The sequence below is a fragment of the Stenella coeruleoalba genome (assembly GCF_951394435.1).
Source record: "Stenella coeruleoalba genome assembly, chromosome: 20".
NCBI lineage: Eukaryota > Metazoa > Chordata > Mammalia > Artiodactyla > Delphinidae > Stenella > Stenella coeruleoalba.
In genome coordinates, this window is record NC_137166.1 from 43,153,609 (window position 1) to 43,278,179 (window position 124,571).

The following is a 124,571-nucleotide window of genomic DNA, read 5'->3' on the forward strand; positions in this document are numbered from 1 at the left end:
CTCCTAGTCAAGACAGGGTCCACAGGGGTCTTGGGTGGGGAGGTGAGAGGTCACCCTGAGTTTGATATGAAAAGGGAGTAGATGGGGCGCTCCCCCAGCCCACGTCGGTGGATATGCAGTGGCATTGCTTTCCCCGGACCGCCATCCTATGCCCCATGTAGCCTTTTGCACATATTGGGACAGTGAAGGTTGCAGAAATGACTGTTAAACAACTATTTGCTGAGCAGGCACTCTGATCCAGGCCCCTTACTGGTGGCCACCTGTCTGTGAAACAGTCCCAGCTGTCATGGGGCTCAGGGACAATCAGGGAGCACAGGCCAGAGGGATCAGGGCTGTGATGGGTGGAGCTTGGTGGGACTGGTGGGCCTGATTCGCTAGACTACAGTGATCAGGGCTGTGATGGGAAAAGAGGGCTATGTCTGTCCTGGAGGAGAGGATGTGTGAGCTGAGACCAAGAGGATGTTAGTGGAGCAGAGAAGAAAGCAGGTATCAAGGCCCGTGTAAAGGCCTTGAAGTCAGAGAGGGCCTGGCCTTTCCAGTGAAGCAAGAGCTGGTTGAATGAGTTCGGGGGGCAGGGGCTTGTGAGACTGCAGAAGTCAGCAGGGGCCAGATGACAGAAGGCTCTGAGCCTGGGCAGTGGGGAGCCACGGAGAGTTCTAGGCAGGCGAAGGACAGTCAGTTTGGGCTTTAGGAAGAGCTCATGGCTGCTGGGTGGATGGGGAGACTCAAGGCAGAAGGCCGGCCTGGACCAGGGCAGGGCCGGCAGGGGTAGGAGGAGAGTGGCTAGAAGCAGAGTAGACAGGTGGTGACCAGCTTATTTGGCCAGGTGGGGTGGGGGTGGGGGGAGTAGGGAGATGACCAGTGAGAAAGGAAAGAGTGAAGGAGCCCAGGGTAACCCAAGTTTGGGGTTTGTAAGCTCCCCGAGGGCTCATTACATTTCCCAGGGAGAAGGAGCTGCGATGATGGGACAGTGGGTGGGATCAGGTCTGGAGGATGATGCAGAGGCCAGTGTGGGTCCCCTCGAACACGCTGGGGGCAAGCTGGAGACAGATGTGGGCACCACTGCAGACAGAACTGAGGCCAGTGGGGAAGGGGGCACTGTGCCGATGAGGAAGGAGAAGCCTGCGGTCCAGCCAGAGAGACTCGTCAAAGAAAGGGGAAGAGAGGCAAGAAAGGGGACTGGGAAAAGCAGTGGCAAAGGTGGGGGGGGGGTGCTGTGGACAGGGGAGTCTCCAACAGGGGAGTTGGAGGGCTAACTTCAGGTGAGGGGTGTGAGGAGGGGACCTGTGACGTGGCCTCCAGGAGTTGGTTGGGACTAACCAGTGATAGGGTGCCCATTGCAGCTGCAAAGGCATAAGTGGAATCAGAGAGGAAACTCCTGTGAAGGGGGGAGGGGATGCTTGAGGTGGAAAGGATTCTGACCAGAGAGGGAGAGTGGGTGCTGAGAAAGGAGAGCCCAGAGGTGGTGTTCAGCTAGTGGAGCGGTTAAAGGCACCTCTCTGGAGAGGGCCCGTGGCCACATCCAGCTCGCCTAGAAATGCTGTAACCTAGGCAAAGAGATGGGAATTCACTCCCCGAAGCAGCGTTTACTGAGTACCTACTATGTGCCAGGCTGTGTTCTAGAAACTGGAGATACAGCCGGGAACAAATAGCCCCTAAGTTGTAGGGCTGTGGGAGATCAAAGGGGCTCATGAAAAAACACTTAATAAGACGATGCCCAGCACTGAATAAAAACACAGTGGACGTGAGCTGGTTTATTGCTATCATGCAGACATGAGTGTGTTTTTAAAGAAGACCCCCCAAGCAGCCCTCTTGCTGGCCTGGAGTCCTAAGGACAGAGCCACGTCACGGGAGCTGCTCGTTCCCACTCCCCTTCAAAGTCCCCCCACCATTCAGGAGGGGGCGTCCCTGAGGCCAGCTCAGAGGACTGGGCCTAGGGACTGCTCCTCCGGGAGGGTGGATGGGGAAGGGGAGTGGGGAGGGTCTCCCCAAGGTTGAGTTGCCGTGGGCCACAAGAGCAGACACAGGTGGGGCTGGGACTCTTGACTGCTCAGATGTTTTGGTGGCTGTCCGGAGGGTCCCACGTGTCCCCCACCCCCACCCCTACTGAGGTGGATTCGAGGATGACTTGAAGACAGCGGTCATTCTAATAGTAGAGTTCCTGGTCCCACCAGCCTGGGAGAGAGAGAGAAAGGAGACTCAGTGCTGGGGGGATTTGGGGCGGGGCTGGGGTTGGGGGGAGCCAGGGGCTCAGAGGTTATAGCTCAGTGGTGGTTTGATATGGAGGGTCAAGGGCTTGGAGGTCAAGTACTGGAAATCAAAGGTCAGGGCCGCTGCTCTGAGAAAGTTTCAGCCCTCCATCCCCAGGTCCCCAGTCTCCACACTCACTCCCTGGGCAGCAGCGAACTCCAAGTTTCCGGATCTCATCATAGACGAAGATGAGGAGGCCAAAGGGCATGGGGACCAGCCACCACTGGAACCTGAGGCACAGGCGAGATGGCAAGGTCAAGGCTATCCCCAGGTCTGTGTCCTGCAGGCCCACCCCGATGCAGCTCACAACCCCCTCACCGAATGGGCATGAAGTTGAAGATGTTGGGCATTCCGGGGCAGTAGCACAGGAAGCAGCCGATGCAGACCTGGAACACGATGGCGATCACCAGGATCCTGTTCCTGCAGGTGGGGCAGGATGGGAGAGGCTCAGACTGGCAGACACAGGACAAAGATAGGCCATGAGGAGTTGGGGACCGGATGGGAATCAGGGTACTGGGTCAGAGGAGGTCAGATAGCGGCAGCAGGGAGATGTTCTAAACATCGAACACTGGCATGGCCCACACCTCTCCAGCAGTGGACACCAACTCTGTCAGCATCACCCCGTTAGCTGATGAAACATAGACGGGCCAGTTGAGAGGCATGAGGTGGGAGCTATTGGCCAGCTATTGATAAGGAACGTTAGCACCTGCACCGGCACATCAGCACATCCAGTGCTGGGGTTTGCTGGCTGCAGTAAGCCCTGGTCAGGACCTGCTGGGAGTTGCAACCAGGGCTCGGAGGGCAGGGTGGGGGCGGGGCTGGGGCCAGCTGGGGACACCTGAAGAAGCCCTGCTGGAAGGCAGAGAGGCGGCGTGTCTTTCGGATGAGGACGTCGGCAATCTGGCACATCTCGATGCTGATGAAGAACACGGTGTAACAGGTGTACTGCTGGTACAGGCGCTGCCCGAACGTCTGTGGGCCAGGAGAGAACACGAGCAGCCTGAACCCAGGCGGAGAGCCTCTGCAGGCAGCCGGGCCTGCGGGGCCTAGGGCCACGAACCCCTAAATACTCCTTTCCTTGCGTCAGAGGCTGGGGTGGGGGCAGAGGAGAGATGCAGGATCTGCCACGTTTTCAGGGCCCCAGAGTGCGGGGCCTAGAAACCTGGCCTAGTGCAGCTTGGCCGTCACTGCCTGGGCAAGCGGTAGGCCAGGCCAGTTGCTTTCATAATGAAAAGAGTGATGTAGAATGTCCCGGGCACCCGAAAGGAGGCACCTGGGAAAAGAGAATTCGAATCCTGAGGCAGGATTTTCAAAGTCCAGTGACTCCAGGACCCGGGCAGATGGCAAAAATGACCAAAGTGGGCCAGATGGGCCTCTGAGGAACACGACACATGCCCTTTCAAAGGGGGTAGCCGCTATTCAGTCCACTTCTTCAGTATCACTATTTTTATACATACCAGTTAATTGTGTAAGGAACACTTACTATGCTCCAGGTCCCAAGTGTTTCGCATGTATTATCTCATTTAATCCTCCTAATAATCCTAAGAGGTGGATTGGTGGTATTCAAACTTCAACATACATCAGAATCCCCAGAAGAACTGGTTAAAACACAAGCCCCACCCCCAGAGTCTCTGATCCCAGAGGTCTGAGGGGGAAACTGAGAATCTACATTTCAAACAAGTTCCCAGGTAATGCTGCTGGTCTGGGGACCACACTGTGAAAATCACCGCGGTGAAAATCACTGAGATAATATCAGTATATTATTATGCTCTCCACTTTAGAGGTGGGCAAACTGAGGCACAGAGAGGCAAAATACCTTGCCCAGGGTCACACAGCTGTGAGGAGCAGTGGCAGACAATGAATCCAAGCAGTTTGGCTCTAAGATCTATATTCTCTTTTTTTTTTTTTTTTTTTTTTTTTTTGCGGTACACGGGCCTCTCACTGCTGTGGCCTCTCCCACTGCGGAGCACAGGCTCCGAACGCGCAGGCTCAGCAGCCATGGCTCACGGGCCCAGCCGCTCCGCGGCATGTGGGATCTTCCCGGACTGGGGCACGAACCTGTGTCCCCCGCATCAGCAGGCGGACTCTCAACCACTGCGCCACCAGGGATGCCCTAAGATCTATATTCTTAACCACGACAGTAAATGTTTAAGGGGAATATCCTGATCTGTCGCTCTGTAGAGCAAACTAAACACACCCGCTAGCCAGATCTAGCCTCTCTGCTCCAGACTTTCACTGAAGTCAGCCACACATGCAAATACTCTGTGTAAGTGATGCTGCGGGGAAAATAACAGAATGGGGGTGGGGGGTGGGGGGGGTGGTACTGGCTCCACACCTGAGACGATGTGTTGCTGTCAGGGCAGAGAGGACCCATGTGCAGCTAGGGTCATCAGAAGCAGGAGTTCGGAGCTCAGGACAGTGGTGGGAAAGGCCCCTCACCCCAGAACTGGCAGAGAGCCTGGGTGTCTGGGAGGCTCTGGCTGAGCTCAGTCTCACGTGGAGGAATGAGTGTGGGTCACACTCAAGGTAGGTGGCATCCCATGAGTCACGGGACTCATGGGATGGGGCAGGGGCTCACCCACTCCTGGCCATAGCTGTCCTGCAGATCTTGTAGGTGGTGGTTCTCCCAGTATGGCCGGAGCCCCACACACAGCAAAGGGAACCAGCCCTCCTGGGCCATGGCCGTGAAGTAGTCAGTGAAGCCAGCAAATGACTGGATGGCACCTGGGAGAGAGGCAAGGAGGCACAGGGAGACACAGATGGAGACACAGAGAGACAGGGTCAGGGACACACACACAGAGACAGGAACACAGAAACAGTGGCATGGAGACAGACAAGAACACAGTGACAGACATGGAGAGACAGACAGAGACAGGACTCCAAGAGAGATTGACAGGGACACAAGGGACAGGACACAGAGAGAGGCAGGAACAGAGACACACCCAGAGAACCCAAAAAAGACAGGAGGCAGTGACCCAGAGACAGGGTCATGGAGAATGAGGCCTGGGACAGAGAAGGGACACTGGGGACCATAGAGACCATTGTGTGCAGACACAGACTCAGAGAATGACAGAGATCCAGGGTCAAATGCAGACACCAAGATCCAGAACAAGGCAGAGCCCCCGTTAGAGACGCCACGGCAGGCGAGCAGCCCTGCAGAGGAGCCACGCCCCACCCCGGGGCACGCACCGATCTGGAAGTAGGAGTAGGCAGCCAGGGGCTCGTTGACCAATCGGTCACGCTTCGGGTTCCGTGGACGCAGGTGCATGATGTCACTCTCGGCCTTCTCGTACGCCAGGGACACAGAGGGGAACTGGCCAGGAGTGGAAGGAACTGGGGTTGATGGCTCGCCTGGGCCCCTGTCCCTGACTCTCTGGAGCCCCCCTCCCCGCTGCAGTGGGCAGGGACAGAAGTGAGGTTAGGAGGCAGGACCCACGGTGACCACACAGCCACACCTGCCTGGACAGCCTGGGTCCAGCTGGCCCTTGTCAGGAATGTCAGCATATCCAGTCCACATGTGTGTGCCCATCTGTCTTGGTGTCCGCCTCCATCAGAGCATCTGCATTATCTCTGCTACTGGGTGTTCTCTGTCTCTGCCTTTCTTGGCCCCCCTCCTCTCTGTCCTCCTCTCTGTCTGTTTCTTCTCTGGGGTCCTCTGGTCTTGGCCTGTTTCCCTGTTGCGCGCTCTTTCTCTCTTTCTGTCCCTTACTTTCTTCATTTCTTTGTCCCCATCTCCAGTCTCTTTCTCTGTGACTGTGCCTCTGCTTTTTTGTCTCTGTGTTCCTGTCTCTATATCTCTCTTTGTCACTCTCTATCTCTGAATCTCTTCTGTCTCTCTGTGTACATGTGTCCTCCTCCCTGTCCCCCATCCCATCTGTTTGTGGACACAGAGTGGCAGCAGAGTGTACTGACTGAGGGCAGAGGTTCTGGGGTACCTGAATACCTGGGCTTGAATCCCTGCTGTGCCACTTATTAGCTGTGTGACCTGGGGCAAGCCGCTCAAGCTGTCTAAGCCTCAGTTAGCTCATCAGTAAAATGGGTATGATAAAGAAATAAAGCTCATCTCATAGAGTAGTTATGAGGACAAAATTAAGTAATTAATGTGTGCCTGGCCCAGAGCAGACATTATGTAAGTGCTGTTGAATAAAGATGTGACGTGGCCGTGCACCTGGCTGCATTTGTGGCTGGACCTGAGGATCTTTTCTGTCTCTCTGCCTTGGAGTCTATCTGATGCTGTTTATCTGTCCATGTCTGTTGAGGGATGTCTGTCTGTGATCCAAGTTTGGCCAGATATCCGTGTCTGTAAAATCTCTGTTTGTCTGAGTGTCCATATCTGAGTCCACGTGTGTCCATGAATCTGTCCTTGCCTATCTGAGTGTCCACCTATGTGTCCCCGTCTGTAATTCTGTCCGTGGCTACCTTCCTGCCTGCCTGTGTGTCCACATCTGGCTGTCTGGTATACACACATCTGTATCACTCTGAGTTCAAGACTTTCCCTGGTGGTCTCTTGTCCCTCACACCTGTCTGTGGGCATATGTCTCTGGGCACCATGTGGGTGGGGGGCACTGGGGCATCATGTAGACTCACGATGTCGGTACAGAGTTCTATGAAGAGGATGGTGATGCACCCGAGGGGCAGGGGCACGCTGACGGTGATGTAAATAAGGTACGGCGTCAGTTCAGGGATGTTCTTGGTCAGTGTGTAGGCGATGGACTTCTTCAGGTTGTCAAAGATCAGTCGGCCTGTGGGAGTACAGCAGGCACCTCAGTCTCCTCAGAGCCCACTTCCTCCTGTGCCCACACCGCCTGCCCCCATCTCTGACCCAGCCCGGACCCTGCTCCACGCCTGTCACAATGGAGGCAAAGTTGTCATCCAGCAGGATCATGTCGGCCGCATTTTTAGCGGCATCCGAGCCGGCAATGCCCATGGCCACGCCAATGTCTGCCTTCTTCAGGGCTGGGGAGTCATTCACACCATCCCCCGTCACAGCCACGATTGCACCCTGCAGGCAGTGGGTACAGGTGGGAGGTTGGTCAGTGAGAGGGCAGCCCAGGGCCAGCCAAGCCCACCTGCTTGCCTTCATCAGCAGGGTCGCACCAGTCGCTGGCAGCTCTCCACAATCACCAGCTTCTGCTGGGGGCTGGTACGAGCAAACACCATCTCAGGGTGGGTACGCAGTGCCTCGACCAGCTCTGATGGGTCCATGTCCTTCAGCTGCATGCCATTGATCACACAGGCGCGGGCATCCCTAGGGAGGGAGGTGGGAGGGCATCGCTGGGGCCTCAGTCTGTGTGGGGTGTGGGAAGAACCACAAGGAAGGCTGAAGGGGGCTTACTTCCGGTTAACCTGCTCCACGGGCACACGGAGGCGGGAAGCGATGTCCTCCACTGTCTCACTGCCTTCTGAGATGATGCCCACACTGGCTGCAATGGCCTTGGCTGTGATGGGGTGGTCACCTGTCACCATGATCACCTGTAAGGGGAACCAGCAGACCCTTGACCCCTTCAGATTAACCCACTCTCCCTGTCCTCCCCAGTGGACATCCCCCAGCCCCAGCCATAGTGATTGGTTCAGAGATGAACATGTGACCCAATCTGGTACAACTGTCAGAGAGGCATTCTTTTTTCGATGGGGTGGCTAAACAGGTGGGACGTTAGTTGGAGCTGCTGGAGGGTGGTCACCTTTGTCCACCACAATGGAGAACTGCTTGAGAATAAAGCCAGCAGAGAGAAAAGCAGAGCTGAGACGTGGAGAAAGGCAAGTTCCTAAAGACATTGAATTCCTGGATCCAGCTATACCTGAAGCTTCATTCCCCAGAACTTTTCAGTTCTTGAACCAATATATTCCTTTGTGGTTCAAGCCACTTTCGGGTGGGTTTCTGTCACAGGGCCCCTCATCCCCAAACACTGCCATCCTCTGTTCTCACCCCTGCCTGGTCCTCTCCCCAGGGGCATACCCGGATGCCTGCTGTGCGGCACTTGAGCACAGCATCAGGAACGGTGGCCCGGGGTGGGTCTATCATGGATACGAGTCCCGCAAAGCACAGGCCACTGGTTGGAAAGTTCATGTCCTCCACGTTGAAGGCATAGCCATGCGGGTAGTCCTTCTCACTCAGGTAGAGCTGGCAGAAGCCTGACCAGAAAACAGGGAAGTCAGAGAGGAGTCCTGGGTGAACCCTTTCATAGCAAGGCCAGGTGATGAGTAAAATCACCAGGTGCCTTGCACCGAGCACCTATGGATGCCTGACCCTGTGCTGAATCCTTCATTCACATTACAGCTAACCCTCTGTATCCACAGGTTCCACATCTGCAGACTTAACCAACTGTGGATCAAAATTATTCTGGAAAAAATTCCAGAATATTCCGAAAAGTAAAACTTGAATTTGCCACACACTGACAGCTACTTACATAGCATTTACATTGTATTAGCCATTATAAGTAATCCAGAGACGATTTTAAGTATATGGAAGGAAGTGCATAGGTTATATGCAAATACTCCACCATTTTACATAAGGGATTTGCACATCTGCAGATTTTGGTATCTGTCGGGTAAGGGTGTGGGGGAGTGTGGTGGGTGTCCTGGAACCAATCCCCATAGATACTGAGGGACAACTGTATCTGAATCCATCCCCACAACCGCTCTGTGAGGCTACTAGCATCCTCATCTTGCAAATGATGAAACAGGTTTAGAGAAGGGACGTTTCTTGCCAGAGGTCACACACCAAGTAAAGTGGAAGATCCAGAAATTGGACCACAGGTTTGTGCCTTCCGGAGTTGAGGCAGGGGTTAGGGAAGTTTAAGGAACCGAGACAAAAATTGGCGGGCGGGGAGGGGGGGGAGGTCAAAGGGTCAAGAGGAGTACGCTGAAAGGCAGAGGTGAAAGAAAGCAAGGGCAGGTCATCAGCTGGGGCAAGAGCTGGGGAAAATCAAGGGATCACAGGTTGGGTCAGGATAGGTAAGACCCAGGTGAGAACAGGTTGGGAGAGGTTGGGTCAAGGTAGGCATTGAGGACAGGGTTCAGGACTGAGATAGGGAAAGTCAAAGTTGAGCGTGTAGACTGGGGCAGGTCAACTGTCAAGCAATGATGGGAAAGGTCAGGGTCAGGGCTGGGCCGGGAAGGTCGGGCAGGCTCCGTGCTAGCGCCTCCTCGCACGCGGGTTTAACCTCTACCCTGGCTTGGGGGTCTTACCCAGGACGCGTTCGCCCAGGCCTCCCAAGCTGAGGTAGGCAGTCTGGAAGGCCTCCCGCCATTGCTCATCCAGCGGCAGCTCCTGGCCCTTGATGAGGATGGAGCTACAGCGCTCCAGCACGCGCTCTGGGGCCCCCTTCATTACAAGCACGTGCCTCGGGTCGCGCGGGTCCTCCAGGGTGTGGATGGACAACTGTGGGAGGAGGAGGAGGCGGTGTTGTGGGCGAGGTCAAGAGGGAGGGGCGGGGCTTGGGGAACGGCGGGGCTGACGGCGCCCAAGCGCTGCCGGAATAGCTCTGGGAAGGTCAGGCTGGGACCGAGGGTGAGGGGCTTGCTTGGTGGGCAGGTCCTTGGTAGAGGCTGAGGGTTGGGGCGGACCTAGGGGCCTAGTTAGGGGACTGGGCGTGGGGAACGGGCAGAATTTGGGTCGGAGTTGGACTGGAGCGGGATTTGGATTAGGAGCTTCTCCCCACCAAGGGCCTGACAGGTGAGAGCGGGTGGAACGCCCGGGACCTCGGTGAGGTTTGGCTGTGGGCGGGACGGGAGATGTGGGTGGGCGGGACGGGAGATGTGGGTGGGGTTTGGCTGTGGAGAGGGAGGGGACTGAGAGTGAAGCCCAGCCGCAGGCCAGTCCTGAATGTGGGTGGGGCCTGAAGTGGGCAGGGCTTGTTGTGGGCGGGACTGGACCGTGGGCGGGGCCGGCCGCGGCTGGTACACACCTGGAACTTGTTGGTGGAGTTGAAGGGGATCTCGCAGACTTTGGGGAAGCGCTCGCGGTAGCCCATGGCATTGCCCAGCGTCAGCTCCGAGAACTTGAGCAGCGCAGTCTCCGACGCGTCCCCGATCACGATGCGCTGGGAACGCAGGCCGGTGTCAGGAGCGCTCCCGGCTGCAGCAGGAGGCTTCCGGGATCCCCTCCCCCGAGCGCCCCGGCTCTCACCTTGGGCACGGGCACTGCGTCCTGGCCCGATTTGAAGGCAGCACGATTACACAGGGTGAGAACGCGGCACAACGCCCGCCACGTCTCCGAGGACTGGTCAAACGTCTGCCCTGGAGGTCAGGCATCCAGGCTGGGGCCGCGAAGGAGCTCTCCCATACCAGAACCGAGCCCCGCCCCCCGGAATCAGGACTGGATCCCCGCCCCAGACCTGGGTGGGACCCAAACAACTCCTCATACCCCAGGACGGAGTTTTCTCTCCAGACTCAGTATCGTCTCCCATGAGACCCAATAAGTACCAAGCCCCTTCACAGACTTGCAGCTTAGTCCCCTCCCTAGACTCAGGACGCAGCCCTTCGCCTGATCAGATGGAGCCCCCTCTCCATTAATGCAAAGCCCTCCCCAGGCTCCCTTCAGTAACCGCAGAGCTCCCCACTAGGTCTCCACCATCTACCAGATCCTGCCCAGCTGCTGTCTCCTCCCACCCCCACACCTGACTGGTCTTCTGTAGTGTCAGCAGTGTGGATGTGGTTGTCGAACCACAGATGGGACACAGTCATGCGGTTCTGAGTGAGGGTCCCCGTCTTGTCAGAGCAGATCACTGACGTGGAGCCCAGTGTCTCCACTGCTTCCAAGTTCTTGACTACACAGTTCTTGCTGGCCAGCCGCTTGGCTGTCAGGGACAGGCAGACCTGGAGGAAGGGTGAGAAATGCAGGCTTGGGGACCAGGCCTTGCTCCCAGTGCCACGTCCCTCCTCTCCTGGCACCGGGGATCCTTTACCCTAGCCACAGTACTGCCTATGCAGCATCCCCCTGCAAAGAGTAGGCTTTTTCTTGCCTCCAAGCTTTCGTCCAGCCTGTGCTTTCCACTTGGGATGCCTCCCCAATCTGTCCACCAGATATACGTAGCCATGCCCTGCTCTAAGCTGCCCTAGCTGAGATTCCATAATTTCTCTTACAGCACAATCAAAATGAGAAAACTAACATTTCCTGAGCCTCCCCTTGGGCTGGCCCTGGACTGAGTGCTGACTCTTGAAGGCTACCCACAGCCTTCAACACTGGACCTCAGCCGCCTCCTGTCAAAGCCCCTGCCCGTTCATCTCTGAGTCCTCAGCGTGTGGCACAGGACATGGCCCAGAGTAGCCCCGGTGGGTGTTTCCTGAATGGATGGGATAAGTGGAGAGATGGGGATGGGGGGGGATGGGGGGGATGGATTGGGGTGAGGATGGATGGGGGAGGATGGATGACGGGAAGGTGGGTGGGTGGATGGGAGCAAAATGGATAGATGGACAGATAGGGAGAGGATGGAGGGAAGCCCGGATGAATGAACAGACAGATGGACAGGCCTCTCAGCTCACTGCACCGCTCTTCTGCTTCCCCAACTCACTGTGACAGTGGCCAGCAGCCCTTCAGGCACATAGGCTACCACAATGGCCATGAAGAACACCATGGCCCGCAGGAAGGTGTAGCCAATGCACATGGCCACTATGAAAAATGTGGCACCGAAGAGGATGGCCAGGCCTGCGATGATGTCCACAAAATGTTCAATTTCGATAGCGATGGGTGTCTTCTCATTTTCTACTCCCGAGGCCAGTGATGCGATGCGCCCGATGATGGTGCGGTCGCCGGTGCTCACCACCAGGCCCTGTGCGGTGCCTGCAGTGGGGCCAAGAGGGTGACTCAGCGCCGGGTGGGCAGCACTGGGGGCACGCACAGTGGCGTGAACCAAAGGAGGGGCAGTCGTGGAAGGCAGCGGGGGCAGCGTGACCTGGGAAGGGGTGGCAATAGTGGGAGCTAGAGAGGCGGTGTGACCCGAAGAGTTGGCAGTCACGCGATGTAGAGAGGCAGTGTGTCTCGGAAGGAAGCAGAAGGGGGCAATGGAGGCAGCGTGGTCAGCTGGGCGGGTGGGTGGGGACCTCACGGACCCTCAAGGCACATGGTGGAGAAGAAGGCGATGTTGCGGGTCTCCAGGGGGCTCTCGTGCGTGCACTCGGGCGAGCGGGTCTGCGGCTCAGACTCTCCGGTCAGCGAGGAGTTGTCCACCTTGCAGCCCTGGGCCTGCAGGATGCGGATGTCGGCTGGCACTCGATCCCCACCTTTCATCTCCACCAGGTCGCCCACCACCAGCTGATCTGCGTTGATCTGGAACTTGTCCCCGTCTCGGATCACCGTTGCTTGCTGTGGGGCAAGAGCACCAGAGGTGAGCAGGGTAGGGAATGGGGGTAGAAGTTGCTGCATGCAGTGGGGAGGTGGGGAGGTGAAAAGTGGGGAGAGGTGAGGACCTGTGGGGAGAGATGGAGGCCAGGGATGAAGGCCGGGCTGGGCCTGATGGGAGGGGCCACAGAGAGATGCCAGGAGACTGCCAGTGCCCCTGTGGAGACTTGGAACCTCAAGTGGCCAGGGGCTGGAGACCCACCTGGGGCACGAGGTTCTTGAAGCTGGCGATGATGTTGGTGCTCTTAAACTCCTGATAGTAACCGAAGCAGCCAGTGACCACAACCACAGCAATGAGGGCCAGGGCCAGGTATAGCTGGCGGAGGTGGAGAGGGGCTGGGTTATGACTCGGGGCTGGAAGCTCCCTGCCTGAGGCCACCTGCCTGCTCTCTGGTGCCCTGGTAGTTTTCCTCCAAGGTCACCTCCGTGGTTTTCCCCCACTCTACTAGGAAGCCTCAGGCACTATTTCCTGTGACCTGTGTCCCTGTCCCCATGTTCTTCATATCCCACATTCAACTGCCCTGTATTCTCTATGTCTTATGTCCCTGTGTCCATACATCCCATTTCCTCTGGCTCTGTGGCCCCATACCCTATGACTTGTGCCCCATGTCACCATGCACCTTGGTGGTATGTGTTCCATTTTCCTGTGCCCCCCAAGTCTTGTGTTCCCCACAGTCCTCTCTCCCATGTTCCCGTGTCCTAAATTCCCTGTGTTCCAAGGTTCATATTCTGTGTTTTCATCATCTGTGTGCCATCCTCTGTGTCCCCTATTCCAACAGTTCCTGTGCCCTCACATCCCCATTTCCACGTGTGCTGCAGATCTCATGCTTCGCTTTCTGTGTCCTCCATGACCAGTGTCCCATGTCTCAAATTCCAGGTGCCTATGTCCGATGTCTCCCCATGTCTATGTACTCTTGAGTCCCCATTCTGTGTCACATGTCCTAAGACTTTTCAAGCCTCTGTCCAATGTCACATGTCCCTACATCCCCATGTCCCTTGTCCTGACCCCGGTCATATATCCAATGTCCTCTTGTCCTCCATCTCACTATTCTCTATTTCTCTGTGCTCCCATGTCTAATATCTTATGTCTCTCCATGTACTGTGTCCTGAGTCTTGTATCTCTTGTGTCCCCATGCCCTTGTGCCCACGTGTGAGTCCCAGTGTCCCCTGCGCCCTCTGTCCTTGGCCTGTCCCATGCCCTCTGTTTCCCAAGTCCCATATCTTAAGTGTTGCATGTCTATGTCTTTGTATCCCTGCCTATGTCCTCTATCTCTGTGACACAGTCTCTCCTGCGTCCCCTGTGACCTATGTCCTTGGGTCTGTCTCATATCCCAATGTCCTTTGGCCCCCGTGACCCATGTCTTAGAGATGTTTTCCATCTCTCTATATCCCCATCATATGTCATTCGTGTTCTGAGTCCCATGCTCAATGTCCTCTGTCCCCCAGGTCCCTGTGTCCCATGTCTGGCCCCAGCACCCGCCACTCACATTGTCGTCCGTGGTGAGGTCGCCCTCGCTGGCCTGGATGGCAAAGGCAATGAGGCAGATGGCAGCGGCCACCCACATGAGGCACTGCAGACCGCCCGCCAGCTGCCGGGCGAACTTGACATACTCGGGGGTGCCCCGCGGCGGCCTCAGGGCATTGGGCCCGTCCCGCAGCAGCAGCTCGGCGGCCAGGCTGGCAGACAGGCCCTGGGGGCGGGAGGAGTGGGGTCTTGGTGGTCACTAAGGACTCTCCTCTCATCAATGAGAGCTCTCCTTCCCTGCCTCCCTCTCCCTGCCCCACCCCTTGCCTTGCGCCTCTTCCTTTCTTTCTCCGTCTTTGTTGCCGCCCCTCTCCCCATCCCTTCTTTGTGTCTCTCTTCTCTCCCACCTTTCTCTCAGTGTCTTTCTTCCTGCTGTTTCTGTCTCTCTTCTGTCTCTTTTTATCTGCTTCTCTTATCTTCTCTCTCTGTTTGGTCTGTTTGGCCCTTCCTAATGTGTTTCTCTCTCTCTCCCTCCCTCCCTCCTCTCTCTCTCTCTCTCTCTCTCTCTCCCCTTCTCTCTCTCTCTTTCTTCCCCTCTCTCTCTCCCCTTCTCTCTCTCTTCTTCCCCTCTCTCTCTCCCCTTCCCTCTCTCCCTCTCTCTCTCTCTCTCTCTCTCCCCTTCTCTCTCTCTCTTTCTTCCCCTCTCTCTCTCCCCTTCCCCCTCTCCCTCCCTCTCTCTCTCTCTCTCCCCCCCTCTTCCCCCACACTCTCCCTCTCCCCCTCCCTCTCTCTCCCCCTCCCTCTCCCCCTCTCTCTCCCTCCCCCCACCTCTCTCCCTCCCTCTCTCTCTCTCTCTCTCTCTCCCCCTCCCTCCCTCCCTCTCCCCCCATCCCCCGCGCCCCCAACCCCCGGCTCCTCTTCCCTATACCCCCCCCTCCCTCTGCCCCAGCTCACCTTGGTCGCACTGGTCCGGTATTTCTGTTCCAGCTCGGGTACTGACAGCTGGTGGTCGTTCTGCATGGAGGAGGCACAACACTCACTGTCTCGCGGGTCCCCACCCCTCCCCTTGCCCAGCCCCGCCCCGCCCCCCACCCCACCAGGCCCCCTGGGGCCTCTGCTCACAATCTCCATCTCCTTCTTCATGTTCTCCAGCTTCTCCTTCCTCTTGCCCCCTCCACTGCCCGCCTTCTTCTTGCTCATCTTGGCTGCCATGTCCCCACTGGGACCAGGACCCAGCTCTACCTGGTACAGCTCGTAATTCTCCTGGGGGTTGGGAGACGGGGAAGGCATCAGGTCCCTCTGGAACCCCTGCCTCCAACCTCCACCCCCCGACCCCTGACCCTACTCACTGCCTTCCCCATGGTGCCCGGTGCAGCCGCCCTCCTTTGCCGGAGACGGAACCTGGGACCTGGACCAGCCCTGATATACCCAGGGAGAGAGGAGGTGGAGCAGGGCGGACCTGATTACAGCTGATCACGGGGCTCCTTGGGGTGACCTCCAGGCCCGGGCAGCTTGGGCATTCCCTACTGGGCTGCTCTACCTGCCCGGACCCCATCGCAACCTGTCACTGAGATCAGGGAACCACTGGGAATAGCTGTACTAACAAGAGGAATAGCAAACATATGGTACTCATTATGTGCCTGGCACTGTGCTAAGGGCTTTCACATATTAATTTATTAACCTCACAACTACCCTTTGAGGTGAGTGCCATTCTCCCCTTACAGATGGGGAGACGGAGGCACGGAGGGGTGAAGTCACTTGCCCATGTCCCCAAGCTAGGACGTGGGAGGCAGGACGCAGAACCAGGCAGATTGGCTGCAGAGTGTCCTCTTCGAAGCCGCGCCAGACACCTGGAGGAGGGGTGGGGGGGGTGCTCACAGCAGGCGCTGTAATAGCTGTCAGTTCAGGGAGCACTTGCTCAGTGCTGGGTCTGCCCTGTGTGCTTTGCTTGAATGCTTCCTTAGCTCCTCACAACAGCCCTGCAAAGTTACGTTCTCTTATTAGCCCCCATTATACAGATGGGGAAACTGAGGCACAGAGCGGTCAAGGACTTTGCCTAAGGTTGCGATGACTAAGTATCAGGGACAGGATTCCAGCCCAGGTTTGACCCCGGAGCCTGGCTCTCATATGGTACCATCAGTGAAAACACTCACACTTCACAGCAGCACTGCCAAACATGTGCCAGGTGCTTCACATATGTGTTCTCATGGGTCCTTGCAAGAAACCCCTGTGAAGGCAGCACTATTATTCCCATTGTGCAGAGGGGGAAACTGAGGCTCAGAGGACCCCAGAGGCATGCCCCACTCCAGCTACAGCCATCACAGGCCTCAATCATTCCCCTGTCCCCACCCCAACCTGCCCAGGTGGGGAAACCACGGTGCAGAGTAGGGAAAGGACTTTTTGAACTTGGTGCTTAGTGCCAGGTTTGAGGTCTGGGAACCCCCTCGAAACCCCTCCAGTCAGGGATCTCCATGGGCAGACGTGAGGGGCTGGCCTGGTGGAATGGCAGGTCCTTGATATTCTCATGCTTGGGCCTCACAGGGTGGACGTGTCTCCAGGGGCAAGTGTGGGTAGATCTGATAAGATAATTGCTTTGGCAATGTCCTTCTCTTCTGGCGCAGGTCACCTGGGAGCAGCCGGAGCCTCTCCCCACCACCACCCAGCTGCAGGAAACCCCAAGAGAGGAGGCAGGGCTGAAGTCACACTCACTGCCCTTACAATGAGTCCACTCGTTCACTGGGGGCTTCTCTCTCTGAGTCACATGTGTAAAACAGCTTGTGTTACTTCTCTGCTTACAACCCTCCAAGGGCTTCCCTTCTCACTCAGAATAAACTCCAAAATCATTCCTGCAAGCTCTGGCTCCAGCTCACCTGCCCCAGCTGTCTCTACTGCCAAGCCATTGGCACTGGCCTTGCTGTGCTTTGTACAGGTCAAGGTCATTCCTGCCCCAGGGCCTTTGCACCTGCAGTTCCTGCTGCCTGGTACCCTCTTCCTTAGATGTCAGCATGGCTTTTGCTCACCTCCAAGTCTCAGCTCATATGTCACCTCTTCAGAGAGTCCTCAGTTATAATACTGCATCCCCATCAGGCTCCATCCCCTCACTCTGTTTACACACACCCTTTATCCCAACCTGACATTGTATCTCATTTGTTTGGTGTCAATCTTGTCCCATGAGAGGGAAGACCAGGACTTGGTTGTGTTTGCTGCTGTATACACAGCACCCAGAACAGTGCTCTCAGACACACAATAGTTGCTCAATAGTCACTGTTGGATTGAAACAGGATTTATCTCTTCGAGTGGTTGGGAACATTCACTAGCAAACTTGGAGCACCGGCCAGGCCCTCAGGAAGTCTCAGTCATTGGGAACTCATCTGGAGCCTCTCGCTGTGTCCAGGGCCTGGGGCAGATATGCAGTCATGCCTGCACAGACTAGGGAAGCCCACAACCTAAGTCACAGGTGCAGAGACCGAGGCAACATCACTGGAGGCAGAGGGCTGACCTGTGATACTGTGCAGACCTCTGTCAAACTCAGGGACTCTCCTTCTCTGGTCCCTGTCTCATTTGTTTTTCTCATTTCTTAGTTTTGTTATGTTAATTTTCAATGCTTTATATTAAATATTTTAGACCTACAAGTTACAGGGATGGTAAAATGAACTCCTGCCTACCCTTCACCTAAATTTAACAGCTTGACCATGTCTGTGCTATATAGATAGATAGATAGACAGATTTTGGCTGAATCATTTGAGAGTAAGTCAGAGACAGGATGCTTGTTTATCCATAAATACTTAGGCATGTGTCTTCTATGAATAAGGACATTCTCTTACATAACCACAGTCCAATGACCAAATTCAAGAAATTAACATGGATATGACATTATGAACTAACTTAGAGAATTTGTTTGAATTTCCCCATTTTTTCCTCTCCTGTCGTTTTCTTGGTCCAGGATCCTATCCAGGACCACACTTTGCATTTCGGCGTCCTGGCTCCTTAGTCTCCTCCAATCTGTGACATTTCCCCAGTCTTTCCTTGCCTTTCATGACCTTGACATTTTGGAAGCTATCTCCGTTATTTTGTATAATATCCCTCGGTTTGAGTTTGCCTGTGGCTTCTCGTGATTGGCAGAAGCACAGCCGAGATGTGTGTCCTGCATCATGTCAGGGAGGGCTTTATTTTTGAGCCTTCAAGCAGTTTGGAACAGGGTGGACATTTGGGGGATATCAAGAGGTAATGACCAGAGGGCTGTTCTATGATCTCTTTATTTTCTATTCAAAACACTGACACAGGGCTTCCCTGGTGGCGCAGTGGTTGGGAGTCTGCCTGCCAATGCAGGGGACACGGGTTCGTGCCCCAGTCCGGGAAGATCCCACATGCCACGGCGCGGCTAGGCCTGTGAGCCATGGCCACTGAGCCTGCGCGTCCGGAGCCTGTGCTCCGCAACCGGAGAGGACACAACAGTGAGAGGCCCACGTACCGCAAAAAACAAAAAACACTGACACAGTCACAGTTGGCACTCAGCTGGACTGGTGATTCAAACAGTGGAAACACAGCCTCTGTCTGAGCCCCCAGACCTTCCACACCCGGCCCAGCCTGACCCTGCTCTAGCCTCAGGGCCTCATCCATTCTGACTGGTCAGTGCCCAGTTAAATTTTTTTTTTCAGCCCCCCTGATTACACAGCCTTCAGATGGTACACAGCTTTCAAGTTCTGTGTCTTTGGAGGATCTTTGCTTGTGCATTTATTCCTTCATTGCGTGTCCAAGCAACCCTAACCCTGTCTCAGGAGTGGACACAGGCGGTTGCCCACAGGCAGGATCTGGATAAAGCGGGAGGTGCGCCAACGTTGGCACTTGAAGCGGCGCCGGGGCGGACTGTGCCATGTGGAGAGGGGACGGGCAGCTGCTGGCACCATTCGGGGGCAAAGACTTCTCACAAGAATCTCGCAAGCATGACACGATCCATTCAGCACGACGGAGCAAGATTTCTCTAAGCCTGGGGCACACGGATCATGGAGAATTTTTTGAGAACAATTAATGGTCAGAATTGAAAAAAATGTTCCTGACTGTTAGAGGACAGACTATTAAATGGATGGCAAACATTTGAGTCGGTTTTCAGGGGAATTTGAACAAGAGTTTCCTAGAATCGTGACCACAAACACTCTTAGGGGCTCAGCGTCCTACAAGGCCTGCTGGAATCAAACCCCTGGCTGTCCCTCCTTCTTCCCCTGTGCCACTTCCCCTCCATGGTTTAGGATGTCCGCTTGTCAAAACGATCATTTCAAGGGAACTCCCTGGCGGTCCAGTGGTTAGGACTCCTCGCTCTCATTGCCAAGGGCGCGTGTTCGATCCCTTCTCAGGGAACTAAGATCCCTCAAGCCGCGCAGCGAGGCCAAAAAAAAAAAAAAAAAAATCGTTTCAAGACTTTGGCACGTGCAGTTTCCTCTGACTGAAACACTCGCCCTGTGTCCCCCCCACGTTCAACTACCTTTTGTCTTTCCTGCTCCAGCACAGATGTCCCTTCCTCCAGGAAATCTGGGACAACCCGCCAGGCTGGGTCAGGTACCCACCGTGAGCTCCCACAGACCCCTAGGCTTCCCTTTCCCAGCCCTGACCACTCTGACCCTTAATTCCTCCTTCACAAGCTGACCAGTCTGGGCTGTCGCTATTTGGTGACATTTCACCTCCCCGCTGGACTTGGAGGATGGGATCCAGGATGCCTCAGTCACCACTCTGTGCCTGCACCACCCAGCCCAGAGTCGGCCCAGGCTGGCCTTTGCTGAGTGAAAGAACTCATTGTGACCTTGATTTTCTGTCTGTGTTTGGTCTCTGATAAGATAGTGGACTCAGCAATGCCCTTCGCCTCCTGGGCAGGTCACCCTTCCCCCACCTGCATCCCCCACTCCAGACCCTGGGAAGATTGATGCTAGGGGTCCAGTAGGCAGGCACCTTGCTTCCCCTTCTTCTTCCAGCTGGCAGGGGAGCAGGCAGTGGGTCAAGGAGTGAGGGGCAAGGTCACCCCAGCCTGGCTAAGCTGGCAGCCAGGTCTCCTGTGTTCTGCTCCTTTCCCACCTTTGTCCAGAAGTGCAAAGGTCAACTGTCCTCAGGAAGTTGCCAGGCTTCCTTATCTGGGATCTTAAAATCACATCCCGAATCCAACCATCTCTCCCTTCTCTGCTCCCACTCTGGTTCCACTTCCATCCCTTCCTGCCTGGGCTCTCGCAGCAGCCTCCTCCCTGGTCTCCCTGCTCCCATCCCGCCCCTACAGTCTGCTCCCCACATGAGGCCAGAAGGAGCCTGTGAACCCCTGAGTCAGACCAGGGCCCTCCTGGCTCAGAGTCCTCCTGGGGCTCCACCTCACTCCAGCTAAAAGCCAGGTCCTCACATTGGGACGCGAGGTCCTGGTGAGCTGCCCTGTTTCCTCCCTGACCTCACCTCCTCCCACCCTCCCCCACCCCCAGGTCCACACCAGCCACACTGGCCTCCCTGCTGTGCCTCAGACACAGTGAACAGCATCCTGCCTCCTGGCCTTTGTATTTGCTGTTTCCTCTTCCTGGAATGCTCTTCCCCCAGATTCTGCACAGCCCCCTCTCTCCCTCCATCGGGTCTTTACACAACTGTTGTCTTCCCAGTGAGACTCCTTGACTAACCTAATTAAAATTGTAACCCGTGGTCTCCCTCCTGCCCTCTCCATCTCCATCACCTTCTCCACTGTCCCCCACCAATAGCATTTATCACCTTCTAACTTATGTAATTTTTCTTATTTATCTGGGTTCTTCTGTATTTTTTGAATCCTCCTGATAGAATGTGAGCTCCATGAGGGCAGGCTCACCTCATGCCTATTTTTGTTTGTTTGTTTGGTTGGTTGGTTTTTTTGACTAATGTATCCCCAGTGCCTAGAATAGCAAATAGTGGGCACACAACAAACTTTTGTTGAATGAATAAATCTCGGGTCCCTGGGACACTCAACAGTATGCAGCAGCCATCATAGTCACAAATACTGACATGGACACGTGGTCCTGCCTTGGGATAATGTTCCTTGTCCATCAAAGACACAAGTCCCCAACATAAAACAGCGGGACAGACACACACAGACACAGTGTCTGGAAACCCAGGATAACAGCTGACACTCACTGAGAACTTTCGCACTCAGCCCTGTCTTCAGTGACTATACGTGTGAGCTCGTTTCATCCTCACAATAACCTCATCAGGAAAGTACTGTTTTTATTCCTGTTTCACTATGAAGAAACTGAGGGGCAGAGAAGTTAAATGACTTGGCCAGGGTCACACAGCTAGTAAGTGGCAGAGCCAGGATTTGAACACAGGTAGCCTGGCTGGAGGGTCCTCACAGACTTGCGGATACACAGAATCACACCAGACACCATTTGACAAAAAGGCCTCATATGAAAACCAACCTCCATTCAATGATTTATGGAGTGTTTACCGAGCACCTACTACATGCCAAACTTTTTGTTGAGCACTGAGATTTGCAGTGAGCAAAACAGTCACGGTCCTGCCTGCCCGTGTCCTTGTATTCTGGGGTGGGGGGCCGTTGGGGGGCAAGGAGAGGAGGGCAGGGCCAGGACACAACTCTGGGAAGCACACTATTAAAGAAGATGAAAGCACAGTCTGAGAGCTGTGAGAACCAGGAAAGGGGCGAGGGTAGGTGCTCAGGAGACAAAGGATAAGGGAGCCTCATGAAGGAGGGTGGGTTCAGCAATGTCTTGCGTTTTTGAGAGCCCCCAGGACCCAACACAGAACCTGGCACACAGCAGGTGGTTCACTATTTGCTGAATGAAGGCATGGCTGGAGGAGTCAAAGGCAAAACTCACAGATGTTTGATAGAAACCGTGAGAACTCAAGGCTGCATTTTATGATTAGGGCAGGCCGACTCCCCACTCCCCATGCCTGACAGGGAAGTTGAGAAAATAGGGTTAGAAAAGGTATTCTTGGATAGAGAAGTATGCAAAGTTCAGAATGGGGTTCAGAAGCCAAAATGAGGGATACAGGTCTCTTGATCTAACTGTCTAAACTGGGAGCCAAAATTCCGGAAGGGGGTGGTGAGGAGATGCAACATCTTTGATAAGACTTCCTCCAACTTCTAGTCAATCAGAAGAGGAGAATCAACAAGTGGGACTGGGGACTTCCCTGGCGGTCCAGTGGTAAAGAATCCGCCTTCCAATGCAGGGGATGCGGGTTCGATCCCTGGTCAGGAAACTAAGATCCCACATGCCTCGGGGCAACTAAACCCGCGTGCCACAACTACTGAGCTCCAGCGCCTCAACTGGAGAGCCTGCTGGCCGCAAACTACAGAGCCCACGCACCCTGGAACCTCACCACAACTACGGAGAGAAAACTCAGATGCCACAACTAGCGCACAAAGATCCCACGTGCCGCAACTAAGACACTACGCAGCCATAAATAAATAAATAAATAATAAATCTTAAAAAAAAAAAAAAAGGAGAGACTGGATCAGCCTAATCAGGAAAGTAAGCCAGTCCATACCAACTGTCAGCCAGTTGGTAAAAAAGAACAGAGGGGTGGGCAGGGCCAGCATAATCAGGACGGCGGATCTGTCCAGGACACACACCCTGTGCATGTCAGCCAATCATGAAAGGAGGACAAAGTGATGGTAGGGCTGGACGAGCAGCTGGCTGGTATGAATTCCTAGGCTATGTATTCCTTCTTGTCTTTCCAGCCAATCAGGAGTGAGAGCGGAGGAACAGCGTTGCTTTTTTCTTTCAGTACTTTGAAAATGTCATTCTAATGTCTCCTGGTTTCAATTATTTCTGATTAGAAGATAATCCTTAGTTGATAACACTATACTGTATAACTGAAATTTGGTAAGAGGGTCAAATATAAATGTCCTCCCACACACACACAAAGGTAAATAAATATGTGAGGTGATGGATGGGGGAATCCTTTCACAATGCATATGTATATCAAATCATCACGTTGTACACTTTAAATACCTTACACTTTTGTTTGTCAATTATACCTCAATAAAACCAGAAAAATAAAGAAGATCGTTTTAGGGGGTTTTTTTGTTCCCTTGAAGTTCAGGGTGTCTTTTCTCTGTGGCTGCTGTGATGGTTAGTTAATTTTATGTATCAACTTGGCTAGGCTATGGTGCCCAGTTGTTTGATGTTACTGTGACAGTAGTTCATATCTGTGGTTAACATTTACAATCAGTTGACGTTGAGTAAAACAGATTACCATTCAGAATGTGGGTGGGGCTCTTCCAATCTGTTAAAGCCTTAAGAGGGACAACTGAGGTTTCCTGGAATTCTGCCTCAAGACTGTAACACAGAAGTCCTGCCTGAGTTTCCACGCTGCTGGCCTGCCCTATGCATTTCGGAGTAAAGATGACAACGTCAACTCTTATTTGAATTTCCAGGCTGCCAGTATACTCTAAAATTTCAGATTTGCCAGCCCGCACAATCACATAAGCCAATTTCTTAAAATAAATCTCATTCTCGCCCTCACCCTCCCTCTCTCTCTCTCTCTCTCTCTATCTTTCTATCTCATCTCTATTCTGTTCTCTGGAGAATCCTGATGGATACAGCTGCTTTAACGATTTTCTCTGGACCTTTCTGAGCTTCTGGAATCTCTGGATTAACATTTTTCCATGATTTAGAGAAAATGTTCAGCCGTTATCTTTTCACATATTGAATCTGTTCTGTACCAGAGCTCCGCTACATATAGGACTCCAACTACAACTATGTTAAGACAACTAGAGAGTGTCTGATAGCACTCAGACAGTGTGATCCTTTTGCTTCCTTTTCCTCTCTGTGCTGCAGTTTGGATAATTTCTATTAAATTGGTTTGAATATATTGATCTTTTCTACTGCATCCAGGATGTTGTTAAGCCCAGCAAAATAATACTTAATTTCCGATCCTGTATTTTTCAGCTGTGCATTTGGCTGTGCACTCCAGCCTTCAACCTGCCACACCAGCCCGTTTGACTTTAAAAAGCTTTTCTCATTTCTCTTTCCCCAGAACAGTCTCTCTGTCACAGGCCCAACCCTTTACCCACCTATGCCAACATTTGGCAAAAATCCCCAGAAAGGAGAAAAACTGTCTGATTTCTGTTTACTTAAGATGGATCCTTCATTCACTGGAATTCAGCTTCTTGAGATTTTACCCTTTACGTTCCATAGTTCTTCGATGACTTTAAAATATGAATTTTTAGTTATTCTTTTATTCATAATCGTTAGGGAGGAAAACGTTCTGCCGTGACCTTCTACATCCTCCAGGCATGGAATCTGGACCTTTTAAGAGAGGAGTCAGATCTTGTGCTTTCCTGGTTAATATCTCCAATGGCTTCCCTTCACACTTCAGATCCAAACTCCACACCGTGAACATGGCTACCATGACCTCATGGCACTGGGTGATATGTTCCTGCTCACCATTCCACACTGACTTCTTAACATATTCCTGTGGCTATCCTCCATGACTTCTTAACATATTCCCGTGGCTATCCTCCAGGCTTGCTGGCTTCTCCCCTTTTCCTACTCTTTCTTACCTCGGGAAGATTACACTTGGTGTTCTGTCTGCTTGATTCTCTCTTCTCCTGGTAATTCTATAGCCCTCTCCTTCTCATGCTTCAGGCAGGCCGCAGCTCAAGTGTCACCTCTTAAGAGAGGCTTTTCCTAGATACATGCACCCCTGTGTTCACAGCAGCACTGTTTACAATAGCCAAGACATGGAAACAACCTAAATGTCCATCCACAGACGAATGGATAAAAAAGAGGTGGTATATATATATATATATATATATATATATACACACACATATACACACACACACACACACACACACACACAATGGAATACTATTCAGCCATAAAAAATAATGAAATAATGCCATTGCAGCTACATGGATGGACCTAGAGATTATCATACTAAGTGAAGTAAATCAGAAAGAGAAAGACAAATACCATATGCTATCACTTATATGTGGAATCGAAAATATGACACAAATGAACTTATCTATGAAACAGAAACAGACTCACAGACACAGAGAACAGACTTGTGATTGGCAAGGGGTTGGGGAGTTATGGAGTGGGAGTTTAGGAATAGCAGATGTGAACTATTATATGGATCAACGACAAGGTCCTACTGTATAGCACAGGGAAATATATTCAATATCCTGTGATAAACCATAATGGAAAAGAATAAGAAAAAGTATATATACTTATATGTATATATCTGTATAACTGAATCACTTTGCTGAACACCAGAAACTAACACAACATTGTGAATCAACTACACTTCAATAAATTTTCACACACCCCCAAAAGAGGTTTTCCTGAACGCGTTATCATATGTGTCTCCCTCCCATCCTCCAGCCTCCTTTATATTATTTATGATGGTCCAAAGTAACCTTGTTAAGTTGCATTTCCTTATTTATGTTCTAACTTCCCTCAAGATAACATATATTTTCTGAAGCCATGGCCTAATCTGTCCTGTTCAGCACTGACTCCTGTGGCCCTAGCCCAATGCCTAGCACACAGGAAGTGTGCAATAACCTGTTGAATGAATGAAGGATGAAGCCTCCAGGATACTAATAGGAGTTGTTAGTACATGGGGTCGTGTAAAGGCATATACCAACCACACAAATACACATACACAATCACACAGAAGGCATCACGTGGACTGCTCCCAGAAGAGGTGGCAGAGGGAAGACTTCCTCCATGGGGCAGGGACAAGGTACTACTGTCCAAATCCAAGTCCAGAAGTTCCCAGGGGAGCAAGAAAGCCTGGTACTATGAGGGGCACGGGGCATATGCCAAAAAGGTCTCCTGGCTCATGGTTCCGCTAGGTGTTCTGAGTTGTCTTGTGGCATAAAAATGAACAGGAGCACTAACTGGCCTAGAATGACGGCCACGTTGCTGAAGCCCAAGGCCAACTTCGAATTTTTCTTTGCTCTGACTTTGTTTTCCAAACTGTTTGCTTTCCATGTCTGTGGAGGTGAAGACAGCCTGATGTTTTTCTAAAAAGGGGCAAAATAAAGGAAGGGTCCCCTGGAGAGAACCTGGAGCCCATGATCAGGATCAGGGGAGGAAGGATGAGGCGGAGGAGAGGAGGAAGCAATGGAGTGAGATGGTGCAGGGGGCCTGGGCAGGACCAGGCAGGAAGGGGCACACGGGGATCTGAGGGAAGAAGCAGGGTCAGCAGGATGGTGAACAGGGTCGGAACAAATCCCAGGGTAGCAGGGAGGGTGGAATGGAGAAGGGGCTGGGGCTAGTACTAGAGAGGAGGGGGAGCTGGGCAGGGGACAGCTCCTGTGGCACCCATGGAAGGGGAAAGGGGGCAGGCTTGGGGGTGTTCTGCAGAGGCAGAACTATGGCTCATCCCCACCCACCAAGCAGGAGAACCCTGGCAGGTATCCCCAGTGGAAAGAAGTAGAAAACTGAAAAAATGGACAGCAGCGTGTAGTCCTTCACAGGAATGTTGAAGGCTGTCTTGTAGACCGGCTGCATCACAGTGACCTTGAACTCTGTGGCCCAGACATCAGCCACAGCAGCCATGGACTCCAGCAGAGGGGGTGGGGTGTACAGAGGGACCAAGAAAGGTCAGCAGATGCTGAGTAACGGGGACTCGCAGGATCAATCCCACCAACAGGAAGGTGCTGGAAATACTTGCCCCACAATGACCCTGGCCACCACTACGGGAAAACGGACCCTGTGACACCACAATGGCTCCATATAACACTCCCACTGGCCCTATAACACCCACCAAGTAACTTAGAAACACTGAATGTTTCTTCTGTCTCCCTAAACCCATTCCTGCTCTCCAATAACGTGCTCCATCCTGGTTTGCGGGTGCTATCCAGTTAGTTAAGCCTGGTCCTACCAAATTATTGAGCGCTCCCCTTTTAGTCTAAAAAGTGCTCAGTTTGGAGGTTAAATTAAATGGTCACTTTAGCCCAGGGATGCTAAAACTTGAGCATACAACTGAGTCACCTGGAGGACTTACTGAAACGGAAAGCTGAGCCCCATCCCCAGAGTTGCTGATTCCTTAGCTCTGGGGCAGGGTTCAAGAATGTGCATTTCTAACAAGTTCCCGGGTGAGGCTGCTACTGCAGGCTAGGGACCAGGCTTTGAGAACCACTGCTTTAGATGATTACTTACTCTCTGCACCCCTCTAACCCTCTCGTCACTTCTGTAATCCTTTGTCTGCACCTGTTGCAGCAAAAATAGAAATGAGACTTTTCTGATAAACAAGGAAAATAAGCAACAATGAACAGGCTGGGGAAACAGCATAAACAGGCCTGAAAGAGTTAAGTAATCTTGGTTATTCTTTAGCTGTTACTACTAACACACACTTGTAGCTAGACTTGTCCTTCACAAAGCTAAACAAACCTAATTACTCTCTGATTCCATAAGAATTGTACCCTGCACCCAGAATTTACTCTCGCTGCATTCTCTTGTAGCTAATCACCCCTTGTACCTGTTTACATTTCAGAAAGGAGCCAGGAGGCCGGTAACCCAGGGATGAACGGACCCAATTACCAGGCTGCCTGATGCCAGCAGTGACTGTTTTAAAATATTGCAAGAAGAAGAAGAATGCAAGACCTTCACCACTTTGATCCTTATCGCTTACCCTGGACTGCGAGTTCCACCTATAAGACCCTCTGTAATTCCCCAGGATGGGGGCGGGACAGTTCTTGAGGTGCTAGTCTACTGTGTCTTCCCTTTGCCTGACAAAGAAAATAAAAAGCCTCTCTACTTCTTATCTTCCAAACCTCTATCTCCGTATTTTTATTCGGCATCAATGCATAGGGGGCCAAGATTTGGCAACATAGCTCATATTCCCCACCCTGTAACTCTGCCCTAGTCCTGGTTCACTCCTCTCCCTGATCCTGTAACTCTCTTCCTGTCCGTCATAACACCTCCCATAACCCATGCATCCTCCCATAACCTCCCTGTCCCCCATAATTCCCTGTTCCCCATAACCCCCTCCTATGACTTCTCTGTCCTACACTCCCCTGCCTCTATACACCCTTCCATTTTTTCATATAAATCCCTTCCTGTCTCCCCCAGAACCCCTTCTTGAGACTCCATAACCTCCCCTTGGTCCTTTCCTAACCCTCTCCCTGTCCCACAAGAACCTCCTTATCCCATGTAACCCTCTCCTGGACCCCTATAATCTTCTCTTTGTCTCCCATAACCTTTTCCCATTCTTTTCTAACCTCCAGCCTCTTTCCCACACAAATCCCTTCCCTTTCCCAAAAAACATTCCTGCGACCCTACAGTTTCCTCCTGGACACTCAGACACCCATCATCCCCCTGTCTATCCCATATTAGCTCTGGCTGTCCTCTCCTGACTCCCTCCCTGTTCCCTTAAACTCCCCACTATTTCCCGATCAGCATCCGCAGTTAATGCCACAGCTGTCCGCTCACTCATCCTCGTCCTGGGGCTGCCCTGGCGAGTTGAGTCACAGCGGCGCGGCCTCTTTTGGTTACCACTTTATTGTGATTGGCTGCCCTGATACGGAGGATGCTGGGAGGGCGGTGCCTCAAGCATTTAGATCCAGATTCTGGTTGGTTCAATGTACTAAGGAAGCATTACTTAGGCACGCCCCCCCACCCCTGTTCTCTGCCTGTCCTCTTGACTGATTCAATGAACAAAGATGTGGGGTTTCAACTATTTGCCTTTTTAAAGAAATTTAGTTACTTAGTTTTAGCTGTGTTGGGTCTTTGTTGCTGCGCGCGGGCTTTCTCTAGTTGCAGAGAGCGGGGGGCTACTCTTCGTTGCAGTGGCGGACTTATCGTGGCTTCTCTTATTGCGGAGCACGGGCTCTAGGCGCGCGGGCTTCAGTAGTTGCGGCTCGCGGGCTCTAGAGCGCAGGCTCAGTAGTTGAAGCGCATGGGTTTAGTTACTGCGTGGCATGTGGGGTCTTCCCGGACCAGGGCTCGAATCCATGTGCCCTGCATTGGCAGATAGATTCTTAACCACTGCGCCACCAGGAAAGTCTCAACTATTTGCTTTTGTTGTTGTTCCCAATTTGAACTCCTGATTGACTCAGTGAATGAAGTGGGTGGGCCTCAAGTACTGGCTAGTACATTCTGGGTTGATTCTTTAATAGGCAAAGGGCAGTATGTAAATTTTTTTAACATGGAAATATTGGAAGCCTACAGTGCACCAGGCAGTGCTCTGCTCTTGAAGGCCAAGTGGCAACCAAGAGAGACAAAGCCACAGCCCTCCCGGAGTTCGCAGTCCATGGGGTAGATGGGGAGATGTACAGGGAAAACCTGAATAAATAAACTAAATGATTTCAGAGAGGACCAAGGGCTATGGGGAATAACTAGGACATAAGGGATAGGGACCCAGGAGGGTGACACGAGGTGAAATGGGGAGTGAGGAGGTCAAGCAAGACCTGTCTGGGGAGAGGACATCCAAGCCTGGATGAGGGGCTAGCCATGAGAAGATCAGGGTGAAAGAGTTCCAGGCAGGGGGAATGGCAAGTGCAAAGGTCCTGAGGTGGGAAAGAGAGTTGTGTGATCCAGAAACAGAAACAAAGGCAGTGTGGTTAGAGTGTGGAGGCAAGAGGAGAGGAACAGACCAAGGCAGAGCCTGAACACCTGGGTGAGGGATTTGGGTTTGATCCCAAGAGCCATGGGAACATGGAGGGTTTAAGCCAAGGAGGGAGAGAATCTGATTTAGGTTGTGGGGTTGCTCCGGCTGCCCTGAGCAGACTGGAGAGTGGAAGGCAGAAGGCTTCTGTTTTGCCTGAGGACAGAGCCTGGCAGTTTCATTCTTACAGAGAATGAGGCAGTGCCCTGACCCCTGGGTCCCTTGGACATGGTGGGATTTGGATATGGAAAGGGAGAGCATTCGGCAGAGAGAAGGCGCCAGGAAACCTCAGCCAGGAACAAGCCACGTGGGACCTGAGTGTGTCTGTACCTGTCTGTGCATGTGTGTGTTGATCTCCTAAGATGATGGACTCAGCGATGCCCTTCACATCTTAGGCAGTCACCCTCCTCAGTCTCTGCAAGCATGGAAGCTGGAAGGTGTAGGGGTCGTGTAGGCAGAAATCATACTGCCCTACGGTGCTCCTTATCTCATACCAGAGAAATCACCAACACAGGCCAATAAGAATGAGAACCCCCTTCCATGGCTGAGAGTTCCTTGGCTGGTGTATTTCTTGCCTGGTGGATCCCATGGCTGGTGGTCATGTGTCTCTTGGCCAGTGGGCTACATCCCAGGGAGACCATCGCTCCCTCTAACCACTAAGGGTTTACTGTGCAACACTACCCAGAGCCATTGCTTGGTGGCATGTCAGCAAGCAAAAGTGAACTTCAAGGGCTGTGCCGCCTCGTGCTCCCCCCAGGGGCTCACCCAACTTCTGAAGTTCCCTTAGATTACACAATCTAGAGTCTTCTTTGTCCACAAAACCAGGTATAAGGGCAGGACTAGGAGAAAAGCTGAAAACAGAGCTAGGTACTTGTGCCTGGAGCCTGCCTGCCTACTGTAAAAATTAGTAAAAATAAATCTTAATCGAGTAGAGCTAGAAGACCAGAAGGGGGCGCTCCTGTGCCCTGAATCAATAGCAGAGCCCAACAGGAAGAAAGATGCCTCTTCTTTCCTGACAAGGATTCAGTCAATGAAAAGCCCTCAGCTCTTTGTTTACTATAGCCTTCCCAACTTCCTTTTCCCCACTTAAAAGTGTCCCCCTTCCCTTGCATTTCGGGGACTTGCACATGGCTCACCATGGTCGCAGACCCCAACTGCAATTCTCTGCTGATCCCAAATAAACCTATCTTTGCTGGAGAAATATCTGGCAGTCTATTTGTTTCAGCTCAGTGCTACTCTGTGCTTCTTGTTCTGTAAAAGAATTGGTTTTCTTCTTGCAACCAATGAATACAGATGGATTCCTACATTCTTGCTAAAATTTGTTGACAACAGTCTTTTTAATTTCGGTTTGAATTTCCCTAACGACGAAGGATGTTAATCACCCTGCACGTGCTATGGCCATGTAGAAATTATATTTTGTGAAATGCATGTTCATGTTTTTGTTCATTAAAAATGTTGAACTGCTCGCTTTTCTCTTTTTGCAAATATTTTCTTTCAATTTGTGACAACTTTTCACATTCTTAGTGGTGTCTTCACAAGAAGAAGTGTTAACTTTTAATAAAGTCCAATTATTTTAAATATTATGCTTAGGCTTTTTTGAGTCTTCTTTAGTAAATCTTTGTCTACCTATCCAAAGGTTATAAAAAATAGTCTCTTGTGTTTTCTCATAGAAGTTTTATAGTTTTAGCTTTCATATCTAGGTCTGTGATCCATCCTGAATTAATTTCATAGCTAGCACCCTGGACAGCACAGTTGTAGGTTGACATTATGCAAAAAGTGATGTGGTATGAAGTAAGGAAGGATTCAAGATTCATTTTCTCACTATATTGATACACAGTTTCATTAGCATTAATTGACAAGACTTTCCTGACCCCATTGTATTAAACTGGCACCTTTGTCTTAAACCAAGTGACTGTGTACATGTTAGTCTATGTCTGCACTCGTTGTTTTGCTTCACTGGTCTCTTTGTCTATATTTATACCAATATCACACCGTCATACTGTAGGTCTTACAGTAAGCATTGAAAGTTATATAGTGTAAACCCCCAACCATGTTCTTCTTCAAGATTGTTGTAGCTCTTCTAGAGGCTTTGATTTTCCCCATACGTTTTATTTTATTTTATTGGAGTATAGTTGATTTACAATGTTGTGTTAGTTTCAGGTGTACAGTAAAGTGGGTTAGTTATACATATACATATATCTACTCTTTTTTAGACTCTTTTCCCATATAGGCCATTACAGAATATTGAGTAGAGTTCCCTGTGCTATACAGTAGGTCCTTATTAGTTATCTGTTTTATATAAAGTAGTGTGTATATGTCAATCCCAATCTTCCGACTTATCCCTACCCCTGCCACACGCTTTAGAATCAAATTGTCATGTTCTATAAACATGCTTATCATGTTTATTGCTTCTCCTTCCAGTGAGGTAAACTTTCTAATCCAACCCCAGCTACTCATTTTGGCAAGAATTCAGAAAAATCTTATGGGGAAAACTGGCAGGCAGGAAAACCCAATTGCACACATTCAGCTCCTTTAGTTTCTAATCTCTCACGTCTCCCTAAATAGCCATTAAAGCTCCACTGGTGGGCTTCCCTGGTGGCGCAGTGGTTGAGAGTCCGCCTGCTGATACAGGGGACGTGGGTTCGTGCCCTGGTCCAGGAGGATCCCGCATGCCGCGGAGCGGCTGGGCCCGTGAGCCATGGCTGCTGGGCCCGTGAGCCATGGCTGCTGGGCCTGCGCGTCCGGAGCCTGTGCTCCGCAACGGGAGAGGCCACAACAGTGAGAGGCCTGCGTACCGCAAAACAACAACAACAACAACAAAAAACAGTATGGTGCTGGTAGAAAAACAGACACATATCAATGGAACAAAACAGAGAGCACAGAAATAAATCCACCCTCATATGGTCAATTAATCTACAACAAAGGAGGCAAGAAAATACAATGGGGAAAACACAGTCTCTTTGATAAATGATGGAAAAATTGTACAGCTACATGCAAAGGAATGAAAATGACCACTTTCTTATACCATATATAAAAATAAACTCAAAATGGATTAAAGACTTAAATGTAAGACCTGAAATCATAAAACACCTAGAAGAAAACATAGACAGTACACTCTTGACATCAGTCAGCAATATTATTTTTGATGTCTCCTGAGGCAAGGGAAACAAAAGCAAAAATAAACAAATGGGACTACATCAAACTAAAAAGCTTTGCACAACAAAGGAATCCACCATAAAAACAAAAAGGCAAACTACTGAATGAAAGAAGATATTTGCAAAACAATATAACCAACATGGGGTTGATATCCAAAATATACAAAGAACTCATACAATTCAATACCAAAAAAGCAAACAACCCAATTTTAAAAGTGGGTCAGGGACTCCCCTGGTGGCACAGTGGTTAAGAATCCGCCTGTCAATGCAGGGGACATGGGTTCAAGCCCTGCTCTGGGAAGATGCCACATGCCACAAGGCAACGAAGCCCACGTGCCACAACTATTGAGCCTCTGCTCTACAGCCCGCGAGCCACAACTACTGAGCCCGCGTGCCACAACTATTGAAGCCCATGCACCTACAGCCCGTGTTCCGCAACAAGAGAAGCCACCACAATGAGAAGCACGCGTACTGCAACAAAGAGTAGCCTCTGCTCACCGCAACTAGAGATAGCCCATGTGCAGCAACGAAGACCCAACACAGCCAAAAATAAATTATTAAAAAAAATGAATTCCTACCATTTGCAGCAACATGCATTAACCTGCAGGGTATTATGCTAAGTGAAATAAATCAGAGAAAAACAAACACTATGATTTCACTTTTATGTGGAATTTTTACAAACAAAACACATGAACAAACAAAACAAAACAAAAACAGATTCTTAGATACAGAGAACAAAATGGTGGTCCCCAGTGGGACCTGGTGGGGGAACAGATGAAATAAGTGAAAGGGATTAAGAGATACAAACTTCCTGCTATAAAATAAATAAGTCATGGGGGTGTAATGTACAACATATGGAATCTAGCCAATAATACCGTAACAACTTTGTATGGTGAAAGACAGTAACTGGACTTATTGTAATGATCATTTCATAATGTATAATAATATCAAATCATTATACCTGAAACTAACATAATAGTGCATGTTAATTATAATTCAATTTGTTTTTTTCTTGCCGTGCTGTGCAGTTTGTGGGATTTCAGTTCCCCAACCGGGGATTGAACCCAGGCCCTTGGCAGTAAGAGCATGGAGTCCTAACCACGGGACAGCCAGGGAATTCCCTACAATTCAAATTTTAAATAAATAAAGGGGGGAAGATCTAAAGGATGAGGAGGAGGTTGCCTTTGAAGATAAGAAAGAAGGGTAATTGAGTTGGGGGGGCACAACAGGAATAAAAGCTCAGATGTGAGAGGGAGGGAGTCTTGACAGGTACTGTCCCAAAGAGAACACTGCTTTCCTCTCTGGAAAGGTCTTAACCTAAGGATAAGTTCCCTCCATTCAGCCTGATCATTACTTCCACCAGCCCCCTCAGTGCTTCAGTCCTATCACCCCCTGCCCTGGTTCCATGCCCTGGCCTCGGTATCCTCCTCGTATCAGGGTTCAATCAGAGAGGCTGAACCACTAGGGGAGATATATCAGATAGATAGATCAATCGATAGATAAACAGGGATTTGATTTTATACAATTGGTGGAGTCATTAAGCAATCCTTAATATTGTTGTCTTAGTGTCAGATGCTGGCACTCGAAGTGCACAGGGCAGGCTGTTGTTAAGAAGGGAAGACAGATGTAAAATGGGGGGAAGCTAGGACAAGCTGGAACAAGCTTGCCTCTGACCTTGTTGGTATGAGCAGCCACAGAAGAAGCTGGAGCTCAACACACATATGGCCCAGGAGTTGGAGAAGTTGAAGGAAGAGCCAGGAGAAGGTGAAACAATTGCTGGCCTGGCTGCTGCCCTATGCAAACATGATGAGCCAGCAGCCAGCCAGTGACAACCTGTGTGATCTACAAAAGGGCAGCTGCTTCACTTCTCCCCTCCAAATCTTGCCCAAGAATCTCTTCCATCCCATCATAACTGGACACAGAAGGTGATTCTAGGAAATAGCTCATTCAACCTAGTCAAGTGGACACATTACAAAGCCACCACACAGAGACTGGAGGAGAGTGGGAAGAAGATGGTTAGTGGTTGCTGGGGAGATGGTCACATGACCAGCTCTGCTCTCTCTTCGGTGTCTTGAGAGGATGTGCCTAATAATCCCTATTGGCTTTTTTTAGAGCTGGAGGGGAAACTGCTGGCAATTATTCCTTATTTGCCTTTAATTTTTTATCCAAAACAGATAAAGAATCCTTTTATAATTATATAGCTTGAGTCAAGGTGCATCTGATTAACTGCCATTAGTTTATGGTTATAGATATTCATTAAACAATATTCCAGCTTTCGGCCAATTCTTTTGTTTAATAGACTATTTTTTTGTGAGAAGTCTTATGCTTAGAGAAAAACCACACAAAAAATAAAGTTCCCATCTACGTCTCCTCCCTCCACACACATTTTCCCCTATTATTACCATCTTGCAGGAGGATGGTACCTTTGTTACTATTGATGATCAAGAGTGAAACATTATTCCTAACCAGAATCCATACCTTACGTTAGGGCTCACTCTGTGTTGTACAGTTCTATGGCTTTTTACAAATGCATAATATGACATATCCATCATTACAGTATCATACAAAATAGTTTCCCCCTCCTAAAAAAATCACCCTTTGTGTTCCACCTTTTCCTCCTTACCCCCCACCCACTGGCCACTACCATCTTTTTACTGATCTCTATAGTTTTGCCTTTTCCACAATGCCACACAGTTGCAATCATACAGCATATGGCCTTTTCAGATTGTCTTCCAAAGCGGCTTTATCATTTTGCGTTCCCACCAGCCATGAATGAGAGCTCCTATTGCTCCACATCCTCAGCAGCATTTGGTGTTGTCATTGTCTTGGATTTTAGACATTCTAATAGGTATGTAGAGGTAACCCATTATTGTTTTAATGTGCAGCTCGCTGAGGACCTAGAATGTTGAACAACTTTTCGTATGCTTATTTGCATTTATCTGTATATCATCTTTGGTGAGACACCACTTCATAACTTTCGTCCATTTTTAAATTGGATTATTTATTTTCTTATGGTTGAGTTTTAAGAGTTCTTTGCATATTTTGGATACTCATCAATAATCAGATATGTGTTTTGCAAATACTTTCTCCCAGTCTGTGACTTGTCTTTTCATTCCTTTAACAGCCAGTACTTTCTAAAGTCCCTTGAAAAGCTCAGAGGCCCTTGGCAAACATGCTGTCTAATTGATTTTCTTTTTTTTTTTTAACAGCAAAACAACCCACAAAGGTTGGAAGGGTGGAGATGCTTGAAAGAAATGGAAAGTTGAGAAAGCAGGATGGTGGAGTAGCAGCTGCTAGTCTTTCTTCCAGGAAGCCCATCTGGATTACATCAGCCCCTGGCACCCTCTTCTGCATCTCAGCCCTTATGAAGAATTTGAAGCTGAACTCAGCTTCTCCCCGAAATCTGCTATTTAGTGGTGACATCATGGTCCCCCTTTCCCTGGACTAGAGGCTCGGCTGACCCTTGGATGTCCCCTCTGTGGGTGTCCTCACACCCACAGAGTCTCACATTGTTATCAGCATCTCCCCCAAAGCTGCCCCTTCTCTCACCTCCCCATTTCAAGGTCTGTTCCACCTAATCCCCAGCCTAGAGCCCTGGATCTCAACCCTCAACAGCCAGTCAACCTCACATGACCCATCCACTCAGTCTCCTCTCTTCTCCACAGCCCTACAGTGGTCCAGCACTGTCCTCAACCCCTTCCTCCCTTCATCCTGCTCCATCCTCCTCCCAGCGTTCCCAGCTTTAGTCTCACCCCCACCACCTTTCCTGCCATTTGTTTCTTCAACAACTATTTAGAGCGTCAGGCTCTGTACAGGACACTGAGGACAGTGATGAATCATATTGAATGAAAAGTCCCTGAATGTTGCCATTTCTCAGGGCCATGTCTGAGATTGAGTGGGCTCTCCAGAACTCCAGCCCTAGTATCCAGTGCTTTCTGGGGCACTCCATAGACCTCTCACATTCCTTGTGTCCCAAATTGACCCACCCCTGCTGCTTATGTTCTACCATCCCTACCTGGTGATGCGTCTGTGTCCCTCACTGAACTGGTAGCTCCAGTAGCTGGGGCTCGAGTAGCTGAGACTGGGGCTCGAGTAGCTGAGACTGGGGCTGTCTCAGCCACCGGGGTGTCCCCAGCACAGGGTCAGCTCACGAATGTTACAGAATGGTACGGACGAACGAATACCTAGAAGAAAGCATGCCAGAGAGATATTAGGGTCATGCCATCTGCCCTCTATCCCTCACTCAGACCTGACACCCTGTTTCTGAAACCAAAAAGCAGTAAATTTGGCATCTCCTCGCCTGATTCTCATCCTTCTGGGATGAAAGTCCCATTTTGTCAAGAAAATGAAGGGAGGCATTGGGGACCTTTTGTCTCTTAGGGAACAGATGGTAGTAGGAAGGAGGACGCAGAAGGCTAGCGGGCCCCACCGTTTCTCCACGCCCCTTTCATCTCCACTCAAAGGGACCGGACCCTCAAGCATGAGAAACGTAGATCGGCTCTGACATCTTGCAGAGCCGGAAAGCCCCTGCCTGTCTGGCGATCGATGGCGTCACTTCCGGCGCACTCGTGACGTCAGAGGCGGAAGCCACACTTGAAGAAGGGGCGGGAGGCGTTGGCTGAGCCGCTGTCATGGAGTTAGCGCAGCAAGCGCGGGAACTGGGCTGCTGGGCGGCGGAAGAGATGGAGGCGCCCGTGGCCGCCCGGGCCCCGGAGTCGTCGCTGCGCAGGTGAGGACCTCTCTAGGAGTGACGACTCCCCACCCTGGAGATAGAGTCCCGGGGAGTGAGAACCACATCTTCATCTAAGACGCGCCGCCCTCCCCATCCCCCTCTGCCCGAGTGAGAATAACCCTTGAGGGCGCCCCCGCCCCCCGAGTAGCAAATCCAGGCAGAGAATCCTGAACTGTGTGAGGACGTCCTGGCGGTGACTCCAACACTCCCGCGCCCGTCCTGTGAGGCCGCCCAGAGTGAGGTCCCTTGCACCAGTGAGTTAGTAATGAATGCCCCCTCCCGGTGGGGAAATTGGATCTCCAGAGTAAGGCTGTCCCTGCAGCACTTCATCACCCACCACACACCCCAGCCCAGCCAGTGAGGACCCTCTGGAGTCAGCAAAGATCACCTCACTGAAGATTGAATGTATAGGAGTGATGACCCACAGCTGATAATGAGAGAGCCCTTCCAGGCAGTATAGCCCTCACCCCCACCTCTGGAAGTGACTGGAGATAAAAGGGAGCACTCCACCATGGAATGAGAATACCCCTACACCCAGTGAGAAGCCCACCCTCTCAGTGACTGAGAACTCCCCAGGAGGGAATACCTTACCCCAAAAGTATGGACCCTCCCTCCCCCAAGAGGTGAGAATTCCCTAGTAAAGACCTTACCCCCCACCACCCTGCGAATGAACATCCTCCACCCTGTGTGACGTCCCAGGCATCCCCTTACATACTGTTCCCACAGGCTGTGTCTGGGCCAGGGGGCCGATATCTGGGCCTACGTCTTGCGGCATGTGCACAGCCAGAGGTGAGCCTGGCTGCATGAGGGAAGCTGTGGCAGGAGAGGGGACCTAGGCGAGTCCTACAGTAACTCCCCTTCTTCCTACCTCTCCACTATAGGAATGTCAAGAAGATCCGGGGAAACCTGCTCTGGTAACTGGTCCTCAAAGCTGTCCCCTCCTGTCTTCCCCAGCCCCCTCAAGCCATGTCCCCACCCACAGCCTCAGCCTCCCATCTACCCCTGGAAGTCCCTGTCATCCCCTAACTCTGGCCTCACTTCCTCAGGTATGGCCACCAGGACAGTCCAGAGGTGAGAAGCACGTGCTGCAAGATTTTCTTTCATCCAAAAAGAGGATTTGTAGACCTGCTCTAGCCCCAGCCTTGTGCTGGGTGATGCTAGGGTCACTGTGTCACAAAACAGCCCTGATCCCTGCACTCACAGGGCTTACAGTCTAGGGGGAGAAGGTATGAGCTGTGGTTGGGGGGACATGGATATGGGGCATCAAAGCTGGTGAGGTTGGGAGAAGAGACTGGTTTGGGAGAGATACTGAGACCAATATGGGACCCAATGTGTGCATGGTGCCCAGGTGACATCTGGGGCGGGGGAGGCTTCCAGGAGACCTCAGGACTCCCAGGTGTGGGGCTCAGTGGGGAGATGAGGACTGGGACAGAGACAAGAAACAGGGTGGGAGGCTAGATGAGGCAATCCCAGGAGGAAGGAGGGGGACAGGATAGTACCATAGTGCTCTTCTGGTCCTAGAAGTTCAGGCACCGAAACTGCCTAGGGAAAACCCTCTGCCACCTAAGTGGGCAGGTAAGAGACTGCTGCTCCACACAGGGCAGTCAGGCCAGGCCGAGCCCCAGCCAGGCCATGCATCTGACCCTGTACCTGATTCCACCAGGCCCGTCGGAAGTTGAAGCTGGAAGCCGCTGTTGCCCACCTGCGGGCAGAGATCCTGGAGTTAGACCAGAGCCTGGAGCTGTTGGAGCGAGAGACTGAGGCTCAGGGTGACCCATGGGGCTGGACAGATGGGCAGCAGAACAAGGTTAAGGAAAGTACTGATGGCCGCCCCTGTTCCTCTCACAGACATGGCCATGGAGCAGGCCCTGCAGAGCGTGCAAGACACCCAGCGTCGTGCTCTCCTCCTCCGGGCCCAAGCTGGGGCCATGCAAAGACAGCAGCGTGGGCTCCAAGGTCCCATGCAGCAGCTGCAGAATCAGCTCAAGCATTTGCAGGACATAGAGAGGTAAGCCTCAGGTGTCCAGGGAGCAGCCCTCGCCAGGCTGGGTAGACACATTCTTAAAGACCCAGTGCTCTGCCCTGAACGCTTCTTGGGTTCCAGAATTCTGAGCTCCACTCCTTAAGATTTAACATCCATGAGACCAGGAAGTTTTGTCATCTCAGCCACCTGTATTTCCAGTGCCTAGAATAGTGCCAGCTATATATCTAGAACACCGGTGCGGGGGAAAAAACGGTAAACGGGACAGTCCTGCCCTCATGGGCCTCACACTGTGATGCAGAGGAGACAGGTGGTAAACTAGGAGACAGACCCTGTAATCATAGGTAGAGATGAGCGCTATGAAGAAAAGGTGATATGATAGAAAGGGAGAGGGACATCCTGCCCTAGGTATGATGGTCAGAGAAGGCCTCTTTGAGGAGGTAACATTTGAGTTGGGGGAGGAATTTCCATGGAGAGGAACAGCAGAAGCAGAGCCCTGAGCTTGGCATGTGGGAAGAACAGCCAAGAGGCCAGTTCAGCTTAAGTTTCGTAGGCAAGAGGGAGAGCGTGAGGTGGTAGGTTGGAGAGGTGGACAGAGCGCCATGGAGGCATTGGAATTTTATTCTCAGGCTGGATTCATGGCCTGGCTCAGCCACTTACAGCTGTGTGACTTTGGGCAAAGTATTTAACTTCTTTGTGCCTCAGTTTCTAAGTTCTATAGAATGGGGATAATATTAATACCTACTCTATAGGGTAGGTATGATAATTGAGTGAGTCAAATCACGCGGAGTGCTTAGAAGAGTTCTAATACTCATTGTTGCTTTTCTGAGTGTAATGGGGCCACATCACATTGTTTTCAAGGGTTTTGAGCAAAACAGTGACATGATCTGTATGAGGTTTTAATAGGATCATTGACTACTGGGTAGAGAGCAGACTGCAGTGGGCAAGAGCAGGGAGACCGATGAGGAGGTTAATGCAGTCATCTAGCCAGGAGATGACAGTGGTCTAATTTGGGGTTGGCCTCTGAGATCAAGGCTAGCTTTGCTGGCAGCGAGAGGGGACACAGACATCTGTGCTGCCAGCTCCCTCTTCCCAGGAACCTCAGCCCCAACTGCACTTCTCTCTCCAGGAAGGCCAAAGTGGATATAAACTTTGGACCCTTGACATCAGCAGCCCTGAGCCTGGAGCCTGTGGTCCTGGTAAGAATCCTGAGCCATGGGGGAAAAGATGGGGAGCCTGGGGTTCGGTGGACCTTTGGGCCCTCCTCAAGCTACACTCCCTTCTTCACAGGGTGATGTCCGAACAGCCTGCAGCCTCCGGACCCAGTTCCTGCAGAAGCTCCTGATGCCTCGGGCCAAGGGAGGCAGCATTCCGTGAGTATCCCTCAACCCCCGAGACCCTGCAAAGAACCTGGGCTTTGGGGGTAGTCACTTGTTACAGACGTTGGGCCTCCGGGCTCTGTTAGCCCAGGCCCTGCCTTGACAGGGCTCCCAGGCTGGGAAAAGAGGGAAACAGACCATCATAGACAGTGACAACCCAGGTAGTTAGGGCTGTCAGAGGGTGGGGAGGCATGAGAGGCTCAGGGAACCCAAATGAAATGCCTTACCCAGCTAAGGAGACAGGACGGGTTCTCTGGTGAGGAGAGTAAAAGGTTGAGAGGGTGTTCCAGGTAAACAGCACACGTGAAGGGGCCCAAGACCAGCGAGTTGATATTAAGTGGGGAACTCAAGTCTGACAGGTGTAGAGAAAGAGCCTGGTTTCCAATCCTTAAAATGGGGACAATGACAACCCCTACCCTATAGGGTGGTGGTGATCATTAGAGGGTGAGTTGATGTGTTCTGTAACATTCTCTGTCCCCTTCCCCAACTCCACAGAACCCCTCGAGATGATCTCTTTGGAACTTCCTACCAGCAGTGGCTTAGCTCAGTGGAGGTGAGGGGGCTCTCAAAAAGGACACACCCTCTGCCCCATGTAAACCTCAGGGTGCCAGGACCTAACTCGTGATCCTTCCCCTTCTCCATGGGTCCCAGCTCGTAGCCCTCCTCCATCCTGCCCTGACCTCACTCCTCTCCTCACCAGTCACTGCTGACAAACCACCCTCCGGGCCACATCCTGGCTGCCTTGGAGCATCTGGCTGCAGAGCGGGAGGCAGAGATCCAGTCCCTGTGCACCGTGGATGAGCTCCAAGATACAGAGCTAGCCAGGTGTGGCGTGGGTGCTCCCACAGTCAGAGCAGGGCAGTGGGCTGAGGAAATTGGGACAGGTCAGGACCAGGCAGGGTGACCTGCTGATGGGGGTGGAACTGAAACCCAGTAACCAATCTGGCAGGTGGGCTGACATTGGTTACCCCCAAGGGCCCAGGCAAGGGGACAGGTCTCCTCTCTCTGCAGCTCGGCCCCTACTCTCGGCTCCCAGGCCCCAGACCAGCCCAACTCTAGCCAGGCCCTGCCGTCCATGGTGCATCTCATCCAGGTGACCCCCAGGACTCCATCCCCTTCCCAACCCACTCGATCCCCTCCCCCAGCCCCCAACCCCAGGGACCATGCCCACCCTGACTCTGTGCCTCGCTCCAGGAGGGCTGGCAGTCTGTGGCTGCGCTGGTCACCCAGCGGGGCCCCCTCCTGGAGGACCATCAAATCCTGACCCGGCACCTCCAAGGCCTGATGGAGCAGATGGAGAGATGTACCATGGGATCCAGCGAGAGGTGAGGGGTCTCCATGGACAGAGGCCTCTAGGCCATCTCTCTCCCAGAGGTTTCAGGTTATTGGACTTTTTCTGCACCTGTGGCTCCTGTTTCTGCATCCCTGCTTGCTCTTCTGGTTTGTCTCCCTGTGCTACGGCTCCTTGTGCATCCTTGCAGATCTGATATCCCTCCTCTGTGGTGAGTCTTAGTCACCTTCCTTCTCCTTTGCTCTTTTCTACTCGTGCCCCAGGCAGGCATTGCTGCTGGGGCTCCGGAGCTCTGCCCTGCGGGCAGAACTCAAGGCCCTGCATGCCATGAGCCAGGAGCTGGAGGAGGCTGCTGGGCAGCGGCAGCTTCTGCTCCAGGAGCTACAGGCCAAACAGCAGAGGATCTTGCACTGGCGCCAACTGGTGGTGAGAGGCGGGACTCCGGGAGAAGTGGCAGGGCCTGGTGGAGGGCTGGAGTGAGGCTGGGACCCTTAAGATCCAGAACTGGGCCTCCTGGTGAGGGGGGGGGGCCAGGGTGAGACTCCCAAGAGGAATCAGGACCTGTGCAAAGGGGTGAGCAAGGGCAGAGGCTGGAAGGTGACAAGGAAAAGCAGCCCATCTCCGTGACCTCTCTGTTGCCTAGGAGGAGACACAGGAACAGGTCCGCCTGCTCATCAAGGGCAACTCAGCCAGCAAGACGAGCCTGTGCCGGAGCCCTGGGGAGGTGAGATGGGAGTTGGGGCAAATTCTGGGTAGGGCTGGGTCTCCTAGGGAGGGGGCTAAGCGGCCTCACATTGCCCTTCCCATCCCTTTCCTTCCCCACAGGTGCTAGCTTTGGTTCGGCAAAAAGTGGTCCCCACATCTGAGATGGTGGCACCACAGAGCCAGGAGCTGCTTCGCTGTCTAGAGGAGGGAGCCCAGCATCTGCCCCATCTTCTGCTGGGCACCCTGCTGCGGCACAGCCCTGGAGGGTGAGACTGGGCCATCACTATGTCCCCTGCCATGGATGACTGTTGCTCCTTGGGCCCACTCCACAAAATCAATTCCAGTCCTCCCAGTGTTCCCGAGCTGCCAGACCTCACCTTCAGGTCCTCAGCCCCATTCTGGAATCCTAGTCCTCAGACCCACCTCCAAGTTCCTGGGCCTCCTGAGTCCAGCTCCCAGCCCCCAGAGCCTCTGGAACCCAAGCCTCCCTCTCAGTGCCCCACCCAACCTGGATTTTCCCCCACAGGTTGCAGCCCCTCCCTACGGTCCTGCCATCCATCCACCAGCTGCATCCTGCATCCCCAAGAGGCTCCAGCCTCATAGTATTGAGCCACACATTGGGGCTGCCCGCAGGGAAGGTGAGTGCGTGTCCCTTAGGACCCGTCTTCCCACCTCTACCCCCACCCCAGGTGACTGTCCTTCCCCCTTCCTCCAGGCTCCGGAGCTGCTCCTTCCGAAGGCTGCCTCTCTTCGCCAGGACCTTCTGTTCCTCCAGGACCAGCGAAGTCTCCGATGCTGGTATCTGCTCCACATGAAGACCAGCCTGCCGCCAGGACCATCCACCCGGGGTAGGCCTGCACTGCTTCCTTATCCAGCATCCCAGCCCCTTCCCAGGACCATCAGCGTCCAGGAGAAATCACAAACACCCACTGCTTATACAGTGTGCTGAGTGCTTTGAGCATGCTCACTAGTTTCATCTGCACAGCAGCCCAGGGGTTCTCTCCGTTTTACAGAGGAGAGAACTGAGAAGCAGAAGGCTTGGTAGCTGCCCAGACAGCCAAGCTGGGATTTGAGTCCAGGCCGTCTAACATGGGTCTGTGCTCCTAACCATGAGGCAGCACTGCTCATTGAATTGCCAAATACTCATCCATCACCAAACAGTCGTATACTTGAGCAGTTAGAAAGTGGGCTGCGTAGTTAAACTACCTGGATTCTCTTCTCAGCCCCACCTCTTCCTTGCTGCGTGATCTCCCTGTGCCTCAGCTTCCTCCTCAGTGGAATAAGCATAATCATAATACCTTACAGAGTTGTTGGAAAGATTCAGTCAGGTGACCCAAACAGGGTATTGAGCCGTGCCTGGCTGCAGTAAGCACTCTGTGTCTCTGGTGTGATTCTAGTCACTGTTATCTGCACATGCACAGTGTCTTCCAGTCCTTACCATAAGGGAAGGGAGCATAAGACCCCAGTTTACAGAGAGGAAGCTGAAACTCAGAAAAGTCATTTATTCCTGGATTCACTCAGCAAGCACTCGCTGGGTATGTGCCATGTGCTGGCACTGAGAGGTCAATGGGGAAAGAGGTGAGAGCTGTCCAGGAGGAAAGATGGTGTCTCCAGTGGGCCCTGGGAGACAGGTGAGGTTTTGCTCAGGAGTAGTAAGCAGAGGTCACATGATGCACCCCTCAAGTACTAGGCTGAGAGCCTGGGCTCTGTCTTGGGGCTCTGGGGAGCCTTGCAGGGTTCCAAGCAGGAGAGGGAAAGGATCAGGTTTAGGCTGTGAGATCACTCTGGCTGCCATGTGAAGGATGGACCGGTAAGAGGCTGAGGTTTGGGCCCAAGGAGGAAGGCTGGGGGACAAGTAAGGAAGCAGGGAGGACACTGAGGGTTGGGCCATGGAGATCGAGGGACCATCAGGGGGAAGGAGGAAGGCATTCAGAATGACGCCTCAGGTATGGTGGGCTTGCACGTGGTAAGAGGACCTGGGAGGAGAGAGAGGATTAGGAGAGATGCTCAGGTGAAGGCTAGATGATTGGAGACTTGGTGACCCAATGGCTGCAAGGCACCAGGGAGCCAGAGGATTCATTGCTGCCCCCCGGGTTTCTAACCTGCAGAGCTGCTGCAGATCTGGGCATCCCAGGAAAAGGAGCAGAAAGAGAACCTGGGGCAGGCTCTGAAGCGCCTGGAGAACCTGCTGAAACAAGCACTGAAGCGAATCCCCGAGCTGCAGGGAGTTGTGGGGGACTGGTGAGAGGGGGGCACGATGAGGTGGGGGCTGACTGGTGGAACAGGCAGAACTTAGACCGGGCGGGGGTGGGGGTGGGGGGCTGATGACAAGCAGAGCATGGTGCTGAGCGGAGGCCAGAGAAGGTCTGGAGGTCCAGGCCTTCCCTCTCATGCCATCCCCCTTCTCCAGGTGGGAGCAGCCAGGACAAGCCGCCCTCTCCGGGGAGCTCTGCCAAGGCCTGTCCCTGCCCCAGTGGCAGCTGCGCTGGATCCAGGCCCAAGGCGCCCTGCAGCAGCTGTGCAGATGAAGACGTGGCTCAAAGAGAAGTCCAGAGCTTCGCATTTGTTCACCCCAACACTTCACTTCCCTTAATAAGACTTTCGGAAGAAAGCATTGCCTGGATGCGTCAGCCCATTGTCTCTACCCACACCTGCCGTCCCCCTTCACAGGCTCTTCTGTTTTTCCTCTCAGTTGCCTTGCCACTGTCCTATCATCCCACTAAAGCCAAGAGAATGGGGTACTGTGTGCCCCACCCTACCTGAAACTCTCCTCGTCACTTTTACCCTCAACAAAAAGTAATCAAGCACCTGCTTTAAATACTGAGGATCCAGCACAAAAAAATGGACAGAAGTCCCAGCCTTCAGGGAGTTGTCATTCTAGGACAGGAGAACAGACCACTGCCAAAATAAGTAAGCAAAATATTTAGTATGTGGAAGAACTGCTGTGGAGAAAAAGCGGTTGTAGTGGTGTGATTTTTAAATAGAGGGCTAGACAGCAAAGGTGACACTCTGTAAAGGTAGAGAGAGAAGGAAGTACATGGGTATCTGAGGAAGGCTTGCAGAGGGGAAGACTACAGCACATGCAAAGGCCCTGCGTTCAGATGTGTTGGTGTGAGGGCTGAGGAGGCAGTGCATCTGCTGGAAGAGGGGAGGGTTTAAGAGATGACATTGCCTTCTAGTTTTATACAATTTCTTTTGTAAATGTAAATTTTAAATCTCTGAGCCATTTGGAATTTATCTAAATGGATTCAATTTTATCTTATTTTAAATATATCTCACTATCATTTATTAAAATTCTCATTCAGAGCAGTGATTGCCTCTGAAGGAGGGCTGGGTGGCAGGGATCAACCAAGGAGGAGACAAACTTTCTCGAGCTGGGAATATGTTGTACATTGAAGGTGGTGGGGTTAAACAGGTGTATAGATTTTTCAGAACTAATCTAGCTGTACTGATTAGATTGTAGCATTTCGCTGTGAATTATCTTCAACTTATAAAGTAAAACTTTACATCCCTAAACTTTATAAAGTAGTTTTAGGTGACTTGAGATGCCACCTTTTCATACACTAAGTTTCCACGGTTAATTTGGCTGCATCTGTGTTCTCTCCAAGTCCACTGTCTGTCTGACGCTTGTGTGCCATCCCCACAGTGTTTTAATTATAAAGGCTGTGTAATACGTCTTAGTACCTGAAATGGCTGATTGCCGTCTTGCTCTTATTTTTCAATGTGTCCCTGTCTCTTGCTAGGTTTTTCTCCCAAATGAAGTGAACTTTATACCCAATTTGCCTGGTTCCAGAAGAAATACAAACATAGATGGGGGTTTTATTGGGGTTGCAGTTAGTTTACAAATTAGGGATATTTGACATCTTTGAGATTTTAAACCTGATTTTCCACCTCCCTTCCCATAACTCCTCTCTTGGCCTCCAGAGCACCCTCACTCTCCCAGTTCTCCTCCTATCCCTGGCTACTCTTTCCCAGTCTTTACACATTTGCCTTCCTATGTGCCACCTTAGTGTCCCCCCTCCTTTTCATCTCAGCTCCGAGCCACCCCCCTACTGAACAAGAGGGTCCTTACCCCCATCCTTGCTCAATATTTCTCCATAGCACATCTTCTAACATACTGTTTTACTTTATCTTTTATTGTCCTCAAACAAAATGTGAGCTCCATGTAGGTGAATTCCTCTATAAACTAGAAGTTGGACAAACTTTCCAAAATATGATTTGAAATCCAGATGCAGTAAGGGGAAGTACTGACAAAAAAAATAAAAGAAACTTTTACTTGGTTTAAAAAAAAAAGCAGGGCTTCCCTGGTGGCACAGGGGTTGAGAGTCCGCCTACCGATGCAGGGGACACGGGTTCGCGCCCCGGTCCAGGAAGATCCCACATGCCACGGAGCAGCTGGGCCCGTAAGCCATGGCCACTGAGCCTGCGCGTCCGGAGCCTGTGCTCCACAACGGGAGAGGCCACAACAGTGAGAGGCCCGTGTACCGCAAAAAAAAAAAAAAAAAAAAAACTAAGAAGAAATGACAAATTGGGGGGAAATGTTCTCAGTTTATAACATAAAAGTGTGTGTGTGTGTGTGTGTGTGTGTAGTGTCAAAGTGGAAAAGAAAAATTCCAAGTCCATAGAAAAATGGGCAAAATATATGAATGGACAGTTCTCAGAAAATATGCTCAAACTCTCTAAGAGAAAAGCAAATTAAAACCCCACTTTGATACATTTCTCACCTACCAGACTGGGAAAAAGGAAACCTGTAATTTTGGCAGCTCCCTCTGTTGGTAAGGCTATGGGAAACAGCACTCTGATACATCAGTGGATGTGCAATATGGAATATCTGTGGGATCATCTCCAGAAAAACTCTATAAGCATTTATTGGACTTCCCTGGTGGTGCAGTGGTTAAGAATCCGCCTGCCAATGTGGGGGACATGGGTTCGAGCCCTGGTCCAGGAAGATTCCATATGCCGCGGAGCAACTAAGCCCGTGCGCCACAACTACTGAGCCTGCACTCTAGAGCCTGTGAGACACAGCTACTGAGCCCGCGTGCTGCAACTACTGAAGCCCGCGCGCTTAGAGCCCGTTCTCTGCAACAAGAGAAGCCACCGCGATAAGAAGCCCGCACACCACAACGAAGAGTAGTCCCCGCTCGCTGCAACTAGAGAAAGCCCGCGCGCAGCCACGAAGACCCAACGCAGCCAAAATAAATAAATAAAATTAATAAAACCCCAAAAATAATAATAAAAATTTTTTTAATTAAAAGAAAACGATATAAGCATTTACTCTTTGCCCAGACAATGCTACTTATAGGAATCTATCCCAAAGACATTCTGGGTGAAATAAAAGTTGTGCGACCTTGTACAAAACAACTAGATCATATTCTTCAGAAAGTCAGTGGGGGTACAGTGGGGATTGTTTTAGATTAAAAGAGACATGACAACCAAATGCAATGCAAAATCTTGATTGAATCAGGGTGGGGTGTTTTAAGTTTTTTTAAGCATTTGCGTTTGAAAGTACATTTTGGGGTTATTTTTTGGTTTGGAGTGTTGTTTTTTGTGGGGTTTGGGGTTGTTTTTTAATATTTATTTGGCTGCACCAGGTCTTAGTTGTGGCATGTGGGATCTAGTTCTCTGACCAGGGATTAAACCTGGGTCCCCCCGCATTGGGAGTGAGAGTCAGCCACTGGACCACCTGGGAAGTCCCGAAAGTACATTAAAAATTTTTTTTAAATTTATTTTTGGGTGCGTTGGGTCTTCATTGCTGCAGGCGGGCTTTCTCTGGTTGCGGCGAGCAGGGGCTACTCTTCATTGCAGTGGCTTCTCTTGTTGCGGAGCACGGGCTCTAGGCGTGTGGGCTTCAGTAGTTGTGGCTTGGGGGCTCCAGAGTGCAGGCTCAGTAGTTGTGGCGCACGGGCTTAGTTGCTCCGCGGCTTGTGGGATCTTCCCAAACCAGGGCTCAAACCCGTGTCCCCTGCATTGGCAGGCGGATTCTTAACGACTGCGCCACCAGGGAAGTTCCGCGAAAGTACATTTTTGAGTCAACTGGGGAAATTTGAATATGAGAAATGAGAGATTGGTATATTGGATAATACTGTATCTTTATAAAATTTCTTTGGTGTGATAATGGTATCGTGGTTAAGTGGGAGAATGTTCTTAGAGAATGTGTGTTGAAGTATTAAGGATGATGTCTGCAACCTACTTTCAAATAGTCTTATTGTTCATAATAATACTGATTTTTTTTATTTTGGTAAAATACAGTTTAAAATTTTGAGACCCAACATCATATATTTTGAAATTACATATTAGACTAAAGCAAATATGTAGCTATGCTAATGTTACTGGGGACTAAGTTTTTAATGCAAATGAAAAGAGATACACGAGACTTCCCTGGTGGTCCCGTGGCTAGGACTCTGGGCTCCTAGTACAGGGGGCCTAGGTTTGCTCCCTGGTCAGGGAACTAGATCCCACATGCGGCAGCTGGGAGTTCGCATGCCACAACTAAAAATCCCTCATGCTGCAGCTAAAAGATCCCACATGCCACAGCTGAGGATCCCGCACGTGGCGGTGAAGACCCCACCTGCCGCAACTAAGACCCGGCACAGCCAAATAAATAAATAAATATTTTTTAAAAAAAGAAGAAAAGAGATACAAATATAAAATCAAAGAAGTAATACCCTGTAATCTTTCATTTGAATTGGAAATATTAGAATGAACTCATGGGGTTTTCTCTTTCTAAACTATATATATAATACGTATAATAAATATATATAAATATGTATTATATATATATATTTCCCTAGCTAAGTCCACGGAAAAGCTCTACATATGACAACGCAGTAACAATGAGCAACCTAGTGCCCAGGCTGTGGCCTCTAAATACCATTTCTGACTCAAAGGAACCAGGGATCCTTGGGGAAATAGCTGATTCTAGGTCTGGGGCAGGAAATGCGCAAAATGAGTATGAAGCATTTTGTACCAGAGAGCAAGGACGTCCTCCAAAACTACTGGGATTGAGTCAAAAGGACTCAGGAGTCTGTATGAAGGCGTTGCCACTGGCTAAAGATGGGACATTTTGAGCAGCAATTAGAATGACTTCAATGGGGACTTCCCTGGTGGTCCAGTGATAAAGAATCCGCCTTGCAATGCAGGGGACGCGGGTTTGAACAAAGATCCCACACGCCGCAGGCAACTAAGCCCGCGTGTCACAACTATAGAGCCCACGCGCCTCAACTAGAGCCCGTGTGCCACAAACTACAGCGCCCACGCGCTCTGGAACCCATGCGCCCCAACTACAGAGCCCACGTGCCCTGGAGCCCGTGTGCCCCAACTAGAGAGAGAAAACCCGCATGCCACAACTAGAGAGAAGCCCGCACACCACAAGGAAGAGCCCGCGCGCCGCAACAAAAGATCCTGCATGCCTCAGTGAAGATCCCACATGCCACAACTAAGACCCGATGCAGCCAAAAAAATAAATTAAATATAAATAAATAAATAAATAAATAATAAATATTTAATAAAAAGAATGACTGCAATGACTTGAAGCACATAAATATGTTTGAAAATGTCAGTTCATATTGATATTCACACACACATTCCTCGCTGGTCACCTTTGAAGGGTGTTAGTAACCAACTCATTTCTTTCCCCCCCCCCAATATAAAATAGAGAAAGAATCAAGCATTTTCTGTCTTCTTTCCTGTATGTGAAAAAGTAACCCAATTCCTGATAAGGAGGACGTTTATAGAAGTCACTAATAGTTTCAGAGAGAATGATAAAATTCGAAAACCACTATCTTCCATATGTTAATAAGTAATAGATACAGGTAATGATGATCAAGTGCTGCTAAAACTATTAATGGAAAGATTGATTGAGCTTTTTAAAATGGATGGAACAGGATGACACTGCTGGTCAATCTTGGCATCACCAAAGGAGTACAACCAGATACCATGTGCTCCTGATGAGATACAGCAGGATTACCTCTTAAGTATTCTTTTACCAAATTAAACCTAAATCTAATCAAGCTTCTGTTACTGCAATAAATAAGCAAGGGAGAGGAGGCAGCGAGGAACAAGTGAAACAACATAATTAGTTAAATCCAAAATGTGAGACGTCCTATAGGACAATTGATCAGTTTCTGCAGCAAATAGAAGACAAAAAAAAAGAGAGGGTGGGGGGAGAAAGAGAAAGAAAAGGGGGAGGAAGAAAAAGGCAGGAGATGGGAAATTTTCAGGTTAAAAAAAAAGACTTTAATAGGATTTTAAAAGCTGGAACAATTTGAGCAACAAAATAACTAAAGTGTAATTGTATAATAACTGAAAGTATAGAATATCCATGAGTCCATACTGATACAAGTGATTTAATAACGAAATAAAGGGGGTACAATAGACATCCCTTGTGCAAAAGAATTCCAAATAATTTATGTAGATATCTCACTCTCACGGAGGTGGAACTTAACTACTCCACCCCTTAAGTATGGGCTGTGCATAGTAAATTCCTTCCAAAGAGCATAAAAAGAGAGTTTTTAATTTATTTTTTATAAATTTATTTATTTGTTTGTTTGTTTATTTTTGGCTGGGTTGGGTCTTCGTTGCTGTGCGCGGGCTTTTCTCTAGTTGCGGCGAGCGGGGGCTACTCTTTATTGCAGTGCGTGGGCTTCTCATTTGCGGTGGCTTCTCTTGTTGAGGAGCACGGGCTCTAAGCACGCGGGCTCAGTAGTTGTGGCTCGCGGTTTCTAGAGCGCAGGCTCAGTAGTTGTGGCGCACGGGCTTAGATGCTCCGCGGCATGTGGGATCTTCCTGGACCAGGGCTCAAACCCGTGTACCCTGCACTGGCAGGCGGATTCTTTTTTTTTTTTTTTTAACATCTTTATTGAAGTATAATTGGTTTACAATGTTGTGTTAGTTTCTGCTGTATAACAAAGTGAATCAGCTATATGCATATATATATATCCCCATATTCCCTTCCTCTTGCATCTCCCTCCCACCCTCCCTATCCCAACCCTCTAGATGGTCACAAAGCACCGAGCTGATCTCCATGTGCTAAGCAGCTGCTTCCCACTAGCTATCTATTTTACATTTGGTAGTGTGTATATGTCAATGCTACTCTCTCACTTCGTCCCAGCTTAACCTTCTCCTTCCCTGTGTCCCTCAAGTCCATTCCCTACATCTGCGTCTTTATTCCTGTCCTGCCCCTAGGATCATCAGAACCTTTTTTTTTTTTTTTTTTTTTTAGATTCCATATATATGTGTTAGCATATGGTATTTGTTTTTCTCTTTCTGACTTACTTCACTCTGTATGACAGACTCTAGGTCCATCCACCTCACTACAAATAACTCAATTTCGTTTCGTTTTATGGCTGAATAATATTCCATTGTATGCGTGTGCCACATCTTCTTTACCCATTCATCTGTCGATGGACACTTAGGTTGTTTCCATGTCCTGGCTATTGTAAATAGTGCTGCAATGAACATTGTGGACATGACTCTTTTTGAATTATGGTTTTCTCAGGGTATATGCCCAGTAGCGGATTGCTAGGTCATATGGTAGTTCTATTTTTAGTTATTTAAGGAAACTCCATACTGTTCTCCATAGTGGTTTTATCAGTTTACACGCCCACCAATAGTGCAAGAGGGTTCCCTTTTCTCCACACCCTCTCCAGCATTTATTGTTTGTAAATTTTTTGACGATGGCCATTCTGACCGGTGTGAGGTGTTACCTCATTGTAGTTTTGATTTGCATTTCTCTAATGATTAGTGATGTTGAGCATCCTTTTATGTGTTTGTTGGCAATCTCTATATCTTCTTTGGAGAAATGTCTATTTAGGTCTTCTGGCCATTTTTGGATTGGGTTGTTTGTTTTTTTGATATTGAGCTGCATGAGCTGGCAGGCAGATTCTTAACAACTGCGCCACCAGGGAAGCCCAGGGAGTTTTTATTTTATTTTTTAATTTTTATTTATTTATTATTTTTGGCTATGTTGGGTCTTCATAGCTGCGCGCGGCTTTCTCTAGTTGCCCCGAGCGGGGGCTACTCTTCGTTGCAGTACGTGGGCTGCTCATTGCGGTGGCTTCTCTCGTTGCGGAGCACGGGCTCTAGAGCGCGCGGGCTTCAGTAGATGCAGCACGTGAGCTCAGTAGTTGTGGCTCATGGGCTTCGTTGCTCCGCGGCATGTGGGATCTTCCTGGACCAGGGCTCGAACCCGTGTCCCCTGCATTGTCAGGTGGATTCTTAACCACTGCGCCACCAGGGAAGCCCCCAGTTTTTAAAAAGTAATTTTATAATAAAGAAATCTGACAAGTGCTACTTCAGGAGATCAAAGTTAACAATAATAATTCATGTTGATAGTATGTAGCCTTGGTATGATATGATGAAAATTGCACTTTACCTCTGTGGTCTCCCTCCCCCGCCCAAAAAAAGCATAACCCCAGCCTAATAATGAGAAAAACGTCAGACAGATACCAAATGAGGAACATTCTACAAAATACGTGACCAGTACTCAAAACTATCAAAGTCATGAAAAAGAAAGAGTAGGAAATTGTCACTGGCAAGAAGAGCCTAACGAAACAAGGCAACTAAATGTTATGTGTTATCCTGGATGGGATGCTTAAACACTAGGAAAATTGAATAAAGTGTGGACTCTAGTTAATAATTTTTTAAGGCATCCTATTCTTATAACATCTCTAACACAGAAGCAAACAAAGTATTTTAACAAAGCATTCATTTATGCTGATTCAAACTGGAGCTTCAAGAAACCAAGGCAAGCGGTAACATTAAGTTTTGTTTTTGTTTTTACTATTTATTTATTTTGGCTGCGTTGGGTCTTCGTCGCTGCACGCGGGCTTTCTCTAGTTGCGGCAAGCGGGGGCTGCTCCTTGTTGCGGTGCACGGGCTTCTCATTGCAGTGGCTCCTCTTGCTGCAAAGCACAGGCTCTAGGCGAGAGGGCTTCAGTAGTTGTGGTGTACAGTCTTCAGTAGTCGTGGCTCGCGGGCTCTAGAGCGCAGGCTCAGTAGTTGTGGCTCACGGGCTTTGTTGCTCCACGGCATGTGGGATCGTCCCAGACCAGGGCTCAAACCCGTGTCCCCTGCATTGGCAGGCGGATTCTTAACCACTGAGCCACCAGGGAAGTCCCCAGTATAAAGACATTTTGAGGCAGAGAAAATTGAACTCAGTCTGGGTGTTAGATGATACTAAGATACCCATTTTCTTGGGTGTGAAAATGCTGTTTTTGTTTTGTTTTGTTTCCTTTTAAATACTCCTTATGTTAGAGAGACATCATGAAGCTATTATGGGTGAATTGATAGACGTCTGGAATTTGCTATAATGTAAAGCAAAAAAATAAAAGAAGTATAGACGAAACAAGAAGGGTAGAATATTAGTAATTGTTGAGAGGTACGTGGATGTTCATTCTCCCTACTGTTGTGTATTTTTGAAAATATTCATAAAACATTTTGAGGACTAAAAAAAAAAAAAGGAGGGGTCAGCTGTATCCCTAGAAAGCACAGACACCGAAACTATACGCGTGACCTTATGAGGTGACGCACTTGACTACTGTCTCTCGGCCTTTGCATGAACTGTATTCCTCCTACCCAGAATCTCTCTCATTTTCATCCAGCAGAAGTTTTCAGACGTCACCTCCTCCAGGAAGCCTGAGTCAGGCACCTCATCTGAGCTTCCCACATCATGTCCCTGTTTTTTCTGGGACTCACTGTCTGGTAGCGTGTCCGTCTACCCCAGAGTGGGCGACCACGGCCCCCAGCTATACCCAGCCTCGTCCTGCCCTGGGATCATTCGGATTTCAGTGTGTTTTAAAACTTCCGGAACGGGCCTCGCGGTGGCAAGGGTGGGACCTCCGAACTTTCCTGAGTTCTTAAAGATCAAGTTTCCACTTCAGGAACGGCGACAACTGACTTTACAGTACTTTCATTAGCCCGTGTTCCTTCATGTAGGCGTGGTGGTCTCGCTCGGCTGCACTCTCATAGACTCAGAGTCTTCCGTAAAACTCGTTTTTCCGGCACTCTGATTGGCCTATACTCCTCCTTGGGGCGGGCCCTTCGGGTGTGGCCGGGTTCTCATTGGCCTTAGATCCCCGTTGACGAGCCCCGTTGGCGCATTATGTCATGTACCGGCGCCCGTCACTCTCGCTGAGACGTCATCCGCTGGCGCCCACCCTGACGAAGCCAGGGAGTACACAGCGGAACCGGCGGAGGCGACTGAGTTGAGGCGGTAGTAGTGGCGACAGCGACGGCAGCAGCGATGGCCGGGGCGGGGCCAGCCCCGGGACTCCCGGGTGCAGGAGGACCTGTGGTCCCGGGCCCTGGTGCTGGCATCCCGGGCAAGAGCGGCGAGGAACGCTTGAAGGAGATGGAGGCGGAGATGGCCCTGTAAGGCCCGCGACAGGGCGCGATAAGAGCCGTCCCACAGCCAGAGCCCTGGACCCTCCAGGCCACGATAGGCCCGACAGATGGCTCTATCTTGGGGAAATGGGACTTTCGGGATTGTGGGGGCGGGAGTAAGAAGGAGAGCTTGGCAGGGGTGAAGGCGCTGTCGCGATGTACCCAGCGTTCCAGAATTGGTGCAAGGTCCTGAGCTGTGGTGTCTGTCCTGCCCCCACCCCAGGTTTGAGCAGGAAGTTCTGGGGGCTCCGGTTACAGGAATCCCAACTGCTGTGCCTGCGGTGCCCACCGTCCCCACGGTAGAAGCAATGCAAGTCCCAGCAGCTCCTGTGATCCGCCCAATTATCGCCACCAACACATACCAGCAGGTACGGCTGAACTAACGCATATAATAGAGCACGTTGCCTCTGAACACAGTGTTTGTATACAGAGAGCTATTAACATGTTGGCTTGTTGATTAATTAGTGTGACAAATATTTCAGGTGCCGGGCATTGAGGACACAGTAGTGACTAAGACAAACAATATTTCTGCCCTTTGGGAGCTTTTATTCTAGATCATGTTGGTCAGTAGAACTTTCTACAATGATGGAAATGTTCTGTATTTATTTAAAATTCATACTAAAATTAAATAGTTCCTCAGTATCATTAGTCACATTCAAGTGTTTTATAGCTAAGTATATATGAGTAGTGAAGAGAGAGACTACTAAAAAGAGAACAAGTAAATGAAACTTGTTCATTCTCTCAACAGATAATTTTCCAGTGCCTTTTCTGCACTAGGTACTATTCTAGACATTAGGCATATAGCAGAGAACAAAACAGAAAAACAATCACTACCTTTTTGGAGTTTACATTTTACTACTGAGAGACAGGTCAAAGTAGAGTAAGAAAGGCAGAGGTTTATCAGCGCGATCAGGAAAGGCCTTTCTGAGGAGGTGACATTTACGCAGATATAAAGGGCATGATTGAGGGAACCAGGCAGATATCTGGGGGAAGAGTATTCCCAGCAGAGAGAACTGCCAATGCAAAGGCCATGAGGTAGGTGCATACCTGACATGTTCAAGGACCAGCAGGGAGAATAGTGTGGCTGGAATGCAGTGAGCAAGGGAGAGGGTGGGAGGAGAACAGCACAGAGAGGTGGTAGAGACAGATCTAGTAGGACCTTGTTGGTCATCACAAGGACCTTGGTTTTTACTCTGAGATGGGAAGCAGTTGAAGGGTTTTGAGCAGTGAGGTGATGTGATCCAACTTAGATGTCACCAGGGTCGCTCTGGCTGTGTTTGGAGGACAGACTATAGGGGGCCAGGGCAGAGTCAAGGAGTCTGAGGAAGAGGCTACCATAATACTCTAGGCAAGAGATAATGGTGGCTTGGACCAGGGTGATGGCACGAGAGAGAAGGAGGACACGCTAGACATAATTTCAGGTAGTGCTAAGTGCTTTGGGGAAGATGAAACAGGATGATGAGAGAAGTTGCAACTGGGAGGGGCTAAGGACACCTTCGGCTAGTGTGGTCCCAAAAGCCTCTCTGAAAAGTGATGTTTTAGCCGAGACCTAAAGTGTGATAGATAGCCACAGAGTGCAAAGAATGAAACCCTCGGCCTCCCAGGTGAGCCTGCCAGGGCAGCTTGGGGGCACTGAATCAGGCCTCTCACCCAAGCCTCCTCTCCAACAGGTCCAACAGACTCTGGAGGCCCGAGCAGCCGCTGCAGCCACAGTGGTTCCTCCCATGGTGGGTGGCCCACCTTTTGTGGGCCCAGGTAAGTAAGGAGTGGTGGAGCGAGGGAGGCAAGGTAGTGAAAAAGGGATGCCTGGGACTTTCCTCCAACCATCCTCATCTCTCCCCTCCCAACAGTTGGCTTTGGTCCTGGTGATCGGAGTCACCTGGACAGTCCAGAGGCTCGAGAAGCCATGTTCCTGCGGCGAGCAGGTAGGTCTGGGGCCAGGAAATCCCACATTCCACCAAGCACTCTTGTTTCAACTACTTCACCCTCTCCATTTCATCCCCATGATGTCATTGTCTTTCTAAAGCATAAACCTGATCGTGTACTTTGTCAGTTTCGCATTAGTAAGGCTTCGCTTGATCACTGCAAACCAACCCCCTTACTGTCACTCCTAATCCTTACGCTTTGCTATGTTTCTTCATAGCACTTCATGCTTTAGAACAGTTGTACAATTTATTTATTATGTTTATCATCTTTTGCTTTCTCTAAAATATAAGGTCTGTGCCAGCTAGTAAGTATTATGTGCTCTCTGTTGATGGGATGAACAAACCATCAAACAAGCACCTGTGCTCCTCACCTGTCAGTCAAGACCCTATATCACCCAGCCCCTTGCAGAGAGAGATCCGCATTTGCTCCTCAGGAGCCCCAAACATTGCTGGGATATACCAGCAGGGCTCTTGTTGAGATCCCTTCTCTCCCCTGCTCATTGTCGCCCAACTTTAATCTTCCAAAACCTATCAACTAAACCCAAATCAAGCTAACCAAAATCAACTAAAATCTATCCTCTCCACAGGTCACTCACTCCTACTTTGTGTTGTTGAGATGACCTTTATACACACAATTTTTGTGACATTAGTATTTCCTTATGTGTATGAAAAGGGTATGTGTTCTGTAAAGTTCTGGTGTGATCTCTATTAGATTGTACTTGTTAATTGTGCTACTTAAATCCTGTTACACTTTTTTATCTGATATCTGAGAAGGTTTAACACCTCCTACACTTTAGTATGGTTTTGATCAAAGTGCATATCTGACATAGTCCCCTGCCCAGCTTCCAACCCTGCTGTGGCTCCCCAGTGCCCTCCAGAGGACATACACGGTTCAGCCAACAAGACTGCTTGGACGCCTACTGACCTCTTGACCATTCTCCTATGATGCTGTCCAACTCTAACATCCTCTATTACGATTACACTAAACTGAAAAGGGAAACATTTTTGTTTATAAATGTTCTCCTTGCTAGTAATATTTCCAAACTCACCCTTTGCCTGACCAACTCTTCATTATCCTTTGGGTCTCAGCTTACAGGTCCCTTTCTCCAGGAAGCCTTCTCTAGTCCCCCCGGCATAGGTCTTCTGAGCTCCCACTGCTTCCCGGGCTCCCCACTCCCAGCCTCCATCACTCTGCCTGGGCTTTCCCCCATCCCAGCCCTGATCTCTCTGGCTGTCACTCTGGTGATAGGTCTGCTCTCTCCTGCTCTGGACCAGGAGCTCCCTTAGAGCCCTTGGTCTTTGGTGTGTCCCTAGCATTGCACAGGACAGGGCCAGGCCCAGAGGAAATCATCAGTGGTAAGTTTCTGCTGAATGAACAAATGAAAAGAACCCTGCATCTCCCAGAAGGCTCCCCAGGCTCTTCTCCAGATCTCTTGGTTCTGAGAGTACCCACAAGCACACACCTTGCCCCAAGTGCCCCAGTCCCCCTTGACACACACCCCCATCTCTCCCACAGCTGCGGCCCCCCAGAGGGCCCCTATTCTGCATCCAGCCTTCATCCCTCATGTGCTACAGAGAGCAGGTGAGGGGGCCAGGGTCATCATCCTGCCACGTAACTCCTCCCCAAGCCCTCCGATTTCCCCACTAACACCCTGACAGATTCTGCTCTTTCTTCCACAGCAGGTGGCCCCCGCCCTATGGCTCTGCGGCCCCCTCACCAGGCCCTCGTGGGCCCCCCTCTGCCTGGCCCCCCTGGACCACCTATGATGCTGCCACCGATGGCTCGGGCCCCAGGGCCCCCTCTTGGCTCCATGGCTGCTCTGAGGCCTCCTCTGGTGAGTGTGTACAGGGAACTGAGGGTCAGAGGTGCAGTGGGCAGGGAGGCCCTCATCCTGGCCCGGTGGGCTGTGTCCACCAAGTCCGCCTTTCCTGTGGCTTTTCATGTCTCTGCCTTCTCACTCTCTGACTTTGTCTCTGTCTTTCCCTCTTTCCTTCTGTGGCCATATCTTTCTGTTTTTTTCTTTCTATAAGGAAAGTATAGAGAGAAAACACAAGTTACAGGTGTACTTCTCTCTCTGTATCTCTATTTTTCCTTTGATTGTCTCTGTTTTTCTGTCTTCATGTCTTTTTTTGTCCCTATGTCTGTCTGTCTCTCTGCCTGTGTTTCTCTATCCCTGTGTTTGTCTCTAACTAGAGACTCCTTTCCCTGTCTAGGTATCTCTTGCCTGCTCTCTGGTGCCCAGGCCCTTGCTCTGTTGTACAGGATGGAGGTGGTAGTGAGTGAGGTCTGAGCCTGTGATCTGGCCCCCCTCATGCCCTCCTTTTTCCTACAGGAAGAGCCAGCAGCACCCCGAGAGCTGGGCCTCGGCCTGGGGTTGGGCCTGAAAGAGAAGGAGGAGGCTGTGGTGGCAGCAGCGGCCGGGCTGGAGGAGGCTGGCGCAGCGGTGGCTGTGGGGGCAGGGGGCACCCCAGCTGGCCCTGCAGTCATTGGGCCCAGCCTGCCACTGGCCCTGGCCATGCCTCTGCCCGAGCCTGAGCCACTGCCCCTGCCACTGGAAGTTGTGCGAGGCCTACTGCCCCCGCTGCGCATTCCTGAGCTCCTGTCCCTGCGTCCGAGACCCCGGCCCCCTCGGCCTGAACCACCCCCTGGCCTCATGGCTCTTGAGGTAGGCAGGGAGCAGAGCAGTGGGGGCACAGTAAGGGCTGATTGGGCAGACAGGAGCCCAGGGGCTTCTTCACGCAGAAACACATGTCATCTTCTATCTGTGGAGGTAGGAGGGACCCAGGAAATTGGAGGGGTTGGGAGGACATGGGGAAGAGGGAGGCAGACACACACATCTGACACCCAGCAGCACATCCAGTGCCCCAGCTATGGAGGCGGGAGGACCGGGTGGGCAGAGGAAAGTGGTGGAACATGAAGAGGGCATATGGGTCCAGCAGACTCCAGCATCAAGCCCTTTGCACCCCATCCCTTTCCTCTGCAGGTCCCAGAGCCTCTAGGTGAGGACAAGAAGAAAGGAAAGCCAGAGAAATTGAAACGCTGCATTCGCACAGCAGCTGGGAGCAGCTGGGAGGACCCCAGCCTGCTGGAGTGGGATGCAGGTAAGTGGGCTCGAGTGCGGGATCTGTGCTGCTCCACCAAGGGAAGGCAACCCAGGTAACTGCACACCTCTCTGTAGGGCCCACCTACAGAGTGGGTTAGCCCACCCCGGGGAGAGCCAGACTAGGACACTTGGGGGGCGGGCCCTTGCCCGGCCACTGAACAGAACTTGGTGGAGGGGATTGGCACCTAGGACCTTCTGGCCTCTGTTTCATTCATGAGGGGCCTGGCTTGCTAAAAGTGAAAGAGCATTCTTTTGTCTCCTAACTTTTTATGAAAAATTTTAATACTGAACTGCACAGTTAACAACTATATATCTACCACCTAGATTCAGCGATTAACACTTTGCTGTATTCACTTTAACTCTCCATGTGTTTGTATCTTTTTTTGGTTTTTGCTCAGTCATTTGAAGTAAATTATAAATGACGTTATCACTTCACTACTAAATACCTCAGTATTCATCTCCTAAGAAAAGTGATATTTTCTTTCATATCATTACACAATTAACACATCTAAGAAAATTAACAATAATTCTGTGGCATCTCATATTCTGTTTATATTCATATTTTCCCAGTTGTCCCCAAACTATATTATAGCTGTTTTTCCCCCGAATGAGAATACATGCAGTTTTGTGTCACTACATTATCTTTTAATGAGAATTGTCACCCTCCCACTGCTTTGTCTTATGTATAATAGTTTTTTGATGTGTTCAGACTGGTTGGTTTGTAGAAGGTCCTACCCTTTGTCAGATCATTTCTGCCTGGGGTAAACTAACTTGTTCTCAGAGAGTGTCCTCAGTCACCACCAGAGCTATGGGGCAGCCACAGCGGTAGCCAAGGAGAGGGGCCTGCCTCCCATCCTAGTCTTTGACTTCTGCCTCTTTCCCTGGGACCGTCTACCCACCCCAGGCCAGAGCCATGGCAGCGCCGGCCCAGATGTGGCCAGTGCAGGCTGTAGGCCCTAGTTCTGTGACCTTGGGCAAGTCGCTTAGCCCTTCAAGCTTCATTTTCCTCATCTCCAGCAAGGGGATGGTAATAGTATATGCTCACGGGGGAAGGGATTCTTTGGGCTTGAGCACATTTGGTCGAGGCTCAGGCCCAGCCCAGGGGATATGTCCAGGAATGGCAGCTGAAGTTGGCCTTGGAGAAGAATCAGGCAGTATGTTCAGGTTTAAGGGACTCAAGGGGGATTAGAGTGGGCTTTGCAGAGGAAGCAGGGCTGAGGAACGATGAATTCTGTGGTACCGGGGTGCCATTATGGGAGCCAGTGGGTGTCAGGGGCCCAGGGAATGTCCATGGGGAGGTGTTCAGGAGACCAAAGGATGCTGTGGGCTTGGAGGACAGGCCAGGGCTGGGATGACGAAGGTAGGGGCTTCATCGAGGGTATGGGAGAGCTGGCCCTGGGGTGGGGCAGGGCAGGGCAGTTAGTTAAAAGTGAGGACTCTGGAGCCAGATGCCTGAGTTCCTGTCCCAGCTCTGCCGCTTCCTGATTAACTTGGGGCGGGTGACTTGACCTCTCTGTGCCTTGGTGTAAAGGGTTGTTGGGAGTGCCAGATGTGCTAGAACTCATGGGTGCTTAGCAGAGAGCCTAGCACAGGGTAAACACTATACAGGCATTGGCTGTTATGACCAAGAGGGCCCCAGGCAGAGACTGCAGGGCATACAGAGGAAGAGGGCTTGGTGATGTTTCCAGAGAAGGTGGGGTCATTTAAATAAGACTGAGCCAGACATCTGTATCCTCTGACCTCCTCTCTCCCAACCCCAGATGACTTCCGAATCTTCTGTGGGGATCTGGGCAATGAGGTGAATGATGACATCTTGGCACGAGCCTTCAGCCGCTTCCCATCCTTCCTTAAGGCTAAGGTGATCCGCGACAAGCGCACGGGCAAAACCAAGGGCTATGGCTTCGTCAGCTTTAAGGACCCCAGCGACTATGTGCGCGCCATGCGTGAGATGAATGGTGGGTGCAGCCTTCCCTAGGGTCAGTGGGCATGGCAGGCATCTGGCCTGAGCCTGACCCCAAGCCTGACCATGAACCCTCCCTCCCACAGGGAAGTATGTGGGCTCACGCCCCATCAAGCTGCGCAAGAGCATGTGGAAGGACCGGAACCTGGACGTGGTGCGCAAGAAGCAAAAGGAGAAGAAGAAATTGGGCCTGAGATAGGGTCTGTGGCGGGGCACCCGCTCCCACCCGGCCGGGCGCTGGCTCCTCCCCACAGTTCTTTGGGAAATCCTCAACTATCCACCCACCCATCCTCCCCAAAACCAGTTTCAATAAATTTACGTTCATTTCCATCCTTGGCTAGGCTTGGAAGCACTCTTTGGGGGGCAGGGCTTAGCATCCCCCACTCTGGGAATAGTGGGGAGCCTTGAAAGTTTACTCAAACATGCAGATGGGCATTTTTCGGTCCCTGCTGCATGCCCCTTACATCTTCTTGAAACCTCTTAAGTGCACGTCCAGTGCAGCCTATTCCACAGAGGAGGAAGTAGAGGCTTAGGGCAAGGCCGAAGCCAAGCAGAGGCTCAAACCTGTGGTCTTCTGACTCCACCCTGTGTTCTCAGCACCAAGATAAGGGGGTCTTCTGGGCCCTGCCCTTCTGGAGCTCACACCTTCCAGGCTTTCATCCATTCAGCAGACTCTCATCAAGGGCCTGGACAGTGCTGGGGACACAATGGTGACTTAAACAGCCACAGGCCCTGTTCCCTCCAAGTTCATGGTCCAGTGGCAGAAGATAGGGCTGTAGCCAGACAGTCACAGCCCAGAGTGATCAGGGTTGGGATGGGAGCCATCCTGGGAGTCAGGGAGGGGCTTCCTCAAGGCACTGGCCACTTCTGAGACTCTCATTCTCTTCCTGTTTTTCTCTCTCCTAGTCTCTGCAGTTGTCACCCTCTAGGTCTCTGAGACCGTTTTCTAGTTTCTTCACTCTGCCAAAATCCAGCCAACTTCTGCTCTATCTCTTTGTTTCTCTGTGCCTCCTTCTCTGTTTCTCTGTGAGTGCCCCTCTGTTTCTTGTCTCTTTCTAAGTGTCTGTATCTCTCTGAGTCTCTCTTCTCTCTCTCTGCATCTGTAAGTCTCTCCCCAACTCCTGTTTCTCAGCTCCACGCTTGTCTCTGCCTGTCTGAAGAAGTGTCCATGCAGGAACTTGAATGCCAAACTGGGAGCTTAGACTTTACCCTGAAAGCAGCCAGCCTTGAGAAGCTGAGACAAAGTTCAAGCAGGGGACTAGCATCACAGATTTGCACTTTAGAAAAATCTGGGGTTCTGGAAGTAGGCTGGAGCAGTGACCAGGCAAAGGAGGGAGATGGCATGGGGAGGGGATGAGGGCCTCCCTGGGACATAGCCGTCAGAACCCCTGATTGGGAGAGGGCTTGGGAGGGAGGGGAGAAACAATGCCAAGGCTTCTCAGGGAAGCCAGTTACCCAGGAAAGGTGTCAAATTTCCTCAGTTCCTGTCTTCCTCCCTTACTGCCCCCTCTGACGTCACATTTTCCAGTCTGGTTAGAGGGGTGAGGGCCTCCCATCAATGGCAGGAAGTACCCTTCAGCCCCCTGCCACCTGGGCTGGACCACCCAGCTCCAGAACCCTCAAACCCCATCCCCACATCACTAGCCCTCCCTACTCCTGACCCTCTTCTATTCACTGCAGGCAAAGGAGGAGATGGAAAGAAGAATGATTCCAGAAAGGTGGGTTTTAAATGTGTGCATTTAAGTCCTGAGGGGAGACAGAAAAAGATCAATGGGGTTGAGAGACAGAGGGACCAAAATGGAAGGGATGTAGTGAGCAGAGACAGAGAGGTGGGAAGGGAGACAGGAAGAGACGAGAATTGTGGGTCTGAGGCAGTACAATGGGAAGGCAGATGGGGAAAAAACCCAGGGAGGGAAAGAGATGGAAACAGATAAGGAGATAGGGAGAGACAGAAACACTTAAAGACAGGTGGGGAGGGACTGAGACATCAGAAAAGACTTGGGGGGATTCCCTGGGGTCCAGTGGTTAGGACTCCTTGCTTTCACCTCTGAGGGTGCAGGTTCAACCCCTGGTCAGAGAACTAAGATCCCACAAGCTGTGAGGTGTGGCAAAAAAAAAAAAAAAAAGTTACTGCAGTCAGGCCTGGTACAACAGAGACCCAGGGCCAGGGACGTCAACCCAGGGCAGAGAGACATGGAGAGATAGACACATACAGACAGGAGAGAGGCCAGCTTCAGGGAGAGGAGGCTCCAGGCCTGGTGGGGCACAGCAGGTGGAGACTCCTTTCAGACCCCTGGGTTAGATGGATGGAGGGACTGGTGATGCCCGAGGGCTCTGTGGTTCAACCAGCGCTGGGTCCAATCCCAGGAGCCCCAGACCACCCACTGTGTGACCTAGTAAGTTGCTCTTCCCGTTGAGGCCCAGTTTCCCTCGTGTAACAATGAAGGGCAGTGCCCACGCCCCCCACTCCTCCCACCCCCAGAATGGCAAGTGGTTAGTGATTGAACTAGGTGAATATTGGAAATGGCCCATATTAAAGAGGTTATTTTTGTTTTTGTTTTTGTTTCTGTGGTACGCGGGCCTCTCACTGTTGTGGCCTCTCCCGTTGCGGAGCACAGGCTCCGGACGCGCAGGCTCAGTGGCCATGGCTCACAGGCCTAGCCGCTCCGCGGCATGCGGGATCTTCCCGGTCCAGGACACGAACCCGTGTCCCCTGCATCGGCAGGAGGACTCTCAACCACTGCGCCACCAGGGAAGCCCTAAAGAGGTTATTTTTAATGGTAAATATTTACTTATCAATATTGCAGGATGGGTACAAGCACAGGCTCTGAAGCCAAGCTACCAGGGTTTAGGGTTGCCAGATTTAGGAAATAAAAATACAGGGCACCTAGTTAAATTTGAACTTAAGACAAACAACAAATAATTTTTTAGTATAAGTGTGTCCCAAATATTGCACGTGTGCATGTACATGTCGCAAGTATACATGGTTTGTTTTTTTGCTGAATCATTGGAAACAAGTTACAGACACAACACTTCACCCCTAAATATCTCAGTGTTCCTTATAGAGATAGCTTTCATATCATAATACCATCATCACATCTAAGAAAATGACTAATTCTATATCTCATATTCAGTTCATATTCAAATTTCCCCATTTGTCCTGAACTGTTATTAGCAGGGAAGGGCATGGATTCTGGAGATGAAGAAAAGTGGAAGGAATTCCTCCTCAATTTCCCCTTTCATAAAATCGGGATAAGACTAGTACCTACCTGGTAAGCGGATTAAACAAAGGCCCAGGGCACAGCCGGTGGCATGTAATGAGCCCCCAATAAATGTTAGCTATTATTATCACTGTTGTTATTGTTCATACTGTTGTTGCTACTGTCCTCGGAAGCAGCCCCAGGACTTCCCCTCAAAGCCCTCAGAAGGGGAGAAGTGGGCCTGGTGGAGGATCCCAGGTCAACCTACCCCCACAGGCCCCCTGTGGATTGTGACGTCTGCCCACCAGGGGTCTGGCCGGAAATCCCCCTTCCTGTTGCAGATAAGCCTGGCGCAGCCCAGCTGACCCCAGGCTCTCCTCCCGCACCACCTCCCGTGTCACAGGATCGAGTCCCCAAGCCCCCCCCCCACGCCCCAGTCACCCCGGAAACACCCCTCCTCACCCGGGTCTCTCCCAGCCCGCTGTTTCCCAAGCTCCTGTTCAAGTCCAAGCCACCCCTGCAGCAGGACAGCCAAAGCTACCATGGAGGCGGATGGCCATCTCTGGGGGCAGAGGGGAGTGGGGCAGGGGTGACACAGCTCGGCCCCGCCTCAGACCCTGCAACTCGACCCCCGCTGCGACCCCCAGCTCTGACGTCTTGGAAAATTCCCTCCTGCCCAGGCCCCTGGGGGGAGGGGGTGCATGGTATGAAATGGGGCTGAGACCCCCGGCTGAGGGCAGAGGGACCTGCCAGAGGTGAGCTGTGAACTGGGGACTGGAAGTCTGGGTGTCTGGGGGCCCTTAACTCCTGGTCTGAGAGAAAAGGACACTGGAGGCCAACAATCCAGGGTCCTGGGGAAGGAGGGAGCAGAGGCCCGGACTCCTCTGTCTGAGTGAAGCAAGGGATGGGGCTCAGACTCCAGGGTCCCTAAGCTCACCCTGGGCCCTTTTTTTTTCTGACGCAGAATATTCACAGCGAGCAGCCATGGATTTGTGGAACTGGGATGAAGCATCAGCACAGGAAGTGCCCCTGGGGAGCAGGCTGTCAGGTCTGGGTAGGCTGCTGGGGCTGAGACAATGTGTGTGGGGAGGGTGCTCAGGTGGGCGCCTCCACTGACCCTGACGGGGCTCTAACCTTCTTGCCTGCAGAAGGAGCTGAACTCGACTTCTATTTCCCTGAACTGGCACTCCAAGGGGACACGCTGACAGCGGAGACAGGTTGGAAAAGTGTCTGTGGGCTGGGACCCCTGAGCGCTGGGGAAGGTGAGACGCTGGCTTCTAAGTCTAAGGGAGGAAGGGGGCGTGCCTGGACTCCTGGGGTTGAGCGGGGAGAGGGGTGTGGGCTTGAACTCCAGAGGTTGAAGGAGGAGGGGCCCAGACAGCCTCCTGAGTCCCAGGTCTGAGTGAGTAGGGGCCGGGGGTAATAACTCTCAGTCCCTGACAAATAAAGACCACTGGGTTGAGTGGCTGAGGGGAGTCTCTAATCATTGTGCACACCATCCCCTAAACTCTGCTACGTCCTATCCCTCTCAGGGCTCCCACAGCCGGACTGGGGCTCCGCATTACCGTACCCAGAAGCTCCATGGGGGGCGGGTGAGTGTGTGCGGAGAGGTGGGGGGAGGAGGGGACTGGGGTCCTCCATTGTGACTAGAGGTTTAGACTCCCCGATCTTTGAGGGGGAACGGGGATAGGACGGGGGACGCCTGTGCCCTTAAGGTGGCATGACCGAGATCCTGGAGCGTGGGGCCCCAGGCGCCAGGGCTGCGAGCTTCGACCCCTAGAACCCCCGAGGGGGCCAGGGATCGGGACACCTGGGCTCCTCTCACTTGGGGTCCGTTCGTCCTTACAGAACCCGCCCCTCAGGCTCTTCCGTGGTCGGGAGACTGGACAGACTTGCCGTGCACCGGCTCGGTCCCTTGGAGCCGCGTCTCCCAGGCCCTGGGTCCCGCCCTCTGGGCTGGCTCTGAAGGGGCAGCCGCCCAGAACTGCGCCACCTCCGCGGAAAGTGCCAACTCGTGGTCGGGCGCCCAGGTCGCCGCCAGCTCCACCAGCTGGGACTATTCTGTTGGCCCGGACGGCGCCACCTATTGGGGCAAGAGCCTCGGCGGGGAGCCGCCCGCCGACTCTACCATTTCGTGGGGCGGGCCTGCGGGATCGGACTATACCATCTCCTGGGACTCGGGGCTGCATACGGACTGCACCACCTCTTCGAAGGAGTACCAGACTTCAGATCTCACCACTTCTTCCGAACCGAGCCAGCAGTCGGACCGCGCAACCTTGGCTTGTTACCCCAAAGCTAACCACCGAGGTGAGGTCCGAGACACTTTGTCCCAAGGGAGCGAAGCCGGAGTCTAGTGAGGCGGGGCCTAGGCGCCAAGGGGGCGGGACCGGGAAACTGGCGGGGCTCGAGAGAGGAGGGGGCGGTGGCCCTCCTGTTGGGTCCCCAGGGAGGAGAGGACTAAGACACGGGTAGTCTTCCCGAGAGCAAGGGAGGAGGACCTAGGCTCCTGCATTAGGCAAGAGGAAAGAGATGAGGATGTGGATCCCTGGGTCTCCAAGATGGGGCAGCCAAACTCCTAAATCTCCAAGATGGGGGCCCCGATGCCTGGGTCCCCAAGGCCAACTCTTAGGTCCCTTAGACGGAGGAATCCGGACTCGGTCCCCGAGGAGGAGGGGATCCGGATTCCTGGGTCATCGAAGCGACATGATCTGGGGCCAGGAAACCTGAGTATTCACTTGCCTCCACCCCGCAGGTCCCATTCAGCTGTGGCAGTTCCTCCTGGAGCTACTCCACGACGGGGCGCGTAGCAGCTGCATCCGCTGGACGGGCAATAGCCGCGAGTTCCAACTCTGCGACCCCAAAGAGGTGGGGCAGCCTCCCAGACCCGCTTAGTCCCGCCTGGGTCTCCCTGTGTTCAGTTTAGCCCCACCAGCAGCACTTCGCCTAGTGCTAGGCCCCGCCCTCAGCCTCGCCCTCAACTCCGCCCCGCTCCGCCGGGCCTAACCTCCACGCTGACAGACCAGAACCCCAACCCCGCCCCACCCATCTATTGTCAAGCCCCTCCCACTCCTCACCTCTCCCGCCCCCTCAGACTAAGCCCTGCCTCCGCCCTAGGTGGCGCGGCTGTGGGGCGAGCGCAAGAGGAAGCCCGGCATGAATTACGAGAAGCTGAGCCGAGGTCTGCGCTACTACTACCGCCGCGACATCGTGCGCAAGAGCGGGGGGCGCAAGTACACGTACCGCTTCGGGGGCCGCGTGCCTGGCCTAGTCTATCCCGACTGCGTGGAGAGCGGACAGGGAGCAACGACTCAATAAAAATACACGGTCAAGCATCGTTGTGCGTGCTGTTTGCATCCTTCCCACGGATACTAACTACGTCTGCTAGGGAGCCTGTGTGCACAAGCACACCCACATCGCCTCCACAGCCCCGTGTGATCCCGAAACACACAGGGGGACCTACCGTGTGCTCACTGTGTCGTGGGACACGCAGAGGAATCAGACAGTCCCCACTGGGCCTGCCTACCGTGTGCCTGCCCTGTACTGGGACTTGCACAAGAATCAGACCCAATCACTAACTTTCGAGTTTATTTACTGTCCCCACCTTGAAGAGAGGACTCAGACTCCAAAAAGGGCTTACTGTGTGACCTCCCAGTGCTAGGAACCATCAAGGAATTAGACCTAGTGCTTATGCCCCAAAACCGTCTACTCTGTTTCCCCACTCCAAGCTGGGGGCCATAGAACTCAGACCCCAAGGAGAGCCTACCCTGTTCTAGGAACTACTGAGCCTCTGAAGAGAGCCTACTGAGTAGTTCCCTTATGGGCCATGCTGGGAACTCAGCAGTGACCAAGACGACCCTGGACCTTGCCCATAGGAAGCTCACAGTCCAGTGGGGAGACAGACCCATCACCAGCCAGGGACAGCCCAGAGTGGTCAGGGCTGGGATGGGGAAACTCTAGGGGGTAGAGGGGGACCAAAAAGAGGGATCTGCCCTAGCTTGAGGTGGGGGCAGGGGGGTGGTCAGGGAAAATTTCCTGGAGAAGAGAATAGCTGATTTGAAAAGTCAGGTAGGCAAAGAATGTCCCAGTCAGAGAAATAGAGTAATCGAAGGCCTGGAGGTAGATCTCACAGCACTGTTCAATGAACTAAAATATCAGCATGGCTGGAGAGGGGACCACGGCTCAGTCCACAAAGCTCCAGTTGGAACTGCCTATGTGGGCCATGGTAAGGGGCCTGGACTTTGTCCTGAGGGCACAGGGGAGCCAGCGAGGGGGTTAAGCAGGGAAGGGCTTTGGGCTTTGGGAAGATCTCATTGAAGGGGGTGGGTGCAGGCATGTAAACAGGCAGTTCCACAGATAATTACAACGCTGATGAACACAGAATGCATAAGTGGCCCCCAACCCAGTTAGGCCTGGACGCTGCACCCAGCACAGTATGTGAGAAGCTTTGGAGGCCAGGCTGAGGGGAGGGGCAAAAGCAGGTCTCTTTCCCAGCTTCCTCTTCCAGTCCCCGGAAGCCCCCTTTATTCACACAAGAAATTCACGCATTCCACAAATATTTATAGAGTACCTATACTATGTGCCAGAAACTGTTTTAAGTGCTAGAGAAACAATGGTGAATGAGACAAAACTTGCTCCTTTATGATGCTTCTATTATATATTGAGGGAGACAAAAAAAGATAAACAATAAAAGGAAGGATACAGTATGTCAGAAGATAAGTGCTTTGGGGAAATAAAGTAGGGAAGAAACTGACAAGACAGCAATTTTAAATATTTGGACTGAGAAGGACTCATTGATAGGGTGACATTTTAACAAAGACCTGCAGGACATGATGGAGGGAGCCAACTGCAAGAAGAGCATTCCAGGCCAAAGGGACAGCAAGTGCAAAGGCCCTTACGGGGAAGCCAGCCTGCACGTTTAAGGAACTGCTAAGGAGGCCAGTGTGCCTGGAACCGCAGCAGTTAAGAGAAGGAGATAAGAGTATAAAAGGGGGCCAAACCGTGTAGGTCATTTGCAAGGATTTTGTCAGGGTAAGCATTCAATAAATAATTCTTGCACGAATAAGAGCATTTCCGCTAGGATATTTTTCCCATGCCCACTCTCCAACCAGCCCCAAGACCCAGACTCCTTTCTCCTGGTAAAGACAGAGAGGTGACCATGCTGCGCCCACAGCTCGCACAGCCATAGCTCCGTGCGGTTCCAAGTGACACGCAAGCTTGCGATTGGGTCGGGATTGAGGATGAACAGGCATTCAGCCCAATAGGAAGGTTGGACTTCGCTCGCATGGGCGTGGCCTGAACCGCTCCAGGGACGGCGCTCTAGCCGTGCGGAAGGCTGCCCAGTGCGCTGCCTCGTCCCGCTTCCGGCCGGTCTTCGTTCCGCTTCCGGTCCGACGCTGGCGTCATTGCTAAGGGTCACATTGAGCTTCGAGGGGCTTCAGGAGCATCTTTAGGTGAGTGTGGGGGCTTCGGGGGCCCTGGAACCCCAGCCTGGGGGACTGTGGAGCCCGACCCTTGCTTCCCGGAGAACGAGATAAGGTTTCCGGCCGGCGGCGGCCGACCTCCAGGAGCCCTGGGGTCCTGTTCAGTTAGTAATCGTAGCTGACGATTATTTAGTTCTTCGATGCCAGGAACATTCCAAGCGATTTATATTGCTTCATGTAATCCTCCCTCCAGCCCTATGAGATAGGGCCTGCGATTATCCCTTTTTGACTGGCAGGCAACTGAGGATCAGATATTATGCAGTTTAGCCAGCGACCAGGACTGCAGTGCTCTTAGTCACCAGGCCGCAGGCGTCCCTCCCCTCACGACCCCCGACCCCCCAGGCTTGCCTAGGCCGCAGCCTGGCTTCCTGGTGTCTGGCCCCTCCTCTCCCTTGGACGTTGGAGGGGCTGCAGCGTCATCCGCAGTCCACCCTCCCTCCCGAAAGCGGGTGGAGATCGCTTCCAAAACAACTCTTCCGACCGCGTCTGTGTCCCAGCGGCTGGTGTTCACATCACCCCGCTCCCGGAAAGACTCTCCTCCGGTGCCCCAGATCCTTACCGCTACCCTGGGTCGCTTGAATTTATTACTGGTCTGCTTACTTCTGTGTAATCCCACGACTCCTCGAATAATCTGATAGAGGCAGTTTCTCTCGGATTCTCTGATGAAAACAGTGTGTCACCACATAAGAGAGATTACAGCACAGGTTTTTAACCCTGGGTCCACAGAATCTGTAGAATTCAAGGGGTGCTAGTACTTGAATGGGGGGAAATTTACATCTGTATTTCTGCTAGTTTCTAATTAAAATGTAGCATTTCCTTCCGTTAAGAATGGAGGCAATAGCCCTAGTAGTATTGGCATCGTCTGTGACTTTGTCAGCAATCAAATCATAGGTCATCTTACAGATCATTATGGTTGCAGATTTCACAACATATCATTTTCAGGCATGATTATTTTGAAATTGTGAAAGTTAATAAATCCTCAGCTACAAGTAACTGGTTTTTGTGATCCTATGCAATTTTTAAATGCATTCTTAAGTTTTTATTTATTTATTTTCTTTTTGGCTGCGTCGGGTCTTAGTTGCGGCACACGGGATCTTCGTTGAGGTGCGCAGGCTTCTCTCTAGTTGTGGCGTGCTGGCTTAGTTGCCCCCGGGGCAGGTGGGATCTTAGTTCCCCGACCAGGGATCGAACCCCCGTCCCCTGCATTGGAAGACGGATTCTTAACCACTGGACCACCAGGGAAGTCCCCTTTAAATGCATTTAAACATATTCTGAGAAAGGACTCATTAGACCCCTGAGGAGTTCATGGCGTCAGTAGACCTTAAGAACCTCTGCAGTGTAGGTTAAGTTAGTGATAGAGTGCAGCTCCACCACATGTGTGCTGAATGACCTTGGGAAGTCGCTTAAACAACCCTGTCTCTTGTCTGTGAAGCAGTGATAGTAATAGTTTCTGCCTTGTAGAGTGACTGTAGGAATAAAGCTTCCTTGCTTATAGTAAGCACTCAGTGAATGTCAGCTGGTGTTATGTTGGGACAAATAAAGCCTGATTTTACCAAGGAGTTGACTCCCCCAGACACCCTGCTGTGACTTCCACCCTTAATGTGTTCTTGCCCTGCCTTCGCCTCTGTGTGTACTGAGCGGGAGGGGCGTTGGCTTGTGGCTCACCGGGCCTGGGTGGACTGACAGCCCCTTGCCAGCCCCAGAACCCCTGCCAGCACCCATTCTCTGCCTCCAGGAGTCAGCACTATGGCAGAGGACATCAAGACCAAAATCAAGAACTACCAGACTGCTCCTTTTGACAGCCGCTTCCCCAACCAGAACCAGACGAGGAACTGCTGGCAGAACTACCTGGGTGAGCAGGACATGGGGGGGCAGGGGGCGCGGGGGGCAGTATTGACCTTCCCCTGGTCGCACACCTCAAGTCGCTTGCCTCTTGGCTCCTCGCAGGGGACCTATGCATCCCAGACCTCTTCTCTTTTATTCTAATCATCTGACCTCGCAGGGTCTGTGCCCCTCATCACCACCTGTGCTTAAGATCTGGCCCAGGGTCACAAACTTTGGTTCCCACAGTGATTTTTTTTTCCCCCAAGATGTGTGTGTGTGTGTATTTATGGAATGTGACATACGTACAGGAAGTACATAAAACATAATGTACAGCTAAATGAATAATTCTAAAGTGCATCCCCCGTGTAACTATAATCTGGATACAAAACTACATACTGCCAGCCCTCTGGGCTCCCATGCCTACTGCACGCCCTGTCTTGAAAACAACACTCTACTCTCCCCAGAAGAGATGTAACCCCGCAGACTTAGGGCAGTCACACTTTGGTTTTATCACCGCTGTGAGGTTTGCCTTTTTGTGATCTTTATAAATACTGTATGTGTTGTCTTATGTTTGGATGTCTTCATTCAACAGTTTTGAAGATTCATCCATGCTGTGGCATGTGTTTTGCTCATTTTTATTGCTGTACAGTTTTCCACATTTTATTCATGGACACTTGCTTGGTTTCCAGTTTGGGGCCCTTATGAATGGTGCTGCTATAAACATGCTTATAAATGTAATTTGATGTCCATGTGAATGCTTTTCTCTCTAGGGAGTGTGCCCAGGAGTGTAATACTTGGAGTAATTTTTGAATTAATTTCCTACTATTAAAAACCAGATTATCCCCCTCCTGTCTTCCTCTCCAGGATGCCAGCATCTTAGCATCGAGACCACTGTCCCCTTCCCCTGCCCTGGTTCTGGACTTCCATAATCCCCACACACACCTCTCAGGTTGCCTTATCTTTCCTGACCCCAGAATTTTCAAGTAGAACTGTCATTCTTTAGGGGTTGCAAAATCAGCTTAGCGAGGTGTGTCTAGCCCTTATGAGTACTACACTTGGAAGGGTATGCTTTCTTTGTGAAACTTGGGAGTAGGGGGGATTTGTGTAACTGGTTGTGAAGTAAAAATGATTTCTGTGAATTTTGATCAAAAATGTGTTCCAGCCCTTGGTCTGGGCTGACCCTGATCCCCATTCTTCACAGACTTCCACCGCTGTGAGAAGGCAATGACTGCTAAAGGGGGTGACGTCTCCGTGTGTGAATGGTACCGGCGTGTGTACAAGTCCCTCTGCCCCATATCCTGGGTATGTGCCTCCTCCTGGGGCCCTTGGGGTGCTGGGGTGGGGGTGGGGTCCTAGCAGAGGGGCGTGTGATGACTTCATGGGAGCTCATCTGTGAGAGGCAAAGGGAGGACAAGGCATCACACTGGGCATGGATGTGGCCTTTTCTTCTTCCGAGAATCACCTCCCTTTCCTCCTTTCGCCGGTTCTCTCAACCAGCCAGGCTCTCAGCCAAGGCAACCAGATCTGTCTCACCCAGACACTCTACAAGTAAATGCCCTGTCCCTGTGGAGCTCACCATCTTTTGGAATCCTGTCCTTTTTTCATATGAGCATTTCCAAATATACATAAAAGTAGAATAATTCAGTGACGCCCCAAATATACCCATCACCCAAACTGAATAGTTTCAAGATTTCTCCACATTTCCTCCATTTCCTTTTCTTTTTCCTCTTTCCTTTGCTGAAGTATTTTGAAGCAAATCCCAGACATGTCATTTCACCCCTACCTACTTCCGCATGCATTTCTAAAAAACAGGGATGCAATAAGGCAGTCCTTTTAGGCCTGATCTGACCAGACCCGTTGTTACTATTTAATTTTCTGCCATACCCTCTTTTTTTAAATAAAATATTACTTTATTGCATCAAGTCAAAGACCCCATCGACTACAAGAAACACTGAGAGATGTTTAAATCTTTTTTTTTAATGCCAGAAATGGATGTAACAAGCATGCTATTTTCAGAGATGTTAAAATGAAAAAAATCATATGTCTTAAAATCAAAATATGATATTATTACAAAACTAATAGTGCTCATTTAAAAAAATAAAACAGTACAGTACAGCACAGAGCAGTACAGTAAAATGAAAAGCAGACGTCACCTTTCGCTCCCCAGTCCCCCTCCCCTGAGGTAACTACTGTTAACCGATTCATCTTTCTCTATATACATTTATCATATATAAGCCTGTGGAACTTTCTGTGTATGCATGGGTCATACTATATAGTCTGTTCTGTGACTTGTTTGGACTTATCAGTGTGTCTTGAGCCTTTTTTATGACAGTGCGTATAGATCTACCTCATTCATTTTTGTTGTTTTCTTTTCTTTTTTAAAATTTTTTGGCTGTGCTGCACAGCATGTGAGATCTTAGTTCCCCAACCAGGGATCGAACCTGTGCTCCCTGCAGTGGAAGCGCGGAGTCTCAACCACTGGACCGCCAGGGAAGTCCTTACCTTACAAATGCTTTATTTAACTGGTCCCCTTTGATGGAGATTGTGTTCTAGTTTGGATGTACATCTTTGGGGCTTGTTTCTTGAGAACAGATTGCCTTAATGCACTCTTCCTCAGCTTGCTTGGTTTGCCTTCCACCTCTGTGGCCACACTCTCAAGTGTCTGAGTACCCTCTCCCCTCGCAGGATTTCTCCTTGTCCCTGAGTGATCTTGGGTGCCATGACATCATGATCCCATAATATCCGCCCTCCAGCCTCAGGGCCTGCATTAGGTGAGTGCTGGACAGGGTGCTAGGAAACATGCTTCCAGTCCCGGTGCTGCCCCACACCCCAGCCTTTGGGACCTGGGCCTGCCCTTACCTGGGGAGCGTTAGATTCTGTGGTTCCTCCCCTCGGGTGCCTGCTGTCACTGCCTTCTGAGGGCTGGATGTGAACACACCCTTTATACCCAGCAGCCCTGGCTTCTTTATTCCAGAAATTTGGTGAAGTAAAAATAAGTGTTTTGTTATTGCTATCGTTCGTTTTTGTTTTTTTATAAGCAATATAACCACTTCACAGAAACTTAAGAAATAGAGGAAGGGGCAAAAAATTGTTTCTCATCCTCCTGACCTGGCTGATAATACTGTAACATCTTCCAGGTGTTTCCTGTGTATTTTTAAAAATTAGTCTCTAATCCCAGTATGTGTATTTGGGGAGGAGTGGGGCTGGGAGTCCAGCACTTATCCTATATGAGCATTTAAAACATTTTTTCCAATCATCTTTTCTTTTTCTTTCTTTTTTTTTTTTCCCACATCGCGAGGCTTTCAGGATCTCAGTTTCCTGACCAGGGATTGAACCCGGGCCACAGCAGTGAAAGCTCTGAATCCTAACCCCTAGGCCACCAAGGAACTCCCTTTTATTTTCCCATTTTAAAAAATCTTTAGTTTCTTCATAAAAAATACAGTAAATCTTCAAAGTGAAACTTTTATAATGTAAAAAGTGAAAAACTCCTAAGTCACCCCCTTCTGAGTCCAACGTTAATTTCCCTTAGAAATTTGGTATAAATCTTCCACTTCCTTTTCTGTGTGCTAATGTGTGAGTAGGTGTTGGTGTATGTTTATATACTTTTTTCTTTTTAATTTATTTTATTTTATTTATTTATCTTTGGCTGCATTGGGTCTTCGTTGCTGCACGTGGGCTTTCTCTAGTTGCAGCGAGCGGGGGCTGCTCTTCGTTGTGATGCACGGGCTTCTCATTGCGGTGGTTTCCCTTGTTGCGGAGCATGAGCTCTAGGCACACAGACTCAGTAGTTGTGGCTCACGGGCTCTAGAGCACAGGCTCAGTAGTTGCGGTGCATGGGCTTAGTTGCTCCGCGGCATGTGGGATCATCCCGGACCAGGGATCAAACCCACGTCCCCTGCATTGGCAGGCGGGTTCTTAACCACTGCGCCACCAGGGAAGCCCAGGTCCAATCACTGTTAAGGTCAATCCTGAGACAGGATCTTTCAAAATGAAAAAAATCATACTCTAGATGTGGCAGTTGCACATCTACACATCCTATAAAAATGTTTGTGTACAAGGACAACCATTGCAGAGTTGTTTGTAATGGGGAACGTTCAGAAACAAGTTATAAATGATGGTATATTCATCTTGATCTATGTGACAGAATACAGAAAGAGCTCTAAGACTCATGGAAAAAGCAAGTTGCAGGACAATCTGTATAGTATGGGGGGAAAAAGTCTGTATAGTATGGCCCAATTTAAGTAAAGAGTATTTGTGATGTGTGGTGTATGTGTGTAAATAAAGTAGGCACTTGCTATGGGCCGGCTACTTTGTAAGTGCTTTATGTCATATAAGGGCAAACATGCTTAAAAAAAAAAAAAAGATAGGTACTATTATCAGTATCCGCATTTTACAAAATTGGAAACTGAGGCCCTGAAAGGTTGAGTAATTTGCATGAGGAAATTACAGCTAGGAAGCGATGGAGCAGGGATTCAGTTTGTCTTCCTTATCCATGCATTTATCCATTGCCTCTAATGTATAGCATGTAAATGTGCATGTGTGTGTATATATAAAAATAAATGTGCTCTGACTGCCTGTAAGAGGGTCCACAAGTTGCAGAGTGTTACTTCGGGAGAGTGTTAACAGTTCGATATGGGCCTGTCCATCGTTTTGTATATGTACGCATACATCTGTGAGCAATAGTAGGATCACACTCTGTAGCCGGTTTGGACCTTTTCTCACTTGATTGTGCATTTGATCGTTAGAGATGCATTCCTGCTGGAGCATAGATAGCCTCATTTTTATTCACAGCTGCCCAGTATTCCTTCTTTCTTCTGTTCTGACAGACATCATTGAGGGTTGACTCTGGGGTTCCTGAAGCAGGCCCTGGTCACACTTTTGAAGATCTTTACACACATCTCCCCACAGACAGCTCTGCAGTGAGTCTGCCTGTTATTATTCCTCCACCACCACCCCACCCCTCACCCCACCCCTTGTTCTCTCAGTGGGTCAGTTCATGTCAGCTCATTCAGGACAGTGATTCTTGTCCTTCTGGGTCACTACTGGTTCCCCGGCTCCTGGAACAGTTGCCAGTACTGGCACATAGCAGGTCCTGGGGTTACTTGTTGACTGAACAGGTAGGCAAAGTGGGGAAGACAAAGAAGTTCACCCATCTGGTTTCCCTGTGGAGGAAGGGAGTAACACTGGCTGTCTTTCCACAGGTGTCAGCCTGGGACGACCGCCGGGCAGAAGGCACGTTTCCTGGGAAGATCTGAACTGGCTCCGCCCCACCTTCTCTGTCCTCCGTCCTTCTCCCCAGGGTGGTGAAGGGGGACCTGGGTACATAGTGATCCCCACCCTGGGGTCCTGAATCATGGCTTAACTAATAATAAATACTCGTTGGAAGAGTGTAAGGCTGTGTATATGTAAAAGAGCTGGATGATGGGGCCAGAAGCTGGGGCGGAATTAGTACCTTGACCAGTAAGAGAGACTGAATTCAGGGTGGTTTTTTTTTTCTTTTTTTAAATTTTTCTTTTCATAAACTTTGACCACCTCTTCTTTACCAGACAGTAGAGTGAGTGATTATACAAAATAGCCTCATGTTCCTGTATGTGCTAAAATTTATCTGTATGTTCTCCTTTATTATCTGTATAATTTTTAAAAACTTATGTTTTGAACCACATGAAAATAGTATAATAAAAACTCCTATGTACTCATCACCTAGCTTCAACAATTATCAACAAGTGAACACCCCTCTCCCTCTAGGTTATTTTATTTTATTTTATTTTTACTTATTTATTTATTTGGCCACGCCACGTGGCTTGTGGGATCTTAGTTCCCCAACCAGGGATTGAACCCGAGCCCTTGGCAGTGAAAGTGCTGAGTCCTAACCACTGGACCACCAAGGAATTACCCCTCTAGGTAATTTTAAAGCAAATACTGGAGATCATATTTTATCCAGAAATAAGTAAGTATATGTATCTCTTCAAGATACAGGTTTACTTTTAAACATAATCATATAATTACATCTAAAAGTTAATACATTCTTAATATCATCTAATAAGCAGTCTTCTGTGCAATGTGTAATTTCTCCGTATTTTCTAGGCCTCCTCTTAATCATGTTGATCATGGTGACAATTGGAAGTCATTTAAGTAGGCCAAGTTAAGAAATGTTCTTTCTTGATGTCCCCAAAGGAATTGCCACACAATAACAGTACAAAATATCATCCACCGCAAACTTGTCAACAGGGAACTCCTGGCACAGTGTGACCAGCTAGAGTACCATGTTGTGGCCAAATTGGTGTTTCCTCAAGACCACTCAGATGGTTGTGTAACAAACTTATCTGAAGTATGTTCAAAAGAGCAGAGATGATTTTTGTATTGAGGGAAAATGGGCCTAGGGAGGGCTCTTCTGAAATGGCCGCCCATGAGGAGGGGCGCTGTAAAAAGGAGCCTAGTGCATGCTTAGGAGCTTTGAGGGACTGTAGAAGCTTCTGGCATGTGTCAGGAATAGGAAAGAAACATGGTGAAAATTTCAAATGAAACAGGAAGTCCAGTGAAAAGATATAGGACTTCCTTTGACCCCTGTCACCCAGTCCTGCCCAGAGGCTGCCACCATTAGCAGTTATAGAGATAGCCTGTACATCTAGAAGCATTTATCTTGTCTATTTGATTTGATAAGGATTTGATATGGTTCTCCCATTTCCTCTTTGCTCTCCCACTGCTCGCTTGCTCATGCAGTTCCTCCCACACTGACCTCTTCATTGTGACAGGAACCCTGTGAGCCAATGAGAAGGTCAACGCACCAGGCTCGCTCCAGCCTCAAGGCCTGTGCAACTGGTGCTTGCTCTGTCTGCGAGGCTTAGCCACACAGCTCACTCCCTCCTTCGTTCAGCTCTTCCCCAAATACAACTTAGTGTGCCCTTCCCTGGCCACTTGACCTACCAATTCGACTCCACACACACACTTTGCAGCCCTCACCCCTTTGGTTTCTTAAGTATTTACACTAATATTCCTGTATTTTATTTATTCATCCTTGATAATTGTCCCCCCACCACTAGAATGTAATTTCTGTGAGGACAGGGATTTAAAAATATATATATATATGTATGTGTATATATATATATATATATATATATATATATATATATTCCCTCTTTTATCATTTTATTATGAAAATTTTCAAGCATACAGAAAAAGTGGACAAATAGTACAATAATTGCCCTTATACCCACCACCTAGTTTTAACAGTTGTTACTATTATGTCATATCTACTTTGTATATGTGTACATGTAATTTTTTCCTGAATCATTTAAAAGTGCTTTCCAAACATGCTGACAACTTCACTCATAAGTACTTAAGCATGTATCTTTCAAAAATGCCATGTTTCTTCACTACAGTTGTCACTCCTAAGAAAAACTAACACGGATTGCCTAACATCTCATATTCATATTTCTCAAATCATACCCCAAAATCTTTTTTCTGTTGTTTTTTTTTAATTTAGTTTATTTTTTATTTATTTATTTTTGGCTGTGTTGGGTCTTCGTTGCTGCACGCAGGCTTTCTCTAGTTACGGTGAGCGGGGACTACTCTTCATTGTGGTGCGCAGGCTTCTCATTGCAGTGGCTTCTCTTGTTGCGGAGCACGGGCTCTAGGCGCGTGGGCTTCAGTAGTTGTGGGTCGCGGGCCCTAGAGTGCAGGCTCAGTAGTTGTGGTGCAGGGGCTTAGTTGCTCTGTGACGTGTGGGATCTTCCCAGGCCAGGGATCAAACCCTTGTCCCCTGCATTGGCAGGCGGATTCTTAACCACTGCGTCACCAGGGAAGTCCTGTTGTTTATTTTTTATACCAGGATCCAATCAAGGTTCACCTTCTGCATTTGATCTCTAGGTCTAGTAGTTTTTCAGTTCTAGAATAGCCCCACCCCCACCCCACCCACTCTTATAAGAGTGGAATTTTTTAAGAGGCCAGGCCAGCTGTCTTGTAAAATGTTCCCCATTCTGGATCTGTCCAATTGTTTCCTCATGGTGTCATTTAGCTTCTTCCACCCTCTGTAGTTCTTATAAACTGGAAGTTGGCTCTAAAGGCTTGATTAGATGCAGATTAAGTATTTTTTGCAAGAATTCTTCCTGTGTGTATCTTCCTTATTGCTTCCCAACCTGATGCCAGGTTGCCCCAGAGGAGGGGCCACTACCCGTGTCCTCTGGAAATATCTGGCAGATGACCTGTGGGATGATACTATGGGGAATGGTTCCACCACGACAACCTTGCACATCTCCACATGAGCCACATAAGCAGTACTTAGTTGTGGTCTGACCCGAACCACAACAGAACTCCTGGTGATTCCTCCTGAAACAAAAGGAGATAAGCAGTCTTGCAAAGAGCTGCCGTGAGGCATTTTTTCTCACCCGCCTCCTCTTGCAGAGACTGCTTCAACACCATTCCTCACCCAGCTCCCTTGTTTCAGTTGATTACAGGACTTTCCACCTCACTCCTCCTTAGGGTATAGCTGCAGGCTGTAAAACTACTCTGAAGCTACCCCACTGGATACCTTACCTGCCTTATCACAGATCTTCCAGCAACTCAATAAGCCATGTGTGATTATGACCCCTATTTTGTAAGTGAGGAAACTGGGGCTTCTATTCCCCTGCCAGTCCATGTGGCTGTGGGTTTCCCTTTAGTGTATCTGTATAGGAGAGGGTTCAGTGCAGAAAACACTATGCCTTTCAAGGCATATTAAGTAGAAAGGGATTTAATAGGAGAAATTTGGTACAATAAATCCATGTGATGATATGAATTTGGATATAGTATACCCTCATCATGTTCAACTCAGCATAACCCCACATAGAACATACCTCAACATAATAAAGGCCATATATGGCAAGCCCATAGTTAACGTCATACTGAATGATGAAAGGTTGAAAGCTTTTCCTCTAAGATCAGAAACAAGACAAGGGTGCTCACTCTCACCACTCCTATTAACATAGTACTGAAAGTCCCAGCCAAAGCAATTACGCAAGAAAAAGAAATAAAAGTCATTCAAATCAGAAAGGAAGAAGTAAAATTGTCTCTGTTTGAACGTGATATGATCTTGTATGTAGAAAATCCTAAAGACTCCACCAAAAAAGTGTTAGAACTGAAACAAATTCAGTAAAGTTGCTAACTTCAAATCACTTACATATACTATCCTTGTACACCCCCATGTTATATTTTTGATGTCACAATTAACATCTCTATATTGTGTGTCCATTAACAAATTATTTTGGCTATTGTTAATTTTGATACTTTTGTCCTTTAATCTTCATATTAGAGTTAAGTGATTAACACACCACTATATTATAGTATTAGAGTATTTGAATTTGACTATATACTTACCTTTACCAGTGTGTTTTATATTTTCATCTTTTTATGTTACTAGTTAGCATCCTTTCATTTCAGCTTCTAGAACTCCTTTCAGCATTTCTTGTAAGGAAGTTCTAGTGATGACAAATTCCCTCACCTTTTGTTTGTTTGAAAAGTCTTTATCTCTCCTTCATTTCTAAAGGACAACTTTTCCAGGTAAGTATTCTTGGTTGGCAGTTTTCTCTTTCAGCACTTTGAATATATTATCTTACTCTCCCCTGGCCTGTAAGGTTTCTGCTGAGAAATCCACTGATAGCCTTATGAGAGTTTCTTTGTAGGTAAGGATATTTTTTCTTGCTGCTTTTGACATCCTGCCTTTGTTTTTCATTTTAGACAGTTTTATTGTGTCTGGGAGACGTTTTGTGTGTGTGTGTGCGTGTGTGTGTGTGTGTGTGTGTGTGAGTGTGTGTTTTAGTTGAAATTTTTGGGGAGGGACGTCCCTGGTGGCGCAGTGATTAAGAATCTGCCTGCCAATGCAGGGGACACAGGTTCGATCCCTGGTCCTGGAAAATCCCACATGCCGCGGAGCAACTAAGCCCGTGCACCACAACTACTGAAGCCCGCGTGCCTAGAGCCTGTGCTCTGCAACAAGAGAAGCCACCGCAATGAGAAGCCCGCGCACTGCAACGAAGAGTAGCCCCCACTCGCCGCAACTAGAAAAAGCCAAGCACAGCAACGAAGACCCAACGCAGCCAAAAAGATTTAAAAAATAAACTGTACTGGAATAAAGTATTTTTTAAAAATTGGGGGAAGCTTATGAGATTAATGAATTTGAATGTCCAAATTGCTCTTCAGATTTGCGAAGTTCTCAGCCATTTTTTCTTTTAATAAGCTTTCTCCCCCTTTCTCTGTCCCTTCTCCTTCTGGGACTCCAGTAATGCATAATTTATTTCTCTTAATGGTATCCGATAGTTCACACAGGCTTTCTTCACTCGTTCTCATTCATTTTTCTTCGTTCTGTCTGGAAATTTCAATTGAACTTTCTTCTACTTCACAGATTCTTTCTTCTACTTGATCAAAGCTATGTTGATGCTTTCTACTCCATTTTTCAGTTTATTCATTGTAGTCTTCAGCTCCAGAACTGTTTGGTTCTCTTTTATAATTTCTGTGTCTCTGTTAAACTTCTCATTTTCTGTATTGTTTTCTTGATTTCATTGAATTGTCTTTTCTTGTAGCTCAAGAAAAGCTTCCCTAAAACAATTATTTAAAATTCCACATCAGGAACACCACAGATCTCCATTTCACTGGGGTTGGTTACTGGAAAATTATTGTGTTCCTTTGGTGGTGTCATGTTTCCTTGATTTTTCATGTTCCTTGAAGTCTTGCATTGCTTCCTTTGCTTTTGAAGAATTGCTCACCTCCTTCAGTCTTACTGGCTGGCTTCAGATGAGCAATACCTTCCATCAGCCCTGGCAGGGATTCTGAGGCTTTCTCAGGACTTTTCTGTGGATACCTCTGCTCCATCATTTCTTGTTCCCGCTTGAGGGGGAATTCTTAAGACTGTATGCCTTCTATCAACGCTGCAAAGCCAGACTGAAAGCTGACAACCTCCTGTTTGCTTTCCCTAGGACTGTGCTGAATGCCCAAGGTCATGTGCTTTCTCCTAATCCCCCAGATGGCTGACTTTCTGCGCGCGCTCAGTAGCCATCTGCAGGGGCTCACTCTCACAGCCCTCAAGAGTGTGCACGGGGAGCTGGTCGTGAGGTGGGAATGTGTGTGGATGGGGCACGCAGAGCACTGGAGGTGCTGTGGGCCAGCTGTGGGGGAACCACAGGCGAGGCACCCCCAGTGGCTCATGCGCAGTCTTCCCACTGTCTGTGATGTGGTTACTAGGATCCGAGTCCCTTTGATGCTTTCTGAGAGCCCTGGCTGCTCTTCTCCCTGCCACTCCCTGCTCCACCACCCGCCCCCAGTTATGCAAAACTCAGTATTCCTCTTCAGAGCATCGAACCTTGGATTTTTTATTTCCCCCAGCAGTGTGCTGGATACCCAGACTTCTCATCTGTGAGTGATTTTCAAAATCACTTTTGGGGGACGATGGTAGAAAAACTCCTATTTCACCATTTTGATAACATCACTCTCTCAACTTTTACAAAGGTACAAAAATATGCAGGAAAAATCAGTCATTTCCCCACCTTCTCCTCTAGCCACAACGAGGTGACTGCCATCACTGGTTTCTTGTGTGTCCTTCCAAAGAGAGTTTATGCATTTGCAAGCAGATCCTCCCTCCTATCTGCCTACCCAACATAGTAGCCAGCTGTTCCTGGTGTTCTGAACCTTGCTTTTCTCCATTAATAATAGTATCTGGAAATCATTCCTTGTCAATCTGATATTCTTGAACTTTTTCAAATTGTACAAGTAATGCATGAATATGTTTTCTTCTTTTTTCTTTTTCTTTTCTTTTCTTTCTTTTTTTTTGACCACACCATGTGGCTTGTGGGATCTTAGTTCCCCGACCAGGGATTAAACCCAGGCCCTTGGCAGTGAAAGCGAGGAGTCCTAACCACTGGACTGCCAGGGAATTCCCCGAATACGTTTTCTTGGCTTAAAAAAAAGGAAAATATTCCAGCAGAGTCAGTATCACCCAGAGAGGCCATATGGTGTAGTGTAGTGGTTAAGGGGGTGGGCACTAGAGCTAGGCTGTCTCAGTTCAAATGCAGGCTCTACCACTTACTAGCTCTGAGGCCTTGGGCAAATTACTTGACCTCTCTGTGTCACGGTTTCCTCATCTGTAAAATGAAGTTAATGACACTTTCCTCGTTGGGCTGTTGTGCAGATTAAATGGGATGCTATGTGTAAAGTGCCTAGAACAGTGCCTGATACTATATGTGAAGTGCTTAGAGCAGTGCCCTGTGTGTTGAAAATGCTCTCTAGATATGATGTGCTCCTGATACATTGGTCTCCTTTCTGCGCTGTGGACACATCAAGGAACTTTTCCTTCTCACTGTCTTTGTGTGTGTGTGTGTGTGTGTGTGTGTGTAGGACACTTAACATGAGATCTACTCTCTTAACAGTTGTTTTTTTTTTTTTAGCTGCACCACACGGCTTACGGGATCTTAGTGCCCCAACCAGGGATTGAACCCAGGACCTCCGCAGTGAAAGCGTTGAGTCCTAACCACTGGACCACCAGGGAATTCCCTTAACAGATTATTTATTTATTTTTTTAAAATAAATTTATTTTATTTATTTATTTTGTCTGCATTAGGTCTTTGTTGCTACGCACGGGCTTCCTCTAGTTGCGGTGAGCAGGGGCTACTCTTCGTTGCAGTGTGCGGGCTTCTCGTTGCGGTGGCTTCTCTTGTTGGGGAGCATGAGCTCTAGGCACACGAGCTTCAGTAGTTGTGGCACGCAGGCTCAGTAGTTGTGGCTCACAGGCTCTAGAGCGCAAGCTCAGTCACTGTGGCTCACGGGCTTAGTTGCTCCACAGCATGTGGGATCTTTCTGGACCAGGACTTGAACCCGTGTCCCCTGCATTGGCAGGCGGATTCTTTACTGTGCCACCAGGGAAGCCCCCCCTTAACAGATTTTTAAGTGTACAGTATAGTATGGTTAACTGTAAGCACAATGTTGTACAGCAGACCTTTAGAATTTATTGATCTTACATAAGTGAAACTTTATACCCATTGATTAGTAATTCCCCCATTTTCCTCCCCTCCCAGCCCCTGGCAACCACCATTCTACTTTCTGCTTTAATGAGTTTGACTATTTTTGTCACCTCTTATAAGTGGAATTATGCACTATTTGTTCTTCTGTGGCTGGCTTATTTCACTTAGCACCATGTCCTACAGGTTCATCCATGTTGTCGTCTATTGCAGGATTTCCTACTTCTCGAAGCCTGAACAATATTCCCTTGTATGTATATGTCACGCTCCCTCTGTCAGGAATGTTCTTTCCTGCCTTTTGTTTAACTGCCAGCCTCAGTCTCCTCCTCCAACGTCCCTTCCTCCAGGAAGCCTTCCTGTACGCCCTGGGCTGGCTCAGGCACTTCCTCTGGGCTCGCACATTCTCCTTTGTTTTCCCCATGGTGGCCCTGACCCTTCTGCCTGTGCTTCCTCCCTCAATGCCTTGGTCACTTCAGCATCCCCCTGACCATGCTGAGTTGTCACTCTCTGGTGAGTGTCTGTCCCCCCCCATTCTTCCGTGAGCTTGTGATGACAGGGACAGAGCCAGCCTGATTGCCACTGTGTTCCCAGCATCGCGCCCCACAGGGCTGGGCATGAGAAAATTCAGTACGTGCATCAGACCCTTAATGCTTAGTTCAGGCCTGATCACATACTTGGTGCTCAGTAAATCTGAGAAAGAAATAAGAAGGCCTTTTGACTGTCCCACCCTAGTGCTTTCCTCCTTGCTTCACCACCTCACACCACGTCCTTGTCTCCCCGACTTCTCTCTCTCCCTCTCCCTCTCCCTCCCTTCCTCTCTTCTCCTCCGGCCACACATCACACTGGCCCCACCCAGCTCTGAAGCGTCCCTTTCTTGGGCGTGATGCCCACCTCTCACACCCCTACCCGTGAATTTCAGGCCCTCCCTTGCTCAGCTGACCCAAAGGAGCACCTGGGATTTCAGCCTTTCTCTATTACCTTGACACCCAAACTTCAGGTTTCAGAGCGTTGCCAAGTCTGCACACCTCTGGGCTGCCACTGACGGCACTTTTCTATATCCTCTCTGATAAAATGAATTCATTTGGAAAGGAAACAGCCTATGACGTATTCTTGCAAAAAACTGGATGAAGTGGAGCCACATATGTGATGGATAAATCTAAAAAGCATAGTGCTGCGGTGGCGAAACTCAATTGCATGTACCGTAGGATACAATTGACGTAAAGTTTACCAAAAAATCTAAAACTATTCTCTACGTTGTCAATGAATATATGCATATATATTAAAAATACGAACGCGTGCATAGGAGTAGAAACCCAGAATGCTAACAGACATACGAAAAGATGCTCAAAACCATCAGTAATAAAACAAGAGAGAATTGAAATAACAGCAGGTGCCACTTTACACTGAATTACTCTTGTCAAAAACTAGAAAACTGAGTAATATCAAGGGTGGGTGCTGAGGAAAGGATACAAGAACCCCCGTGAACTGTTGGTTGGAGTGTGGAACGGGACGGCCTTTGTGGAAAGCAAACTGCCACATATCCAGGACCCAGCAATTCTGCTCCCTAAGAAAGAGACACACAAGTCTCTACCGGGCCAAGCATGAGGGGGTTCATTGCAGCATTATTACCAGTGGGAGTAGTGTGGTGAGGGAGTTGGAAGTAGCCTGACTGCCCTCTCTGGGGAGGAGACAGTAAACTGTGGAGGATGCACACCAGAAGGGCCCCAAGCAACTCTCAGACGCCATGGACTCAGTGTGCCCGGAGTCACATGGACGGACCTTAATAAAACTGTGGTGCTCAGCAAGAGAAGTAAGAATAGGATGAGCTATTTAACACAATCATGGGTATGCCAATTAGAAAAGACATGAGCAGGAAATACTGGGATCCCTTTTGCAAGAACCCACTCAACCAAAAAAGATACATATGAGAATATTAGAATGTTTGCCAGTGGGGGGAGGGGCACCGAAAGAGACTAGGATATGGAGATATGAGGAAATACATTAAATTTAAATCAAGAGGGCTTCCCTGGTGGCGCAGTGGTTGAGAATCCGCCTGCCAGTGCAGGGGACACAGGTTCGAGCCCTGCTCCAGGTAGACTCCACATGCTGCGGAGCAACTAAGCCCGCGAGCCACAACTACTGAAGCCCGCGCGCCTAGAGCCCGTGGTCCACAACAAGAGAAGCCACCGCAATGAGAAGCCTGCGCACCGCAACAAAGAGTAGCCCCCGCTCGCCGCAACTAGAGAAAAGCCCGCGTGCAGCAACAAAGACCCAATGCAGCCAAAAATAAAATTAATTAATTTAAAAAAAACCATTCACTTAAAAAAAATTTTAATCAAGAAGTATCTTGTGGGGGATAATGAACTATAAACTGAGGGTGTGGGATTAACGCAATCCAGGACACCTGTGATCTGAAAAGGAAGACAAGGGAAGGGTGTGGAGGAGGATGAGTCCCAGATTTATTTATCTATCTATCTATCTATCTATCTGTTTATTTTTGGCTGTGTTGGGTCTTCATTGCTGTGCGCGTGCTTTCTCTAGTTGCGGCGAGCTGGGGCTACTCTTCGTTGCAGTGCGCGGCCTTCTCGTTGCGGTGGCTTCTCTTGTTGCGGAGCACAGGCTCTAGGCGTGCAGGCTTCAGGAGTTGTGGCACACGGGCTCAGCAGTTGTGGCTCACGGGCTCTAGAGCACAGGCTCAGTAGTTGTGGCACACGGGCTTAGTTGCTCCGTGGCATGTGGGATCTTCCCAGACCAGGGGATCAAACCGATGTCCCCTGCATTGGCAGGAGGATTCTTAACCACCTCTCTACCAGGGAAGTCCGAGTCCCAAATTTAGTAGTGAAGTTGTCTCTGGGGCGGGATCAGGTGGCTTCAAATGCCGTCTGCAATGTATGCACCTTAAGAAAACAATCTGCAGTGAATACAGAAAATACTTAGATTTGACAAAGCTGGGATGTAAGGATGTAGGTGTAGGTTAACATTATCCCTACGTTTTCTTGTATAGTTGAAATTTTTGTTTTTTTTGTTTTTTTTGTTTTGCGGTACGCGGGCCTCTCACTGTTGTGGCCTCTCCCGTTGCGGAGCACAGGCTCCGGATGCGCAGGCTCAGCGGCCATGGCTCACGGGCCCAGCCACTCCGCGGCATGTGGGATCTTCCCGGACCGGGGCACGAACCCGTGTCCCCTGCATCGGCAGGCGGACTCCCAACCACTGCGCCACCAGGGAAGCCCAGTTGAAATATTTTATAATTAAAAAGTTTGAGAAAACTTTCCTTTCACCACTGCCCATGGAAAACAAAACATCTTAAGAATAAGTACAATGAAAATATGTTACTATTAAATTCTAGTGAGACACTGAGGCCTGTTGAAACCTGCTCTAAGCAAGAAAGGGGAGATGTTTAGGACACAGTAGCTTGAAATTACTGAGCCTTTCTCCATGGCACCGTCTGAAGGACTGGTTAGAAATGGCTCATCTTCTCGTCATATGAATTTTGTATCATTTCATGCCATTTCATCTCATGTCCATGGAATGTCTAAAATTATCTCATGTGCCCTCGTTCGAAAACACCACTTTTAACACATTGAATATGTTTCTTTTGAAAGGATCTGCCCTCTTTAGAATAAGGCATTGGAATAAAAAAAAATACAGAAAAGTGCACTTATCGTGAGTGTACCGCTTGATGAATTTTCACAATCTGAATACCCCTGTGTAACCAGCGTCCAAATCAAGAAAGAGAAGCCCCCTTCCTGTCCCCCCACCTAGTCACATGTTCCCAAGGGTAACCACTCCCTGACTTTTATCATTCTAGATTGGTTTTGCCTGTTCTAGAACTTCCTATCTAGAATCATACAGTGGTAGTCTTTTGAGTGGCTTTTTTTTCATTTAGCGTAATGCTTTTGAGATTCATCCCAGTGGTTGCGTGTATCCATAGTTCGTTCCCTTTTGTTGCTGAATAGTATCCATTATATGTATGTACCATCATGGACTTATCCATCCTCCTGTTAAGGGACACTTGGGTGGTTTCCAGTGTGGGGCTGCTATGAATACACTCACAGCCTTTGGTAGACGGAAGTAGGGGAATTTCCAGGGACAAATGGCCGGATCATAGCATAGGCATATGTCATCTTTAGGAGATCTTGGCGTTGTGATTTTTATCATCAACCTTCTGAGCATCTGAGTAATTAGCACTTCAAATTTTATTGTTTTGAAGACTAGCTTATATAAAAGTAAGAAAGAATAGTGAAAATTCAAGTTTGACATCAAAACACACTGGGTTCTTGTTTCAGAACAAAATGAATCCCTTTTACAACAGGTGACATATGCCTCCATTGATGAAAATTTTTTGCTTTTATCAGACATTTTATATAACTTCCAATTGCTTATAGTTATCAACTATTTGAAAATAAAAATATTTCATATTATTAGCATGGTCCTATTATTTTGCAAGTTACTTTAGCTAAAACTTATAAAATGTATTTGACAGGTTATATACATTATTAGAAAAACTATTTTAAATGTATAGTGGATTGACTAAAAATCAAATTATCCATTTTAATCGGAAAACATCTCGTGAGTCTTATTACCAAGCCAGTATCTTGACGATTGAATTTTAAGTTCCATTTGTTTGCCCATTTCTCACTGGGGAAAGCCAAAGCACAGAGAGAAAACCAAGCAAATGCCCTAGCTCTCCGGGTTGAAAAGTTCTGGGGAAGGCCGGGCCCAAGTCACCCTTTTCGCCTGCAGGATCAGCCTTTTGCCACTAGGGGGCGCCACCGGAGAGACCGTGGGCTGCTCCGGAGCACTGCTGGTGAGGCGCGGCTGCCCACTGCACACCAGGCCCGAAGACACCCTTTGCAGATATCCCCGCCCTCAGTTCCCACCGCCGCCCAGGAAAGTGGTCTGATGGTACCCATTCTGCAGATGGGCAAATGCACACGCCAGGTCGCGCGGCACAGAGTAGGCGGAACTGGGATTTGAACCGAGGTCTCTTCGATCCCGCCAACTGAAGACATTTCCACCCACGGCTCCACCTCGCTGTGACCCTGCTTTGTCCGCGCGTGTGTGGTGATGGTGGGGGGGCCTCCCACCAAGCCCATTCAGGGTGCCCCTCCCTTTTGCTTGCACACTCCTCTCCCCGCTTGCTCGTTGAACACTCATCTCAAAATCCCGTCACACACGCATCTCCTTCCATCCATCCCCTCAGCGCAGAGACCGAGCACCAGCATCCCGATCATCCCTCCCACTTGCCTCGTCTCCTCCCACCTCCCTGCCTCATCCAGCTGCCCTTGCCTGCCTGGGTCCCTGCCTAGACCTCCCCTTGGGCTCCCAGCCTTGGAGAGGTGGAGCCACCTGTAGAGGATGCAATTCTGGGATTGCGGACATGCGTGTGGGTTTTTTGTTTGTTGGGTATTTTTTAAATTATTCATTTATTTATTTATTTATCTGTGGCTGTTTTGCTCCCGGGCTTCCTTTCTTCTAGTTCTGGCGGAGCCGGGGGTGGGGGGGGGGCTACTCTTCCTTGCGGTGCGCCGGCTTCTCATGGCGGTGGTTTCTCTTGTTGTGGAGCATGGGCTCTAGGCGCATGGGCTTCAGTAGTTGTGGCTCGCGGGCTCTAGAGTGCGGGCTCAGTAGTTGTGGCGCACGGGCTTAGTTGCTCCACGGCATGTGGGATCTTCCTGGACCAGGGCTCGAACTCGTGTGCCCTGCCTTGGCAGGTGGATTCACTGTGCCACCAGGAAAGTCCCCTCACGTGTGGGTTTGACTTGGATCTCTCCCTCCTCCCAGCAAGGCCCTAGTCCTGAGGAGAGACATCAGGTGGTGCACTCGCCCTCTCCACCCCGCCCCCCTCCACCACCATGACAGACTGGGAACCAGAGGCCCCTGCAGTTCACCTTGCTCATGTGGCCAGATATTAGCAAAATCTGGAATTTCAGGTCTGTAAATCACTTGGGGGAGGGGTCTCGTAAAACTGTTCTCCCACACTGATCTGCCGGCTTGACCTCTTGTCCCCTCCTCCAGACACCCTCCCCCCTTCCAGGAAACTGGCCCAAGGAGGGGCCTGGGCATATATAGGGAGGCACTGTGGGAGGGCCTGGCCAGAGAGGCTTCAGGCAGAGAAGGTGAGGACGGGGCTCTGGGGGTCTGGCTGGGCAGGGGGAGCTGGGGAGGTCTGAGGCTAGGGGTGGGGGGCAGCCCTGAGCTCTGGCCAGTGACTGCCCCACCCAAGGCTTCATTTCTTCTTTTTTATTTGGCCAAGCCACTCAGCTTGTGGGATCTTGGTTCCCCATCCAGGGATTGAACCCATGTCCCCTGCAGTGGGAGCGTGGACTCCTAACCACTGGACCAACCAGGGAACTCCCTCCTCCTCTGTAAAATGGCCCACTGCTGGGGTTGTGGGAAGCTGGGCGCACTTGGTACTGGCTTGGGCCCATCAGAGAGCTGGCAGCAGCCCCTGGCAGCTGGGGTGTGGAATGGGGCAGTGGGTCCTCTCCCGGCCCCTGCCTGGCCTCATCCCGGCTCGTGTGTCCCAGGCAAGACTATGGCTTCTGCAGCAGCAGCAACAGCAGAGAAGGGGTCTCCAGTTGTGGTGGGTCTGCTGGTCGTGGGAAACATCATTATTCTGGTGAGACATTCCCTGGGGCTGGGAGCCCAGTGGGCGGGTGAAGAGGAGGGGGGCGGTCCTGAGCCTGGGAGTGGGACAGCTGAGGGCTCAGGACTCACCTAATGGCCAGTGTCGCCTGGCTCTCAAGTCAGAAAAGCCCCGATTCGAGTCCCAGCTCTGCCTCTCCCCAGCTGTGTGACCTTGAGTAAGCGACTTGACTTCTCTGTGCCTGTTTCCCCGTTTATAAATTATGTCCACACTGTGGGCATTGTTGTGTGGATTAATCCATGTATGGCCCTCAGCTCAGAAAAAGTGCTTGACCAGTGCCAGCTGTCATCATTAACATGATTACGGACGTAAGGTGCCCGATTGGTGCACAGGAGTCCAATAGTAATGTATAATAACAATGTCTTTTAATTACGTGATACCTGTACATGGCTCTGGAGCCAGACAGCCTGGGTTCAAATCCCAGCTCTGTCACTTTCTATTGTGGGACTTGGGGCCAGTGATGTAACCTCTCTGGGCCTCAGTGTTCTCATCTGTAAGATGGAGATAAAATAGGAATGCTCAGAGGATAAAATGAGTTATTGGATTTGTGCTTAGGCCAGAATTTGGCACACGTGGTTGCTCTCTGTGTTGGCCATAACAGCAGTAGTGCAGGAGAGCTGGGAACAACGATGATTATCATACAGAAAGCAGTTTCAAGGACCAACACACACAGTAAATACTCTATATGAGAGTTAGTTTGATTGTTGGCAAAGGTATCCACTGAGCCGTCTTCCTCTCTCCTTGTTCCCCATCCCAACAGGTAACCAGATTTTTATTTTCTCCAATATTTCTTTAAGCAAATACAAGCAAATAGGAACCTATATACCTATTTTCTCCCCTTTCTTGCCCCAAACGTAGCTCATTCCACACCCTGCTCCGTGCCTCCCATTTCCTCCTGTGCACATTCTCTGTCCACATGAGTTCTCAGACAGCCTCCCTGTCCTTTTCCACAACCGCCCAGCCCTCCATTGTGTGGCATCCTGGCTCCTTTACCCACGGTGCTGCGGGGAATAACCTTGTGGGTGTGTGATTTTCCTGCCTGGGCAGGTGTATCTGGAGGATTGACTCCTGCAAGTGGAATTGCTGGATCAAAGCGTTGATGCTTTTGTAATAGTTCTGGCCACGGCCAGGCTCCCCTCATCAGGGAATAGCAACGCTCTTCAGGGGAGGCGGGCTAACCTAGCGTCTCCTGGGTATCAGTCATGAGCGCCAGGCTTTGCATGTAGCGTCTCTTTGTATCCTTGAAGCCACTGGCAGCTGGGGTGTGGGTGGGGGCGGAGATCTGGCTGGGTCCTCCCTTCCCTCATGGCCTCCTGCCCACCTTCATCCCTGCTCATGGAAGGTGACCTCTTTGCCACTCTTACTATGTGCCCACTTTACCAAGAGGGCAGTAGAGGCTCAGAATGGGGAAGGCCCTTCTCACGGAGACTCTTGGAACTGGGGCTGCTGCCCCTGTGCAAGCCTTGCTAACCGGCTGCCCTGTCCAGCTGTCAGGCCTGGCCCTGTTTGCTGAAACGGTATGGGTGACCGCCGACCAGTACCGCGTGTACCCACTGATGGGCGTCTCGGGCAAGGATGACGTCTTCGCTGGTGCCTGGATCGCCATCTTCTGCGGCTTCTCCTTCTTCGTGGTGGCCAGCTTTGGTGTGGGCGCAGTGCTCTCCCGCCACCGGTCCATGATGCTCACGGTGAGGCCCCAGGAGGAAGGGATGGGGACGGCTGGGCACAAAAGTCATCCTCACAGAGTCGTAATAACAACCACACCGCAGCTACTAGTGTGTGTTCCGCATGGTACCACGCTTGGGCCTCGTGGCAATCAGGTCAGTTAATCTGCCCATAACCTAACAACCTAGGCTCAGCTGTTACCCCCATTTTGCAAAGAAAACTGGGGCACAGGGGAGGCAGGGAAGGCAGCTCTGCCTGGGAGGATGGCTCTTAAGTAACAGGACTGGGATTTGAACCTCAGCTGGTTGGTCTCCAGGGTCTGTGCTCTGGAGCTCTGTTGATAACAATGACAATAATAATAGCACAGCAACCATTTAATGAGCGCTCACTGCATTCTACGTGCTTTACATAGATTAGTTCATTTGCTCCTCACAACCCACCGTGAGGTACCGTCATCACCTTCATCATCATCATCATCTTCATGGCCCATTTGACAGAGTTGAAACTGAGGCTCAGAGAAGGGAATCCACTTATCCAGGGTGGCACAGCAAGTGAGTGACAGAGCCAGGATTTAAACCTGAGCACTTCAGTGCTTGAGCCTAGGCTCCTAATCTCTGCCCACAGCAATAACCCACACTCCCCAAGTACCTCTCACGTTCTGCCACTAGGCTAAGCAGTTTAGAAAATGAGCTCCTTCAATCCTCCCAGAATCCGTCTGAAGTTAGTGCTTCTCTGCCCATTTACCAGATGGGGAAACTGAGGTTCAAAGAGGCCCACAGCCCAGATGATAGGGAGACCAGGGATTCCAATCCTGGCCCCACTGACACAGAGCCAACGCTGGGTTTTCCCCAGCTGAGGGCTTTTTGGATTCCCAGGAGCAGCTACTTATCCAATCCACAAATGTTTATACAGCAAGAACCATGTGCCAAACCCCGCGCTGGGCGCTAGGCTATTTTGTGAGCAAACCATAAAAGCCATTGCTGTGGGGGAGGATACTCTCATGGGTGACAGTGACCAGGCAAGGGAGAGCTGGAGCTGGGGATGGGAAAGGGAAGATCTTGCAGGCAGAGAAAGTGAAGACCCGGGGCGGGGGCTGGTGGGGTGGGGTGCCGGGGATTGGTAAGGGAGTGAGCCGCATGAGTATCTGCAGAAAGAGCATTCCAGGTGGAGGGAACAGCAAGAGCAAAGGCTCTGAAGCCAGAGGGGACAGGAGTTCAGTGTGGCTGGAGCCAAGTGGGGGTGAGTGAGTGAGTGAGAGGAACTGAGGACGGACAGGGGAGAAGAACAGCAGCGGTGGAGGGGGGGGAGGTTTGCTGGCCTTGAGGGGAGAGAGGGGAGAGAGCGGAGGTGGGCCTATCAGGTGGACCTGCAGGCCTTGGTAAAGGCTTTGGCTTCTCTATGAGTAACGTGGAGCCATGGAAAGGCTCTTTTCCTTTCCTTTTCTTCTTCTTTTTTTCTTTCTTTCCTGCATCTAGTTCTCTGGCAGAACAATTTAACCAAAGTCCTAAAAGTTCACCCAACTATTAAAAGAAAAAAGGTCTGTGTCTGTCTCTCCTATTAGTTTGTCATTAACTAAGACACAGATTTTTTTTTTTAATTGTTATGGGAAATTTCAAACAGACTAGAGTGAACGGCACGATGCCCCCTGTGTCCCTATCACCTGGTTTCCACAATATCACCCGCACATCGTCCCCTCTACCCCTACCCTCTGCCTGCCCACACTTTTCTTTCCTGGGGTATTTTGAAGCACATTCCAGACACCAGGTCACTTCCCTGTGAATACCTGCGTGCACATTTCTCTGAGTGATAAGGACGTGGTTTTAAAGCAGCCAGGCATGCATGGCCACATCATCTCGTCTGGGCAGTGGAGCTGGCACACCCACACCCCACGCCCTGTTGCTTTAAGGGGGAGGGGAGGGGACAGCTGAGGATCAGAAAAATAATTTTCATTAAACACCAATTAAAGAGCTTTTTCAGGTTTGGGTTTTTTTTTTTTCTTTGCGGTACGCGGGCCTGTCACTGTTGTGGCCTCTCCAGGACCGGGGCACGAACCCGTGTCCCCTGCATAGGCAGGCAGACTCTCAACCACTGCGCCACCAGGGAAGCCCAGGTTTGGGGTTTTTTGTTTTGTTTTGCTTTCCCCAATCACCATACTGCGGGCACATCGTGCAAAATTCACCCCAGTCCCTTCCTATCTATCTTCCAATACCCAATCTGTGTTCAGATGTCCCTGGTTGTCTCAGGAATGTCTTTCTTTTTTTCTTTTCTACAGTAGGCATTCATTTTACTGCATCCAAGCCAACAGTTAACAGTTAAGGGAATACCTTACATATTTTTGTTGATTGCATTGTCCTGTAACGTTTTATTTTTAAAAATTTCAAACATACAGAAAAGGTAAAGACTTGCACGGTGAACACCTGTATATCCCCCACGTAGATGTTTCCATTCACATTGTTTCCATTCACATACTTTTTTTTTCCATTCACATACTTTTTTTTTTAACATCTTTATTGGAGTATAATTGCTTTACAATGTTGTGTTCGTTTCTGCTTTATAACAAAGTGAATCAGCTATACGTATACATATATCCCCATATCTCCTCCCTCTTGCGTCTCCCTCCCACCCTCCCTATCCCACCCCTCTAGGTGGTCACAAAGCAACAGCTGATCTCCCTGTGCTATGCGGCTGCTTCCCACTAGCTAGCTATTTTACATTTGGTAGTATTTATAAGTCCATGCCACTCTCTCACTTTGTCCCAGCTTACCCTTACCCCTCCCCGTGTCCTCAAGTCCATTCTCTAGTAGGTCTGCATCTTTATTCCCATCCTGCCCCTAGGTTCTTCATGACCTTTTTTTTTTTTTTTTAGATTCCATATATATGCGTTAGCATACGGTATTTGTTTTTCTCTTTCTGACTTACTTCACTCTGTATGACAGTCTCTAGGTCCATCCACCTCACTACAAATAACTCAGTTTCGTTTCTTCTTATGGCTGAGTAATATTCCATTGTATATATGTGCCACATCTTCTTTATGCATGTCCTATACTTTTTAAAAAATTGTGTTTCTGGGAATTCCCTGGCGGTCCAGTGGTGAGGAGTCGGTGCTTTTGCCACCAGGACCAGGTTCCATCCCTGGTCGGGAAATGGCCAAAAAAAAAAAAAAAACTGCATTCCCATCACGGATCCATCCCTTGAGGGGTGTGACTTCACAGGCTTTGCCCTGCCAGGGCTGTCCCTGTGACCCTCCCTCCGTCTCTGCGCAGTACCTGGTGCTCATGCTCACCGTCTACATCTTTGAGTGCGCTTCCTGCATCACGTCCTACACCCACCGAGACTACGTGAGTCGGGGGGAGGACAGGGGAGGGGCATGACTTCCAGGGGGAGTTTGGTGAGGGTCTTGGGCCGGCAGTGGAGGTCGATCTCTCTCCCCACCCAGCCCCGCTGGACCCTGTTCTTCCCGGCCCACTGCAGATGGTGTCCAGCCCATCCCTGATCACCAAGCAGATGCTGACCTTCTACAGTGCAGACTCGGACCAGGGCCGGGAACTCACCCGCCTCTGGGATCGCATCATGATTGAGGTGGGCGAGGGTAGGCAGGGTGGGTGGGGAGGGCTGGAAGAGCTGAGGCTCTGACCAGGTCTCCCATTAGGGCCCCCATTAGGGCTCCCATTATGCCCACCGGTAGATGATATCCACTCCTGTGGTTCTTATGAGGGAGAGGCTCTGGTCCTTGCCATTTTTGGGATGAAAACAGGCCCAAAAGAGGGAAAGTCACTTGCCCAGGGTCATATGGTTGGTAAGGGGCAGAGCTGGGATCCAAACGTAGATCCAGAGCCCCTGCTCTTAACCATTGCACATGCTGTCTTTTTTTTTTTTTTTTTTTTTTTTGGCTGCGTTGGGTCTTCATTGCTGTGCGTGGGCTTTCTCTAGTTGCAGCGAACAGGGGTTACTCTTGGTTGAGGTGCGCGGGCTTCTCATTGCGGTGGCTTCTCTTGTTGAGGACCATGGGCTCTAGGCACGCGAACTTCAGTAGTTCCGGCACGCAGGCTCAGTAGTTGTGGCGCACGGGCTTAGTTGCTCCGCGGCATGTGGGATCTTCCCAGACCAGGGCTCAAACCCATGTCCCCTGCATTGGCAGGAGGATTCTTAACCACTGGGCCACCAGGGAAGTCCACACCTGCTGTCTTAATAGTAACAATAGTAATAATAATAACAGATGGTGGTCCAGTGGTTACGACTCCATGCTTCCACCGTAGGGGACACGGGTTTGATCCCTAGCTGGGAAACTAAGATCTGCATATCAGCGAGGGAGCTGCCAAAAAAAAAAAAAAAAAGAAGAAGAAGAAGAATTGTTCAATTAAAAAAATAACAACAGGGCTTCCCTGGTGGCGCAGTGGTTGAGAATCCGCCTGCCGATGCAGGGGACACGGGTTCATGCCCCGGTCCGGGAGGATCCCACATGCCGTGGAGCGGCTGGGCCCGTGAGCCATGGCCGCTGAGCCTGCGCGTCAGGAGCCTGTGCTCCGCAACGGGAGAGGCCACAGCAGTGGGAGGCCTGCATACCACAAAAACAAAAACAAACAAACAAAAAAACATTAAAGAGCACTATCTTTTGTTTAGCGCCATTCAAAGCACTTTCAAGCTTATTTAATCCTCACAACCAGTCCATAAAGAAGATCAGCTCTTTAGCAGTGAGGAAACCAAGGCAGGAAGCTGAGGGTTTGCACGAGGTCACGCAGCTGGTAGGTCACAGAACCAAAAGGACTCAAACCCAGGCTGCCAGCTTCCAGAAGCCACGTTCTTAATTAAACTCAACAAGATACGGCAGCACAAGAGGAGAATATTGAGGACCCAAGGGAAATTGAGGTTCTCGTTTGGTTCGTCATGCAGCTAGCCTGGACTGAGACCCAGGTTTGAAGGAGCCTATGTTTTCATCATTTGAGAGTCACAAATTAAACACCCACGGGGGTCAGGAGAAGCCAGAAATCTGCCTTTTGGTGTCATTTACCTCAGGTTTTGTTGACAGCTAATTAAAAAAATTTTTTTTCCAATGAAATTTTTTTCAAAAATATTTAAAATAAATCACGAGTGTGGGTTTGAGCCAAATCCCCCATCAGCCTCGGGGTGCTGGGACCAGTATCTTCTGCTCCTTTGCCCACACACAGACACTGCTGCCCCTCTTCGAGGAGGCCCGGGATGTGGGGAAGTGCAGGCCAACCTTATCCTTCCTCGCTGTGTGACCTCAGGGGAGCGGCTGTCCTCTCTGAGCCAGAGTCCTCCTGACCCCTGCCTCTCTCTCCAGCAAGAGTGCTGTGGCACGTCAGGTCCCATGGATTGGGTGAACTTCACATCAGCCTTCCGGGCCACCACCCCAGAGGTGGTGTTCCCCTGGCCCCCGCTGTGCTGTCGACGGACTGGCAACTTCATCCCCCTCAGTGAAGAAGGCTGCCGCCTGGGCCACTTGGACTACCTGTTCACCAAGGTGTGTCTCCTCCCCCCTGCTGTGTCTGTCGGTCTCTCTGGCCCTCTCTGGTTCTTCTTTTTCCCTCCCTGTCTGTCTGTCTGCTCCTCCCTCCCATCTGGCTTTCTCCTTCTCTCCCCTCCGTCTGACTCCCTCAACTCTCCATCTGTCCCTCCCTCCCTCTGCAAGTCAGCAGGATGAACCCCGGTTCTGGTTTGATCTGATCCAGACCTGGCGGCGCCCGAAACTTTTCTCAGGTTGTCTGGGGATAAAAGCAACAATAACAGTATCAGCAGCACAACACCAATAACAACCAACATTTATTGAGCTGATACTTTGTACCAGGCCTCCTTGTAGGGGCTTTAAGTTTTTACCTTATTTAATTCTCACCACAGCCTTATGAGGTAAAGGTTATAATTACCTCACTTTACAGATGATGAGCCTCACTAGTGACGGATGGAGTTGGGATGTGATTTCAGGCAGTCAGGCCCCAACCAGGTGCTTTAACTCCTGCAAAGGGAGTGCAGAGGCAGAGAGAGAAACCAGAGGAGGAGAACCGGTCACCTTCGCTGCCTGGGGGCGCTTCACCGTCATGCCTTAGATCAGGTGTCACAGAGAGGGGAGCCTGTATGCAAAACATCACCGCCACCAGGGTCGGACAGCCCTTCCTTGAACCCTGGCTCTCTGCAGAGTGCTTACCTGCATCATCTCACAGCATCACCACGACTGCTTTCGGAGGGCAGTGCTGTCAAAGATCGCCATTTCACAGATAGCAAAACTGAGGCTCAGAGGGTCAGAATCCTAGCCAGGCCCCATAGCCAACAAGCGGCAGAGCCGGCCCCCAGCTCCATCCCGCCTGACTCCAGGGCACACACCCAGAACCTTTGTTCTTGGCTGCTTCCAAGTTGGGCCAAGCAGGGGTCTACATGAAGGCGACAGGTGTGGGGCTGTGGGCCCACTCGGCCTTACCTCCAGATGAGGAGCTGTCAGAACTGGACTGATCCTAAAGGCGTATTTCAAACCCTTGGAACTTGGGGGCAGCATGGAAAGCCAGCCCCAAACAAAATCACCCTCAGACTGTCACAGGCACCATCGGGGCAGCACCTGCTTGTGCAGGGCCTGGGTTAACATCACATCCCTGGCTCCCTGAAACCGCCCTGGGAGGGAGACACTGCCGTGATCCCCAGGGTGAGAAACCCACTTCCTCATGGTCCCACAGGTAAGAAAACCAAGGCTCGAGGCAGGAAGTGACTTTCCCAAGGGCGCCCAGTGACTCTTGCTTTCAGCAGCCGGCCTCCCCAGGCATTTTTTCAGACCCCCGTGTTCCCCCTGCCCAGGGCTGCTTCGAACACATTGGCCACGCCATCGACAGCTACACGTGGGGCATCTCATGGTTTGGGTTCGCCATCCTGATGTGGACGGTGAGAGGCGGGAGCCTGTGGGCTGGGTGGGATGTGGCTGTGAGGCTGGGGCGCCCCTCACCTGCCTCCTCCCCTCCAGCTTCCTGTGCTGCTGATGGCCATGCGTTTCTACAGCACGTTGTGAGGAAGAGAAGGGAAGCCCACGTGCACACTCAGCTCCCCTGCCCCTGCTCCCTCCAGCTGCGACGCCGCCCCACCTCTCCCTTCCCCACCTCCTCCACCCTTCCCTCCCTCCACTCCAAAGTTTTTTTTTTTGTTTGTTTGTTTTTTGCTGTACTCGGGCCTCTCACTGTTGTGGCCTCTCCCGTTGCAGAGCACAGGCTCCGGACGCGCAGGCTCAGCGGCCATGGCTCACGGGCCCAGCCGCTCCGCGGCATGTGGGATCTTCCCGGACCGGGCCATGAACCCGTGTCCCCTGCATCGGCAGGCGGACTCTCAACCGCTGCGCCACCAGGCCCCTCCAAAGATGTTTTACCAGGTTTCTGAGCCCTGCTGGGAGTTGGGGTGCCCTGAAACCCCTGGACATGTGTGCACGGACCCTTAGACCTTAACCTCATCTCACTTGGCTGATTCCTGGCCCATCTTTCAGTGTCAACTTGAAGTCCTGTCCTGGCGGGGGGGACCCTTCCCTGATCTTACCACCCCACTTGCGGATGCCTCTCTAGTAGCTCCCTGAGCTCCTTCTTCATGCTGGATGTCGTCACCATCACCGAGTAGTTTGTGATTGTCTATTTAAGCTCTGGTAGACTGGGACTGCCATGAGGGGAGGGACAAGTTCTGTTATGGTTACTTTAATATCCCCAGTATTGCCCGGCACAGGGCTGAGCATGGATATTCAATAAATACTGCTTGAATGAGTTAATTTGTTTTCGGAGGCCGAGGCAAATGAACCAGAACTCTTCCAATGGAAGTGGCAGAAACCCAGCTGGCACTGACTGAAACACAAAATAGAAAGTATTGGCTCACGTAACTGAGTCAGTAAGGCTAGCTTCAGGCATGTCTGGATCCAGGGGTTCAGTCTAGGTCTCCAGGAAACCTGCTTCATTCTCAGGCAGGGTTTCTCTGGCGACACCAGACTTACATCTTTATAGCTAGGCAACAGAGCAGCGAGAAAGGGCCTCTTTCCCAATAACCTTTGCCAAGGTCAGGGATTAAATCTCACTGACTTGGTGTAGGTTCTAGACCCACTCTTTGGTTGGGGAAGGTCAGGCTCTGGGGATTAACATTCCTGCTAAGGATGCATCCAGGGGTGGTGTTAGGAAAGGGGGTTGTTTACCAAAGGAAAGTCAGAGTGCAGGGATGCTGGGCCAGTACAGGTGACAGACATCCTCCTACTAGGGACTAAAGCTTCCAGAAGGTTCTCTAAGGGGTGCCTGAGAGCAAACAGTTGAAGAATCTCATCACTGCTGTTTTGTCCTCTCTGAAGCAGGCTCATGCTCTGGCCACTTTACAGCAATTAGGCCCTGTGAGGAGAGTTTGTCTTCCTTCCCCATCAAATGAGGTTTCTCAGGGTCCTCATCTACTCTACTGGTCTGCAGATGGTCTGCAAATGCTGAATTCAGATGTCAGCTTTTGAAAATATACTTTAAAAAAAATCTGTATTGGTCAAATCTATTAGGGTGAAAAATTGGAAACAACCTAACCTCCATCAGCAGCGGGTGGGATGTACAACTCATGTTATATCCTTGGACTGGAATTCTCTGTGGCTGTTAAAAAGAAGATAGATCTATGTGAACTGATATAAAAAGGTATCATAATGGTATAAAGAATTAGAAAGTTCATTACAGTAACCTAAATGAACATCAGCAGGGGACTGGTTAAATTAGCTATGCTATGTCTATTCTCTAGAATACCACACACAGTAGTAAAAAATAATGTTTTAACATGACAAAAATCTCCAAGAAATGCAAGTAGAAACACTTACAAACCACATACGGTACTTTTATCCCTGTGGTTACATATGAAGGGTAGGTCTTGTGTTTTTTTTTGTTTTTTTTTTTTAACATCTTTATTGGCGTATAATTGCTTTACAATGGTGTGTTAGTTTCTGCTTTATAACAAAGTGAATCAGTCATACATAAACATATGTTCCCATATGTCTTCCCTGTTGCGTCTCCCTCCCTCCCACCCTCCCCATCCCACCCCGGTCTTGTCTTTTAAAATAAATGGGTCAAGGTTTTTAAAATAATTTTTAGAAGAATTAGGGAAAATACTTTTAAAAATCAAAAATCATTGATAACTCTTCCACTTAAAAGATTATAAAAATTTACAAATGGAAGTGTCCCATGTTCCGCTCCCCAGGAAACTCCCCCCCCAAATCTGTAGATAACTGCTATTAATACATGATAAATGTCCTTTTCGGCTTTTCAAAAGTTTATATCGACATATCTATATATACTTATATGAGCACACACATACACACACACTTAAGAGAATAGTGCTTCAAATATTGCTTTGCAACTTGTTTCCTTCACTTAACTGTATATTTTGGGCATCTTTCCATGTCGGTATATATGAATTCACCTCTTTTTATTTTGTTTTGACTGTTGCAGTGTATTCCAGAGTATAGCTGTGTCATCGATCATCATGCTCTGTTGTAAGTAGATAAGGCAAGGAGCAGAATAAGCATAAGTGATTTCATTTTTATAAGAATTCTATATACATATATATATGGTACGGGATAGAGGGCCCAGAGGAGGAATTTTCACACCATATATATCTTTATAATGTTTGAAAAAGATGTTCGTAAAGATAATCTATTACTTTTCAAAAACAAAAACTAGTAAAGGGGTTTCTAAGATACTAAACCATGTACAGCTTTGCTTTTCAAGCCAGAATCTTTTTAAATGCCGTGTAGTTGTTACACATACCATATTTTAACACACAAGAGTCCCTCCAGGTTAACTGGCCTAACAGGCTTTTCTGCAGGCCCTGGAATGAAACTTCTCCCCCATCCCTGAGCACATATTTGACCACGTTGTAAACATGTCAAGGAAAGGGGGGATTTCATTCCAATCTACTTTTAAATTCAGGTGTGCCCTCAGGAGCAAGCTCACAGTGACCCAGCCCGTGACTTAGATTCTCTGAGAAAGGCAGAGAGGCCGTACTGGGTTCTCACCACACCTCCACCACACTCTGAGCCTCCACGTGCCCCTCTATAAAATGGGGTTCTAGCAGTCCCTACCGCATAGCTTAGGGTCCAATACATTCTAAGAGCTCAGGAACCCATAGACCTCTTTACTATGAATCAGGAATTTTCTAAATTCCGTGCCATCAGAACCAAATGCAGAAATAAACTGCCGGTAAGGCTGCTACTGTGTCTGGTAAGCCCCAGTTTCAAAGGTTTGGGGCTCCACCGTCTCGATGTACCGTAGCCAGCTCATCGAAGTGACTCACATATCTGTGCTTTCAAAAGTCAAATCATACCTGAAAACGCTTGGTGCTTTCGCTGAGAGATGTTCAACCCATGGGCTCGGCATATGTTAGCGTTAATATAACGCTTTTTGCCTGAGGGTCCTTCAAGAACGTTTGTGGAGTTAGTGGAGATTGATATGCCTAAAATCAAATCTTTCCTTAAATGTCACACTGCAAAAGAATATTTAATGTCGTGGGAGAATACCTTTTTTCACTGTTAAGTGAAAAAAGAAGATTACAAAAAGGCATGCCAAGTATGATTGCTTTTCTGATAAAAATTCAAGTATGTTTGTGTTTGTGTTAAAGTTGTAAAACACAGTCTCCCAAAGGTTAGCCCTGGTTATCAAGGAAAAAGAGACACTTGAGGGGGATTTTTATTTCATTCCTTGGGCATTTTGGTATTTTCCAAATATTCTATGATGACTCTTGCTTTTGCCCTCCAATAAAAATAAATATTAAGAGAGCTCCTTTCTACTTACTAGACGGGATGCTGCCTAATTCATGACTTGTTGAATAAAACCAATTAGATCTTCAGATTTACTCAGTTGATTTTTCTTAACACTCCTACTCAGAGCTAGTTCTGATCATACAACCACAGCCTCCTGAAGACAGATACTCCTCTCTAGCCATCAATCTCACATTGGCTATTGCAATTTAACAATGGAGCTCAAACTTGCCTGGTGGAATGGGATGTGATCCAATTTCCAATAGACAGTTCCTGAAGCAGAAGAAGTGGGTGTCCCTCTGTAGGCCTTTCTGTTTCAAGTAAGATCCACATAAGTGACTGGCAAAGGAAACTTAAAGGCAGCTCACCACTGAGCAACTTCAGAGAGACCAGAGCTGGGAAAACCAGACACCTGCCCCACCCCATCTCCAGCGCCCACTGCAGACGACTACAAACAAGCTGCTCTTGATTTTTCACTTCTGGTAGTAACTGTATAAATAAAATAGATGAATAATAGAGAGATGGGTGGATGAACGGGTAATGATTGATAATCTTTTTAAAGAAGAAAAAAAATAAATATTAATAAAAACTTCACTGTAGGACATGAGATGTGTACTGAGAAAAGAATTACCTTGCTAAACATTTTCAGACTTTACCTGAGCTGTTAAAACAGGTCAGGCCTTGTCAGATGCTGGGGTCTTGGAGTCAAGCTGGCCTCTGGGCAGCAGGTACGGGTCCTCCGCCTCTGTCCCACATCGGCCACTCCCTTCTCTGGCTTCATCTGGCCACATATTTGCTCAGCTGGAATGGCAGCGGTGCGGCCTGGCCAAGGCAGGCCTTGGCTGGCAGGACGGGTTTGTCTGCCCTGGCCTTTTCACCCAGAGGCCCACTCCTGTGGGTGAGAGAGGAGCAAAGAGCTGAGCGCCAGGCGAGTGAGGCTCCCAGGACCACCCAAGAGAGAGGCAACCATTCGATGGCTGTTCCTACTGCACCTCTAAAGGACCATGTCTGTCCAGAGCTGGATCCGGCCTCTAACCCTCCGTGGCTCCCCAGTGCCCTCAGCACAAAGTCCAGCTGCTCAGCCTGGCACTGAGGGGCCCTGTGGCCTTTTTCCTTGCTACTTCCCCAAGCCTATCTCTCCCTCCTGTCCCCCCTTTTATTTTTTTAAATTTTGGCTGTGCTGCACAGCTTGCGGGATCTTAGTTCCCCGAGCAGGAATCAAACCTGTGCCCCCTGCAGTGGAAGTGCATAGTCCTAACTGCTGGACCACCAGGGAATTCCACCCTCCTGTCCCATTGAACCAACCTCTCTTTCACCACTGGAGATCATAGAATGGAAAGAATAAACTAATGTATATTATAGCAATCAAGCAGGCACACACCTCTGACTACATACACTGTTGCTTACACTCCTTCCATGAGAGCAAGTTGACTTCTTCACTGAAATGTAAAACCCACACCCCTTTGACCCACCCGATTCCACCTCTGGGAATCTATCCTGCATATACACTCCCGAGAGTGTGCAAAGACCCATGTACAAGGGTAACAGAAAAGCAATAACTGAGGAACAGCCTGAATCACATCAGAAGAGAACTAGTTACACAATTCATTTTCTCACACCATAGAATACTCTGCAGCTAAGTTTCAAGGGAGCTACATTTATATTTGCTGATATGAAATCATCTCCAAGATAGATTGTTCACTGAGAAAAATGCAACGTGCAAAACTGAATGTATGCTAGAGTGAAGTAAGTCAGAAAGAGAAAAACAAATATCATATATTAACACATATACGTGGAACCTAGAAAAATGGTACAGCTGAACCAGTTTGCAGGGCAGAAATAGAGACACAGATGTAGAGAACAAATGTATGGACATCAAGGGGGAAAGTGGCCGGGGGGACGGTGGGATGAATTGGGAGATTGGGATTGACATATATACACTAATATGTATAGATATTATGTAATTATAATTATGTAATTATAATATGTAATAGATAACTAATTGACATATATACACTAATATGTATAGATATTATGTAATTATAATTATGTAATTATAATATGTAATAGATAACTAATAAGAACCTGCTGTATAAAAAATAAATAAAATTTAAAAATTAAACAAAGAAAAAACTGAACGTATGCTAAATGCAATGTGATGTCCTATGTTGGATCCTGAAAAGACAAGACATTAGTGGAAAAACTAGTGCAATCCAAATAATGTCTGGAGTTTAGTTAATAGTCCTGTACTAGTGTGAATTTCTTGGTTTCGAAAAACATATCATGGCTATGCCTCTAAATTCCATGTATCATTTAGCACAAGGTTAGGTCTTGTGAGTAGAGGGCGCTGGAGGGACACGGCAGAAGTTAGGGGTTCTCTCCAGATTCCGGTTCTTCCTTGTTGTTCCAACGGAGCTGTGACCAGCAGGTGGCTGGGGTTCTTCTCCACACTTTCCTAAGCCACCTTCATTAACCCAGCTAGGGACGCACCCCTTAACCCAAGTAAGAAACCTATTGAAAACAGGAAATAGAATCCTGATTTCTCACTGTCTTTTCAGATGGTCTTCAAATGGAAATAGAAAGATGAAAAACAGAGAAAATGGTCTTTTTGAAGAACCACTTCTAGGGCTGCTGGAAAAAATGATCAAAAGATCCTGGCATTTGATCCCTGGCACTAAAATTCATCTCATAAAAATGTATTCAGAAAATTGAGGGAACAGGTCTAGAAACTGAAGGGATTTTTCAGCTTTCAAGATGTATACCCAGAGCCAAAGCAAATATATTTGTTGCCTAGAAACCGCTCTAGCCCAGGGTATACTGGTTAATTTTGTTAACACGCCAAAACACAGTGACTTAACATAATGATTAATTTTTAGCTGCTGATTCTGTGGGACCATTTGGGCTGAGCTCAGTCAGCCAGGCAGCTCTTCAGTTTTTCTCACCTGGGCGTACCCATGCAGCTGCAGTCAGCTATGGGGTGGCTGGGGGCTTGTTGGTCTAGGGTAGCCTCCCTCACGTGTGTGGCTGGCTGGAAGTTGCTGTAGGTAGCTGGGGTGAGGGCTCTGACTGGGCCATGTGTCTAAAGAGGCCAGCCCAAGCACATTCACATGGTGGTGCTTGCAGGGTTCCCAACAGCAGCAAGAAAAGACAAGTCCCAAGGTGCGTAAGCAATTTTCAATGTTCTGCTTTTGCCACATGTGCTGTTGTCGCATTGGGTGAAGCAAGTCAGTGGTTAAGGCCAGACTGAGTATGGGAGGTGTGCAGAAGGGAGGAGAATTATGGAGGCTATTTTAACAATCTAACCAGGATGATGAAAAGGTGCCAGCAGTCCCCAGCAGAAGTATCAAATGCCTTTATTTGAGAGTATCCCACAGTTGTGATCTCCTCAAACAGCTTACAGTTCCCAGAAGGAAGCTAGATAGGAAATAGTTAATGCCAACAGTAGCCTGGACCTTGAGCCGTTCCTCCAGTAATCAAAGAGTTGTCCTGTGAATAAGTGCTTTTTCCAAATTTCAGATGTCACAGAAGTTTGAGACAATGTTTTGACTTAATTCATGTTTCAAAACCCAAGCAGGAGATCTATTAAAGACATCAAGTTTCCCTTAGATAGCTCTCAGATGGCCACCTCAGATGCCATGGGCACTGGAATGGAAATAAATAAAATATAAAAGGTAAAAAGCTGTGAATTCCCTGGCGGTCCAGTGGTTAGGACTCCACACTCTCACTGCCAAGGGCCTGGGTTCAATCCCTGGTTGGGGGACTAAGATCCCACAAGCCATGCAGTGTGGAAAAAAAAAAAAAAAAGGTAAAAAGCCAAGAAAGTGGTCTTTCTGGAGTTCCACTTAGGTACTGTTGGACACATAATTAAAATAAGGTCCCTAGGGACTTCCCTGTGGCACAGTGGTTGAGAATCCGCCTGTCAATGCAGGGGACACGGGTTCGATCCCTGGCCCAGGAAGATCCCACATGCCGTGGAACAACTAAGCCAGTGCGCCACAACTACTGATCCTGTGCTCTAGAGCCCACGAGCCACAATTACAGAGCCCACATGCCACCACTACTGAAGCCCGCGCATCTAGAGCCTGCGCTCAGCAACAAGAGAAGCCACCGCAATGAGAAGCCGGCACACCGCGGTGAAGAGTAGCCCCTGCTCGCCGCAACTAGAGAGAAGCCCACACACAGCAATGAAGACCCAACGTAGCCATAAATAAATAAAATTTAAAAAACAAAAAAGAAGAAGAAGGTCCCTAGTAGTCAAGTACCTCTTGTTGTATCTAAGATCAAATTGCCAAGGATGTCTCATCTCACCACTCCTTTTCAACATCATACTGGAAGTCCTAGCTAATGGAATAAGACAAGAAAAAGAAATAAAATGTACACAGATTGAGAAGGAAGAAATAAAACTGTCTTTGTTTGCAGATGACATAATTGTCTATGTAAAAAATCTAAAAGAATTGACAAAAAACCTCCTGGAACTAATAAGCAATTATAGCAAAGTTGCAGGATACAAAGTTAATATACGAAAGATCAACTTGCTAGTGCAAGCATTACATCTATTGATCACATCCCTGCCTGATGGCAACTGAGATACCGCCAGGACTTACAAAGGATTGGTCTAGAAATAACAGGTGCGATCACTGACATTTTTTGGAGATTTGCAATCATGAGCACAAGTGCTGTTCCTTATTAGACTTTCCTGACCTTCCTCAAGAAAGAGATTATCAATCAAATCAAAATAGATGAGTTTATTGTACATTTCCATGCCAAAGTACCAAATCTTTTATTCAGCAAAGGCAAATTTTCTGATCAGGAAGGAATGAGGTTAACAGACACCGTGAGCCACATCATATGCTTTTTACTTAATGATCAAGATATTTCATGGGTAAAAGCCCTATTTTGATCGTAGATACTTGTATTTCGAATGTTTACCATACTAATCCTCAAGCCGAGTATGTGCTAAAACCCCAGTCAATTTTAATCTTATAAAAACATTCTCTTAAAATGCAGGCACGTCTCAGAGATATTGCAGGTTCAGTTCCAGACCACCACAATAAAGTGAATATCGCAATAAAGCATGTCACCAGAATTTTTTGGTTTCCCAGTGTATATAAAAGTTATATTTACACTATACTGTCCTCTATTAAGCATACAATAGCATTATGTATAAAAATACAATATATATACCTTAATTTAAAAATACATTATTGCTAAAAAACGCTAACCATCACTTGAGCCTTCCGCGAGTTGTAATCTTTTTGCTGATGGGAGGGTGTTGCCTTGATGTTGACAGCTGCTGACTGATCAAAGTGGTAGTTGCTGAAGGTTGGAGTGACTGCGGCAATTTATTAAAATAAGACAATGAAATTTGCTGCATCAGTTGACTCTTCCTTTCACGAAGAATTTCTCTGTAGCAGGCAATGCTGTTTAATAGCATTTTACCTACAGTAAAACTTCTTTCAAAATTGGAGCCAATCCTCTCAAACCTTGCTGCTGCTTTATCAACTAAGTTTATGTAATATTCTAAAGCTTTGTCATTTCAACTATCTTCAGAGCATCTTCACCAGGAGCAGATTCCATCTCAAGAAACACTTTATTTGCTCATCCATAAGAAGCAACTCCTCATCCGTGAAAAGGTTATCATGACGTTGCTGCAGTTCAGTCACAATTTCAGGCTGCACTTCTAATTCTAGATCTCTTGCTATTTCCACCACATCTGCAGTTACTTCCTCCAATGAAGTCTTGAAACCCTCACAGTCATCCATAAGGGTTGGAATCAACTTCTTCCAAACTCCTGTTAATGTTGATATTTTGACCTCGTCCCATGAATCACAATGTTCTTAACGGCATCTAGAACAGCAAATCCTTTCCAGAGGGTTTTCAGTTTACTTTGCCCAGAGCTATCAGAAGAATCACTATGTATGGAAGCATAGCCTTACAAAATATATTTCTTAAATAAGAAGACTTGAAAATCGAAATGTTACTTGGTCCATGGGCTGCAGAATGGATGTTGTGTTAATAGGCATAAAAACAACATTAATCTCACTGTACATCTCCATCAGAGCTCTTGGATGACCAGGTGCATTGTCAAAGAGCAGCAATATTTTGAAGAGAATGGTTTTTTCTGAAAGAGTAGGTCTCAACAGTGGGCTTAAAATATTCAGTAAACCATGTAAACAGATGTGCTGTCATCCAGCACATCTGTTTACAGCATCCATTTATAGAGCACAGGCTGAGTAGACTTAACAAAATTGTTAAGGGACCTCGTATTTTCAGAATGGTGAATGAGCACTGACTTCAACTTAAAGTCACCAGCTGCATTTGCTCCTAACAAGAGAGTCAGCCTGTCCTCTGAAGCTTTGAAGCCGGACATTGACTTCTCCTCTCTAGCTATGAAAGTCCTAGGTGGCATCTTCTTCTAACAGAAGGCTGTTTCATCGGCATTGAAAATCTCTTGTTTAGTGTAGCCACCTTCATGAATGACCTTCGCTGGATCTTCTGGGTAACTTGCTGCAGCTTCTCCATCAGCACTTGCTGCTTTACCTCGCACTTTTATATTACGGAGAGGGCTTCACAAACTTCACAAACCGATCTCTGCTAGCTTTAAACTTTTTTTGCTGCAGCTTCCTCACCTCTCTTAGCCTTCACAGAATTGAAGAGAGTTAGGGATTTGCTCTGGACTAGGCTTTGGCTGAAGGGAATGTTGTGGCTGGTTTGATCCTCTGTCCAGACCACTAAAACTTTCTCCATATCAACAATAAGGCTGTTTCACTTTCTCATCATTCATGTGTTCACTGGAGTAGCCCTTTTAATTTCCTTCAAGAACTTTTCCTTGGCAGTGACAGCATGGCTATTTGGCACAAGAGGCCTAGTCTTTCTCACTAAGCTTCATGATTTCCAGCTTTTGATTTAAAATGACAGACATGTAATTCTTTCTTTTTTTTGGCCACGCAGCATGGCCTGTGGGATCTTAGTTCCCCCGCCAGGGATTGAACCCGGGCCCTCGGCAGTGAGAGTGCAGAATCCTAACCACTGGACCACCAGGGATTTCCCATGTGATTTTTTTCACTTGAACATGTAGAGGCCATTGTAGGGTTATTAATTGGCCTAATTTCAATATTGTTGTGTTTCAAGAAATAGGGAGGCCCTAGGAAAGAGAGAGAGAAGGGGGAATGGCTGATTAGTGGAGAAATTACACCAGTAATCCCACAACATTTATTGATTAAGTTTGCTGTCTTATACGGGTGCGGTTTTTGGCGCCCCAAAACAATTACAATAGTAACATCAACTATCACTGATCACAAATCACCATAAAATATAACAATGAAAAACTTTGAAATATTGCAAGAATTACCAAAATATGCCACAGAAATATGAAGTGAACAAATGCTGTTGGAAAGATGGCACTGATAGACTTGCTCAACGTAGGGTTGCCACAAACCTTTGATTTGTAAAAAATGCAGTATCTGCGAAGCACAATAAAGCAAAGCACAATAAAACGAGGTATTCCTGTACTGTTAATGCTACTGATTGGTGCTAAAAATTCTTTTAAAGCATTTCACAAAATGTGTCATTTAAAAAGCATGCATTATCACTAGATAAAACCAACTATGTGTGTACCTTTCCTCCCTAATAAAGTGTGTTTGTATATTTCCCCCTCTCAAGAGATTTTTGTCCCAATTGCTTTCATTGTCAAGTAGAATGTGTTCAAGGAGAAAAATATTTAAAAGAAAAAGACTGAGGGAGTACTGATGAAATAAGAAAGGCAGAATGTTGATAGCTCTTGCATCTGGGTGATAAGTATTGTACATAGAGGTCCATCAAACCAGTCTCTGTTAAAAAAAAAAAAATAGACACTTCCTTCTGTGATTCTGCATGGTTCTTAGGAGAATGCCAGCACTCCTGGCAAGGCCAGGCCTTGCCAACTACACCAGGTCTCCCTCTCCCCTGCTTCCCCTGTACCTCCTTGCTCTGCTCTGAGACATTGGATTCTGGGCCATGTTTCCTCTCACCCCAGAGCTCTGGAACCTACTTTCCTACTGCCTGGAAGCCTCTCCTCGCTCCCTAGTCTGGTTAGTGAGTACTCATTTTTCAGACCTGAGTGCAAGCATCACTTCCTCCAGGAAGTCTTTCTTGAAAACACTGGCCAGATGAGAGTTTTACTTTCTTAATCTATCTTGTGGTTTTCCTTCGGCGCATTTAGCACAATTTTAATTTTACTTGTAATTAATAACAATAGCCAACATTTAATGAGCATGTACTCAGTGCCAGGGGCTGTCCTAAGGACTTCAAGGGTATCTGCTCATTTGATTCCCTCAAGGCACAAAAAGTGGAAGAAACTTGCTGAACGTCACATAGTTGGTAAATGACAGAGGCAGGACCCAAACCGTCAGTGTGATTCCAGAGCTGACATCTTAACCATTCTGCTCTGCTCTCTCCACATGTTGTTAATAATATGCATCTCCCCTACCAGGCTGTTTAATCCCTCAGTGGTAGATATTTAGTGTTATAGACTGAATTGTCAATAAGTCCAAATTCCCCAGATTCATGTGTTGAAGACTTACCCTCAATGTAACTGTATTTGAAAACAGGGCCTTTAAGGAGGGAATTAAGTTAAATGAGGTCCTAAGAGCATGAAGCTAATCCAATAGGACTGATAAATAAGTTTGTATTGTTTAAGGACTGATGTCCTTCTGTTTGGGCTGCTGTAACAGAATACCAAAGACTGGGTAGATTATATATAACAGAAATTTATTGCTCACAGTTCTGGAAGCTGGGAAGTCCGAGATCAAGGCACTGGCAGGTTTGGTATCTGGTGAGGGCCCGCCTTCTGGTTTATAGATGGCTGTCTTCTCACTGTAAAATCACATGGGGCGAGGAAGCTCCCTCTGAAGCCTTTTATAAGGGCACTAATCCCATTCATAAGTGCTCCACCCTTAAGACCTAATTACCTCCCAAAGGCCCTATCTCCAAATATCCTCACATTGAGGATGAGGTTTCAACCTACGAATCTGGTGTAGTTGGGGGTGTGGGAGGGGGCGGCACTAACATTCAGTTTACGGTATCCTTATCAGAAAAGGAAGAGACACCAGTAGTGTGCATGCACAGAAGAAAGGCCATATGAGGACACAGTGAGAAGGCAGCTACCTGCAAGCCAAGGAAAGAGGTCTCAGGAGAAATGAACCCAGCTGGCACCTTGATTTTGAACTTCCAGCCTCCAGAACTGTGAGAAATAAGTTTGTATTGTTTAAGCCACCCAGCCTTTGGTATTTTGTTACAGAAGCCCTAGCAGACTAATACATTCGGTCTCTTCTTGTTTGCCATTATATGTTTTGGACTAAGCACCGTGCCTAGCACATAGTAGGTCCTCCAAAAATATACACTTAGGGGTCACCACCTTCTCTGAAAAGTCTTCCCTCACCCTTCTCCCTCCCCCAGCCCTGGCTTAAGTGCCCCTTCTGGGCTTTAGTTGCTACACTTACCACTTGGTTTTGGAAGGATATGTTTTAAGGTCTAATTCCTTTCTATAAGGTTAAATCTTTTAATCTAAAGATTTTGAAGGGGCTAAGTCTTCCCTGGGCTTGGCACAGATGGCATATGCTCTCAGAGTTTAATAAATATTTGAGTGAATGCAAGTCTTCTGACCCCTACACATGAGCCCTGGCTCAAGACGACCTGAGTTCTAAGCAACATCTCTAAATCCCTGTGCTTGGACACTGAGCCTCAAAAGTAATCATGGCGGACTTCCCTGGTGGTGCAGTGGTTAAGAATCCACCTGCCAGTGCAGGGGACACGGGTTCAAGCCCTGCCCTGGGAAGATCCCACATGCAGTGGAGCAACTAAGCCCGTGCGCCACAACTACTGAGCCTGCAATCTAGAGCCTGCGAGCCACAACTATGAGCCCTTGTGCCACAACTACTGAAGCTCACACGCCTAGAGCCCATGCTCCACAACAAGAGAAGTTACCGCAATGAGAAGCCCGAGCACCACAACAAAGAGTAGCCCCCGCTCGCCACAACTAGAGAAAGCCCGCACGCAGCAACGAAGACCCAATGTAGCCAAATAGAAATTAATTAATTAATTAATTTTTTAAAAACAGTAATCATGGCTTTGGGTTTCTCCAGAAATAAAAGCTTGGGTAAAGTCCATTATGCTCTGAAAAGTACAGGGTCGTTTTGATGCCTGTTATGAGCACATGTGCAGTTGGGCTGAGCTCCTGAGTCTTAGTCATCTGCCTGGTTCCAGCTGGACTTCTTGCTGTACCTCAGACATACTAAGTTCACTCCTGTCTCAAGGCCTTTGCTCTTGCTACCTCTTCTGGGAACACACTTCCCCCAGACTTTCCCAGTGCAAATATCCAGCCTTAATTTTCAGTATCTACAGCAGAGTCGAGGCAAGTGATGTTGATTGCAAGGAAACAACTCAGTTTCAGAACACCGGAGAAGAGAAGAAATGCCACTGTTCTATTAGTTCATTTAAAATCCTCTTAACAGGGGCTTCCCTGGTGGCGCAGTGGTTGGGAGTCCGCCTGCCGATGCAGGGGACATGGGTTCGTGCCCCGGTCTGGGAAGATCCCACATGCCGCGGAGCAGCTGGGCCCGTGAGCCATGGCCGCTGAGCCTGCACATCCGGAGCCTGTGCTCCACAAAGGGAGAGGCCACAGCAGTGGGAGGCCCGCGTACCGCAAAAAATAATAATAATAATAATAAATAAAATAAAATCCTCTTGACAGTCCTGAGAGGTATTTATTATCATTATCCCCACATTACAGATGAGGAAATTGAGGCCAAGAGAGGTTAAGTAACCGGCCAAAGGTCTCACAACTAGCAAGAAGCAAGGCCAGGACATGAATCCAGGCAGACTGGATCCAGTGTCCAGCTTCTTAACCACAAGGCTTCTCAACATATATTAAAGTGTAGTTAACATAGGGCCTGGCATGGGGTAGTTGTTCCATAAGCCATAGTTATTTCTCTACTCCTCTCAGACAGCTTACTCTTCAAATCTTACAGTCCAGCCTCCAGAATGAAACCAACAACCGTTCTGACTCCATCCTGCCAGAACCCAGGGTCCCTCACTCCATCTTCTCATGCATGTACACACTGGGTAGTAGCTGGAATTGAGGGCTCTCGAAGTTCCAATCCAGGCTCCACCATTCACTAGCTCTGTAAACATAGAAATGTTACATCCCGCCCTGGGTCTCAGTTTCCCCACCTGTAAATTGGGGACAATAACAACCCCTATATCCTAGAATTATTATAAGGATTCAGTGAGATGATACATGCAGAATGTTTTCCACCTAGCCTGGCTCATAAAAAGTGTACAATAAATTGTAGCAATTACGATTAAGGCTTCTCAATGAGAAGCCCCCAAAGGCTCTGAGGCTGTGAAATACTCTCCCAACCACCTTTAGGGCCAAAATTGGGACCAGATGACCTCATTGCTTGCAGACAAGGCTGGCTGGGTATGAGGACTTCTCACCTGACCCAACAACACAGGATCTACCAGACACATACTTCCTGGAGGTAATGTGGTTCAGGGAGTGATCTCTTGGGTCTGATAGGCCTGGGTCTGAATTCCAGCTTGGATTTCTCCTCAGCGCCTCAGTTTCTTCGTTTGTCAAATGGGAAGGGAGCAGTGTGAGGAGTGATTAAGAATGTGGGGTGTGGATTCAGCATATTAGGTATGATTCATTCTACTCCTTGCTCAGCCATGGACCAGCTATGTGAGCTGAGTGTCTTCACCTCCATGAGCCTCTGTTGTCTGTTCTAACGAGTGTTGTCATCATTCCTCTTCCTAGAGTGGCTACGAGGATTCCCCAGGACCATGTGTGCCCACACTCTGGACACTGTAGCTGTTAGGATGACAGGCGTTGTATATCAGTGGTTAGGAGCTTAGGCTCTGGAGTCAAACTGCAACAGGCCCAATTCAAATTCCGGCTCTGACAATTACTTCTGGTGAGATCTTAGGGAAATCAGGTTCTTCTGTCAGCCTCAATATACTCATCTGTGAAGTGAGAAAAATAACAGTAAACATCTGATACAGCTTATGAGGATTCAGTCAGAGGATGCATGTAAAACACTTAAAAGTGGCCTGGTTCGGTGTCAGTGGCCAAAAAGTGGCAAAGATATTATGATGCTGATTTTTAAAATATCTTTTTCTAGAATGCAAATGCATTTGCCCCAGAGTTGGAGGAGTTGAAAATATATGCTGAGTGCTGAGCCTTCGGGATGGGATTCAAGTCTAAAAGAAGAAAAACAAACAAGCAAAAAAACTCATTTATATGATGAAGTAAACCAAGGTCATGTGACCACATGAGACCCCATTCCACATCTATATAAGATCAATCCTACTTAATTGTAGTGTAGCTCGGATGTTGGGCTCTCACCAGAACAATGTCGGCGTCCCAGCAATGCCCATACTCACTGAGACAAGTGACTTCACCTCTGACCCTCAGCGTTTAACCCGGCTAGTAATAGACTCCCTCACAGAGCTATTTAGAAGGATTCAGTGAGATGATGCACAAAGCGTAGTACATGGAAAGGGCTGTTGTTACTACTACAGCGCCCGTCTTTCCCCTGCTATTTGAAGGGTTATCTCCCTCGTGCCAGGCGCTCGCCTTAGGTGGTCTCGGTTCCCACTGTCCTAAGCTCCTCTAGTCGAGTCACGCCCTCCTCAGCGGGGCCCCTTCCAGCTCCTCCCCCCACCCCACTCTCCATCCCCATTTCCCCACTAGCCGTGGGGAAGGAGACGCCAGACAACAGTCGCCAGAACCCCGAAGCTGAACAGAAGCAAAGGGACAGAATTCTAACCGCCGCCCGAAACCATTGGGCTGGGCTCCCTCCTCCAGGTCCCCTGATCAATCAAAGGCGAAGAAGCAAGCCTCGGGATCAATCAGAAGTGGAAGCGGTGGAGCAATGCCCGCCTCCTTAAAGCGCCCTCGCGCCTGATTGGATGTGTCCAGGCTAAGCCACTTAGGAGTGGGGCCAGCTGATCGACGGTGCAATGGCAGCGGGGCCGGGGGAAGAAGGGAGGCAGTCGGCCAGCCACAGATTGGTACGGTGTGTCAGCACCAAAGCCCTGCCTAGTCAGAAAGCCCGCTGGCCGGGTTCTAACCCCGGGCCAGTTAATGGTGGGGCAGCGTAATGGGTCATTCTCTTTACGGTGTGGTGGGGGCTGGTACATGAAGTACGCAGTTAATCCTGACTCAGCAGACAGCTGGGGCGTCATCGTGTATTTGAAGCGCGAGCATCTAGGCCAATGAGGGGGGTCAAGGCACTGCCCTCTCTTGTGTCTTCTCTGTCCCCGCATACTTCCGGGTGAGGCAGGGTGCGTTCTGCAGCCAATTAATGGTGGTGCAAGGCAAGAGGCGGGAAAGGGGAGCTGCCCACTGGCACCCAAAGCCTGATGGCCTCCTATCCAATCCCAGTCACTTCTCCACAAATTGTAAGGGGTTGAGAGAAAGGTGAAAGGGTTTGCAACGAGGACTACACAGGATGGAAAGATAGAAACAAGAAAGCAGTGGTATCCCTGAGCACTTTCAGAGGGAGCCTCCAAAGCTATGCAGGTGAAGGAGGTTCAGGCCCCAGTCTCTTCATAAAGAGCGGGGGACAGAGCAATCTGCGCAGCCAGAAAGCTCATTGTGGATGAGCTCTCAGCCTTAGAGGCCTGAAGCCTAAGTCCGCGGACCAATCAGATTTAAGGCCCTGTCCCTCCACAGCGCCAGCCAGGTGGGCGCGAGCTCGGCTCCGCAGCCAATCAGCGGAGGTCGCGAGGCAGAGTTGGGGACCCGGGGGCCGGGAGGGGGAGGGGCAGGGGTGGTGCGGAGTGGAGCTGTCCTAGGTGCCTCCCAGGCTGTTGTGATCCCTCAGCCGGCGGGAGCCAGGAAAGAGGGTGTGGCCAGCAATGCGGCCAATCAGCGTCTGCCTCGGGATCCAGGGCGACCAGCGAGCTGTGCACGCGGCCCGGCCTCGAGCTCCGAGCCTCGCGCCGCTCCACTTTCTAACGGCTACTCGGGCTTGTGCCGCCCGGAGTGTATGTGAGGCGGAGTGAGGAGAGGAACAGGGCCTGAGTCGGTGAGTGCCATGGATTTTCTTTCTTTTCTTCGGGCTTGGGCCTGGCCCAGGCAAAGCTGAGGTATGGGGGCTTGAGTGGTCGCCCTGAGGATGAGGATCGGGAAGTGGGGGTGAGGGCGTTAGGCTTTGGGGACTCCCTCTGCCCTGGAGAGGCTGGAAGTGGGGCCTCCTGGGCACCGTTGGGCCCGGCTGGGCAGAGACCAAGCCGGCATGTCCCCGGGCCCTGAGACAGCCTGATTTGGAAGTGTGTTGTGGGGCAGGTGGAGGCCTTGGAGCTCTGTGTGGGGTCATTGGCCATGAGGTATGGCCTCTGACCTATGAGAGGTTGTCCGGGGTCTCTGGACTGAGACTGGATCTGGTGACTGGAGAGGTCTGTGACTCTCCAGAGGTTCTTGGGAGTCTTTGACCAAGAAATGAAACTAGTGAGAACTTGAGAGGTTTTCTGGAGTCTTTGGATCCAGCCTGGGCTGAGAGTGAGTGTTGATGAAGTCGAAAGCCCAATGGGAAGTTGTCAAGAGTCATTGCATCCTGGCTGTGATGGGAACATGTGGCTGCAAGACTTTTGGGGGACTCTAGCTTCTGGGTTGGGGTGCTTGTGTAAGATTTTCCAGGACTGGGTCCAGGCTGGACAACGTGGCCAGGAGATTAGGGCCGTGGTCTTCTGGAGGTTCTGGGGTGGGGAGGGTGTCTCTGAATCCCAGCAGGTTGTTTGCCCTCCATGAAGTATTATTGTTTTGTGGTGGCTCTAGATAGAACCAGGATTGAGTCGTGTCTTGGGCCTTTTAGTCCCTGTTCCCATTCTTCCGCAACCTGTTTCTGGTCATTCCCAGAAGACATCAGGTTCTAAGCATGGGGCAGCTGCTTGGAGAAGATGGACGTTGTACTGGAGCATAGGAGGTGTGTGAGATATCCTGCTCTTTAGGAAATCACCCAGGTTGTCTTTACTGAAGATCTTTTTATACTTATGAGGCAGGATGTTGATATCTAATTTCACTCCGCTGTTCAAGCTCTACCTGGTACTAAAGCTTTCAGGGTACTTTCATGTACACCCAGAGTTCTTAAACCAAGGGTGGAGGTGCATGGGGGGAGTCTATGAGTGGATTACAGGGTCTATGAGCTCCTGGAAATAATCCAAAAAACTGTATGTGTTGGCAGGGGGGGCGGTAAAAGCAGCCACAAGGATGAGGAGTGAAGCCTGTGCAAGGGTGAGTTTCAGAGCAGTCTGTGACTCTCTTGTCATTCACATGCAAAATGGTATGAGAATCTACAATTTTCTGATGTAAAGAGTTGATTCCACGACTTACAATTTTAAAAAGCATAGTGACCCCCTGAGAGGTTAAGAACCACTACAATAAAGCAGGCTCCCATATTATTTATGGGGCTTAGGCAAGACTAGAAATGGAGATTTCCCCTCTTATCCCCACATCTGGTGTTGGCGCATACTTCAAGGTGTCTCACATACTAGCCTGCATGTCCAAGTTCCGTCTACGTGCCCCTCCCACCCAATCGGCCACACAATTACATCAATCACATAGCCCACTCGGAAGAGTATAGACCTGGGTCTGAGGCCAATGTAAACCCAGGAAGTGGGCTCTTTGGGCCAGGAGGTCCAGGGTTCCGAGTTCCCAGAGCATGGTCTAGAATTGGGGGGCACAGGTTCCAGGGGGGTACTTCCTAGATACCCTTGGACTCCTCAGCCCATGGGGAGGGACACAACTAGAGGTCAGAGTGGGGCCCTCTGTCTGGATTTGAGGCAATATGGATATTCAATACTGGTCTTGAAAATAGTCCCTATGAGGAAGTTGAGGGTCTCAGAAGAGTTAACCCCGTTAGTGCTGAAGAAAAAGGCAGTCCACTGTGAGGATGCAGTGGAACCTAAGTTGTTTTTACTTCTCATCTGGTTGTTTTGCCACTTAATCCACAAAAGGTGTGCTGTGATAGGGTCTCTATGACCTAGATTCAGCTCACCTGCCCATTATTATATCCAGATCTTGGGCTATGTAGAACATAGATTTAAGGGAAGAAAGAAACTCATTCATTCTGTGGTGTCTCTCCTCTGGTATGTGTTGGATGTACTTAACTAAAAAGATTTATGTAAGGTTTGGATAATTGGTTTTAATCTATATAAAATGATGCAGGGAGTTTAACCACCTTAATTTGCCGAAAGTGATGTGTTCCTGGGAAGAGTGGAAAGTTCATAGAACTTTTCTGAATTGAATCTTGTTTAACCTGGCTTTTGGAGGTACTCAATACCTCAATACGTGAGACCAAGGGAGAATATTTTCATAAAACAAATAATCATCCCTCTAATTGGCATATTCTGATGGTTTAGTTTTAATTATAATATTTGAAGAGACTCTATACTTGTATTGCTGTGTTGACATTTTTATAGCAAGCTGGGTTGTGCCTGAAGGTCAAGTCTATCAGTAAGAATAAAAGATATCAGATTTCAAACTTTATTTAGTAATATGAATATTAGAAAGGACTGAGAGGCAAAAATCATACCTCCTTTTCCCACATTCTTTTCTTCCAATTATATCCTACCTAACCTCTCCCACCTACGGTACCCTCTCCCAGGATGCAGGCTTGTGTCCTCATGACCTGTGGTTTCCTGGCTCCACCCCAGAGAGACAACTGCAGGAGATCCCTACTGAGTCAGCCTGGGAAGTGGAAGGTGGGCAAGGTTTCTGAGGCTGGGGAGGAGAGTCCTTTCAAGAAGAGAAACACGAGACTTCCCTGGTGGTCCAGTGGTTAGGACTCCGGGCTTCCAATGCAGGGGGCACGGGTTCGATCCCTGGTCAGGGAAGTTTTGCATGCCATGCAGCCAAAAAGAGAGAGAGAGAGAGAGAGAGAGAGAGAGGGAGAAAGAGTCAGCAGCGTCCCTACCTTTCCAAGTCAAAGTGCTATTTGCTTCTGCTTCTGCTATCACTGCTCAGTGCAAGGTGGTTTGGACTGTGCAGTCAAGAATGTCAAGAATATAGGAAGGAAGAAGGGCTGCGGTGTAGAGGGCCCTAGAGATACCTCTAAGGAGGCAGTCTCTAAAGGGATATCCTTAGAAGGGGGTAGACACCAAGTGGGAGGAAAGATGGGGTTTCCCAATCTTGGGGGCTTTTGTTCACTGAATGGAGAGTCCCCTTGCCCCTTGCCCTCACTTTTAGGTTTCCTGAGAGCCCGTTGGCACTCCCTGTCAACTGCGTAAGAGGATGCTGCCCTTTGAGCACAGCCTCCAACTCTTTTGAACATCAGTGGGCAACCACCGGTAGGGGAGCCGAGTCATGGGCACATGATGTAGGCCTGGGAGGTGAGGGGACTCTACTCCACTGGGTGATGATGTAATCTTCCAGACCCCTATACCTACACTTGGGGTTTCTCCTTCATGGCTTTCCTCACTTATCCCATATCCTCAGGGAGTGTGTATTTCTGTATTGGAGGAAGGATGTTTCCCTCTGTATACCTACATGTCAGGGATTGGTGCATTTCTGTGTCCAAATCAAGCGTCTTTTATATGGGTATCTAATGAGTCCCTGGGTGTGGTGGTGTGAGGAGTTAGAAAGCTCAGAAATGGAAAATATTTAACGACCAGAGTAGCAAATGAATACAGCTTGCCCATTTGCATTTTCCCTTTCACTCTGACTCATCTTCCCCTCTCCCCACACTATTATTGCCCCTCCACTAGCCCCACCCATTGGCACACCCTGTCTGATCTAGGAGGGATTAACATCCGTTTGCACCCAAGCTAGAATGAGAGATAGAGGGAAGGCATATTAGGTCTGGAGAGAGAGTAGAAGGATGGTCTGAACATTCGGGGGTCCTGGAGCCAAAAGGTGAAACAGGAGTTTTAGAGACATAATATTTGAGTCTAGGAGGGGACCAGAATCTAAGAGAGAAGCCGAGGGGGAACCAGACTGTGTCTTGTCACCAGAGCAGCCCACCAGTGCCTGACTCGTTAACCTTCCAGTTATTTATTAGGCACATATCATAAGCGATTTAGCAGCACTTGTTCTGTGAATGAAAATTCTATCACAGGACGAGGAATAATGAAATAGTAAGAAACAGAGAAAGAAATTTGAGTCTCTCAGAGCTCATCTTTTCCCCAGGTTAAGGAGTGCTAAAGTGTGAAAAGAGGGGAAATCTCTGAGGAACTTCACCCCCTGGGCAGGAAGTCAAAGAAACCTCGGAGTCCTGATTTCAGAGAAATGTCATTTGTCATCAACCCAAGAAAAGGAGTTTTTCTCTTCGAAGACCACCACAGGCCCTTCCTGGGGTTGCCCCCATCAGAGCCTGATGGGAGGATCTGAGTCACTCACACACCCAGTCCCCAGTGATGTCCCAGATGACAGGGGTCATTCCCACAGAGCAGTTGAGGCTTCCTAGTACCAAGTCAGAGAGAGGGAGGAGGAGGCATGCTTTTGGCCCTCCTTCACTCTCTCCTTAGAATGCAGATGTTTCAGTCCTTTTTACTTTTGAGGTAGTAGAAAGAGCTTCCAGCTGCTAGAGATCTACTGACACCTCTAAGAAACAGAACTAATACTATTTGAATGATGCTATGTACCGAGAAACCACTTTCACATACATCATGTCATTTCATCTTCACCCCACCTCCAAATGAGGTAAGCAGAGGTTATCCCTATTTCATGGATGAGTTAACTGAGGCTCAGAGAGGTGACTTGCCCAAGGTGACTCAACTAGTAAATGGCAGAGATGAGACTCAAACGCAGGTCTGATTATCCCAAAGTTCTTATTGCTTTAGATACACTTCTTTGACTAGGGGTTCACAAATGAAATGAGACAGGAGGTTAGGAGGCAGAATGCCAGGGCTCTGGAGGGGAGAGTGGTCTCTCCTGGAGGAGTGAAGCACAGCCAGGGGTATAAAACCACACCCCTTGGAGGACTGTGGCAGACTGATACTTGGGACACCCAATGGATGACTGTGAGGTCAGGGGCGGGGCTAGCTCCAGGGTGGGGGTGCCCAGGAGCCCCAACAGCAGTTCAGAGCATGCGGTGTCCAGGAGGAAGCTACAACCGGTGAGTGGCTGCTTCTCCCCAGCTGAGACTTTCCTCCCACTACACCCCTCTTTCTGTCCACTTCCTGCCAGCCTGTAGCCCTCTCCGTGAAGTGTCCAACTAGTAATCCCCCCTCCTATGGGGTCCGTACTCATGGTGAGCCCACACCTAGGAATATGCCTGCTGGGCACTGCAACACTTAGGTGCGTCTCTTTATATCTGGGTTCCCAGTTTTCTTAAAAGCCAATGTGGTGGTTTTGATGTGTGATAAATTTCTGCCTTGTTCGGTTCTGTCCTTCTGTTCTTCACTTTTGGCTTATGAAAAACAAAATTGAACCGTCTCCTTATCCTAATCTTGAGAGGAAATAGCCTCTCCCTCTATAGTTCCCATTTCCCTTTCTCTGGCTTCCTCAAGGGTCAAAGCCTTCTCCAAAGTCTCTCCATCTTCAGATGAGGAGCCTTCTCTCCTGTGGCTTCTGACCTGCTCTCTTATCTCACTGCATGGGAGCCTTTGGTCTCTTCCAGTTCCTTCTCTGAGGATGGGTTCTAGAAGTTTCGTCCTCAGGGAGATGATTGATTGATGCCTTAGAGCCTGCCCTCCTGCAGTTACGACCCCTGTCTTGCTGCCCTTTCTTCCTCTCGGGACCCTCAGCTCCACATGATGGGCTTGCAGGGGGAGGACACACTAGCTTTCTAACCTCACCCATGAAGCTGTGTCT

The 124,571-nt window shown here is 49.5% G+C and overlaps 6 protein-coding genes across 10 annotated transcripts; 5 read left to right on the plus strand and 1 right to left on the minus strand.

Moving 5' to 3' along the window:
- Positions 1-1,783: 1,783 nt before the first annotated feature.
- Positions 1,784-15,344, minus strand: ATP4A (ATPase H+/K+ transporting subunit alpha; the record flags this gene model as incomplete). The annotated part of the gene is made up of 21 exons (XM_079907716.1): positions 1,784-2,175; positions 2,389-2,480; positions 2,569-2,670; positions 3,089-3,222; positions 4,829-4,974; positions 5,440-5,563; positions 6,838-6,992; positions 7,084-7,252; positions 7,348-7,498; positions 7,586-7,722; positions 8,207-8,382; positions 9,439-9,631; positions 10,158-10,292; positions 10,379-10,488; positions 10,869-11,067; positions 11,763-12,031; positions 12,301-12,553; positions 12,792-12,905; positions 14,077-14,280; positions 15,009-15,068; positions 15,177-15,344. 21 exons carry the CDS (start codon positions 15,342-15,344, stop codon positions 2,147-2,149), a joined length of 3,120 nt encoding a protein of 1,039 aa, XP_079763842.1. The 3' UTR covers positions 1,784-2,146.
- A 21,928-nt stretch (positions 15,345-37,272) lies between these two features.
- On the plus strand, positions 37,273-46,595 carry HAUS5 (HAUS augmin like complex subunit 5). 2 transcript variants are annotated; one of them, XM_079907714.1, is made up of 19 exons: positions 37,273-37,511; positions 38,241-38,303; positions 38,396-38,428; positions 38,561-38,585; positions 39,178-39,283; positions 39,363-39,522; positions 40,625-40,694; positions 40,786-40,868; positions 41,370-41,427; positions 41,575-41,699; positions 41,886-41,967; positions 42,069-42,199; positions 42,429-42,591; positions 42,809-42,889; positions 42,991-43,136; positions 43,397-43,508; positions 43,586-43,718; positions 44,979-45,111; positions 45,281-46,595. In XM_079907714.1, the coding sequence occupies exons 1-19, from the start codon at positions 37,414-37,416 to the stop codon at positions 45,396-45,398; spliced, it is 1,920 nt and encodes a 639-aa protein (XP_079763840.1). In that variant the 5' UTR covers positions 37,273-37,413; the 3' UTR covers positions 45,399-46,595. The 2 variants fall into 2 exon arrangements, with proteins under 2 accessions (XP_079763840.1, XP_079763841.1); XM_079907715.1 differs by lacking the exons at positions 37,273-37,511; positions 38,241-38,303; positions 38,396-38,428; positions 38,561-38,585 and adding an exon at positions 38,595-38,740.
- Positions 46,596-55,025: 8,430 nt separating this feature from the next.
- On the plus strand, positions 55,026-62,584 carry RBM42 (RNA binding motif protein 42). Of its 4 annotated transcripts, none has more exons than XM_079908079.1 (10): positions 55,026-55,239; positions 55,475-55,619; positions 56,922-57,006; positions 57,102-57,176; positions 58,693-58,758; positions 58,836-59,011; positions 59,510-59,842; positions 60,161-60,278; positions 62,041-62,235; positions 62,327-62,584. In XM_079908079.1, the coding sequence occupies exons 1-10, from the start codon at positions 55,112-55,114 to the stop codon at positions 62,437-62,439; spliced, it is 1,434 nt and encodes a 477-aa protein (XP_079764205.1). In that variant the 5' UTR covers positions 55,026-55,111; the 3' UTR covers positions 62,440-62,584. The 4 variants fall into 4 exon arrangements, with proteins under 4 accessions (XP_079764205.1, XP_079764206.1, XP_079764208.1 ...); XM_079908080.1 differs by having other exon boundaries at positions 58,857-59,011; XM_079908082.1 differs by lacking the exon at positions 58,693-58,758 and having other exon boundaries at positions 58,860-59,011.
- A 3,840-nt stretch (positions 62,585-66,424) lies between these two features.
- ETV2 (ETS variant transcription factor 2) lies at positions 66,425-68,878 on the plus strand (the record flags this gene model as incomplete). The annotated part of the gene is made up of 6 exons (XM_079908404.1): positions 66,425-66,494; positions 66,589-66,702; positions 66,973-67,032; positions 67,289-67,747; positions 68,193-68,305; positions 68,555-68,878. 6 exons carry the CDS (start codon positions 66,425-66,427, stop codon positions 68,753-68,755), a joined length of 1,017 nt encoding a protein of 338 aa, XP_079764530.1. The 3' UTR covers positions 68,756-68,878.
- Positions 68,879-70,751: 1,873 nt separating this feature from the next.
- COX6B1 (cytochrome c oxidase subunit 6B1) lies at positions 70,752-78,137 on the plus strand. The gene is made up of 4 exons (XM_079907820.1): positions 70,752-70,890; positions 72,656-72,772; positions 73,946-74,046; positions 77,946-78,137. The coding sequence occupies exons 2-4, from the start codon at positions 72,667-72,669 to the stop codon at positions 77,997-77,999; spliced, it is 261 nt and encodes an 86-aa protein (XP_079763946.1). The 5' UTR covers positions 70,752-70,890; positions 72,656-72,666; the 3' UTR covers positions 78,000-78,137.
- Positions 78,138-92,262: 14,125 nt separating this feature from the next.
- Positions 92,263-101,050, plus strand: UPK1A (uroplakin 1A; the record flags this gene model as incomplete). Its single annotated transcript, XM_079908083.1, has 7 exons — positions 92,263-92,346; positions 93,861-94,061; positions 97,302-97,376; positions 97,510-97,617; positions 99,341-99,520; positions 100,837-100,920; positions 101,000-101,050. 7 exons carry the CDS (start codon positions 92,263-92,265, stop codon positions 101,042-101,044), a joined length of 777 nt encoding a protein of 258 aa, XP_079764209.1. The 3' UTR covers positions 101,045-101,050.
- Between the last annotated feature and the right edge of the window lie 23,521 nt (positions 101,051-124,571).

Excerpts from the sequence above, each read along its gene's own strand:
- HAUS5 (XM_079907714.1), top strand. The coding sequence starts at position 37,414 with ATGGAGTTAGCGCAGCAAGCGCGGGAACTGGGCTGCTGGGCGGCGGAA. Across the intron at positions 39,523-40,624 it reads CATTTGCAGGACATAGAGAG|GAAGGCCAAAGTGGATATAA; the intron begins GTAAGCCTCAGG and ends TTCTCTCTCCAG. Across the intron at positions 42,592-42,808 it reads TGCACTGGCGCCAACTGGTG|GAGGAGACACAGGAACAGGT; the intron begins GTGAGAGGCGGG and ends TCTGTTGCCTAG.
- RBM42 (XM_079908079.1), top strand. The coding sequence starts at position 55,112 with ATGGCCGGGGCGGGGCCAGCCCCGGGACTCCCGGGTGCAGGAGGACCT. Across the intron at positions 57,177-58,692 it reads CATGTTCCTGCGGCGAGCAG|CTGCGGCCCCCCAGAGGGCC; the intron begins GTAGGTCTGGGG and ends TCTCTCCCACAG. Across the intron at positions 59,843-60,160 it reads CTGGCCTCATGGCTCTTGAG|GTCCCAGAGCCTCTAGGTGA; the intron begins GTAGGCAGGGAG and ends TTTCCTCTGCAG.
- COX6B1 (XM_079907820.1), top strand. The coding sequence starts at position 72,667 with ATGGCAGAGGACATCAAGACCAAAATCAAGAACTACCAGACTGCTCCT. Across the intron at positions 72,773-73,945 it reads CTGCTGGCAGAACTACCTGG|ACTTCCACCGCTGTGAGAAG; the intron begins GTGAGCAGGACA and ends CATTCTTCACAG. Across the intron at positions 74,047-77,945 it reads CCCTCTGCCCCATATCCTGG|GTGTCAGCCTGGGACGACCG; the intron begins GTATGTGCCTCC and ends GTCTTTCCACAG.